Consider the following 144,179-nt stretch of genomic DNA (forward strand, 5'->3'; position numbering starts at 1 on the left):
GAACCGCCATTGACCGATCCCATTCAGGTAAAAAAAATTTTTTTTGATTTTTTTATATATATATATATTTTATTTTGAATATTTTTTATATTTATGCATGATAAATTTTTAAGTTTATTAGGATAAATATTTAATTGTTTTAATAAAAATAAAAATGAAAACAAGTAAGAAAATAATTTAAAATGCTTTAAATAATAATAATAATCTATAATAATAATAATAAAAAAATAAATTTTTATTATTTTCCCTGCCTAGAGGTTGGAGGGAATAAAACATATTCCTAAAAATAATTTCATCTAGATGTTGAAGAATTATTATATATATAAGAAATTTTTAATTAATTTTTAAAAATTATAAAAATCGAACTTACTTCGAAAATTTGCCTAGATGTTGTGGATTTTCAGAGATATTCGCGTTTTCTTTAAACCCTAAAATCAAACCCCAAACACCCCAAACCTTAAAATTAAAACTCCAAACCTTCAAACCTTAAAACGAAACCCCAAACCTCTAAACCCTAAAATGAAATCCTAAACCCTCTAAACCCTAAAATAAAAACCCCAAACCTCAAATTTTAAAACCAAAACTCTAAAATCCTCAAAACTCAAATCAAAACCCTAAAACCCGAATCTTCAAAATCTTGAAACCCTAACCTTTAAAACCTCTACTCAAGCCCTTACTTAAAACATTTTGAAAATCCTAAGGACACGTGTGAAAATCTCATTTGAAGTAATTTGTTCCTAAATGCCGCCTAGATGATGGGGTGTTTAGGAAACTTTATTTCATTAAGTTTTTTTACACGAATTCTTAATTCGCATTAATAATAAGATTAATAAATAAAAAGTATAATAGTAAATTGGGATCTTAAATATAAACAGTTGCATTTAAGCTCTGCCTAGATGTTGGAGAGTCGGGGTGATCTCATTATACTTAAGAAACCAACTTTTAAATTGCATTTCATTTTACATGACATTCATTAGCATACATACGTTAGCGTGTTATCATCGATAATTGTTTGCATTATTCTCTCTTTAATTTACTGTTTGATGATAAAATATTTTATAATAAAAAAAATAATACATTTTTAAAAAAAATTTGTGATATTATAAAAAAATAAAAATAACATTCCGAAAGAAATAATTCTTGGTACTCTGCCTAGATGATGGAGAGTCACTAACAATTATTTTCTATAAAGATTGTTATTTCATTTTAAGGATTATCGTGTTAAATCTTAAGCGAAAAGATTTATTTTAAATTCTGCCTAAATGTTGGAGAATTTTAAAATAATTCTTTAACTTTAAAATTTTCTCAATATTCCTAAATAAAGAGCTTTAGCAAAATTTTATTTTTCCAAATGAAGTGAATTAGTGTTAAATTTTAAATTGAAACCATTTTTATCCAACACCGAAAATAACATGTAATTAAATGGTACCAAGTTATGGGCGTTGTGGGGGTGCTAATCATTTCTCATATGTAACCGACTCCTGGATCCAACCTGATTTTTCGTATATCAAAATTATCTTTTTGATAAACTTTAAACTTGCTTTTATGGTTTTATTGAAAAGATAAACTTTTGGGTGGCCAATCACACCCTAACAAAGATTGGTGACGACTCCCCTTTTATTTATTTTGATTTTAAAACTCATTTACGTCTGACGGTCCCAAAACCGTTACAACAATGATCAAGTTTAGTCAAATTGTTAATGATTCAATTTTTTTTCCATTAAAATTGATAACATGATATTTTAGCTTTTTTGATGTGGTATTTTTGCTTAATTGATTATTGACTTTACTGATGTGTCAAGTCTACATGATCAAAATGATGAGGCATAAAAATTTTTTTTTCATATTAGCATGTTCTACATAACTTTTCTCAAATTGTATGATTCGTCCTTATACTTTGGTTAAATAGTAGGATTAGTTCTATTTTAATGTGTGTTCAAATTTAATCCCTATACATTATTTCATTATCAAATTTAAGATTTGACATAAAATAATTAAAATAAAACATAAAATACTTTTCAATACAAATTAGTCTAGTTGTAACAGAGTCAGTGCATACGTCAATACACAAGTTACACCAAACCTATCCTTAAAAACTATGTCCTGTTACAAAAAACAAAAAAAAAATTTAATTTTTTAAATTCCCTTCTTTTTTCGTCTCTCTCATCTATGTTTTTCTCTTGCTTCTTTCTACAAGTCTCATTCAACAAACTTATATTTTAACAAGATTTTTATAAACTAGTGATCGAAAAAATTAATGATTGTAGAAAATATTTATCCCAAAAACTCAAAAACTGCCTATACTTAGAAATCGACATCGACGCCACCATTTTGTGTCATCATTCAAAGCAAAACAGAGTATAATGCTCTAAAATTTCTAAACCTAAAACTTCTAAAAAAGAATTTTTCAACCAAAAAATTACTTCTATATTTTTATTATTTGTCTTTGTTTTTGCTGTGTTATTTTGTTGATTGCTCTTAAATTCTCAAAATTTCTCTAAATCAACCTTTAAAAAAAATGTTCATATTTTCCTTTTTTAAAAATTTTCTTTTTCATTTTTTTTATTTTGACTTCTTGACTTTCACCAACTATACAATTAAAATAAATAAACAAAATAAAGATTAATAAATAAAACATTTTTGGGCCTTTAAATTTGGGCTTAAAATTTAATTTCATAATTAAAACCCAATTGATTCAAAAACAATTTTAGAATCTAATGTCAAGATGAAATTTAAGACCCATTTAATATCAAAAAAATTTACGGACAAAATGGAATGTCTACAATGACTTTTATTATTGACTATGTATCTAGGTTTGTTGGTTTTATTGATTATAAGTTTCTTAATCTAATTTCTATATTTCTATCATTTTTTAAATTTTTATCTATTTTTTTAAATTTCAAAAATATTGGAAATAGAAAGTAATAAAAAATTAAAAATTAAAAATATCTATAAATAATAAAGAAAATATATAATTTAATTTATGTTGGGTTTATAATCTAATTTGAGATTAATCCAATTTATCAAATTAAGTCCAATTAATAATTCAAATATCCAAAAAAAATTATCTAAATATAAAAAAAATATCACAATCAAATTAATAATTTATTTTTTTATGTTATTTTAAGTTAAATCTTAAATTCAATAATTAATTAATATACATGGAACAAATTTATATACACATTAAAATAGAAAGATTAATCTCATCAGTTAATTAAAGTATAAGAACGAGCTACATAATTTGAGAAAAGTTGGTGTAAAAAAATGGTTATGTGTTAAAAAATTATCATCTCATCATTTTCAGCCACGGGGATTTACATGTTAACAAAGTCAATAATCACATAAATAAAAATGTTAAGTTACAAAAGTTAAAATATCACATCATCAATTTTAACAAAAAAAATATGAATAATTAACAATTTGATTAAATTCGATGATTAATTAAAATATAAAAATTCAATTTAAATATATTAAGATACAAGGACTAGTTCTACCATTTAATTAAGGTACGGTGATCTAGTGTACAATTTGAAAAATTTTCAACTGATCTTCACTCTAGAGCTCCTGGGAAAATATTCCTTTAAAGATGACGACAAACTTAAAATATTGTGAAAACAACAGTCTAACTTTTGAAATTACATTTAGTTTAAAAAAAAAAAAGAAAACAGAATTTGCAATATATAATTTATAGTGATGTAAATATCCGAAATATATTGTATACAATTAAGGAAAATAAAGGAAAGATAAGAAGTGAGGGGTGGTATTCTGTCCAAATCTTGTATGATATTGAGGCCTGAAAGTCACATTCAACTTTAAACAAAAGATGGAATTTTCAGCATTGTCGTCGTAGATGACATTATTCCCTGTTAGGCTTTAGGCTTACCGTATATACTGCCGGCAAATTGGATAAGAGAAAAGGATCCACCACCCCACCCCACCACTCCACTCTACCAACCTCGACTGAATTTTTTTTTTAATAATTTTATCAATTAAATGATATAAGAAAACTATACAGAATTTTAGACTTGAAATGAAATAACGGAGAACACCCAGTCATGAACATAAAAATTAAAAAAAAAAAAAAAAGAAAAAGAAACAAGGTGTCAAGTTAAAAAAAAAAAAAAAAACTTAATCCTGAAAATTAAAAAAATGGAAAATAGATAGTATGTTTTATTTTTTTTTAATTATATTTTATCTTTTATTCATGACAAAACCCAAAACATTAGAGAAATCAAGTAACCTACTATTTAGAGGTACCGGGTTTGAAACTCCAACGTGAGATGATATGGCTTTATAACAGTTTACGTGTTCGTGTGCCATTGCGACAAATATTAGTTGCCAGTTTCAATCCAAACGTGAGATGATGTGGTTTATAACAGTTTTAAGTGTTCGTGTGCCATGTGACTGCCACTAGCATTCTTCAAAGACATTAGGATGTGGGTTGAGAATATAATTAAAAAACATAAATAAATGAAAATTTGACAAGGCAAAAGGAAAAAATTATGGTATTTAGGATTTGAAAGGGGGATGTTTGATCGGTTTCTAATTTCCCAAAGATTTTAAAGACATGGGCATATCGCATGTGGCAGGTAATTACTGGTACTTTTGCATATAACATGGACACTCCATTTTATACTTTAGGATTGATAGATGCCCTCGAGCAGATTTAACAGGCGGTTTCTGTATCCATTAAGAAATCTAACTGTCACAATTTACTCACTTATTCAAGAAAGATCACCGGTTGGTGACAAATGTCAGTCAAACAGTGACTTTGAGAAATAAAAGATATATTATATATTTGGATCAATGTAACGTCAAATTTGCTTAATCACTATATTTATTGACAAAACATTGTAAATCACTTGAAAAATATAAAAGATAAACGCCACGTGTACAAAAGAGCAGACACAAAGTTCGAATTCGCAGCCAAATCTGCTTTTATCACCACCGGACAAAATAGTGTTGAGACTTTTCTTCCGTTGACAAATGGCTTTGGTCGTCTACAACCGGCAATTCAACAATATCTTTCTAGCAGCCACGAAGGAGGGGGAGAATTCACAGAAAGATATTCACAAGTCGTAACAGAAATCTTGTTTTCCGAGTGAATAAATTCCCGAAGATGAACAGATACTATATGTACAGAACAATAGGATGGGAAGGGACGTGATGGATGAAGTGTTTTAGCATATGTTATTATCTCAAAGGACTTTTCCCCTTAATTAATCATCAACAACGAAAAAGGAAGGTGAACCCAAATTAGTTATAGGCCTTAGAAGAAAGCAGAAATAAGAATAAAAAAAATGTAATTACAGAAAAGCTGAAATTTTCCTGGAGAATCCTATCTCCATGTATTATGATCCTATATCTAGGAAGACCTTAATTCTCTAACTTTTCAAAGCGTCAATATTGAGCCTTGAACTTATTACAAAGGCTTTCCTGTTCAACTGTTCGTATCTTCTATTACATAATTAAGAAGAACAGAAAAAGAAAAAGGAAAAGGATCCAATGCCCGGTTTGCAAGAGTGATAGCCTTCTTCTTTTCCTGCTTGAAAAAAAAAGAAATATATATATATATATATATATACATATATATATATATGATGTTATGATACAAGGCTGTATTAATTTGAAGAAGCTTGTGTATGGCTACCTCTATAGTTTCCTACCAGTTGAAGGAATAAGCATGATAACAAGGCCAGGGAAAACATCATCAGGGTCATGGATGTGAGGGTTGCGCTCAATGATAAAAGGGTCGCCGCACTTGTCGCTAATTGTGTGAAGGGTCTCCCCTTCTCCTACGACATAGATTTCATCACAGGGTCGGTTCAAGAGCTGGCTCCCTCTCACAGGTTCATCTGATACAGAATTTGCCCTAATGGAATCTACCAATATTAGGGCCAATAAGACTACGGCACAGTACCAGGAGGCTGCATCAACTAGCGCCGAAGATTTCTTCATGGTTTTGCTTGAGGAAGAAGAGGAAACCATGGGAAAGAGAGAAAAGAGAGATGGGGTTTCTGAATCTTGATGAAATTTGGGGGAATAATAAAGAGGAATAAAATTAGGAGAAATAAATTTAAAAAAAAAAAAAGAAAAAAAGAAAAGGTGATTTTTATACACTACTTATTTGGATTTTTTGCATTGGTAGGAAGTTGGGTTCAACGAAAGCAGAGGGAAATTTCAATCTTTAGGACCTTAGCTTAATATACTAGTAATATTTTAGTAATATTTTTTCCTAGTCAGCAAATTACCAAAAGGGACTTGATGTTAATGAGTGTAATATTTAATTCTAAATGTTGATCATTTATCTTACAACTTATAATGCTTTTCTTAGGAAGTCCATAACTCAGGAAGAAGCACCTTGAACTGCCCAAGTATATATTACGACAATGTGGTCAGCATCAATCGGTTTGAACCCAAGACCGACCAACAAAAATGTGTTGCAATTAATTTCTAAGCAACTTCCTAAAAGCTAATTAATTTGTAAATTAGTGGCCTTCTAGATTTTTTAGCTGGAAGGATTTATTGACCTTTGCCCATTATATATATTTTTTAAGTTGATTCAAATAAATTTATTTAGTTGATTTTAATAAATTTATAAAAAAAATTTTTTTACATCTTCTTAATAAATTTAAATCCAAACAACAAATATATATATTATTTTTTACTACTTAAGCCAATTTTCTGTTAGCTCGGGAAAAAGGGGTAGGAAAGTTGTCAATTGTTGGAAGTAATTTATTTCATTATTTCTTGTAATAAACATATTGATGTAATATTGTCCATAATATCTCAGTATGATGCAATAATTAATCCAAGCTACAAAATTTTTCCCAAGTTCTCTTTCTATAGTATATAAAATCCATGGCCATGAGAAAACTTTCTTTAATAATTTCATCTTTTGCTTAATTCAAAAAAAAATTTCATCTTTTGCTTTAACGAACACAGTCTACATAAGAGATTAGTTAGGTAAATGTAAAAAATAAAATTATTAAATAATTACCCATTTTCCTTCATATATTATTTCTACAAATTGTTAAAGGATTTTTTCTAAGGATATTAGTTAAGGTATAATTATCATTCCAATCATGATAATTAAAACATACATATCCTAGTCAACCAGCAATATGCATATTAGTATATATTAGTACATGTTTGATTTCGATTCAATTTTTTTTCAGATTTATTTTTTATCACACTTTTTAAATATATTTTTTCTAACTCAAGCTTTTTTAATTGTAATATCAATACTAAACTGACCCTTAATCTTTTTGCGTATTTATTTTCTTGGCTATTTTTTGCACTGATCATTTAAGGGAAATTATTAAGGAATTAAATCCAACAGTCCCCTTATAAAAAAATCCATTCGTCAAGGGCATTTAAGGGAATATATAATAAAAATTTATAACTTATATACCAGCACAAATACATTTCACTTATATATTTTTTATTATAATTAAATAATTATAAATTATAATAATAAAAAATTATAAATGATATACTATTTTCCACTTTTGTCAAAGGTATTGAGAAAATACAAAGATTGTGGTGCGCGTGGACGTGGCGATTTACGTGGACACCGTGGAGCAATTGTGGCCTCCCCACTTTCCTCCACCTTTGACAAAAAAATTGTAACCGTCAAAACCCACACTGACTATCTAACCTACCCCTAGAGTCTCCCAACTTAAGGGGCGGGTTACTGAATATATATATATATATATATATATATATATATATATATATATCTGGGTACTTTTAAATATTTTTTTGTTTTTTGTTTTTACATTTTATTTCTTTTAAATTTTTATAAATAAAATTATTTAATTATTTTTTTCATAAATTTTTGGATATTTATGTCCGATAAATTTAATAATTTATCAAAAATAAATTTTTAAAAAGTTATATTATTTTTTAAAAATTGATTTTCAAAAAGCTAAAGAAGGAAATTTAAAGATAATTATAAAAAATATTAGAAATTTTTATTAATTAGTGTAATAAAAAAATTATTAAAAACTTATAAATTTTAAAATTAATAAAAAATAAATTGATTTTACTATTTTGACTTTAGAGAAAATAAAATCTTATAAACTTAATTAAATATTTTATCTCTTGATGTTATGAAAAATAATAAAGGAACTATTAGGTTCGATCAATATTTAAAAGCTAAAACTCTTAAAAGTTGTAAAATTAATATTATTTAGTATTATATAATTTTGTCAAAAGTTAATATGTTATCTGAATAAACCCATCGTAATAAATAGATGAAAAAACTTTATAAAAAATTCAATTTAGTTAGAATTATTATAAAATTTAATAATTGATATCAAGAAAAAATATTTATTAACAAATAAATAATACGTTTTAAATTTATAAAAAAATTGTATTTATTATTTTACTTTTAGTTTAATTAAGACCTCATAAGATTTTATTCTTTCTTTAAAGTTAAAATAGTAAATTTAACTTTTTTATTATTTTAAATTTTATGATTTTTTAATAAAAATTTCTTTAATCACACTAATTAATAAAAATTTCTAATGAAATTCTCTTTTTATAATTTTTTTTAAAATTCTATTCTCTTCTCTATTTTTGGTAAGTTATATAATTTTTTTAAAATTTATTTTTGGTTTCAATAAGTTATAAAAGTTATCATATATAAATATTCGAAAACTTATGAGAAAAAATAATTAAAAATTTTCGCTTAAAAAAAAATAAAAAAAAATAAGGTGTGATAAAAAAAAGGGTACATATAGAATTTCCATATATATATTATATGACTTTTATTATTGTTCTACTTGTATCAATTGTTGGAGAAGTTTTGGGACCAAAACGGATTTCATACATTGGAGTTTTGTTGTCTTGGCGTGCAAAAAAGGGTCAAAAGTGACCATCCAACTATCCAAGATGACCTAATTGGTTATGTGAATGTTTTTAGGCTTGAAGTGGCTTGATCCTAAGAGGTTCCCCCTGTTCTTGCTCAAACTGTTGTGGATTTCAATTGAATCAAGGCATCTCCGTGTCAGCATGTGGTTAACTTATAACTCTCACCATTTTCAAACCAAAAGTCTACATGGCCTTGAAAAGCAAAGACAGCAACCAGTTATCCACTTCTATTTTATATAGTAAACTTATATGCCACGCCCGCAACTACACCTTTATAGAAAATATTTTCGTCCTAAATAGCTTAACTCTCATTGGGTTTGTAGCAGCTGCTTTGCGCCTACAACAGATAGCTTAACTATCTATAAAATAAAAATAAGTGAAAATAGCAGTGTATGAACATATATTAATTCTAATGGCTGTTCAAATCGTTTAATAAATTTAAAATGGATCTTCTTCCCAAATGAATAATTCAAACCTTTTTGTCTTATGGAAAACAAGTTTCACTGGAGGCCGTCCACGATTAGCCTTTTTCAAGAGTTTGGTTTGATTTTCCTCCTTGAATCTAGCATTTCATAATATTCATCCAGTGCACCTTTTCAAAAACTATTTTTTATGCATCTAAGTTATTAAAAAGTTAAATTTTAATAATTAAAATTAAAATTCTAAAATTTTATCAATTATTTACATAATTATTGACAAAAACTAATTTTTTTTGTTATTATCAAAAACCATTTAAGGCCCTATTAAAAATCAGGGTGGTTGTCGGTGATAATATTCAAGCCATCCAGACTAATAACGTCAATTAAACTTTTACACTTAAATTATGTATTTAAGGTCTGGTAAGTCATTTGGAAAAAAAAAAAAAAGGGGGCCTGACCGTGCAGGCAAGTTGAACTTGAAACAAAGGTAGAGTTTAACTTGGTAGGTTGAACAAATTAAACATTACATTTGAAATTTCATTTCTTCAAATAGGCTTACTTAAAACACAGTTTTTCTTAATCAATATTATATTTATTTTATTAGTTAGAGCTGATGGTACTTGATGATGATGTATACTTACCCTTTGTTTGAAAATTAAGCCAAATGGGTAGCGGGTCCAAAATAAAGTACGATGAACAAAGGCCGATCAAAGTAACTTGTGGTCAAAAAGAACTAATTGATCAATGAAAGAAAAAAAAATACTATATCCCAAAAACCATCTTTCTATAATTTATTAAGTCCGTCACATATTAAATTTTATATTTAAGAGATTTGAATGGGGGATTCCTTATTAATGTCAACAATTTATTGATAAAGTATTAAATTTTAAGTTTAACAATGAATATTCAATTTTTGATAACTTAACTATAAAAAATAAAAAGTCTGATCTTAAGGATTAAAAAAAAAATAAGAAGCTATATCATGATCTTAATTGCTATATCCCAATCATATGTAAAGTTATGGACAATCAACGATTCAACATAATAATCAAATTTCTCGTTCATGACATTCATCGTAAGTTTAGATTATTAATTTCCACTCCAAATGAATCAAATGAAACTATATATATGACCCCTCTATTTTTATTTTATGATAGTATGCTTTCCATCTTTTCTTTTCTTTTTCTACCTTGCTAGGCGCATGTATACTTAAGAAAATGCATAATTTCTCAATCCATCTAAAATTAAGAAAATGCATTTGGACCTTTGCTTATATAATTGACGCTTGGTTTCTTGTTAAAAGAGTATGGATCAAAACTTTGTTTTTAAATAATAAAAAAAAAAACAAGGATTTGGATGCATGAGCCCAAGAACACAAACCGGTATTGGTCAGCCCAACAAAACCCCTCATGTCCCAAAAATTCACTCCAAATTTCTGCAACAAGAGCCACTTACCACCACTCTTCATGAAACTCGCAAGACCCATTTCGCGCCGTTTCAGCTGCTCCTCAGCGCCTTTAAAACCAGAACGAGTAACCAAGAATCCACTCGCCATCAACGCCGCCAAAGAGCTTCACGCATATTTTGTCAGGAACCAACGCCACGACGATCCAACTTCAATATCTTCCGTGATCAAAGCTTACTCTCTTACTCCCTTTCATTTGCACAAAGCCTATCTCGTTTTCAATCAAATTAAACAACCCACATTGTTAAACTTTAATTACATGATCCGTGGTTTTTCCCAAAGTAAGCAACCCAACGAAGCTATTAAAATGTACTACAAAATGTACTATTCCCATGGTTTTTCTGGTGATATTATGACTTTTATTTTTGTTTTCAAGGCCTGTGCTCGAGTTTCAGACATTGAAGACGGTCAAAAGTTTCATGTTCATGCTGTGAAACTAGGGTTTGATTTCTCTTTATTTGTTGCAAATGCGCTGATTCATATGTATTCTTGTTGTGGTGATTTGGGTTTTGCAAGGAAAGTGTTTGATACAATGGTGGAAAGAGATTTAGTTTCTTGGAATTCTTTGATTTGTGGGTACAGTCAATGCAAAAAGTTTAAAGAATTATTGGGTTTGTTTAGGGCAATGCAAGAAGCTAATGTGAAGGCTGATGCTGTGACAATGTTGAAAGTTATTTTAGCTTGTTGTTATACAGATAACATGGATTTGGCAGATTCCATGGTTAAATATATTGAGGAAAATTGTATTCATATTGATGTTTATTTGGGGAACACTTTAATAGATATGTATGGCAGACGTGGTTTAGTTAATTTAGCGCGGGAAGTTTTTGATAGGATGCTTGAAAGAAATATAGTGTCTTGGAATGCATTGATCAAGGGGTATATAATAGTAGGTCAATTTATTGAAGCAAGGAAGGTTTTCGACAACATGAAGCAAAGGGATGTGATCTCTTGGACTTCTATGATTACGGGTTACTCTCAAGCTAACCAATTTACAGATGCATTGGAGCTTTTCCAAAATATGATGGCTGCTAAGGTTGTACCCGATGAGATTACAGTGGCTAGTGTACTTTCTGCTTGTGCCAATTTGGGTGCTCTTGATGTTGGACAAGCAGTTCATGACTATATCTGCAATCATGGTATAAGAGCCGATGTTTATGTTGGAAACTCTTTGATTGGTATGTATTGCAAGTGTGGTGTGGTTGAGAAGGCGTTGGAAGTGTTCCATGATATGAAAGGGAAAGACTCTGTTTCATGGTCTTCAGTCATCTCAGGACTTGCTGTTAATGGTTTTGCTGATTCTGCACTTGAATATTTCTCTCAGATGTTGAAAGAAGGTGTTCGGCCGACTTATGGGTGCTTTGTTGGGATTTTGCTTGCATGCACTCATGCTGGATTGGTAGATAAAGGATTGGAATATTTTGAAACTATGGAAAAAGTTCATGGACTAACCCCTGAAATGAAGCATTATGGCTGTGTTGTGGATCTTTTAAGTCGTTCTGGCTATTTAGAGAGGGCCTATCAGTTCATAAAAACAATGCCTATACAACCCGATGTGGTAGTGTGGAGGATATTATTAAGTGCATGTAAGCTTCATGGAAATGTGATATTAGCTGAGATTGTCACAAACAAGCTTCTCGAACTTGATCCTTCTAACAGTGGAAATTATGTTCTCTTGTCAAATGCTTATGCAAGCTCAGATAGATGGGATGCTGCTACAAAAATGAGAGAGTTGATGGAGAGGAACAATGTGCATAAGCCATCTGGTTGGAGCTCCATTGAAGTAAATAGATGACATCAAGTATTTCGGAGAGCTGCATTATTTGAAAGATCCTAGTAATGATGGACTTCATTTCCTCAGTGCATTGCCGTTATAGTGCAGTCGGATTGGTACAAGCATCAGTGCTGAAAAGTCTTAATGGACGTTAACCACCTAATATCACTTGAGCGGAATGCCCCAAGATGATCTTTTGGCTTATTGCGATGTTGATTCAAAAGTTAGCTGTGATGGATTTGCATCTCATCTTATTGAGCATAGTAATCTAGTTAAGCTTCTATATGCTATCCTCCTTTATTATACTGCGAAATTAATGCCAAACGAAAGAACACATTATTTCTTGAGAGTATATTAACAAAGCCATTTCGAGAAGCAACTAGACTGAGATTCAGAAATAATCATGGCACTGGCTCAACAGAAGAATTGACCATTTCACATCTTTTACGCTATATTATATGCAGATAATTCCCATTCTCTTTTGACTAAGGATGGATTACAGATTAAACATGACTTTAATGGCATTGCCACCAGCAGCACTGGTTTGAAAAGCATCTTCTATACCCTTTTGAGAGAATCCAAACCTATGAGTTATGAGGGGTTTCACATCAATCTTTCCGGTCCTCAAGAATTCAATGCAGAGTGGCCAGGTATTTCTGTACCGGAATATGCCAATTACATCAACCTCCCTGTCAACCAGCAAACTTAGTAACATTACTCCAATATAATATGAAACATGCGCAAAAAGAAATGAATGAAGAGAATCCAAATTTTTGCTTGATTCGTGTGTATTCTGATACTAGTATTAAAGCGGAGCTGCAGTAACTCATGGTGTTGGTTTTATCAAATTGTCAAAAGTTCAATTACCTCACAGCTGCCATAGTGAGCGGGATGGTCATTTCGCTCTGCGCCAATCCAATAAGGCAAACTTTTCCACCTGTTCCTGTGGCATTCAAAGCTGTAGACATGGTTTTGTTGAAACCAACACAATCAAAACTCACATCAATCTTTGAAGCCATAGCATTTTGTATCTTCGCCACTTCTTCACCCATATCCTGTAGAATCATCTGGTGAGCGTCTTGAATTCAACATCTAAAGCCTAAAAGTTACGGGGATGAAACAAACTTTAGGGTCAACTGATGAAGGAGATTAACCTGAATATTTGTTGAAACTTGAACAATCTCATCTGCACCCAGATTCTTTGCAATAGATAGACGGCAATCATCAACATCAACAATGACAATTCTGGGGCTTCCAAATGCACGAGCAGCCAATAAGGTAACAAGGCCTATGGGACCTGCTCCCATGATCAACACATTTGTTTCAGGACCTACTTCTGCCCGGCGACAGGCATGGACTCCAACACTGAGGGGTTCACACATTGCTCCCTCTTCCAGGCTCACATTTTCAGGTAGTTTAAAACATAGATTTGCAGGATGTACCACCTGATAGCACAGAACAAAAGGAGTGCATGTTTCCACTTGTCAAGCAAACGTCATATATCATAATAAGCTGGATAAATGCTGATCACCTTATTGGCAAGAGAGCCATTAGTTGGAGGAGATCCAAAGAACTTCATTTCTGGACAAAGATTGTAGCGGCCATCTCTGCAGAGATTGCATCTCTGGCAACTAATGCCAGGCTCCAATGCCACGCGATCTCCTACTGCCAAGGATTTCACTTCGCTTCCTACTTCTTCTATGATCCCAGCACACTCATGTCCAATAACCATTGGTTTTTTAACAATAAAATTTGCACACCTCATTGTCTGGTAACAAGCAGAGCACTTAGATGAGGGTCTTAGACTATAATCAGAATTCAGAGCAATTATATAAAATACAAAACATGATATGGCAGAGAGCAATTCACCTTGAAATGGTGAACGTCACTTCCGCAAATGCCAAGAGCTTTTATGCCCACTTTCACATCATGAGGACCTAAGACGACAGATAATTGCTCCACAACATAACTGAGTATTAATTCAATTGTCCATTCGATTGCTGATCAAGTATATGGTAATATAATCTAGTCCAATCATAGTTGATAAACTCAATTTGAAAAATGAAGTCTTGTTCAAAAGAGGAATAAAAATGATAAATGGGGGTAAGAGATATGATTAAGAAAAGACATGTCTGAAAATTTCAGTTAAAGTTTGTTATAATCACAATTTACTCATATTTTAACTCAAATATTTAGACATAAGACCTATAATCACAGCCACTAACATGGGTTATAGCCTTACAGGCAACCAAATCATCATGCTCAAATTTCAAGTTCACTGCTGTCTTGGGTCACTGGTCGATATGTCCTTTTCACATTCAATACTGGTTTCCAATTAAGTACCCTTTTCAATCAAGCGGTTGAATCATAAATTACTGACTGTAGCAATAAGATTGCAAAATTTCTTGTTCTGTTTCTATTATATATATATATATATACACATATATCATGGGGATGGCGTTGTCCACGCATGCATGTGTTTGTATGCAGTTTGATGATAAAAAAACACAGGTAAAAGTAAAGAAGATGTTACCGAGAGGAGGAAGATGGTAAGGTTGAATTTTGAGGGTTTTGATCCCAAGCAGCCAAGCTGCCATATTATTCTCCCCATCATCTTCGTCGACCTGAATTTCACCAACATGTGCCATCTCTGATTTATTTTTCTCCACTCTCTCTCTCTCTCTCAGTTGACACGCTCCAAACTACCTTATCCTTGAAACAGCCGCCATATCTTTTTTATCATTCGTCAGGGAATCTTATCTAACAAACTGCCTTTGTTAGGAGTTATTTTTTGATCTCAATGTAATCGAGTCGAGTCGAATTGATACAGTAAAAAATTTAAGTTTGAATTCGATTTTTAATTCAAGACTCGATACTCGATTCGAACTCGATCGAATTTTATTTTTTTAACTCAAACTCGATTCGTAATTGAAATCGAACTACTCGAACTCACTCAATTAAGCTCAATTAATATGTTAAAATAAGTTCGATTCTTATTTTTCACAAGAATTCGATTATTTGTGCTCGAGTTCGAATTCGAATTTAAGATATTTTATTAATTAAAAAAATAAAAAAAATTTAAATATAAAAGTTCGATTAGACTCGCGAGCTACTCGAGTTGAGTATAAGAATACTCGAACTCGACTCGATCGATAAGTCAAGCTATTCGAACTTGAATTCAACTCGATAATAATCAAATCGAATTTGAATTTGATTTGAATCGAACCTGAGTAACTTATGAGTACTAATGTATCATTTACACTCCTATCTCAATGATCTCTAATTAAGGTCTTTCCTCAATGTAGATACTTAATTCTTGATTTTCAATTTTTAAACTGCGATCCGTAAATTGCATAAATAGATCGGTTTGATGCTAAATAAATTTGGTATTTTAAAAAGTGATACTTTATGAACTTATAATTTTCTCATTTATTATTAAACATAACACTATTAGCCATATTTTCTTTTTATTTGCTGAATGATTTTTTTTCTTAATTCCTTGTTCTTCATTTTGAGAAAAAAAAAAAAAAAATATATATATATATATTTTGCTCTTTTTATCTTCAATCTAAGCTCCCCAAATTTTTTTTCTTGCAAATGTTATGGAGATTTACCAAGCATGGTGAAATGGTGAACTTTTACTCTTTCCTCTGTACTTGCTTAATCTTTTATAGCTACACTCTTCTTTTTATTATCTCCTTTGTGAATTTTGATTTGGTTTTACTATTACACATATCATGAATATTGATTTACTGATCAATATTCAATTTTTTAGGTTTTTAATACGTGTTTAATTTTAGAGTTCGCTAAAGAAAACATAATGAGTTTGGGTTTGATCAATATATATATTGGAGGGTAAATTTTTTTTAGATGGTTCAAAGGTTTTAACTAATTGGACTTTTCATGTGTTTTCTGGGTTAGTATATGTGATTTTTTACTACAAATCTAGGAAGAAATTAAGTTCAAAATTAGGGATTTGGGTTCAGGTAAAAAAAAAAAAGTTTTTATTACTCCAAAATTTTCAACACATCAAAAATGAAGAAATAGAAAAAGAAAAAAATCAAAGAAGGTTGAGGTAAGTGTAATTACCATGGCATTTACAGCCATCAAAAGCTTTTTTTTTTCTTCTAATGATAAATGATAAAATCTAAGTCATACTTTTTTTTTTAAATGATAAATGATAAAATCTGATTCAGACCATTTCTCAAAAAAATAAAAATAAAAAACTTGAAATTACAAAATTCACATTCATAATCAGTTTTAAAATAATAAAAAATCTCAAAAACTTGCCTTGGATAAAGAATGCATTTAAGACTTGGATATAAAGAATAAAAAAAAAAAAAAAGGAAAAAAGAAAGAGAAATAAAAAATTTGAAAACTATCTATCACCCTTTGATTTTTAAAGATACAAGATCTCCTTCTTCTTTTCTTCTTATAAAAACTATATCCTTTCTTGAAAAAAAAAATTGAAAACTTGAAATTACAAAATAATAAAAAACTCAGAAACTTGAAATGACAAAATTCACATTCATACTCATTTTGCAAATAATAAAAAATTGCAAAAAAAACTTACTTTTGCAAAAGACTTGGATAAGGGATTAAAAAAAAAAAAAGAAGAAAGAAGGAATAAAAAGCCTTTGCTTTGGAATGACTTTTATGTAAGTGCGTGCAAAATTAAAGATGAACACGATTTCTGGTTTTGGTGAGAAGAAACAGTCTAAAGCTTATTTGGAAATAAAAGTCACACAGTCTTGGAAAAAAATATAAATAAAATAAATTACAAAGTAATTAAGTATTACTTTATGTAATTGAGCCAAAAAAAAAATTATGTCCCACTGAATTTGAAGGTATTATAAAGTGATTAAGTTAAAATGTAAAGCAATATGTAACTTATAAAGAGCGAATAAGTTGAAATGTAAAGCAATATTGCTATAAGAAATCTGACATATAGTAATGTTAAAAAAGTATCAATAAAACTTCAAAATTTTTTAGTATAGTATCATAAACTCTATATCATTGATTAAAATATGTATTTCGATGAATTTTTAACCGTTAGTATATCTCTTATCAGTATAGACTTTTACTGATAGTTTTTAAGATGTAAAAATAGCCTACAAAGATATACTTATAGTTCAAGACCATTAGTAAATATATATTTATTAGTATAACATCTGTTGTGTATTAAACCATTATACTTTTTACCGACGGTTAACATTCATCTGTATAGATTTGTATGTTTTAATATTTCTTACTTATACTGATGGTTAATGTTTGTCAGTATAGCCTGAAATATTTCAATAGTAAAATGCATTGGTATAAATTTTAAGGCATTTTTTTTAATTATATTTTTAATTATTAATATTAATTTATTTACAATCATAATATGATATGATTTCAAATAGAGTAAAAATACAAAAAAAAAAGTAAAAGTATTTAATAACATTTGAAATAAAACAACAACCAAATTATTTTATAATCCACAAATTTAAAATAAGTCAAGAACTAACATCATTGTACCAAATCCAGAAAAAAAATCAATATCTATGATTGAATGTCTACAAACATGATGCTTGAGGTTTGCATCAAAGAATCCTCCTAGTGCTATTACTAATGACTGAACCTCAAATCCGCTATATATATTTTGAACAATATTTTGAAGATTATTCACATCAGATACATATTGATCTGCTGCAACTCTTGTTCTAATGCCAGAGCCACACAATTCATTTCTTGATTAGCTAGACTATTATTTAAGAAATTCTTGTAAAAGCGAAGCAAGCATTAAAATTTTATAAAGAATGATTTTTTTGTGATGGTTTTATCTGAAAGGCCTAAAGATAAGCTATTTACTAGATTAAGAAGAGAAGCTATTCCCCAGCTACATATTCCATAGTCTCATTTATCAAGAGGCCACCAATTCATAGTAGAATAGATGAAGTTTTCTTCTGTTTTTTTATTAAAGCTGTTCCATTAACAAAAATAGTACTGCTAATAACATTTTCAAGCCCTTATTTACATTTTGAGGTGAAAAAGATTGAGCCTAGATTCATTTAATACAGCAAAAAATATTAAAAAAAAAAAGGCATGCTTGATGACATAAAATTGAAATGCAAAAAATGAAAAATACCTTTGAGAAATGACAAGAGTTTTGATGCTTTAGCTTTGATTTAGCTCTAAAATAAAATGGGTGCTGATAGGTTTAAGTTTTCTAGAGTCGGTGAGAGATGAAAAAAGTTGGTGAGAGGTGGAGATTAAGTATATAGAGCCGGTGAGAGGTAGAGATTAAGTATGTAGAGTCGGTGAGAGGTGGAGGTAAAGAAAATGATTTAAATTCATTAGCTTGCCATTCTTTTTATTATTCAAGGCATTTTTTACTAGAAACGTCTTGAATAATCCCTTATAAAACATTTAATAAGGTTATCAAGGTGTTTATGACTAAAAATATCTTGAATAATCTATTAACAAAAACATCGAAGTAGCTTAGTCGGTTAAAACATATGATCATTAACCATAAGATTGTAGGTTCAATCCCTATTTAAGGTGTTTTTGATTAAAAAAACCTTTAATAATCCCTTAAAAAAGGAAATAATCAAACCTACGACCTTATGGTTAATAGCTATATGCTCTAACCGATTGAATTGCTTAAGTGTTTTTGTTAACAGATTATTCAAGGCATTTTTGGCCAAAAACGCATTGAATAATCCTATTCAATTTTTTGTAAGGGATTATTCAATGCATTTTTGACCAAAAACATCTTTAATAATCCCTTAAAAAATCTTTAAAACGCTAGAAGGAAAGATTAAATCTATGACCTTATGGTTATTCAAGGTGTTTCTGATCAAAAATATTTTGAATAATCTATTAACAAAAACATCGAAGTAGCTTAGTCGGTTAAAACATATGATTATTAATCATAAGGTCGTAGATTCAATCCCTATTTAAGATATTTTTGATCAAAAACACATTTAATAATTTCTTAAAAAAGGAAAGAATCAAACCTACAATCTTATGGTTAATAGCTATAAACTCTAATCGATTGAACTGCTATAGTATTTTTGTTAATAGATTATTCAATTTTTTTATAAGAGATTATTCAATACGTTTTTGATCAAAAATATCTTTAATAATCTTTTGAAAAACCCTCAAAATGCTAGAAGAAAAGATCAAATCTATGACCTTATGGTTAATAGTCGTATGCTCTAACCAACTGAGCTGCTCTAATATTTTTGTTAATGAATTATTCAATGCATTTTTGACAAAAAAATACCTTAAATAATTCTCTCAGAAAAATTGAAGGGGATTATTCAAGGCATTTTTGGTAAAAAAACACCTTAATAATCCTATTTAATTTTTTGTAAAAGATTATTCAAGACGTTTTTAACTAAAAATGCCTTCAATAATTCCTTAAAAAACCCTCAAAATCCTAAAGGAAAAGATCAAACCTACGACCTTATGATTAATAGTCGTATGTTATAACCAACTGAGCTGCTCCAGTATTTTTGTTAATGGATTATTCAAGGCATTTTTAGCCAAAATACCTTAAATAATCATATTTAATTTTTTGTAAGGGATTATTTAAGGTATTTTTAGCTAAAAATACCTTCAATAATCTCCTGTAAAAATTTTGAATAAATTATTGAAGGTATTTTTGGCCAAAAACGCTTTTAATAATCCTTCTCTAAAATTTTTTGAATGAATTATTGAAAGTGTTTTTTGCCAAAAACACCTTTAATAATCTTATTCAATTTTTTGTAAGCCAATAGTTTTTTTGAGCCTATATTAACGGTTACGTTAATAACCGTAAGTATATAATATACTTATACTAATGGATAGTCATATATCATTAGAAAAAATTTATTTATACCAACAGTTAAATAAAGTATCGGTATAAGTATGCTATATTCTGACGGTATTAAAAATCTGTCGATAAAAATTTTTTTTACAGATGAAATTTGACTATCAGTAAATAATCCATACAAAAATTTTTTGTATGGATTATTGAAGGCATTTTTGGCTAAAAATGCCTTCAATAATCTTTCTTCAAATTTTTTTGAATAGATTATTGAAGGTGTTTTTTGTCTAAAACGCCTTTAATAATCTCATTCAATTTTTTGCAAGCCAACAAATTTTTTTTTTTTTTTGTTTTGAGCCTATACCGACGGTTACATTAATAACCATTAGTATATAACATATTTATACTGATGGATAGTCAGATACTGTCATAAAAGTTTATTTATACCGACAATTAAATAATGTATTGGTATAAGTATGATATATTATGACGATAATAAAAATCATCAGTAAAAATCTCTTTTACTAATGAAATTTGACTGTCAGTATAACTAAACGTTAGGATATGAAAAATTTTTATAATGTATTTAACTTAACAAGAATTTGATATGAAATTATTGAAAGAATTATCTAAATATAACACAACATAATATCCTTGACATCATAAATTTGAAGTGTTTTATAAATTGGTAAACTTTAATTTACTTAAAAACATTTAGATTCTCTTTTCTTAATTAATGGCTGATTTATATACAAAGGAAGTAATTTTCATATCTCTAATATAAAATCCAGGCAGTCATGTTATTTATATAATTAAATGTGCCTTAGGTTCACAAAATTATAGATAATATATGTTGATATAATATTATAAGGTAATGTTTGATAAATAGGATGATGAATAGAATAGCATAATAATTAATTATAAGGAGAATTAATCATCTTCTTAGTATATGATGATTCAATCCTTCCAAAATTGAGAGAATTTTTTTAATCAATAGGATTAAACTTATATATACTATTATACCCTTAAAAATTATATCAATATTTTAAATTATATAAAATTTTGAAAAATGATAATTTTGATCAATAAATAAGTTATCATATCTTAATTTTTGCATACATCAAATACAAGATAAGATGATATTATTTAATTTAATAATAATCATAATATCTTATCTTATTTTATCATAATCTTTTGTACCAAACACATCTTAAAAATGATTAAATTAGATTAAATAATATCATTTAATCTTATCTTATGTTTAATGTATGTAATAATTAATTAAGAATATGATTGAATGATTTTTATTTTTCACTATTTTTGTTATGTGCAAATTAATAATATAATAAACTAATTTTTTTTATTAATCAAAATTATTATTCTTTAAAATAATAATAATAATAATAATTTAAGATTATAGTTTTTTATATAAATGTATTCAAAAATTTTTTAACTAAAAAGTAAATATTCTATAATAATGTTTATAGATAGTAGTTAATTTTATTCTTTTAAATTTATCTTTTAATAGAATAATAAATTGTTTTAGAAAATCAATTTATTTTCTAAATAAACTAAATATTTTTAAATTTAACTTTTATGAAAAATATTTTTTCACTATTTTTTCCTATTATTTTCTTTCTTTTTCATTTGCTTTCTTGTTTTTTGATAATTTAAATTTAAAATAAATTATATAATTGATATCTCAAATTATTTTTTAAAAATGGTTTCTCTAAAAAAATAGTTAAGTTTTCTTGAAAAAAAATTATTAGAAATATAATTTATCCATTGTCTTTATTTTTATTTTTTCTCTTCTTTTCTTTTGTTCTTCCTCTCGACAAGAAAAAGGAAAAAAATAAAAAAATAAAAAAAGAGAGAAGAAAAGACAAAAATGAGAAGACAAAAATGGAAAATGAAAAAAAGAAAAAAATTTTATTTAAATTTAATAATTAAAAAATATTTAATGTAAAATAGTTTTTATAGTTAAGAGTTAAATTTATTTTTTTAAAATGTAAATTGATTTTTCAAAAACTATTTTTTACGAAAACTATATTTTTTATTTATTCAAAAAAAAAAGAAAATAAGGAAAAAAAAAGAAAAATTAAAAAAAGAAAAAGAATAAATAGGAAAAAAAGGAAAAAATAAAATAAAAATAATTTAGATTAATCAACTAAATAATGACACTTATTAATTTATAAAATATTTAAGTTAAATTTTAAATGTAATTTTAAAAATAAAATAAATAATTTATAAATATTTAATATCTAATTTTATAAAATTAAAAATAATCCTCGTCTTTTGGATCAAATCATTGCATACTAAAAAATTGACTAATCTTTTTTATAATTTAATCATTCTTTTTACATATACCACGAATATAAAACGAGATGATAATCAAGGCACGAATTCATATTTGTATATATTTTCTGTAAACTAATGCTATTAATGAAAGTAAATATAATAATTTATGTATTTGTATTGTATAAAATATTAATAATTTATATATTTGTATAATATTTTATATAAAAATTATATATTATAATTTATGTTGATATAAAAATATAAAATATATTTTTAATTTTATTAAATTTATTTATATTTTTTATTAAAATTTTAAATTATATTATTTTTATATTTTTTATTCGAATTAATTTTATATTATTATGTTACGTTTTAGGCTATCAAACTTAAATGAAAGGATTAAGATAAGATAGAAAGGATAAAGATAAGATACTAAGATAGAAAGGATAAAGGTTAGATAGTAGCGTGTTTGGATTTACTGAATAACTGCCACAAAAAGAAGGGACCCGCTTTATAAAATAATGTCAGTCACAAACATTTTTTAAAGGGATACTTGCAGAAATACTAAACACTTTTAAGCCTATAAATCTAGTTCTTTCTGAACAAAGTCCAGTTTGTGACTTGTGAGTGTCCACAGAACGAAAGGAAGAAAATGGGTAAAGGAGGGAAATCTCATGAAGAAGAAGAAAACATGGCTGCTTGGCTAGTGGGTCTCAACACCCTCAAGATTCAACCATTCAAGCTCCCTCCTCTTGGTACGATATTCATGATCAGTATTAACCTTTTTTTTCATTCTGTGTTCTTTGTGTTTATTTCATTTTTAAATTTTATGAATTATGACTAAGTTTTCAGATAACCCTTTTGCTCATTTTCTTTCTTATTTATTGATTACTTCTCTTTGTGTTCTTGGTCAATATTTATTTTAAGGACCCCATGATGTCAAAGTTAGGATGAAAGCTGTTGGCATATGTGGAAGTGATGTTCACTTCCTGAAGGTGTATCCTTCTCTCACCTACTTCTTGCTCTTCTAATATGAATTAATCAAATATTATTCTTACTAAGACTTACCAGATTTTGATAGTTCTCTTGCTGAGACTCTAACAAATGAATCAAAGACAGAATTTTTGGTCTTATTACAAGTATTTGACTTGAGTAAATTTGCTTCCTTTTCTAAACAATAGTATTTAACAGTAATTATGATAACTGCTTTTCTGTCCCTTACCTTCATTTCTTTGCCAATCAAATGGATAATGATAAAAATGAATCAGGGTAAATGACGAAAATGAATTGCGCATCCTTTTTCTTATCTTTGCCGTTAGTTTATTTGTAATTTTTTTATGTCTTTTTAGACATTGAGATTGGCCGATTTTGTGGTGAAAGAACCAATGGTGATTGGGCATGAGTGTGCGGGAATCATAGAGGAGGTTGGCAGTGAAGTCAAGAATTTAGTGCCTGGAGACCGTGTGGCTTTGGAACCAGGGATCAGTTGCTGGCGATGTGATCTTTGCAAGGAAGGTCGATACAATCTATGCCCCGAAATGAAGTTTTTTGCCACTCCACCAGTTCATGGTTCTCTTGCCCATCAGGTTAACCTATAAGCTGCATTTCAGCATAGGTTCTAGTTTATTTATTGGTGCTTCATTTTGCTACTAAAAGTTTAACTTGTTTGTGCTTAACTGCTATACTGACTACCTGATGTTTATTAAGTAAATCATCATGTGTGAAACTAATAGTGCTGCATAGCCATTACAGCGACAATATTTTATTAGGGGTCCTTGATCCAAAAAGTCTCAAGTTTTATTTTAGAGGTTTATTAATGGGTAATTTTCGATTTTCAGATTCCTAAGGCTTCAAGGATACAATTGAAAATGTAAATTGGGATCCTTGTGTCTAAAATTGTTACCTTTACTAACTCATTTAGTTGTTTATATTATGGTCTCTGTTGAATGTAATGTTTCTTGTAGTTCTAAATGTCATTTTCTTATAAATAAAGTCATGCTTGATGTGGGACCTTACAACACTAACTCGCTAAGACTTTTCCTACATTGTAGAGTATAAGAATTATATTCTCGAAAGAAAAAAAGAAGCATTATGAAAAATATCTAACTATGTGATCATCTTCAAAGCTAGCATAAACATGGGAGATTTGTCCTACAGTCAAGTTGGTTTTAAAGGTTTGGCTAATGTTCATGCCTGATATCATGCTAGGGGACTAGATGAGAATGTAATGGCTTTCTTATTCAGAAGTAAACATTCATCAGCTGCATATTGTATGCATGTTGGTCATTTTCGTTTGCATTTTTACTAGAGAGATTGGAAATGAATTTGATGGAATCAAATCTTTTGGACTTTAAGATAATGTATAAGTTGATGTCCAATGTAGGTTGTGCATCCGGCATATTTGTGTTTCAAACTGCCAGACAATGTGAGCTTGGAAGAAGGGGCTATGTGTGAGCCCTTGAGTGTAGGGGTTCATGCCTGTCGCCGAGCTAATATTGGTCCAGAAACAAATGTGTTGGTTATGGGGGCAGGACCTATAGGGCTTGTTACAATGTTGGCAGCTCGGGCTTTTGGGGCGCCTAGAATTGTCATTGTAGATGTGAATGATAATCGACTATCTGTTGCCAAGGATCTTGGTGCTGATGAGGTTGTTAAAGTATCAACTAATATGCAGGTTCATAACATCTTTGAAGTTCCTTTTTCTTTGGCCTAGCAAAAATGCCTAGAAATTCTTTTCAATTCAATTACTTTTGAATCAGCATTATTTAAAATGTCATGTTTTTATTCAAATTTATTTTAAGGTTTGTCAAATATATAACGTCATGAGGATCTTTTACTCCATTATCTGACTTTTAGATAGTTTTATGATCTAATTATGTTCTAATTCCATTATATTACAGGACATACCTGAAGAAGTTGAAAGAATATGTAAAGCAATGGGAGCAGGAGTGGATGTAAGCTTTGATTGTGCGGGCTTAAACAAAACGATGTCAACTGCACTGACTGCTACTAGTGCTGGTGGCAAGGTTTGCCTTGTGGGAATGGGCCATACGGAGATGACTGTCCCACTCACTCCAGCTGCTACAAGGTACTTATTTTAGTGATTTATTCAACTAATGGTGGTTAAGCATTATGTGTGGTTTAGTTGTGATTGATTGTTGGAAATTAGACATGGTAAATTGTTGGAAGCTAATACTTACAAATGAAAATTGCATGTGTTACAATGATTTGTGGAGAGAATTGGGGGTAGATATTAAAGGTATGATTTCTGGAGTCTTTTAACTATTTTGCTCCTTCACCGCAAATTGGATGATGGTTGAAATGCAGGGAGGTTGATGTTATTGGAATCTTCCGATATAAGAACACATGGCCTTTGTGCCTTGAGTTTCTAAGAAGTGGCAAGATTGATGTGAAGCCTCTAATAACCCACAGGTTTGGGTTTTCTCAGAAAGAGGTAGAAGAAGCTTTTGAAACCAGTGCTCGTGGTGGCAATGCCATTAAGGTCATGTTTAATCTGTGACTTCATCGAGATAAACGATACTTTTATGTGAACATTTAAGATAGGTTGAGTGAAGAAAGACTTTATTCTAATAAAATAGTATCGTATGGAAAGTGGAAACTAACTACACAATGGGCTTCTTTAAATACTTTGCCGTATATGTAATAAATTTAATGTTTTCGCAGATTTTTCGTGAGACATTTCTGAGCTACTTAGTTTGGCATCTGGTGAACAACGGATGATCATGATAATACTTTTGTTTTGTTTTGTTACACGGCTATATGATTCATTATTAATTTTGTTACTCATTTTCTACTTTCAAAAGTACAGTTCAAAAGATTTATCTTTTGATATGAAAGCACAAGACATCCACCATAAAGACACAAAACAGAGATTTGCTTCTTCCATTTGTTTAGTGGTATGAATTTGCTCAGACTACATAAGAAAACCATCAGCCAGTATAATTCATATAATTCATTCCAAAAGCAGAGAACATACTGAAAAAAAGGGAAAAAAACGGCACAGTAAACAGGGAAAGCAGTTGGAGAAATCGGTTGTTTTATCTACAACGCCATCCTCTAAAATTCCAATTCAATTTGGCACACCACATCTAATCATTCCCAACTGCTATTGAATCATAATGCTGCTATAATCTGAGTTATCAAGTGTTCTTTATATTTACTTATGACACCATGGTGAAGGGTTTGGTGCTAATAAACATTACACCAGGAACCCAAAATTGTTTTCTCTAACTCGTAATTTCTCCCGCAAACTCAATACTACAAAAGACCAAAACAAAAGGATGAAAAAAAAAAAATCAGCGAAAATACATAATGATGAATATGTTATCAAATGGTGGAATGCATCAGGGCTTCGCAATTGGTTCTGCCCACTTCCACACTCTAAAACCAGTTCCATCGCCGGTGAAAAACAGGCCCCCAGGGCCTACCTCAATGGTTCGAATTTCCTGCTTAGCAAAAGTTTTACCCCTCTCCGAGAACCTTCAATCATAAGGATAGGAAAACAATATTTCCATAAGCAGCATGAAAGGACCCAAGAAGGTGAAACAACAAATGTGCACTAAGATAAAAGCAAGTCTCCATTAAAACTTACGAGGGCAGATCATAGAGCTTGACAGAATTGTCATTGCATGCACACAGCAAGACAGGCTTGGATTCTGAGTCATGCATTCCGCGAAGATTAAGCAGGCCCTGGAAAGAGCAACCAACAGTTCGTGTTAAACAATGCACAAGATCCTAGGAAATAAAATTAAAAAGCTGGAAGACAGAAATGAAACCATTTACTATATGAAAATCTTCCTGAAGTTCTTTTTGGGGCATTAAACCGACATCCTGACGTTCTTTTGGGCCATTAAACCAACAGAGAAACAAGAAAAACTCGAAACATTTGCATTTTGCACTACAATGAACAAAACCAAGCTTTGACAACGATGTATATCTAGAATAGAAGCATGAATATTGAAGATCAAGCTATCCTGACTTACAACAAATCCAAGAAACTTTTAGAAACAGACCTGACTAAACAGATTAAATTTCATCCTCATGTATTCATCTTACAATCTACATCCAAGTAGTGTAAGTTCAAGTCAAAGTTCCAAATACAGTTTGTCTAGATTGAAAGCAAACTTCCTACTCTACCTGGCTTTTACTGACACCTGTAATTAATAAATAATCCAAAGGGGGTTTTTATGGTGAAATAAAACTCCAAAAAGAGCTTGGGTCAGTGTACTGGTCAAGACTTGCTCAATCATATATGAAACTTGGACGGTACTTTGGGTCATCCATATTCTTCAACTCTTTTGCTAAGATCACCAAAACATTGGAGATTATCCCTACCCTGAAAAGCAGACTCAATTCTCCAAATTCTCAACATATTAGCCTTAAACCTCACAACATATGAATCAGTGGTTTTGTAGATCCCATGGCTGTCAGAGGAGAAGGGAAGGAAAAAGGAAAAAAGCCCTTACCAGTATTCAGTTATGGTCCTAATGCCTTAAAGGGAATTCACACTCAGATAAATTTCAGAAAAAAAAAAAAAAAAACTTTTGCAATAAGAATTAGCATCTTCTCCCTTTTTTCCTTTTCCCCTTATGACTCTAAATTACTGTTTTCAGCATAGAAGAGAAACTTAAACCAAAGAACATAGGTGGAACCATCAAGACTCAAAAAGATTCTGGCTAAATTAACTACTCTGATATTAGCTAGAAAAGCAAGTTGATACAGTCTAAAAGCCTCTCAAAATCAACCATTCTCTTCTCCATCCCAGCCATTCTCCCAAAAATTTGCCACATAAAGTAATTTAAAAAACTCAAATCCAGAGCATGAGGATCTCTCTCTCTAACACATCCAACAACACTAAGTAGCGTTTTGTCATTTTCACTTTCTATAACTACCCACCACAGTTTATTCCCCCATTCTTCAGTAACTGTCACCTCTAACAACTAACCTAAACTACAAGCAAAGACCATCGGTGATCTCCTCTCCTCTACATTCAGTTTTTACTTCTACCATTCTGTCCTCAAATCCATTTCCTTTTACAACTAATTGTGTTAAATCAAAATGCAGCATGCATAATGTAATAATGAAACAACATACATGTTCATCATTGTGAGTATATGTTACTTCCAACATTCCATTCTCAGTAGCCATCCACACCTGCAAAAAAAAAATTCAAACAACTTAAACTTTAATGACAGGAAAACAAAATAAGAAAAAAAGATAGAATAACCCTAAAATAGCACAAACCTTTATTGTTTGGTCCAATGAACAAGATAAAAGAAATTGTTCCCAGCAAAGCAAGGACATCACAACATTAGTGTGCTCTGTCAGAGTCTGTAGACACTGCAAAGTTTCCAGACTCCAGAGCTGAAAGTAAACAACTAATATGTTAGTAAAAATGATAATCTTCTACGAAAGAAAAAAGAAAATGAAGGAATAACAGCAAAACATAATATTAATGGTGGGTTGAAAATACAAGACTAAAACTACCTTACCTTTATAGAATGGTCCATGGAACCAGAGTATAGTCTATTAGCTCCAACAACTAAAGATACAACTGCAAGGGTATGACCTTTAAGTGATGCTGCTGGTTCAAAGCTGTTGGTGATGGCGTTAAATTTCCATGCCAAAATAGTCCCGTCCTGCAATAAACAGATATTGTTTCCTGAGGATAAGTACTAGAGTGCTAGAGAAATAGAGAGATGGTAGCAAATTAAATGACGTATGCATGTTCCCAGAGTGAGAATCATCCAGCACAAACTTCAATTTTGATTCCTCAAAAATCTTGGGCTCTTTTAGAAAAAGCCCGTTTGCATCTATTACAGCACCTTCAAGGTAAGTGACAACTTTATGAGACGATGAATGTCAGACCACCAAAAAGAACATACCTCAATTTCACAAGGTATTATGGCACAATAATATGGCAAAATCCATAACAGAAAACATAATGATGAAAGGTGACTGATCACACACAGTGAACATGGAATTTCAAATGAAATAAAGAAAATTAGAAGAATAAACTAATATTTAGAACATTACCTGTGTACCAGCAAAAAGCAAATCATTACCCACAACCATAGTATATACTTGCCCAACAGGTCCACTAAGACTAAGCTCTTGGTTAGTTTGGGTGTTCCATGCCTGCAAAATGATTGTTGTTGAGCCCAGCAATGGGAAAACTTATTGCTCTTCTAATTTCTAATGAGATAACAATATAAAAGAGAAGAAACAACTGGTAGAGACTTTGCCTCGAATCTTACCTTGACAACATTCGGTATGCCAACAAACAGCCAAGGACCTTCACTTATCATGCAACCCACTTCACCACCAAGATTGATCACACCCATACACTACATTAAAGGCCAAAGGGAACATCAGACAAAAATATAATAATTAAGAGGATTTACCTAAAAGATAATTGCTGACAAAAACTAACACATGAAGACTACTGAAAGTAATTTCAATCTATAATTGACTCTCCTTTTACTTTCACATCATAATAAAATAGTAGGCAATCTGCATGATCTCTTGGATGTTTAGCAATTTAGCAATTCCATAGAAACATAAACAGCGGCCTTTAAGTTATCTCATTGTGCAGATGGACACTTCTACCAAGCAATTGCCTCTTGGCCTCTTTTTCTTAAATAATTTGATCACACAGCACAGGATAACACTAAAAATTTAGGAACAGTTTTATGGAGATTTCTGTTCTTGAAGTTGATTAAAGTCACATGCTTAATCAAGTTTGGAGACTTACATAAATTTCTTATCTTTTCTTTCCAAGAAGCTAAAAACCAAATTAAAAGTCCAAATAGAAAAAGGAGAAAGAAACAAAGTTAATTACAACCTGACCGGAGTTGGTATCCCAAGCCCTCACAGTTTCATCTTTACTCCCAGTATACAGCTTATCCATACCTGCTGGCAACGCAATTCCAGTAACAACCTGTCCACAAAACAAACCCATCATCAGAGTCACATACTCCCAAGAATTAACATAACAAAAAAAAAAAAAAAGTAACGACACTTACTTTCTGGTGCCCATCAAGGTGATTCAACATGGTAAAACCTTCACCTAAACTCCAAGAATGTAAAAACCTACACTTATCTCCGTAATTACAGTTCCCTTGCACCCAATAATTACATACTTTCTCCGTTTTTCTAACTACCTTATTAGCCCCCATTCTCCCCCAACTTTTATTATGATTATTATTGAAGTTCGGGCCTCGTCGTGGGGCCGGACCCGAGAATCCGGAATCATCGGCGAAACGTTTGGGGTGACCCGATCCGTTAGCGGCGGAGGCGGCGGGGCCCGAAGGATGAGGCAGTTCGCGGTGCAAAAAAGGGCATGGGAAACGGGTGCACTTACCGGCCCGCCAATGGTAACAAACTTTCTGGTGTTTGGAGGAGTCCGTTGGTGCGGCTGATGGACCTCCGAGTCGGTTGAAGACGCTCCTGTTGCTGCCGTCTAAATCCATAATCGCCTTTTGTTTGTGTCAGTGACAACGGATTGAGTGGAAGAAGCTTCAGTTGGTCTGTTTGGGAACAGGAACAGGAAATCTTGGTGGGAAAGAATCTGATCATGAAAGAAATCGCTGAAACCCTAACCCGAACGAAATCTGTCTTTAACCTTTTCTTTGGTGATGCAACAATTGCGAGCAAAAAAAAAAAAAGAGAGAGAGAGAAAGAGACTGCTTTTAGGAAAGAATCGGAGCGCTGCGGGCCCGTGGGAGAGGAGGTGAAACGCAGCTCAAAAAGAATGGCGAAAGAATGACGAGGAGACATACAAGAAAAGATCGCGTCAGCTTTTACTAGTATAATTTTACAGGATTACCCCGGCGGAGATTTGGTGGTGTCACAAATTGTTGCCTGAACAACCACACCACTAGAAGCCTCAAATAAGTACTGCTAGTAAGGTTAGATTAAGGAATTAACTACGCCCAATAATTGGACCGACCTATTTCATTTCCTGAATTGACCCAGCAAATTTGGCCCAATTGCCTTTATATATATATACAAAATCATGATAATTAAATTATTCTCACTAAAGTTAAAAATTCAATATTCTTTAAAAAAATCCAAAATTAAAAAAAAAAAATCCATCTCAAAACGAAAGGGTAAAAGAAAACCCCCGATTTTTTTAGTGAAAGAGAAAATTTGCATGATGTTAAACCATAAGTTATTCCTATCAACTTCTGAATTTGGAAAGTTCGGCTCCCTTTCATTAATTTTTAATATATTTTTATTACTTTTGATAAGTATAATTTTTAATTTTTTTGGGCCAAAAATAATTTTCACAATTTATTAATAGATCTTCTACGATGATAATAGATGTATTGAAAAATTAAAAAATGATTAAAAAAAAGCCTAACTCAAATTTGAAATCTAAAATCCACTATTAAAAATGATAACGACAATGATTTAAATCGATTTAGATTTGATTTAATTTTTTAGATGATGTATAAAATTTTAAATTTTTAAAATCTAAATTAAATTCAAACCAAACTTTTATATGATTTGATCTAATTTAAATCAAATTTTATAAATTAAGTTTGACTCATTGATTTTTAAATTAAAATTTTTATATATTATTTTAATATTTTTTAATATATTTAAATAAATTTAAGCATATTTTATAAAAATTTAAAAAATATATAAAAACTAATAAAGATATATAATTTTATTCAATCTAAATATAATATATATTTAATATCTAAATTTAATTCGAATAGAATAAAAAAATTTGATCTAAATCTAACCAAATACTATAGTTTTCAATGAATGTTTGATTTTTTCAAATTTTTTCTCATTCCTATTTAATCTTAGGATTTTTTATTATTTGGATATATTAAATGAAAGAAAAAGTTGAATTGCTATTTCAATAAGGTTTCAAAGTGATTGAATCCCATAATTTTATTTGTAAGAGTTCTTAAACTACTTTCTAATTTAAAAGTAACGATAAGAAAGGGTTTTTTGGGCACTTTTTTTTTGCCAGAATTTGTTTAGGTACTTTAATGAAATTAATTTTTTAAATTTTAATTATTCAAATAGAATGTTATTTGTAGTACCGTGCTTAAATCTAAATGTACCTTTTTTTTTTGACAAATAAATGTAGACGTTTTTTTTTTTTTTTTTTTTTTTTGGGGTGTGCTTGATAAATAAAAAAGTGGAAAGACAAAGAGAAGAAGGTGAAAAAAAAAAAGAATTTAGAAAAAAAAACTAATAAGAAAAAGAAAAGGAAACAGATTCAATTATGGTACAGTAGTTCATGAACCATATAAAACACCATTAAATCATAGGACCACAACTAGAATTGCTTTTTGTTTTTTTTCTTTTTAAGAGGTAAAAATAACTCCAATGAATATGTTTTAAAAGGGGTAAAATTGTCAAAACGTGCTGAGGAAAAGATTGCAACGCGACAATTCAGTCATTACTTAATGCATAAGAATACAATAAACCCTGTTACTTGTATGGTATCTCCGCTCCTTATTTTGTATTTCAGAATGGTTTCGCTTATATCTCTTGGTAAAGACGAAGCATGCTATGCATTTCAGATACCCCAATTCTAATAAACGAATACCCCAATTCTAATAAACGATTTAAGGAAATACAAATCCTAATGAAGCAGTTTTGAGCACCATTTCCCTATCATGTTCACTCTATGAAATTTAAAGTGTTACATAAGAGGGACAACAATAAGCGTTCGGCCTTTGCCGTGAGGTATTGCTGCTTGAGAAATTAAAGAGCGATGCACCTTTAAAGACGGTGTAACTCAGGACCAGTTCATAAATCTTCCTAAAGAGACACATCATGACTCATGAAGTGGAGCTTGCTCATGACCAAAGGCCTGAACAGCCTAAGGTATCCAGAAAACTGCAGTAAAATACCACCTTTAAAGATTGATGGAGAGTACCACCATAATAGTTGATAGACCACCAAAGTTCGTCTCTTGGGGAAGATTAGGGTGCGGGACATTATTGAGGAGCAACCTCAAGGTCGACAACAAATAATGCAACAAGATTTGGTCATATCATAAATACAATGGTTCTGAAGAGGACATGGAACGTCATTACTTACTGATGGCTATTAGAGAAACAAAATTTTGGGAACCGGGATGCATGATAATATGAAAAGAACTCTTACACCATTCATTGGCACAGTATTAAATAAAGCTTACAAAGCTGGTAGGAATTATATTCCAAGCCACGACCACATCTCATAGAACTATTAAGCAGCTTTGTTTCTAAACATTTTATGCCTCCAACGGTATATGTCTTTATAAGCTGTCTATAACAGGATCAAGATGAGAAAGGATGTGGAATTATGACAACACAAGTCACAACTGCAGATCTACTACTGCAGCTTCTCCATGTTAGAATACAAAACAGCAAAAGACCACATCCAATTCAGTACAAAAGTTACCATGATGAGGGGCGTATGTCTGGATCACAAAGTTACTAGCTTTACAGCATAAAAATTAGGGTACCTCTCAACTTTTGGTCTGAGAGTTTGCTTCACCAACATGTAGGCAGAAGACAGTTTACATACTTACTGCAGCAAGAAAAGATGCATATGGGGAACTTAGAGCAAATCAGAAGGAAAGAAAATAGATAGGTAAATACAAAACAGGCGAAAAAAGGATGTGTGAGAAGAATACGGCAAAAATGTTTATTAGAAAATATACATTATAGGAAAATTGAGTGGTTTATAGCCTTAACACTAAGAATTAATGACCAACGCAAGTGTCAAGATAAATGGATATAATCAACTGGCAAGCTTAAAAGCATCAATGAAGAGTCCATAGGTGAAACCCATCTTGAAATTGTTGAGGGGGAAGGTTACCTTTGGACGGCTGTAATAAAACCTAGTCACATACTCTGTCAGTAGCACTCATAGTACTGCTGCAATCACATCATTGACTCCTAAAGCTCCAAAGGACAGAGGGATTGTTTGTGCAACATAAAAACCTCCCAACAGGGAGATTCCACCAAAAAAGTGCCCTTCGAGAAGGACTTCGAAAGTAATTCCTAGAGATATCTGGCACAAGCCTTATGATGTCAACCAGTCTTCGAGGACCTCCATTCTCTTGCACAGCCTGGATGTTAAGATATCCAGGTGATGATCGTGAAATAAAATACTTTCTATGTGAAAGTCTAGTTTGAGGACTCAAACCAAATTTGAGGAGGCTTGCGGATGTAAAACTTATAAGTACCATTTATAATTTCTCTCCTGGAAAAAAACAGGCAGGGGAAAAAGTTGAAGGTGAATCTCTGGATAGAAGAAATACAAAAGAGAATGAAATTACTGGTAAAAAGAAAAGGAAATTGTACATATACTGTTTTTTTTTTTGGTACAACAATGACATAATAGAATTTTGTATCATTTTCAACAAAAGCAGCCATAGACTGAATGGTCTGCAAGCATCCATTGACATGTGGTTCAGCTGGACAGACTATGGCATTGCAATGTAATGCAAATTAATGTTAATTATGCATCTAATGAGATCCTTCAGGTCATTAGGATCAGCCCAATTCAACTCTAGGCAAACAAAAAAAAAAAAAAAGCATTGTTATGGTTCACCTAAATGTTCACATAATCCAGCTAACTCTTTTATCCTTTTCAACTCATATAACCCATAAGTGAACAAAATAATCATCTAACTACAAAATATTTTCAGTCTACATTGGCAAAATTCAATTAATTTCTTCTCCAACAAATAATAAACAAAAGAGTCAAGGGCAAACAAAACCCATATCCCAAAATCACATCTACACACTACTACCCAACTTGAGCTAATTTAGTCTGAGCTAAAAGGAAAAGGAAAAATCAATTCTTGAACGTCAAAATTGGGTCATAGAGCAGCTTATGATGAACTTGGTTTAAACAAACATTCCAGCAATAATCAACAATAATAGAACAAAAACCAAAATCCCCATTTTCACAAAGTTCAAATGCTAATCATATGCAACTAACTTCGATTATAAAAAAGAAAAATGCAAACTTTAAGGCCTTCATATGATTAACTAAGCATGGTCAAAGAGTATTTACATACGAAACGAAGCCCAGAAGATTCACCAGCTCCATAGTTTCAAATATGGCTCCTTTAGAAACATAGAAAGAGGTTTTTATTTTTTTTTCTTTTCTTTGAAGTGAAATTAATGACGGGGAATTGGATAGGATTTAGCGGCGGATACTTTTTTAACTTCCCTTCTAAGAATAAAAACGCAACGTTTCGGACTCGTTGAAGTCAACCCTCGGTTTAACGGGACTTGGACATAAATTTACATTTTAGTTGAAAGAAAACCATAATTAACTGAATTAAACTGAAACTTCGGGTCCGAGGAGAGAGTGCTCCTTCCATTCCAAAAAACAGAAGGGAACAAACGACAAAAAAACGTAGGTAACCAACAGCGTTACCTCAAAGCCTCAGGTTCAACGCATTGTTTCAACTCTTTCTTCTTTGTTCCTTTGAAAAAAAAAATCCTCGTAAACAAACTTAAAAAAGAAGAGACCAAAAAGAAGAGCCCACAGATAGAGGTCTGCCTTGGGGGAGCTTTCTGCCACTGCTCCAACGGACGTCTTCTTCTTCTTCTGTGGTGCTCTTATCTCTAGCAAGGTTTGTTTCTCTCTCTATAATCTTTATAGTGTTTTTTGGATGTTTGAATTTGAAAAGTTTTTTTTTCTTTGTGGGAAAGGAACGATTTTGGATCTGGGGGTGCTTTGTTTTGAGGTAAATTTTGATGGGTTCGGGTTGAATTTTGCTTTTGTTTTGTGATTTAGTGCTTTTTAGCTGATGGATATTGGTGCTTTTGAGGTGTGGAGCTGATTTGGGTTGAAGAGGCTGGTTCTTTTAGGTGATAATGGGTGATCTTTTTTGTTTGATGAGATTTTGGAATGATAAAGTTTGTTTGTTTTCTTATTTGATGTTAGAATGTGATTCATCTTTCTTCTTTGAGCTTGGATTCAAGTTTGTTGAGCTAACAAAAAATATTGATGCATTTTATGTGAGGTTTTTCTCAAATTGGACTTGCCTGGTATTATAATTTCCATTGTAATCCACAAAGATTGCATTTTTTTGGGAGCTGAACCAAAGTGCTTGATTAAAAGCTGATAATTTCAATTGTTTTAGATCCAGGCCATCTGATGAGAACTAAGATGAATGCTCAGCTGTGCATTTGAGATCGTGATGTTTTGGGGTTACTGTTCACGTTTTAATGTCATGCTGTCTTGATTTTTGGTATCAAGTTCTCCCCTTTTAGCGTTGGTGTCAAAGTTCAACAACTAGCCAAGAAAGTCTTATGTTTTAGGAGTCTTGACCTCAAGTATGGATTTGGTGGAAGAGTTATGTGAACAGAAAAATATATAAATTTTGACCTAAAAAATGGACTAGCTTGTTTCATTGGGAGACTAAGTTAGTTGGTAATAAGCTGCCAAAAACATAGGGTAATAAGCTGAGATTCTGAATCAGTTTTGGATTGGTTGGACGGCTAGAAAGTGTTATGGCTGTTGCCAAGAGCAGCAGCATCAGTGAAACGTTAAAGCAGCCGTGCAATTGCTACAAAGTTGCAAGCTTGAGTGAAACAATTTTGGAGACTGATCAGACTGCAAATTTGAAAGATCGATACATTCTTGGAGAGCAACTGGGCTGGGGTCAATTTGGTATTATTAGGTTGTGCTCGGATAAGTTGACAAGAGAGGTACTGGCATGCAAATCGATATCTAAAGATAGATTAGTAACCTCTGATGATGTACGGTGTGTAAAGCTTGAAATTGAAATAATGACAAGGTTATCAGGGCATCCAAATGTTGTAGATCTCAAGGCTGTTTATGAGGATGAGGACTATGTTCATTTGGTGATGGAGCTTTGTGCAGGAGGGGAGCTTTTCCACCGGTTAGAGAAGTATGGGCATTTCTCTGAGGCAGAGGCTAGAGTTCTCTTCAGGCATCTCATGCGAGTGGTCCTATATTGTCATGAAATTGGGGTTGTTCATAGAGATTTAAAGCCAGAGAATATCCTCTTAGCTACAAAAGCCTCATCATCGCCAATTAAACTAGCAGATTTTGGCCTTGCAACATATATTAAACCTGGTAGAGTCGTACATTTCTTCTTTCTCTTTCTCTAACCAAGAACATTTTTCTCTCAGTGCTTGCTTAAAAATTTGAGGTTTTGAGGTTCTTTTTTTTTTTTTTGTTTTAACTATTTCGGTGTTTGTTACCAACAGGGCAGTGTTTGCATGGGACTGTTGGGAGTCCATTTTATATAGCACCTGAGGTTTTGGTAGGGGGATATAATCAGGCTGCCGATGTTTGGAGTGCTGGGGTGATTCTGTACATACTTATTAACGGGACACCACCATTTTGGGGTAAGACGAAGTCACGAATCTTTGATGCTGTGAGGGCAGCTGATCTGCAGTTCCCGTCAGATCCTTGGGATCGCATTTCTGATTCTGCAAAGAATTTAGTCAGGGGAATGCTCAATACTGATCCTTTTCAACGACTCACTGCTCTACAGGTTCTAGGTATATTGGAAATTCCTGCAAACTCTCGTCATAAATTTATGGGGTTTGTAGATGGTGTTAAAATAGTAGTTTAATTATTATCTTTTGTGGCTATTAAAAGTAAATGGAACATTTATAACGGAAAGGCCAATATCATCATTTGTTAATATAACACTACAATAGTTCAAGGGAACAAAATTGAGATGGTGTGCGCTGGGCAGGAATATTCAAAATTCTTTTCTTAACTCATATAAGCAGTCAATATAGGTGACTACACTTTCTGTATAGCATCATCCATTATGAGCATGTTTGAAGACTGTTCAGATAGGCCCCTTCTCTTAATGTTATGTATTGAAGAAGGCTAAATTTTTTAAGTGGCTGCTGCATTAATGGACTTTGTAATTTCTCAATGCAATCCATGTTGGGATTGGCTTTTACCATGGCCATGATTCTTGGAATTCCAACAGCTTCGATACTAGCTTTTTAAATTGAACAAAGCTACCTGTTTGACTGACTTGTATATGTATGCCTCTAGGCCCCAAGAAGTTATGTTACTGGATTTTCCCCCTTCTCGAGAAGCTTGACTTTGAATCATCTTTTTTCAGATCATTTATGGATGAAGAATGATGAATCTTGTCATGAAGAATCAAATGAGCTTGTATACCAAAGTTGTGGAGGGTGGGAATTCGGTAGTGGCTCATTCTCTTTGTCTAGGGATCAGGATATCAGCTTTGGTGCTGGATCTCCAATCATTTATGATGTTCAGTCACCTGCACTCACATGCAGAACTTCTTTTTCTTCTTTCTTGGTGGAACCATCTATGCCTTGCTTTGCACCAGGTGGATTTTCTTTCCGCAGCGGTAGTTCTGATGCCTTAGAATTTTCGACTCCTGTGCCCTCAATGCCAAGCTTTGCGTTCTTCAGTCCTAGTTCAGTGGTTGAGCAAGGGAGCTGCAAATTAGATTTCTCAACCAACATTACCCGGATGGAGAGAATTCATGGAGGTAATTTTTCTTAAACATCTTGCAAATCCTTATATTAGGATTTAGCATCTGAAATCATGTCTTGCATCATCTTGCAGATGCAGGCTTGGATAAGCTACTCATGTTACCAGATTCTTCTCCTTGCTGTGGGCCCGAGGCAAGAGAAATAGAAAACAAGACAGCTGAATTTAGAAGGACAGGGGGATTAGGTGGGTCTAGGATGTTGGCCTTTCACAGCAAGAGGAACCGCACTATTGGCCATGGTGAGCGAGAACAACTTGATTTCATAGTGGCTGAATCAGTTATCCGATGGGCATCATGCACAAATCTCCCGACTGCCACATCCCTCAGGTCATCTCTTGTGTGTTGAGCTGTCAGTGTGAGTCAGTATAGTTCTGACGGAGGCTAACATTTGCAGAAACTGCATTTCTGTGTAAAATTTTTATAGCTAATTCCTGTATTAGGTTGTGTTTTGTGCCCATATTTCTGATTGCTGGTGCTTAGCACCAGCTTTAAATGAGTGGTATTGAGAGTTATCCCACCGGGAGTGCTGCTTCTAGATTTTTCACTGGCAGATACTTGGTAGGAAGAGAGTAACCAGTTGTGGCTACCGGGGTCTTGCTTTGTGTATAAACGAATAGTAGTTTTCCCTGTTTCATCTTTTGCCATTGTATCAACTGTAATATTATGTATCTTTTCCCCTTGTTATGTTTTTTGAGTCTCATCTAGAGAAGGCAAAAAAACTCGTACCCGACGGATTTTAACCCGATCGGATTTATTAGGGTCGATTTTTTTCTTTTGAAAATTAGGTATCGGGTCAGGTCGGGTGACATGAAAAAAAAGTTAGAATCGAGTTTTAGGTAAATTCGACTTAATCTGATATTTATATAAAAATAATTTTTTAAAATATTTAATTAATTTTATAATTGTTTATATATATTTTTATATATATTTAATTTTATATTTATATTAAAAATAATATTTTATTAATTTCAGATTAGGTTGATTGAATATAATTTTATATAATGTCGGTTGAATCGAGTATAAAAAATAATAAAAAGTTATCGAATCGAAGATTAAATTTTACATATTTAAAGTTGAATTTTATTCGACTTATCCGACTCGTTGACATCTCTAATCTCAAATGTTGCTTTTTGTATTTGGTGGGTTAATAGGTGTCATTATATTAATGCATTTGGTAATCGAGTAATTGTACGTGGTCTGGTGGATCACATTGCCAATTAACGTTATCATATGTTGGGTTGAGTTTTGTTGTACTTGTACCGCTACTTGGATGAGGACTAGTGAAAAAAAAAGTGGGGACTAGTTGGAGAGCACTCTCCTCTACCTTTCATCCAAGCGTATCCGGTTCGATTACCAATTATTTTGGCAGACTACTCTGCTGTTTCAGCAACTTTGACATCGGACTGTGTAAAAAAAAAAAATCGAATAAAAAATCTTCACGATCCCACTGGTCATAGATCTTGAAAATGTAAACGTTCGGTTCACAGCCAACTTGGTTGACAAATCACCATCATGCATCGAAAGGACGAAATTTCGCCACATACCATGATTTTTACATAGTGTCAAAGATGAGGTCCTAAACTCTCCAGCAAAAACCAGCCTCATCTTTTGATATACGCGAGAACAAAATAATTAGTGCTTTTGGTTATTCCACATGGAATAGTTGGTCATCGTTCTTCTTTTCACTTTCTAGAAATCAAAACCAAGTAGACAAGCTTGCCATTCCCAACAGAAAATGGGTTGTAAAATGATCTCCTTGGAACCACCAATCTTATGTCAGCTCCCAGTAAGAAAACCATGTTTTAGAACTAAAACTATTGCCTTCTCTTCTTATGCACCACACAAAGGCGAAGCTGTTTCCACCACGACCAAATCCATTGAATCCCAACAGCCAAAGACCGATGTCTACAATGTTAGCTTCAAGACTCTGGGAGCTTGCAAGCTTGGGATTTCCAGATATCCTGACTTTGAGTATAATGCGGAAGGGGGAACAGGAACTGGAACTGGTACAAAGATCACAGATGACAATGAAGTTTCAGTTAGTTTTGACCTTAAAACACTGTATATTCCGCCACTGACAAGTGCAACAACCATGTTCCTCGGACTGCCATTGCCACCGTTTTTGAAGATTGACATTGTTCCTCAACTCTTACAAGGGAATATCAATCAAGAATCTGGCAAGGTGAGCTATCTATGCTTTCTTAAAGTAACATTAATTTGTTCTGTTCAAGGACCAAAAATTGCATATAATTGGGATGTTTCTTGCATTTGCTTTTGTAGGTTGAGCTGGAATTCTTGGCCAAATTCTGCTTTTCTGTTGGGAGTGTTTACCAAGCACCTCCATTGCTGGTAAAGACAGTTTTAACATCTGAGGAATCAAAAGGAAAGATTAGAAGTGGAAGAGGAGAGAGGTTGGATAATGAAGGGAATTGCAAATTGGTTGGCGTAGCATCTGTTGAACCTATTGATGATTTTTTCATGAATTCTTTCCTCAGTCTTCCTACTGAATGTTTTGCCAAACTCAATGCTCTCATCACCGTGTCTACTTCTACTTGAAACCATGCAACTTTCACTACAGAAAAATACTAATGATGTACATGTTACAATCTTGCTCATTATTAATTTATAAAAAATGTAAGAGCATTTCTCTTAATTTTTTATTTTTTCTTTAAAAAAATTACAATGCTCAACAGATCTCAAGAATTACTTGGTATTTGGACCTTTTAACTAACTTGAAAGTACAATAATCATTGACCTTAAGTTTATTGTCAATAGCAAATTTTGTGTAATCTCCGGTGTGTGCTTTGTTGTGGTCAGTATGAATGGAATTAACATGCTTGCATTGTTGTGCTTCATACATGAATAACAAAAATTCCTTGTGGTGGCTAAGATGATCTTAAACAAATCAAGTTGGAATGTGCTGCATCAACAGTGGAAGCCATTTGATTTTTGCCAAGTATATAGAATGACAGCAAATAAAAACGAGAAAGCATATGCATCATCTCCCAAGTAGCCAAATGTTTGATGCATTGAGTGCCATGGGAGCTACCTAAAGAAGCAAATTTCGCCACCAAGCAACCTTGGATCGTCCCGTAAGCCACCACCCTTTCCAAGGAACCTATTATAAACCTTTTAAGTCAATAGCATAGAATGATAGAATCAATTTTCCCATAAGCAATTCAAGAAGCCAATATCTTTCCCAAGTAACCAAGCAATATAAAGTCCGTCCAAGTCAATAGCAATGAGCTAACGAATCACTTCTACCGTAAACATCCCTTCTTCCGAAGCAACAACTATCCTCTGCATGCTAGGTTAAGAATCACAAAGACTAACAATTACACATCCAACTATTGATGGCCACTTGGCAATTGGAGGGGGTATGAACTCCTCTTTATCATAAAAAGTATTAATGAGTGAATAAGGTACATTCCCAGGGAAAAGTGAAACTGACTTATTTCTAATACTATCATCTTTGTTACGACAATAGTTCCCACCATGGCTATTATCTTGGTTATTATATCTATCTTTTATACAGCTATTTTCCACCACTGCTACCTCCTCTTTACAACGATAACCAACCCCCCCCCCCCCCCCCCCCAAAAAAAAAAAAAATCGCTATGGAAGGTCTCACGAATTGGACTTTGCCAACTCATCTCCTACAACCTCCATAATTGAGTTACCTACATCAAACAAAATTACCAAGGTTGCAGCAAATATGAAAGCCACCAGTAAGGCAGTAAGTAGAAAGAATTGGCATGAAAGTCAATGCTACTATTCGCATTTTTGGTGATTCCACTATTTAGACAAGATCTTCCTCTTTTCGTTTTAATCCTCTTCATTGGGAATGATATTTAGGGAATCCAATTTCATTCAAATGGCAGCCTTTGGGTGCCAACTAATGAAGCATGCATATTGCGCCTTCCTAGTTAGCAATTCAAAATGGTCCCCAGCTCTGCTATCTGGCCATTAGAACAAAGAGCAATTTGGTGGGCATTCTCAACTGCTTAATCTATGAGCAATCACTAATGTTGTTCTGCCTTTCATTAGATTATTCATCAAAGCGTTCTCGACCAGGCGCTCACTTACTGCATCCGCAGCACTTGTTGCCTAAAGAAGAACATACAGTTCGAATCGCAGAAAACGTTCTGTTACACAGTCAGACATAGAAGCTTGGGCCAATTCATGAGCTTTAAACACAGGTAGAGGTGATCGCTTGTATATAGCTTGAGAGAATCAACCATCATCATCATCATCATCAGAAGCAGACGAAAAGGCATGAACAAGCACAAGCATGAAACATATTTCAAAATGGAAGTAAAATGAGCACGAGGTAATCATTAACAGATCAAATTTAGGTGGTGTCAGAAGAAACAGGATTTAAGGAAGAGAACTGTATATTCATATTTGTGAAAATGAAACAAAGACAATACCTGTACATCATATGATAACAGAATAAATTCAAACAACGAATAAACATGCGAAATAAACAATTTGCGAAGAGAATGTTTTTACCAACTGAAATGAACACAACAAACGTCAACAGACCCATTATTGGGGCTAGTTGGGGGGATAGAGCAAACAGTATGCTAATTGTCCCAACAACATACAACAACATAAAATACTCGGGATGAAATGACCAATATAATCATAAATGATGTTTTCTACTGAATTACACATGAATATATCCTAGAAAGGGTAACTTGATATTTTTAAGCAACTAATCTCAACAAATAACTACCTTTAAAATGCAATTGATTCTGCTAAAGTTATTTTAGAAATCCAGAACTTTTAACTACAATCCAAGTGAAAGAAGAATTACGTCCATTAGAGTCAATTGATAATTCGAACTACTACATAATAAATTTTAGGCAATATCTAGCTCACTTTTGCTGTAGTATAGAGTAGCTTGCCTCGGAAAGTGCCCTAAAGCCGCGATCCCTTCAAATGTTCTCGCTAACAAAATCTTTTAAAGAACCCAAATCAGATGTCAACAAACCACTGAGCTCATCAACCTGTGAGAAGCAAAACAATAGACTTTGATACACAGCAAGTAACAGAAGAAGAAAAAACAAACCGTTTTCTTTAATTTACCATTCAAAAACCATGTCACCATAAAAGAAAAAAAAAAAAAAAAACTGCGCCACACTGATGGAAAAACAAAATACAATTTGTTGAAGATGTTTCTGGTGTTGTTAGGAAGAAAAGTGACTTGGTGGATAGCTTAAACCTGCAGCAAAAAAGCACCTTTAGGGGTTGTCGAAATTGATTCTTTGAGACTCGTTTCTGAAGTTCAAAGTCACTTAAGTATTTAGGGTTTTGATGAAAGAAGATAATTTATAAGTATTTAAGCAGCTTAAAGAGAAAGGATTCTTATTTATATCATACTTGGAGCTCTTTTATAACTTATATATACATATATATATATATATATATATATATATATATAATACGACTACAGTTTAAATGTGAAATGAATCTATTGACAACGAAAATGATTTAAAATACTCATTAGTAATGTTATACCTTTTCAATCAAAACTCTTCTAAAAATCTGAGCTTGCAATGTTGACATTACCTTCTCCCATATGGTATTCAAATTTACCACAAAAATAACTGTGAAAATCGGCTCCAAAGGGTAAAAAAGCCCCACTTTGCTAAGCAGCTTCTATAACGGCTCTGTTCTGGCGCCTATAAGCAATTCGAAGGATCGTCCTATACATTTTCTTAATCTTAATTTATTAGCATAAGCGTCTTCTAATCTCTTCTTAAACTTAACATATACAGAAATTCCTCACCAGAAAATATAGGCATTGAGAGAGTACAAGCGGTGCAGCCAACAAGAGCCAACGCTGAGACGCTGATTCTGAGCTTGTGCCGAGCAAGAAGACTAAATAGAAGCTTCCGATTAATGAAGTCTGGCGGTTCAGATTTCTCGGTATCCGGCTCCGACTCGTCTATCCTCGGGTTGGACTTTATCAGGATAGGAGGTCTGGTAACGTAAAGCGTGAGGTACTGAACTGGCGATGTTCCTCGGTCTCCTGGATTTTGGTTACATGTTTTTCACGTGGAAGCAACCGCTTTGCACTGTGCAAAAAATGGTGTCGTTCGAAAATAGTCAATGACGACGAGAGGCTTAGCCGTCGTTATGGATGAAATGGGATGTCATTTTGGTAAAAATAAACATCCGATAACCACGTGTCATACGATGGATTGCTACTGATATCAGCTCTTCACGAGATTCCGGTCTCTGCCCCCTTCACGGTCACAATTCTCCGTAAGAAAAAAAAAAACAAAAAGAAGCCATAACTCGATGATCCTCTGCCTTTCTCTCCCTAACAGTCTTTCTCAACTGAGTTCGTTGTACCAGCTCAACTCGGTTCTTCAAATCGACTCTTTCCTTTTCTCTCCCTCTCTCTCTCTTTTCGATTCCATGGGACAGAATCCACCACGTTATCTGTGGAACTTCAAAAGCAATCGTTCATTCTGTAGAAAAAAATCACGAATCAATTTTTCTCCGTTTTTTTTTTTTTTTCCTTTTCCATGAATCAAATGGTTCCCTGCCGTTTGGTTCTGTTCTTTTTCGCTCTTTCCTTTCTCGTGCCTTCAATTTACACCAGTGATGGTGATTCTGATCCGATTTAGTAGAAAGTTTACTCGATTCCCTTCTCTCAATTCGTGCTATATTTGCTCTTTTTTTTCCTTAAAATTCTATTCGAACGAAAATCGGCAGCTTCAATAAAATATTTGAGTTCGCGTTTGAAAATGTTTCTACTGTTTGACACGCAAAGCTACTCATTTGAAGGGAAAAAATAGATGAATAGTTATTGGTGGATCGATTTTGAGATGCAAAATGTACGATTTGGGCCGTTTAAATTCAATTTTACTTTGATTAGATTTTGTAAGTGATAGCACTTATAACCCATAATTACTGTTTTTATTGTGTTTGAAATTACTATATTTAGAATATTTCTTTTTATGGTTATTTTGATGGCCTTATCCTTTACTGGCAATTTAATTTGATTGTGATACCAGGTTGTTATGGTTATCCATGTACGGTTTGTTTAGGACTTGTTTGTAGAAGTGTGAGAAAAGTGGGTAAAAGGTGCGTTCAACACTTGTAAATTCTCATCTGATGGGCCATGGTATTTGCAAGAGCCCATTTATCAGAAATGGAAGCAGTAGGACTGTCGCACCGTTTGTCGATGCCACTGTATGCTCAGAGATTCAAATTGTGATTGGGATACGTTTTCAATCACATCGTATTTACAATGATTACATATATAATGAAAATTATTTTAATTATTACAATCATTAAAATTATAAATTTTTTTATTTTTTATAATTTATTATAAAATGTAGTAATTATAATTATAATAATAAAAATTAATACTTATAATTTTTAAGTAATTTATGATATTTTAATTTTTATTTATAAATTAAAATAATTTTTTCATGTTTTGTAGTTATAATTCAAAATGATAATGCATATTATAAATATTTTTCTTTTTTATATGCACGAAGTTTAAAGGTATAAATATTATAAATACATATGATGAAAAAAATATATGTTATATGAAGTTAATTAAGATTATAATTAATTTAATTAGAAAACTAGTGATGAATATTTTAGATATTTTTATAACATATGTTCATTCAGAGAAGATGATAAAACTAACTGATTGATTATGGATAAATATACTTTATTGTTATATCAAAATTTCAAGTGTAACATTTTAAATAACTAAATTAAACCAAAAAAATATAACAGTAGCAAACTAATCTTTATTAACTAATAAAAATATACAATTAACAATAACATTAATAATATTAAAATTATATAAAAAAACTACTAATTACTTTAAAATGATGGTAAATAAAAATAAATTCTAGCTTACATTCTCTTTAAATTTTCATCAAAATTAATAAAAAAAAATTTCAAAAAATCCAATTTCTCACCAATTCATTTACTTTTTCCTTTCCATATTTTCACCTAAATAAGAAAAAGTAAAATACAATGTACTTTTAAATGTCACACGTACCTGAATTTTAAGTTAAAAAAATACTATGATTGGTTGATTTGGTTCAACTAAACCTAAATCCACCAAACGTTTCTCATATCTGTATATTCTTCAAATTGCACGATTAAATTTTTTTGTATCACGCTCTGTCGCTCATTGTCTTTCTTTAAAAATCGACAAGCATATTCCATGCTTTCTCTATCTTCTAACCTCTTTCAAATTTCATCCATGCTATCTTTATCTCTTTTCTCAACCCAAGCCACTGGTAATGCTACTATTGAACCCAAGCCTCTCATCTTCTCATCTTGACAGTTAAAAAATATTTTGCTTCTTCTCAACTCTTAAGCTCTAAGGTAGTTATTGATTGACTTCAACAACATGTTTTTTAATCTTCATTGAAGTTTGTATTTATTGATTGAGTTGTAAATTTAAAGGTTTTTCTTGTTTATAATGTGTCTTTTTTATATGAAATTCTTTAACTGCAAAAAAAAAAGGGTTTTCAAATTACATTTTAAAATGAAAATAATAATTGCAGCTGTAGCATCATGTTATAGCCGTTATTGTCTGCTACACTGTTATTTTACTATCTTGAGCAGTTATTATGATTGTGAATTCCATTCACAGCCTAATTTCAGGTATGTAGTGATGGTGAAGGCTCTCAAAACCATGACATAGTGGTTGCGATGCTGCTACACAACCATTATTTGAAACCCTATGCTTACTAGAAAGGAAAAAAGAGAGAAACTTGGTGACAAAGTGGTCAAATATCATGGGAAATGGCCTTTTCGATGTGTCTATGGGATCCAGGTTCTTATCATTTTTTACCTCTTTCTGTATCATTATTATATCTTTTTTCTTTTAGGATTGCTGTTATTGTTAGATGATGCTTCATTTACATTTTCAAGAACCTATTGTTGTAGCTTTCCCTACATTAAATCTTACCATATAGTTTCATCATTGGCTCTCCTTTATCCTTCTAAATTATAAGTTGCCTTTGAGGCGTGATACAGGGACTTAATGTGAATATATTGGCTTGTGGCATATCTACTTTTGGTTTTGGAATGCTATTTTTCACAATTGGTAAACCAATAATCTTTATGCATCCATTTGATTAAATTCTAGGGTAACTTTGCCAGAGGGTTCAATGTTTCTTCCTGATGTTACAACTTAAAAGAATATTAACAATTCCTAAACTACACCTAATCAACTAGGAGAAATTTTCTTGCATCCCAGCCTTAGATTTTTAGTCATAGAAGATCTTTTTGATGACTATAGGAAGTAATTTGAGAAAAAGGGTTTTGACCATGTGTTCAACATAACATGTATAGCATATATGTTCAGTGTAGTATGGTTTTATGAGATTATATAACTTACGGGTTAATCCTGGTTTATCTTTAATTTTTAAAAAATTTTGTTATGGTTTCAACAAATTTTTTATGTTTTAAAGAATTTCAAAATATGATATTGAAGTCCATTGATTTAGATCCTAAGAAAATTGAGATAACTTATAAGGTTTCGTTACTTGTTATGATGGAATTCTTGATATTTTAATGTACGGTTGTGGATAAAAAAAAAATCTTAGATTAGGGTATGAAACTAATGGTTGTGTAAGGGATTAATCCTTGGTTAGGATTAACATGTTTAAAAGAAGAACTTTATTTGGGTTACTTTTTTTTAACAATAGTCCATTCACCAATTTGTTCTAGAGGTTTTTTACCTCGATTCATTAGGCTTACTTTAAAAATTAGTAAAAACATTGTTAGTTTTTGTAATAAATTCAATAGAAAAATTATATTAGTATAAAAAGTTATACCATCTAATCCTTCTAGGATTAGTTTCTATTTTTTTTAAAAAATCTTTGATTGCTTTATTATCAGTTCTAATAATAAAATTTTTAGGTGTTAAATAAATATGAAATCTAGTTACAACATTTTTTATGGCAAGTAACTCTTTTTCAAATATAATATATTTTAATTTGTTTGGTTTAAACTTCATTCAATTATAAACACAAATTAGTTTTTGATTATATACCTTAGATTTAAGTACACAGCCTAATGTTGGTCTAAGGCGTCTGTTTCAAGAATAAAAAATTCTCTTAGTTTAAGAAGATATATTTTAGGTACAACTTTAAGATCTGATTTTATTTGTTTAATAATGTCATAATCATCTTTTGTCCAAGAAAAAAGTATATCATTTTTTAATTTTTCTTATAAAACTCTCTTTTTTAGAGAGATTTTTAATGATTGTCTTCCATAATTAAGAATACTTAAAAAACTTTGAAATTGTTTCTTATCTTTCAATTGTTTTGAAAATTATTTGAATTTTACTATAATTTGATCTTGTAAAGTAAGACTTTTTTGACGATAAATTTAAACCTCAAAATTATATATTGATTTTTTTAAGCTATATCTTTTTAGGGCTTAATATTGTACTATGTTTTATAAAATAACCATGTTAAATTTATTGATACATCTTTTTGAAGAATAAAATAACCATCAAATACTAGGTTTTGGTTAAGCGTTTTATAGTTGATTACCATTCTAGCTTTACCTTTTTTTTGTTTAGCATAATTTCTTACCATAAATGTTGGCCTTGAATGTGGACTAATAGTGGGTTTTATAAGTCTTTTTTTGTAAAAGCTCATTGATTTGTATATCAAGTTTGTCTATATCTTGTTTGGTATAGATAATTGGTTTTACTCTAATTATTTTCTTTGAATTAAGAATTTATAAACTATAAAATCGAGAACTTCTAGACCATAATTTTAATGGTTATTGACTAAAGTTTTCTTTTAAAATTTTATATAACTATTGTGTTTCATTGATTCATTTAATTTCAATTTGCTTAGTTTTAGTTCGAAAATCAGAATCGTATATATGTTTATGATTTTTTACAAATGGTATTTCTATAGATTTTTTATCTATAGTAAATACAATATTATTGATATTCAAACAGAAAGGTAAATAATTATATAAAATTATTTATTAATAACATATCACCATGTATGAAAGGAAATCATAAAAGTTTTGAAATTATGAAATTTTTTATTCATAAAATAAATAGAAACATTTTTTGCTTTATATCTTATTATAGTTTCTTTGCATCGATTCTTATTACTGTTATATAATGTTTCTTTGATTCCCATTTTTTTAATGGTAAAGCATTACTTCTACAATTACATATAGTTGCTCTAGTATTTATTAAAACATTTAAAGAGTATGTTTATGTTATTTAAATCTAAATTCTTCTTCAATATAATTGTAATACTTTTTGGGTTGATTTTTTGAAAATGTAATTACTTTATTATTACCAATTTTATATTGGTTGATCAAACTTTGAATATCATCTCTTCTAGTATTTCTAAAAAGAATTGAATTTAAAATTAATTTTACTAAGTTATAAACCAAATTATCTTGATTTTGACTACTTGTATCTCCTGAAAAAATTGAGATTTTTATATTTTGTGTATCTATTGATTGGGTTTGAGAAAGAAAAGATTGCCTATATGAAATAAATGATTGTTCACTGGCAATACTTTCAGTATCTTCATTATCTCTATTTGGGAATGAAGTTATGGAAAAAGGTGGTAGTAGAACTAGATTGTTACTAGAACTATTTTCTTCATGATTTTTAAAATACAGGTTATTTCATTATGCAAGGAATTCTATAGGTTTCGTATAATTCTTTTATCATATTTAAATCTTGATTTTTTCTTTAGGAACATATGCTTTTTTCATTTTATACTTAAGATGTTCTATAAGATTTTGGCTAAATGCCCAAATCAGGATCAAACATTTGGGTGGTTGCTCAATTCAGAACAAAACGTTTTAATTCGTACAAATAAGGATCAAACATTATTGACTTGTAACAATGTAGAATTTATTTCAATGGTAAAATGGATGTGCATGTTACGCGCCATTAAATTGCCTACGTGTAAAAGCCATTACAGACAAACATGACATGGAATATGACATAGAATTAACTTATCCACGTGTAATAATAACCTAGCTAAGATTTTGGTTATTTTTTAAGCTTATTCTATTATTTTGGTGTTCTTCTTTATTTTTTCTATTTGTAATAACATGAGACAGCTTCAGCTTAGGGTTTTCTCCTCATTTCTTCTCGTTTTTCACCATAGAGTGAGAAAAAAATTTTGTTAAAATAAATCTGAACACAATATCTTCTTCAAATATCAACTCATTTAGCAGCGTATATTCAAGGTTGGTATAAATTTTGTGTTTTTCTCATGCTCTGATTTTCTCTGAATTTTTTTTTAAATATTAAAATTATAAGGTTTATAGAGGAAGGTCTTATGATATATACACGTATAAGCTAATTTTAGTTAGTTATCCTATAGAATGAGACTTTAAAGGAAAACCAATTTTCTATTGCTGTAATATGAAGGGAATTAGGTAGACTTCATAAACGAATAGCAATCATAGTATAAGATTTTATGGATGCCTACATTATCCGATAAATTTACTGGTATTTTTTTTGTGTTTTTGCTAGTATTTGTTTCTTAATATTTTCTTGGTGTGATTGTAGGCTAGTAAATTTATTGATATTTCTTTAGTGTTTTTGCTAAAATTTATCTGTTGATATTTCTTTGGTATGATTATAGGCACTGTTTGTGGATTTCATTTATGGCATGATCTTAAAATTTTTGAAAGAGCAAAAGAGATTATTCTAGAGTTGAAAAAAAAGAGAAAAATTTTTATATAGTCATGTTCACAGTTTGTAATATGAAGTTTCAAAATGGAAGGAAAATGTTGGTGAAGCAGATGTTATCGCAAAAAATATGCAATTGAGGAGAGAAGTTAGTTTTTTAAGGTTGAAATTGAAAGAAAGTAATAAAATTACTGGAGGTAAACATGGTAGAGATGGCAACTGGAAAATAATTTGGCTTATCTCATTCTTTTTTATACTTGTGTTTTGTGTAATCTTTTTCAATATCAAAAAAATTCTAAAAACTTAACTTATATGCTTGATGATGGCTTAGAATTGTTATGAGGGTCTGTAAATATTTGTTAAAACTTTTATTATATTAATGGCAATTGAAGTAATGTTATTTTCTGTGAATTCTGTTGCTTTATGTTGTTAGCTGTAAAAATATGGTTTAGTGTAATATATTCAACTTGCAATATGCAACTAGAAAGTAATCTGAGGTAATCTGATAATAGAGGTAATCTTATAACAAACCAATTTGATGAATGTCAACAAAAAATGTTCTTACACAACATTCAATACAACAAAATTCAGCCAATAGAAGGCTAAATAGAAAGTGTTCTTACAATATTAACAAAAAAAAAAAAAGTTAACATCAGCAATTAGTAGCAACAGTCAACAAAACAAAAAATCAGCTTTTCAAAATTTTTGTTTCTCCTTATTTCTTTTAGAAGCAAGAACTTGACTCTCTTGATTACCAATTACATCATCAACAACTTTCCTCTTTTCTCTGCTTGTTTCAACTACTATCACTTTCTCACTTCTCAATCTAAGCTATTGAATAACATTTATCAAGTTATAATAGATAATATTTAAGGAAATAAAATAAAAAATATACATGTTTGGTAAAGAATCATTCATATTTAAGATTTATCTCCCTATTTCTAAGTTTGTATATAATTTATAACCTTGTAAGATTTTTGTCTTGCTTTTAGTGGCAGCTCTAATAGTGTGTTTACTATTGTGACTTCCAATATTGTTTGTTAAAATTGCTCTGTTTCTAGTGATTGTTGTAGAAGAGTTAGACTTTGAAAATGGACTTATTTTTCTACCAGTAATCTCATAAAGTCTTTCATCCTCATATGCAAAACATCTTTTAGTAGATCTTGTTGGTATTTTAGACTTTAGTTTTACATTTTTGATGGCAAAAAAAGCAACAGTATTGATTGGATTTGAAACTTTTGTTGAAACTAAAATAAAACATGGATTTGAAGCTAGAGTTGAAACTGGAATGAAAACTAGATTTGAAACTAGATTTGTTGAAGCTAGATTTGAAACCAGATTTAAGGTTTGTGCAGATGCAGTTGCAGTTACAGATGCAAAATCATTGATATTAGCTGAAGCAGATACAAATGTGTAACCAAATTTAGATGCAAAAGCAGAAATTGATGCAAAAGTACCATAAGAGTAGTTGAAACAATAGCATGGTTACTTAGACCATATGTAACTTAAATATGATCTACAGTACTTGATGCACCTTGGTCTATGTTTTAGTCTCCAGATCTGAGCACATGATAATCTTGTTATCTTAGACAAAATAATAAAGTTGAATTGATGTGTTAGGGTACTTTAACAATAGAGGATCCATAATAGTACAATATTTATAATAACAAATAAAAATAAAATAGAATAAAATTACTTGATTGCCTACCACAGGATAGCCTTTTTTGTTATGGCCTAATTAATGACATAGTTTACACGTCATTCATGTTCTTCTTAGATAGAATTATTGAATTATTGGGCTTCTTTTTCTTAGGCTTATCAAGATCCTTTCTTTTACTAGTTTTGGTCCCGTTTGGCATCTTTCTGAATTCTGAGGGTATAACATTATCTTTTGTCCTTAGTTTGGCTCAATTTTTTCTCCCAGGCATAGATTGTAAAGGATTACTATAAAACTACGGATGCACCTCCTTATGATATCAACTAGACACAAAATTTTCAATATTTTCACCTAGATCTCTAATTGCACATATGGCATGTGCACATGGGATACCAGAAAGTTGGTACATTCTGTAACTATATGTTTTCTCATTAAACTGGACAATGAACCTATCTACAGCCACATCTATTTCATGTCCACCATCTCTATTAAATGCAACTATACATTGTGATGCTATAACTGCATTTTTTTCTATCATTTTTACAATGTTAGGACCAATCACACCTCTCTACTTAGAGTATTCTTTCCTGTTTTTCTCAATTCTTATCATTAGAGACTTTCTTATGTCTTCAAATAAAGAAATCACTGATTTTTTCCTTGCATCCAGCAATGTTTCATTGAATGCTTCACATAAGTTGTTGTTAACCAACTTACATCTAGAGTTTATGTTGAAGAATGCTCTACACCACTGTTGAGGTAGGGCTTTTATTATGTCTACAACTACAATCTCATTGTTTTTTTGAAATTGTCTGACTATCGAAGACTTAGCAATTGTCCAAAAAACTTTTTTTTTTCTCTTCACCCTTATGTTCCATTTTGACCCAATTAACATATACATGCCTAGCATAGAATCTATGTTCAACATTTAAAAGTAGTTCTATAATTGCATTATCAAGTCCCTACACCATTTAATTAGTTAAAGTATTCAATACATAATTTAATTTGATTTTAGCAATTCAATACATCTAAAAATAATTAATAATGAGTTAAAGTATTTAGTACATAATTTAATTTAAATTAGCATATAAATATTTACTTTTTGTTAATTTATCATAATTGTCCATCCTATATCATTTCCCAAACACACCAAGTCTTATTGCAACAAATCAAGAAACCATTTCCATTAAGCTATGCATTCCACTTCCACCAATGCCTAAGCCACTGGAAATATTTGATCATTTCCATCTCTATCAATAGTAGAGTCTCAGGTGGTTGAATTTCTAGAAAAATTATCTAGAATAGAAGCTAGATTATTCATTTGTTGTTGCATTAGTTGGGTTTGATCTTATTCTAGCTGTCATAATGTATAGATCCGTGGACCTACCGCTAGACATGGATGAAAGAGAGTCACCACTAATCTTTTTTGATTAGGTGGGATTGGCCACCTGAAACATATTCCAGTTTGCAAAAATAGATGTTAGGTTAGGGAGTTGGTTACGCATATGAAAGGTTGTAGCACCTCCACAACGCCCATCCAAAAGATGGTACCTGTTTTGATTTCAAATTACCCAAGCTTTGATCATTTTTATGATTTACCAAATAAATTGATATTGAAAATTAACCATAAAATTGTTCCAATAGGTTGGTAGCAATTTAGGATTATTTTCTCATATCAGGAGTATTCATGGAGACTAATGTTTCACTATAAAGAGGTTTCATCATCAGATTTATTAACTTTTATTCCAAAAAAATTAATGAAGCCTCACAATAGTTTGGTAGGGCTCACTTCAAAGCAATCTTTCAATAATTTAGAGGATAAAAAATTTATTTTTGTTTATTTGAAAACTATTTTTATTTTTATTGAAAAGATTTTTTTATTTTTTATTTTTTTTCCTTTTAGAAATAAAACGACAGAAATAACTTTTTTCTTTCTTTTTTTTAAAAAATAAAACCAAAAAATAATTAAAAAATAGGTTTAAAATAAAATAAAAATAAAATGAAAAAAAAAAACCTATGATCGGGTCGGGTCAGAGTGCGAGTCAACAGACAAGTCACTGGGTCTGTGCGTGGATCTTGGCTTATTCAAACAATATCATTCAGCAATAGTATAAAAGCCAAGTTTTAGCTTTTTTTCTCAAAATCACCCGAGTCTTTCTCCTTCTACCTCTATTTTCTCTACTTTCTCTCTAAAAAATTTACTGATAAATTCAACTAGAAACTGAAAACTCACTGGTTTCTAAGGATGTCGTCGAAAAATTCAACTGAAAACTAAAAAATCTACTGGTTTCTAGAAAATGTGCCTGATTATAAAAATCTTGTCAGAATCTTATCGAAATCTCATCAGAAACTTCAAACGATCATCGAAAAATTCATGTTTTTCCCCAAAAAACCCAAAAAAATCCAAAAAACCCAAATTTCTTTGAATTTTCCCTAGATTTCTCCAAATTTCGCCCAAATTACTCCTAGAACCTTCCAAAATCATTTTGAACCCTAATCCTAACCCAAAAACCTAAAATCGAGCCCACAATTTCAGATTGAACTCTAAACTACAAAATTAAACTGCCAGAACCCTTTCACCTAAATTTTCTCAGATTTTTTCAATAATTTTCTCTCTCAATTTTTTTTTATGTTTCTGTGTGTTTCTCTGTAAAAATTAGACCAATTTATAGGTAGCCTTAAGAATGATTTTAGGAAACAGATAGAATCAATCCTAGGCTTAAATCTTAAGATTGCATTCTGTTTAGACGAGATTTTAGGTCTAAAATTTTAACAATCATTGATTGAATTTGACCAAGAGATTTTGATCATGATTCACTCTTTTGTACATGTGTGGATTGAAATAAAAAAAAAGCAGTAAAGGAAAAAAAATAAAAAATAAAGGTCCGGATGTCAATGGGCTTGATCGGGCCCTGACGTCAATAGGCCTAATAAGGCCCAAACATCAATGGGCCTAATTAGGCCTGAACACAAATGAGCCTAGTTGGATCTAGATGTTAATGGACCTATTTGGGCCCGAACACAAGTGGTTGTCTACAGTTGTCCCTTTTTACACATCTTTGTTAGATAAGAATATTGCAAAGACCTAGACATCCACTATATTTGAGTCACATCAGGTACGATCTTTAAATTTGCAAAATGATCTTAATTGTACCAAGATCAAGTGATCGAGACTAAATCACAAGTTAAGATGGGGTGACCAAGATCAGGTCGAGATTGAAAATAAGTGATCGAGACGAAACCACGAATTATAAGAAGTGATCTAGACAAGCCAAGATCACATGATCGGGATGAAACCATGAGTCAAAATAAAGTGACTAAGATCAAGTCGAGGTTAAAAATAAATGATCAGGATGAAACCATGAATCATTTGACCAGGATGAAAACCACAGTTAAAATAAAACGACCAAGACCAAATTGAGATCGAAAATAAATGATCGAGATGAAACCATGAATCATGTGACGATGATGAAATCAAAAGTTAAAATAAAGTGACCAGACTGAGTCGAGGTCAAAAATAAATGATCAAGATGAAACCATAAATCCTATGATCGAGATTAAATCATAAGTCAAAATAAAGTGACCAAGACTGAATCGAGGTTAAAAATAAATGATCAGGATGAAACCATGAATCATGTGACTTGGACAAAACTATCAGTAAAATAAAGCAACCATGACCAAGTTGAGGTCAGAACTAAATGATTAGGACGAAACTACGAATCATAAGAAATAATTCAGACTGAGCCAAGATCAAATGAGTGAATAATGTAAGTGCTTATCCTATCTAGAAAGTAAATGAAACATCAATTATGGTACTAAGGCCTTCGCATTCTTATTTTTGCACCTTCTTAGCAAAGAAACCATCTTTTTTTATCTTGAATATTTATCTTTACTACACATTTTAGCAAAGAAACCATTCTGAATGCATGTCTTTGGTAAAAAAACCATCTTTCATCAATCTAAGTACACATTTTTAGCAAAGAAATCATATTTTATCAGCCTGAATATTTATCTTTATCCCCAAAAAGGTTATGAAAGTTATTTTACTCTTATTTGGGAAGAGCTCATCTTTGGTCTTTGTCTCATTTAATCTTTCAAAATAACATACACTTTTTATGATTTTGTTCAATTATTAATCATTATCCCAATTTCAAAGTGTAAGATACAAATTATGCATTTCTTTCATTCTTGGCAAGGTATAAAGAGAAAAGGTAATGTATAGGACTAAAAGAATAATAAGATAGCTTTCATTTATTTGGATAATCAATTACAAATGATGGTGTAGAGATAAAAAAAAATGCACATGAGCAACTATTTGGGGTAGCAGTGCCCCAAGACAAATGATTAGATAACCATGACAACAATTCTTGGATCTCCTTCAAAAACTCAATTAAGATATGATGCCCTGACATCTCAAAGCTCTTTGAAATTCATTGTCCTTGGTATGCTTTCTAAGTGATGCCATACTTTATTCAATTCAAGCTGCCTTTCAAGGTTTCAACCTGAACCTCTTCCTTTGGATCCAAGTCACTTTTTCAGGTTTTCAACTTAAACACTTTTCTCTCTTTTTTATTTTTTTAAAATTTTTTTATTCAAGCCACATTTTCGAGTTTTCAATTTGAACTCTTTTCCTTTCTTTTTTTTTTTTATTTTTTTTATGTTAAGCAAAGTACTTTTTCACTGTATTAGAATTAACAGGACTGAGAAGTTTATCTCCACCCATTTCTAACAGGATCAAGGTTCCTCTTGAAAAGGTTTTTTTTACAACATATGGTCCCTCCCAATTCGAGATCCATTTTTCTCTATCATCATGCTAACTTGGAAAAATTCTTTTCAATACCAATTCTCTTTCTTAGAATTGACAAAGTTTGACCTTTTTGTCATGAGCTTTTATCATTTTCTTTTGGTACAATTGGCCATGACATGGTACCGTCAATCTTTTGTCCTCAATAAAGTTTAATTGCTCATAGCACTCCTGAATCCATTTAGCTTCTTCTAATCTCACTTCCTTTAGGACTCTTAGTGATAGGATTTTTACTTTTACTGGCAATACAACTTCTATCCCATAAACTAAAAACAAAAGAGTTGCCTAGTAAAAGTGCGCATAGAAATTTGATATGCATGTAGAGCCAAAGGTAATTTCTCGTGCTAGTTATTATATGTTTTAGTCATCTTTTCAAAAATCCTTTGATGTTCTTATTTGTAGCTTTCACTACCCTATTCATTTTTAGGCGATACAAAGCTGAATTATAGTGTTTGATCTAAACTGAATACATACTTCTTGCATCATTTTGCTAATCAAATTCTTTGCATTATCTGAGATGATTCTTTTTTAAAGCCTATATTTATAAATTATTTCTCTTTTGATTAATTTGCATACCATTGATTTTGTCATAGTTGTGAAAGAGATGACTTCGACCCATTTAGTAAAGTAATCAATCATCGCAAAAATGAATTTATTCCCATTTGAGGCCTTTGGTATGATGAGACCAATGACATCCATACTCTACATAAAAAATGGTAAAAGATGTGCTATGACATGTAAAGCACTAGGCGAAGCATGAATCTTGTCAACATAAATATGATATTTATGACATTTTCGAGTATAATCAATGCAATCTTTTTCCATTGTCAACCAGTAATATCTAGCCTGCATAACCTATCTTGTTATCATATGACCATTTTCATGTGCTCTACATGCATTATTGTGAACTTTCTTAATAATCTTTTTGGCCTTAGAAGTGCCTATATAGCGTAATAACACTTGTTCTTTACCTCGTTTGTACAAAATTTCCCCATAAAAAAAAATCCTATGGCCAACCTTCTCAAGATTCTCTTATCATTTTCTGTTGTTTGATCTAGGTACTGCTAATTTTTTAAATATCGCGTAATATCATGGTACTAGGGGTGGCCATCTTTTTCCCCTTTCAAGTTAGCATAATGGACTAACACGCCCTTAATATTTAATTTGATAGGGTAAATTTTTACAGTATCACTAATCTGTACCATTACAGTCAAGGTAGTTAAATGCAATATGATTTTCTTCTCGAGGCAAGTGTTCAAATCGAATTGCTTTAAATTATTTACATAACTTTAAGATGTATTTGTGATAAGGGATACATTTGGAATCCCTTATTTTCTATTCACCTTTTAGTTGATAAATAACTAGAGCCGAATCCTAAAATATCTTTAATGTTTTAATTTTCCTATCTAAAGCAGCATGTAGCCCTATAACAAAAGCCTCATACTCGATTATATTATTAGTGCAGTTGAAATTCAATCTTGTTGTAACAGGGTAATAGTGTTCCATTGGAGATATTAAGACTACTCTGATCTCATGTCCCATGGCAGGCCCTATCAAAATACATTCTCCATATCTCTTCCTCATCATCATCATCTTCTAACTCTGAAATGGCCATTAGTTCCTCATATGAAAAATTAAGCTTTATGGGCTCATAATCATCAGCGACTTATCTACCAAAAATTCAGCAATGACACTTCTTTTGATAGCTTTTTGGCTCACATATACTATGTCATATTCAAAAAACATCACCTGTCATCTTGCAATTCTTTCTGTGATGGTTTCTCGAATATGTGTTTAATGATATCCGACTTAGCTATAAGCTAAGTTGTATGGTAGAGCATATATTGCTTGAGTCTTTTAGCTGTCCAAGCCAAAGTATAATATATTTTCTCTAGTGATGAATATCTATACTCATACTCTATGAATTTCTTGCTAAGGTAATAAATAGCTTTCTTTTTCTTGTTAGATTTATCTTGTTGGCCTAGCACATATTCCATTGATCTTTTATGTACTACCATGTATAGAATCAGTGGTTTTCCTGAAATAGGTGGTACTAATATTAGAGGGTTCGATAAGTACTGTTTAATCTTATCAAAAGTTTCTTGATATTGTTCATTCCACTCTCCAAGATTATTCTTTTAAAAGAGTTTGAAAATGGGATCACATTTAAGAGTAAATTGAAAAATGAATCGAGAAATATAGTTCAATCTATCTAAGAAGCCTCAAACTTCTTTTTGTGTGCGTAAAAGAGATAAATTTTGGATAGCCTGTATTTTTTCTGGATCCACTTCTATTCTTCTTTCACTAACTATAAATCTCAGTAACTTTCCTGATATGGCTTTAAATGTACATTTAACCAGATTTAGTTTAAGTTGAAACTTTTTCAACTTTTCAAATAATTTTTTAAGGTTGACTACATGATCATTTCCTTTTCGAGATGGGTAATCATGTCATCCACATACACTTCAATCTCTTTATGCATCATATCGTGAAAAAGTGTTACCATAGCCCTTTGATAGGTTGCCCCAACATTTTTTAGTCTAAAGGGCATAACTTTGTTGCAAAAAGTTTCTCATATAATAATAAATGTGGTCTTCTCCAAATCATCATGGGCCATCTTTATTTGATTATAGTTGAAGAATCCATCCATAAAAGAGAACATTGAATGTTAGGCCATATTGTCCATCAGTGTATCTATATGAGGCAAAGAAAAATTATCCTTTTGATTAGCTCTATTCAGATCTCGATAGTCTACACATATTTGTACTTTTTTATCTTTTTAAAAATAAGTACTATATTAGCTACCTATTTAGGATATTTAGTCACTTACAGAAAGCCTGCATCAAATTGCTTTTTAACTTCCAATTTGATTTGATAGCATTTTCGATTTCATTTTTCTCAGCTTTTGCTGTACCAGTTTGCATTCTGGCTTCAATGGTAACCTATGTTCCATTATTTCAGTGTTGAGTCTAAGCATATCTTGGTAGGATCAGGCAAATACATCCATGAACTCCCAGAGCAAATTCTCGAACTGCTATCGGTCAACCGCTAAGAGTGAAGTACCAATCTTGACTTTTTTCTTGTTCTTGACATCACCCAAATTGATTAATTCAACAATTTCTTGATGAGGCTCAATGGATTTATTTTTTTGCTCAATTAGCCTTATTAAATCCTGAGACAAAGTGTATTCTTCAAAGTCTTCTTCAATATCAAGTTCATCAGTATTAATTGAGTTTTCAAAGTTAAATATTATATCATTATTATGATTACCTTCACATTTATTTGGAGACCTAAAAATTAATAAAATAAAAAATATTAGCAAGAAATTTTGATGGAGTGATGAATGGAATATAAGAAATGAACAAAACACATGCTCTTACTCTTATTGAAATAATGAAAAATAAAAGGCCCAAACATAAAAGTTCATCCTAATGCTTTTGGGCATAAGCAATTAGGGGATATGATTACATTGAAGGAAAATAAGAAATAATAGGCATTTGGATGACCCTCAAATTTTGCAATTCATATTCTGGTGGGCATGGGTAAACCACAACTTCCTCATTTTGACTTTCATTATCCACCATATGAATGGATAACTTGGCAAAAGCTTTCTCCCATTCTGGTTCTTTTTTTGTATTCTCTTCAGCTCTCTAGTACATATATCCTCCAAGAATGAAAGTTTCATTTAATCAAGGGAAGATCATTGGCCTATTTTATACCCTTTTACTATTGTTCTATAATTTTTCCATCTCATATCCTAACCTCGATCTACAGCTATGATCTTTTATTTTAGGAATCTCTTTTATTCCTTGAAGGCTTTTGCCTAGGCCAAATCTGATAATCCAACCCTTGTTGACCATCTAATTGATCATAATTTGACTAAACTTAAGTCTTTCACCTACTGCATTAACAGGTTCGAAAGATCGATAAGAGCACTCTAATAATTCTTTTATCGTTTCCATGTATGGGGCATTTATGGGTTAGGTCACCAATAGATCTTTTTCTCTAGCCATAATCACCAATTACCCTTTTATATTAAATTTAATCTTTTGGTGCAATAATGATGGGATGGCGCCCGTCTTGTGGATCCATGGTCTTTCCAATAAGCAGCTAGATGATGGAAAGATATCCATGACTTGGAATTTTACATTGAAGACACATGGCCCAATTTGAATAGGTAACTCAACATCCTTCAAGACCTTTTGTTTAGTCTTGTTAAATGCTCGAACCACCATCTGACTGTTTTGGATATGGGACATATCAAAAAGTAGCTTAGCTAGAATGGACATAGGCATGACATTAATAGCTGATCCATTATCAATAAGGACCTTAGCTACTATGTGGCATTTACATTTAACTATGATGTGTAATGCCTTGGTGCTCTTTTTACCTTAAGGTAAAATCTCATCATCGCTAAAAGAGATGTGATGTGACACTACTAGATTTATTGTCAAGTGATTCACATACTTTACACATACATTACGGGCCATATAAGCCTAACTCAATACCTTCAATAAGACATTACGGTGTGGTTCAAAATTCAAGAGAAGTGACAATAGAAAAATATTTATTGGTATTTTATTTAGTTGCTCTATCATAAAATATTTGTTGTACTTGACTAGCTTCAAAAACTCGTAAGCATCTTTTTCAGACACTGACTTCAAGTTATCTTTCTCTAAAGTCTTTGATTCAATTTGCTTTTTCTTTCTTTTTCTTATTTTTTTAGGGTCTCTAGAGTATAACATCTTTCACTTCTAGTTATGCCTTCTACTCTTGTTATATGGCAATTTTAGCTTTTGACCTTTGCTACCCTTGAGTCGTCACCTCACAATCATATCTCTAAGATACCACTTTGTTATCTTTATAAGAAAAAGGGCATAAGACTTTGAAAGCTACTGGTTTTAGGAATAAACTTATTCTCAACTGATTATAACTTCTTCTTACAGCATATAGTGAAAGGTTTTGGATTTATCTGTCATAGCCACCCCGATGTCTTTCGAAGCTCTTGATTCTTCATATAACTCTATTTGATAAGAGTCTATCAGCTTCTGAACTTCACTATAAAATTACTTGCAGACATCAATTGAATGTCTTGGTATCCCGCCATGATACTTATATCTCTAATTTAGGATACATTTTTTCATATAAGTGCATGGAGCTACTAGTTGTATCATCCTAACTTTGCATAAGGTTTCATATAACTGGTCAAATGGCATCTTAAGCTTCTCTACTTTTCTTTTCACATTTTTTTCACCCGTATCCAAAGTATTGACTGTATGACTAGGCAAGGGATTCCCACTAACATTGGGTGCCAAACTTTCACTAGTGTCAAAGCTTATTAACTTTTTTTTTATCAAACTTTGTACCTTATGCTTAAAAGGCATGTAATTCTCAATAGAGTGTCTTACTACTCTAAAATCGATAGTCATAGTGAGCATTGAAATTATACCATTTAGGGTAAGGAGGTTCAAGCTGTTTAAGAGAGACATGAGCAATTAAATGATTTTTGTAGAGCTCTTGATATAGCTTCATATAGCTCAAGAATATAGGATTAAAGGTGGGTCTTTCTTTTATCCATGGTTCTATAGCATTACTAGTGGTGTTGACTGGGTGTACAGGGGATCTTGATGAAAATTAATAAAATGGTTGGGTGGTTAATTGGTAAAGAAATGTAGAAGTATTGTTTACCATATGGTGGTATGTAGGGTAGTAGGTCGAGAGTAATTTCTATATTGTTGTCCTTTAATACTCATAACTTGAGTCTCACTTTTTTTCTTTTCAGATAACTTTTTTGGAAAACTCACCTCCTTCAAGCTTACCATTTTTTATGACATTTTTTATGATCTCTCCCAAAATCACCATATCAATAAAGTTTTTTATTGTATTTTCGATCATCTTTTCATATAAGGTGATTTTAAAGTACTTACAAACAACATAGTAGTTTTTTTTTTGTCAAAAAAGGTTATCTTGGGTTGCTACATCTCTCTATCTTTAAGCGTATTGCTTGAAGGATTCAGATGCCTTATTTTTCATTACTTGCAAAAAAAGATGGTCGAGAGCCATATTAATAATGTAACAGTACTGATTAATAAAAAATCTAGTCAGATCTTTTTATATTTTTATGCGAGTTTTATCTAATTGAACATACCACCTCACCGTTAACCCAGTTAAGTTATCTTGAAACACATGCATAAGTAGCTTTTCATTACTAGCATGTGTCACCATTTACGACAATACAAGGTGATATGTGTGATAGGACACTTAGTACAATTATAGTTCTCAAACTTTGACACTTTAAACTTTGATGGCATCACCATAATCGGTACTAGGCAAAATCTTACTGTATCCATGGATCCATAGAAATCCATTCCCTCTATAGCTCTCAATTTTTCTCAAGCCTGTTCATGGCTTAATTAGTTTTAGAACTCTCTAAAGGCACAGCTATCTGTTGCTTTTCTTTCTTTTTTACTTCATCTGCAGTTGGGAGTTGAATGGACTTAGCTATCTTTTCAACAAAAATAGGATTATCATAACTTTGGACATTCTCATGACTTGGTGCATATGTCATTCCTAGGTAATTGTACTTTGGAAAAGCTAACTATTGAGATTGGAATATCGGAGCAATTTAAGTTTGCTGTGAACTAAAGCCCAAAGGATATATTGATTCAGTGGCTTTTGTGAAGTGTCTTCTTCCACTGATTTTTCTCTATTTACTTTTTTCAGGGCTTCTAAAATGTTGCTCAATTTTTTTTCTAATGCCTTTTGAGCTTTTTCTATTTGTTCAAGGTGGCTTGTATTATCCTATTCCATCTTTTTAGCTCAAGCCTGGGTATTGTATTGATGTGTAGCTATTCTTGCACCTTAGTACCACAATTGAAGATTCAATGATGATGTTAAAATACTTAATGAATGAGTGTGATGCAAATGCATAAAAAAGAAAAGAAAAGAAAATATTTACCCCTTTAAAAAAAATCCAACAAAAAAAAACTTTCATTTATTCCACGGAAGTCTGTTTTACATCGAATCTAGTACTATTCCTTTATAGAAATGCCTAACTTACTTATACTGGTCTTTAGCCTCTTTAATGAAGTTTAACAGCTTCTATCCATACTCTTCTACTAGTGTCACCAAAGCTCTCAGTGTCTTAACCTTTTCTGCTATCTTATCTACTTGATCATGACCTTACCTATCTAAACTATGAGGTGCTCTATGTATCTTTGTCTTTCTAACCATTCTCTTTTGCCACACCACACCTGATAGGATAACTCTCTTTACCTTTTCGTGAGGGTTCTAACATGATTTTTTTGTTTATTTAACTTCAATGTCAAAGTTAAAATGTAATCAGCAAGCATCTGATTCTCCTGCTTAACCTCTATAAAATCATCTTCTGTTTGGACATGCTCTTTCTTTAACTTTTCATTCTCCTGAGCCAACTCCATGTTATTTATTTTTTTGGCCTGTACTTGTATATGTAATCTCTTATGTTGTTGTAGCTCTTTTAGTTCCTTAAGGGTATCATTTTATTCTCTAACTTTTTGGGCCTTGTTGTATTCCTTGAAAATCTTATGGACTTAGATTTTTATTTTTTTGCTTTATTTTGCTACTAGTCATTTTCTTCCTACAGCTTTAAAATTTCTTGCTTTAGTTTTTTCTTCTCCATTTCATGCTTTAACTCTGAAAGCTTTTTGTTTGACTCTTGACATACTAGCAAGTAAAGATCCTGAGGCATAAATGGAATTTCTTGACCCTTCTTATTTCTTCAAATCAAATACCTCTAAATGACTATACTAGTGAATGGTCATGGACTTACTTTCTTAGGCTTCTTTTAGGCCTTAATCATGCCATCAATCTTTTAGAAAGTTTTAAGCTTCCCATATGAGTAGTCAAACTGGCTGAGCTTGCAAGTCATAAGAGTAAATTATTTAGCTTCATGCTATCTCATTACCATCAATGGTGCATAACTTGTTGACCCCCATAGACCTAAAAGTGAAACTCTTGTCTCATCTCTACATTGATACAACATAGGTTCCCTATCTATCCACGAAGCTAACCATTGTACTTGACTAGCTGTGAGCTCTTGCAACTGGCATTTCTACTCCCTTTGAGTCTTTGCTTTTAGCCAAATGCTTTGATAAAATTTTTTAATCGAACTTCGAGTGTAGAAATAAAGTTTGGTAAAACACTTTTCTTGCATTCGAAGTGGCTCTTCATCTATACATACAATAAGGGTAAGCAACCCATGAAACGTGTTTTATCATTTTGCCTCAAAAAAATTCAGAGATTTGATGGTTTTTGCTAAGATAGCTAGTGAAAGATTACATCCCTTTTCAATCTGCTCAAATAAATCTACCACTTCTATCTCATTATGGCCTAAGACCTTGGAGAAAATGACCAACCCATATATGGCTAGAGCAAACGCACTCATCCTTTGATCATCATTTGAATGTTTAGTAATGAAATCTCGAAAAACCTCCCACGGAATACCCTTGTGATCTCTTTTCTCTCGAATGTATGAGTATATGACCTCTTTTTTCACTCTTAGAATCTAACCTAATTTTCTGCAACTTCATGATTTATATTTCTTCATGTATATTATATCTGGATACATTAGATACATACCCACTAGAGTTGAATATTCTTCTATTGTTGGTGTCAGATCAACCTCATTAAAGATGAAACATCAGTAGAAAGGATCTCAAAACTATACCATTACCTTGATAAGGGAGTAGTCAACCTCCACTGACAAGAGATATACGATATGCCCAAACATCTCACAAAACGCCTCCTACCTTGAAGAGGTCATACTATTCCATATATCTGATAAGTTTTTTAGATCATTATGTTTGAAAAGTAGACGAACTTCTTTTGATAGTGTAGGGATATAACCCAATGATAAACAATCTCCCGCTTCTAGCTATTTTCTTTTTGATTCCATCCTTAAATCTAGAGAAGAGTCACATTTGAATAGTGTATATGAGGTACAAACTTGACGTTTTATGAAATCCATGAGGGCTTTTGTTGAAATAAGTTTGGGATAAGAATACTATGCAATCTGTGTTTATGAATGTGCACAAAAAGAAAAGAAATAAAAGAAGACAAAGAGATTAGTTAGTCACTTCAATAAACATCACATAGCAAGTAAGATAACAATATGACCTTGAAAATGTGGGAGGACAAGGCTTTATCTATAGTTAGGCTCTTAAGGTTGACTATATGCAGTTTTGGGTTAATTCTAAAAGGTCCCCAAATTGTTCCCTACAGACTAGTAAGGCACTCCAATCGTCACCCATCATAGGCTACAAGTGAAAAAGATTCAATCTGAGTGAGAGTGTTTCGCAGGCCGATACAGAAACATGAAATATCATGAAGGTATAGGTACTTCACTCCTTCCTAAAGGTAGAGCCCATGTGGAGGGCTTATGTTATGCACATGTAAATGAATGACAGGTATAAATACAATAAATAGATAATTAAGCAAATATAAGCAATGAATAAAAAGAAAGACAAATAAACAAGCAAGTATACATAATGAAAATAAATAATAAGGCAGATATAAGCAATGAAAAAGAATAAAATAATTTTCAATTTATTAAGCAAGGCTTGGATAATAAGAAATCATTTTTTGGCTTGACTCTTAGTCATTAGTCCCCAATGGAGTCGTCAAGCTGTCATAACGTATAAATCCATAGACCTACCGCTAGACATGGATGAAAGGGAGTCGCCACCAATATTTTTTGATTAGGTGTGATTGGCCACTTGAAACATATTCTGGTATGCAAAAATAGATGTTAGGTTCAAGAGTCGATTACGATGGAGAAGGTTGTAGCACCCTCACAATACCCATCCAAATGATGGTATCAGTTTTGATTTCAAATTACCAAGCCTTGATCATTTTTATGATTTACCAAATAACTTAATATTGAAAATTAACCATAAAATTATCCCAATAGTTTGATAGCAATTTTGGATTATTTTCTCATCTCAAGAGTATTCATGGAGACTAATGTCCTTCTCTGAAGAGGCTCTGTCATCATATTTATAATTTTTATTTAAAAAAATTAGTGAAGCCTCCCAATAATCCAGTAGGGCTCACTTCAAAGCAATCCTCCAATAGTTTGAAGGATAAAAAGATTATTTTTGTTTATTTGAAAATTATTTTTATTTTTATTGAAAGGATTTTATTATTATTATTATTATTACCTTTTTTTTTTCCTTTTAGAAATAAAAGCGATAGAAATAACTCTTTTTTTAAAAAAAAAAAAACAAAACCAAAAATAATAAAAAAATAGGTTAAAAATAAAATAAAATAAAATAAAACCAAAAATAAAAATAAAATAAAATAAAAAGAAAACTTGAGATCTGGTCGGATCAGAGTGTGGGTCAACACGAGAGTCGTTGGGTCTGCACGTGGATTCTGGCTTATTCAAACGTTGTCGTTCAGCAACAGTATAAAAGCCAAGCTTCAGCGTTTTTTCTCAAAATCACTCAAGCCCTTCTCTTTTTACCTCTGTTTTCTCTATCTTCTCTTTAGAAAACTCACCGACAAATTCAACCTAAAACTGAAAATCTCATCAGTTTTTGGGGATGTCACCAAAAAATTCAACCGAAAATTGAAAAACCTATTGATTTTTGGAAAACGTGCCAAATTCTGGAAATCTTGCCAGAATCTCATCAAAAACTTTAAATGGTCACTAAAAAATTCATTAAAAAATTCATTAAAAAAATTCATGTTCTTCCCAAAAAAACTCAAAAAACCTAGATTTTTTTTAATTTTCCCTAGATTTCTTTAAATTTCACCCAGATTACTCTTAGAACCTCCCAAAATCGTCTGAACCTTAGTCCTAACCTAGAAACCTAAAATCAAGCTCACAATTTTAGATTGAACTCTAGAACTCCAAAATTAAACTGCCTAAACCTTTTCTGCCCAAATTTTTTCAGATTTTTTTAATAATTTTCTCTCTCAATTTTTCTATGTTTCTGTGTGTTTCTTTGTAAAAATTAATCCAATTTATAGGCAACTTTAAAAATGATTTTAGGAAACGAATAGAATCAATCTCAGGCTTGAATTTTTAGATTACATTCTGCTCAGATGAGCTTTTAGGTCCAAAGTTTTAATAATCATTGATTGAATTTGACCATGGGATTATGATCATAATTCACTCTTTTGTGCACATGTAGATTGAAACAAAAAAGGAAAGCAGTAAAGGAAAAAAAGAAAACAGAAAAAGAAAACAAAAATAAAAATAATAATAATAATATAATCAACTTAAAAAACCATCTAATTGGACCTGGGCAAAAATCGGCCTAATCAGACTTAGACACCAATGGATCTAATCAAGCTCAGACGTCAATGGGCCTCACTCACTTGTATCTAGGCTCAAATAGGTCTATTGACGTCTAGGTCCAATTAGGCCCATTTGTGTTCATTGACATTAGGGCCTAATTAGGCCCTAACATCAATGGGCCTAATTAGGCCCTAATGTCAATGAACACAAATGGGCCTAATTGGACCTAGACGTCAATAGACCTATTTGAGCCTAGATACAAGTGAGTGTCTACACTAGCAATACTGCGACCGTTTCGATGTGAGAGATGAAGCTTCAAGAATCATGGTTGCTGCTCCACTGTTTGCATTTGTGACAACACTCATCTTGTATCTGCACTTCTGCAAACTTGATTATGGTAATTCTTTCTTTATCGCCCTCTATCCTCAGAACAAGTTTATCAGCATTCATTAAGGTTAGCCTTTAGACTTGGGCTTTTCATACGATTTTATTCTGCAATTTTATTTACTTACACCACATTATAGTTTCAACTTTATGAATTATAAAATGAGGTTGTGGAAGCACTGATTCAGTTTGATATTTTTTATTCCGGCAGTTACTTCAAACTAGCCTTCGCTAATAGCTATTTTTGATCCATTTGAACCTTCTTTCTACCATGTTTTCGCCCATCTCTTATGCTAAGTTATTCTTTCATCTTAAATACTCTTTCAGCCAATCATTTTATCTTTTTGTCATAACTATTTCCAATGAACAATACTGGTGATTATTAGCTATCATTAGGTTCAGTGGTTCACGCTGCATCCTTTCTGATTAGATGTTGTAATCCTTTCAATGGAGTCACATGTGAGATTTGTTTGCAGGTCTAAATATGAAAGTCTATGGTTGTAGCTCAACTTCTCATTTGGGGAGTTTGGGCTAGCCATCCATCACGCTGGAAGGTTTGGCTCTTTGTTATGGGCGGAAGCCTTGTTGTGCTCTTGGAAATATATGACTTCCCACCTTATCAGGGGTTCGTTGATGCTTATGTTCGCTGGCATGCTGCCAGTATCCTTCTTACTTACATTTGCTGGAGCTTTGTCAAGGATGATGCTGAATTCAGGACCTCAACCCTCCTTAAGAAAATAAAGTGATATTTCTTCATTGGATGCATGCACAAATCAAATGGTAAAACTTATACAAGTAACCAATTTCACCTATGCATGGAACATCGATGGTTCCTTTTGCCTATGCATTTTTGTCGAACGCTTAACATGGCCTGACTTTTTCGCATTTTGTTTGCTGATGGGTTGAATATTTCTTCGCAATGCAAGGATAAGGATATGAGATGTAATTGAAGTCCAATTTTTTAGACTCTCGTCTTTCTTTTTGGATGATGATCAGCATATTCACTAAGGCAATCCAATTTCAATGTAAATTTTTGTGTTATATCTTTCGACTAGCATGTTTTACTTGCATCGCTTGATTAGTCAATCTGCTGTGGGAACGGTGGCATATGTAAGCAATCTTATTATCTTTACACTGAATGTATTTTGTCTCAGTTTTTTGCAATGAATTTAAACTATAAGAGGACAAAGACCTGCATTTTAAATACATGTCAAGTGAAAGTGGTAACTTTGCAAGTTTGTTACAGGAGAACAGGAAACAAGCAACGAAAGAACAGCAACAGCAAAAGTATCAAAGCAAGCTGCAGACAAATAACCCAACTTACAGATAATTAGTTCGGAATCTGCAGAATTTAGAGAAATGACCATACTTATCCCAATAATTCATATTACAAACCGAACTTGCGTCTTCGAAATAAGATCTGTTGCCATTTATTCAAGTTCACGACAACCAAATCCAAAGTTTCCCAAAAATCCGGTAATTAACAATGGAAACACATTCTTTGACTTAGGCCCAAATAAAAATAAAATAATGGCTAAGTAAATTAACGGATGACCACGCTTTCCATAAGTGTGCAAAGTGGAAGTGTTTTGCTCTTTCCCATCTGCATGCATGCTAATATTGGAGTCAATGATAGAAGAAGAAAGCAAACATTAGAAGCAAAGGGTGGCATTTCATCTTGCATATCGATACACTAACCTGAATCACCGATTTCAGATATTTGGCTATGTTGTTCCTCAATCAAAGTTTGAACTCTCTGTAGTGAAAATCGAATCCAAGGCTAAGAGGGAATGCATTAACACTAACAAAGACACAAAACCTGTAATGCTTGCTTTACCTCCACAGAGCTCCCAACCTCCTCTAGTTTTTTTAAATCATGCAAAATCCCTGAATGAGGAATAGCATCATGCTCAAGAGACCTCCATTGAGAAACCTGCAATGGATAACAAAGAAAAAAAGATTAAACTAAAAAAAAGTTCAACATAGTATGACACGATGCACTGCTTCCCTCATAATGGGATGGTCAAAGAATTAATCCTTGGTTCATAATATCATCCATCTCATGGCATAGCATTTCAAACTTGTGGTAAATTCCCCATACCAAGCCTCCACCTTTAAATTTAATATCCATCACTGACTGTCAAAGTCAATGTCAGACATACCTCAGTGCCTGTAACAGGTATATAGCATTATTCCTTCCCCGGATAATTAATTTAGCCTGAGAAGTCACAAAATTGTAGTGAACACTCAGAAAACTAGAAGATAAGAAGAGCTATCCAGACAAATTCTGACCTCAGAAAAGCTTCACAGGAGGAAAGCTGCAATGGATTAAATTTCAATTAAAAAGTGAAAATAGATTTAACCTATATATATTCCCAATCACTATGACACTATGATAGCAACCAAAGTCCCGTTAATTCATCACAGGCATTGATGAAGGGAAGAATATAAACACAGTGATTAAAAACGCATTTTAATTCACCCCACAAATTAACAGCTCCTAGTACTCAAAATCACAATACCCCTCACATCATCACCATCTCAAAGAAACAATCTACCAATTAGATGAATACAGAAACAGGCGGTGACAGAAAGTGCTGAATCTGCAACAATGTAAAATCGAAATTGAAAATCCATTATTATCAACAATTTCAACAGAAAAGTCTCACAGAGGAAATGTGAATGAAGATATTTAAACTCAAAGAAAGATCCCTAAAAAATGACTGCATGAGAGAATAAAAAAAAGTCAGAACAACTAAAACGATAAAAGAAAATCACTACTTATAAAAATTGCTTCACCTATAACATGATTTTTCAAAGAACAATTAAAAAGAAAAAGTTGAACGAGACTCTAATGGCATTTCAACAGCACTAGGTCTCCTCCCTTTTCCCTTCCTCTGCCATCGTCAATTCCGGCTTCCCTTAACCTTTGCACTTCCACTGCAGCCCTAGCCCTAGCCCTAGCCCTCCCCATTTCTCTGCCTCCACCGTTCTCTTTATCCCTGATCCAGACCTCCCTCTCTTTCCCTTTTTCTCTGCTTTTTCCCCTCACTGTTTCTCTTTCTTCTTCTCGAAAATTAAAAAAAAAAAAAAAAAAAAAAACCTTACTAATGCTTGGGCTAAGTTTAGCTTGCACTAAATTCCGTTAAGTCACAGCGCAATCCCTACATTCTGGTGAGGTCTGCGAACCTGGACGGAAAGGGGAGGAGGGAATAATACTAGTACAATATTTTGAATGCGTTCATGGAGGCAAATTTTAAATTCAACCTCCCTTCTTATTTCACCACAAAGCTTGAGCAACCGTTCTAAACGCGTGACCTCACATCATCCACATTTGAAAATCGGAGATTCATAAGCCTTTTTGTTCGTACTCATGTCAGCTCTGCAAAATCATTGTCATCTATAATTCCCATACAGTTTCAAGTAAATTTTATAGAAAAATCACATCCCAAATGTCTAATAATCCAACTTTGAATTATGCCCATACTCTGTCATTGAATTCAATTAACCACGTCAACAAAATACTTAAGTATTGTTAGTGAAAATTCTTTCAAATTTGTGTGAAAAAGTTACATCTTAACCTGTTTTTTGCCATTAAATGGTCAAATGTTAGGTTTGATGCTCACATCATAACCAAACTCACTATTTGCTCATGTGTTAAACATTCTAACCTCATGGCAAATTTTTGTCCGACAATTATTAACTATGATACTTTTTATTGAAGAAAGTTGACTCTCATTTAGAAATCAATCTTTTTCCCATCTAAAAGCATCCGTACTGGCGCAAAAAAATGAAGTACGGACCCAAAACAAGGCAATCCCGACTAGATGCCACACTACATCTATGTACTGGTAATATTCCTATGTATACTCGAAATGTCTGAAATTAAAATAATTTAAATTGAAAAACTCCAGAGAGGTACATAATCATCGGCAGCATCACATTCTTCTTCATTCCCGTTGTACCCACAACGAGGAGGAGACATCATCATCCCTGCCGCCATGTTTGCGAGAAATCCTTGTGTCCCCAAAACCTCCTCCTCGTCCAAATAAAATTCATTTTCAGACACTGTTATTTTCTCAACCTCCGTGCTTTCAGCTCTCTTTGCATAATCTCCGGAGTTCCCATCCGAATGCTCAGCCGGTCGAAATGCCTTCGCCGCCTCCGCCGCCGTCTTCTGGATATCCTTTGGATCACTCGAAGCCGGTACGGGAAGCCTCCAAGCAGAGTCCGCGAAGTTCAGACAAGCTGACCGTCCTCTCAGAGCTATCGCCGCCACGTCGTGTGCACGCGCAGCCATCTCCTCCGTGGGAAAAGTCCCCAGCCAAATCCTCGACTTCTTATTAGGCTCCCTCACTTCGCAAACCCACTTCCCAGAGTTCCTACGGCGGACGCCACGGTACACCGGATGCCGAGTCTCCCGGAATTTCTTCCTCCCCGCTCGCTTCTTCGGATAACGCGAAGCTAAAATCACATCTTCATCGGAAAAATTCACCGGACGACTAGTTCCACTTCCACTATCCGACAGAGGCGACGAAACCGACCCAGAATCGACCATCTCATAATTTTGACCCAAAAAATCCATTTCCAAAAGAATAGAAACGAATAGTAAATTAGAGCACTTGAACTTTGAGTTGAACAACGTTTTGACTAGGAGTATTTGAGTGAAGTTTGAGAGTGAACATTCAGTTGAGTAAGCTAAACAAAAGCTTTTCAAGAAAAGGGTATTATGTAGTTTTAAGTATCCCTTGGATATGATTTGCTTTTAGGATTTTAGAATTTGGAAGTACAAGGAACAATGATAAGCATTCGAGTTGAGTGAATGTGAATGACAAGTGTGAAATGGCGATATATAAATATATATATATACGTGAAAACTTGCTTTGAACGTGGGCATTTCGATTTTAAGATTAACAAAAGGAGGGGAAACACGGAAAGTGATGAGGATCCAGGCTGTGGATTTGTGGGGTCAGGGGTTGGGCATCCACGGTTGGTACAAAGATTTTAGAGATAAAGAGTAGGACTAGGTTTCTTTGCCAGCTGTCTCAATTTTGGATTAACCAGAGTGAGCCACGTGGGGTTTTGACAATTTGACTTTTGGATTTTTTTTTATTTTAATATATGGGAGAATGTATCTGGAGCAGTCGGACTCAAAAGGGTCACCTTCAGCATGTTCTGTTGCATTTGGGAAGACAATTTACACGCACGATTTCCTTCAGCTGCGATCCTTGGACTTTGTCAACGTTTGATATTTCAGACGTACTTCTTTTTTTTATTATTAGTTTTTGCCAAATCATATATACGCACTTCTTTAAAATGTTTTTTTCAAAAAAATTCTTTTTTAAACTTTTAATTGATTAATTTTATCTACAATTATGTTTTCTTTTTTTCTTTTAACACCTACAACTTTTACTTTTTATAAGTTTTTACTTTTCAGCATTAAAATTTATGAAAAATCAATTTTGTTAAAAAAATTCAAAATTTTTATTATGACAGACATAATTAAAACTATGTATTTTTTTGAGTATGATTTGTAATTAAAAAGGAATAAAATGAAATTTTGTAATCAACATGAATTTCATTGCTTGAATAAAGAACATAGTACTATGTGAAAAGCACATGTCTAAATAGCAACTCAAAAAAAAAAAATTTTTTTTGTCAGTGGGAAAAGAAAAGGAACATATGCATGTACTAATTGGTAAGCACATAGTCTTTGAGCTTCACTAAAACTTCTGCGAAATTTAAGCAAATTTTATTATTAAAATTTGTTCGACTCACACAAATCATAACTTTTAGTGTAGACTGTGTCAATCAAGAATTAGATACAATATAAGTGGAATGGCAAACTTTTTTCATTTTTTTACACAATCAACTATTTTAATTGGCCTTGACCTCATTTTAGCTAACTGTATCACCAGTGATAAACAGCATTTCTTATCTGTAGAGCACTTATAGTACTAGAAATATCTAGATCTATACAAAAATAATGATTCAATTAAATACTCTTTTCATCTTATTCTCTGCATTCATTTTTTTTTTTTGAGATATTTTAAAATGAAATGCTTTTTTTAGCGCTTAATACTTTTATTTTTATATTTGAAATTGATTTTTCAAAATTTTTTACTTTTTGACAATTAAAAAATATTGCACATCAAAATTATAAAAAAATTTTGAACAAAAATTTTAAAATACATAAAAATTAAAAGCTTTTTATTTTAATATATGTAAAAATAAAAAAGGAGATTAAGATTTTGAGAAGAAATTAGTATTAGTTTTTATTTGATTTATGTAAATCATTAACCACAATCAAAATTTAATTATTAGATTGTATATTAAATTTAAATTTTATAATTAGACATATGCAAGGTAAATATTGATTTTAGAAGTTTTAATTCAAAATAATATCAATATTGTTGGGGAAACAAAGATGAGGAATTAGGAAATTAATTTAGCAATACTCACTGGTGGATCTATCTTTTGCGAGAGAGTGTCCATGATACTTTTAAAATTGAAAATTAAAAAAATTAAAAAAAAAGTTTTTCCTTAATACTTTCAAAAGTTTTTTTCTAACACTCCTAAAAATTGTCATAATTATTCTTTTTCATTGATAAAAATAATAAATTCATTGACAATTTTTTATATATATTATAAATAGACACAAAAAAAAATCTTAGATCCACCGTTAATCTTACTCACTCAAAATCATGGATATGTAATTTTTTAGGTTCAATTTAAACAGAAAAAAAAAAGAGGATGTACTAAATGATATATAATTCTTTGGCCAAAAAATATAAGAAATATAGTTGTAGAAAGGATGCTATGACGAGTTAAGAAAAACTTCGGCGAAGAATTAGACAAGAGAGTTGCTAGGACAGTTTCATGGAAACTTAACGTGGTATGGATAAGAGATGGGAAGAGATGAGGTGGCAAGGAATCGAACTGTCGAAGAAACAAGGCAAATGATAGTTCCAGAGTGACGTCACACGATCTCTAACACACGGTTGACAGTTAAATACTTTCCAACTGCCATTTTCCCCAAGCCAGACAAAATACACAAAGGGCGGTGGGGATGCGGTCGTTAGTGGGTTTTTTTTTTTTCCGCGTTACAGTGCGTGGACCACGTGGCCTAAAACCCGTCCTCCTAACTCTTCTCTTTTCCGGGTCCAGTAATCGATGAAATTACAAAATCATAAAATTTAATAAAAATAAAAAATTCGAAATTTAATTCATAACAATATTTAAATTAAAAAAAAAAAAACTAATAGAAGTAAAAGCGAAGTTGGTGACGAAACTGAGAAGCCCACGTCACTGATAAAACAAGTCGTAGTACGAGCTATTATTTGTAAGTGTCCTTGAAGTTTTATGATGTAATTGGATTTGGAATTTCTCCAGCTAATTCCGCGTATGGAGAGTGGGAGGACCCTTTTTCATTTTTTTTTTTTAAGCACTCGTTTGTTGTGTCCTTAGGAATGTTCTTTTCATGACAACCAAACGCCTCCTCCACGTGGCTGGCATTCTGCTGGACACCACCGGAGATTGAGTCAAATTGGAACAGGACGCGAGCCTTGAATTTATTTTATAAATTTAATTTGTAAATTGATGAGACCTTTGGACCTGGACATGACATTATCCTTGTCTGGAAGTAGAGATGGCCTTTTCAGATTGGCGGAAAAGGGGGCGGTTTGCCTTTCTATTCTTGATGGTGAAAAAGGATACATCCTGGATGAAAACCATTTGACAGATGGGATGGGATGATTTGGGCTTTTGATGTTGATTCCACAAGAATCAAGTCCTTGGTGACCTGGTCAAAGGTTTTCTATCAAAATTATTTTAATTCATTCAAATCGTCATTCTGTTTATGCATTATTTTCTATCACTAACGCTGTATAAAAAAACAAACACAGTTTTTTTACATCTTAAATTAATGTTTTTCTTAACTAGTAGGACAAGCAACTTATTTATTTCAAGCAAGAGCAAGACACTAATTTAAACAAACTAAAATATCCTTGCTCAAGGGTTGCTTCAGAAAGGGCTGGGCTAGTTTGTGATCTTGGATAGACCAATTGGTCCATAGGTATTTGATAGCTTTAGTACTAAGGGTATCCAAGTGCATAGAGAAGCCCACATAGGATTTGGGCAAATTATGAACAACCAGTAGGCATGATCAGTTATTGTCCCTTCTTATACTTTATGCCGTCATCTCTTTTACATAAATAAAAAAAAAAAATGCTATCCCCCTTGACATGAAATTTTTATTTTGTTATTATAAACTTTATAAATTTTAATATATCATACCAGTAATTAATACTTATAATAAAAAAGCATAAATATTGGGACTAATGGATGGGGTTGGATTTGAGATGTGAAGAGCAATGTCGTCATACTCATATACATATATATATATATATATATATATAAATTAATGGACATAATAAGTAGGTTTCATCTTGTGGATGTTAAAATCATCTCATTAACTCCCATAAAAAAAGAACTTTTTAATCTCATCAAGTATGTGGGTAATTATTGGTGCTCTTAACAACTTTTGCCTTTATTGTTTATATTCAATAATTCATTAGTGGTTGTGTTTACCATATAAATACTTCGACCAATGAGAAGGAAACATATGTTAACATGAGGATGATTTGGCCTAAAAAAGTGACATGGCATATTAAATAAAAACATATGGCTTATTTATGTTAAGATCGACCAATTGATATTTTTGTTTAATGAGTAAAAGATCTTTGAGCCAATCGATGTTAAACATGTGGCAATCTCCATTCAAATTAGCCAGTAGAAATCTGTTAAGAGGATTCTTAAAAGAATTAATCCAAATCAGCTGAATTAAGTTAATTTTGGCTAATGATATGAATGCACGTGGCAGATATGATTGGAAGAAGAAAGTAGCTCGCAAATTCTTAGAACTTAAGAAGAAATCCGGAAAGGAAGATTAGGAATCACATTTTGTGAAATCATAACCACTAGCAGCTTCTTGGGCCTTAGGTGGTGGCCAAGAAGTTGCAAAAATTATGGAATCAATAGCTGGGAAAGCCTCTTATTAGGGGTGTAATCGAACCGATATAGTAAGAAGTTCGAGTTCGAGTTCGAGCTCGACTCATAACTCGGGGTTCGATACTCGACTCGAACTCGAGTGAATTTTATTTTTCAAGTTCGAGCTCGATTCATAATCGAATTCGAGCTACTCGAGATCGCTCGATTAAGCTCGATTAATATGTAAAAATAAGTTCGATTCGTATACTCGATAAGAGTTTGATTATTTATACTCGAGTTCGAATTCGAAATATTTTATTACTTAAAATAATAAAAATATATTTAAATATAAAAGCTTGATTAGGCTCGTGAGCTACTCAAACCGGATATAAAAATACTCGAATTCAACTCAATCGATAAGTCGAGTTACTCGAGCTCGAGCTCGATTCAGTAATAATCGAACTAAATTCGAGTTTTTTTCAAATCAAACTCGAGTAACTTACGAATACTAATGTATCATTTACACTCTCACCTCTTATAAAAGAAGGAAACCAACAGCAGCTCAAGACACACTTAACACAACTTCGACCCACCACCATACTCAACTCCTGCCCTAACTAATTTGACTCATTTTTGTCTTGTTAAAGCTCTTTTTTTATTATTATTTTTGATGAATTGTTTAAAGCTCTTTTTCAATCTTCTTTTAAGTTTGATAAATTTTATTCAAGCTATCCGAGAGTTTTTTCTTTGCACTCAATCTTTGGATATTGAGGTTGGTGATTTCTTCAAAAGGACTCAAAGGCTAAATCATTCTTCTTGAGCTAAAATCATCCAATCGATTTATAAATCAATGTCTTTTGATTCATTTCTCCTCTTCTGATTCACTTCAAATTATAAATGTATCAAAACCATATTTTTATTAATTTGAAATCCAAAACTAACTGGTACATCCGGTGATCAAACTGATGTGGTTGAAGATAGCTTCATCAGATTGCAAAGAAGATATAATTTAGTTAAATCTTTGCCTTTAAAACAACTTTCAAGTTCAAAATCCTTAATTTTTTTTTTTCAAAAAAGGACAATTTCATTAGAGAATAGATGAAAGTGGCAACATAAGATTACACTTTAAGCAAAGTTCAGTTTACATCATGCATCACTTAGCGTAGGCATACATATGTTCGATTGATCACTTCAAAGTCCTCAAATTAAAGTGATGTTTTAACTTTGTTTAAAAAAAAAAAATCAAAGTCCATTTTGGAGATTGATTTACATGAATAATTATACGTGGTTAGAGAAAAAATGAACAAATTAAGAAAAGCTATACAAAACAATTAAATTAATGAATTATATATGTAGAATGAATTAAAATGTGGGTCTCTGATCAAGTTAATTATTTAGTGTCTCAATAACAAAGAACATGAGAAAAGTGAGAAGGTGATGGGATGGGTATAAGAGGGGAAAGAGGTAGATCATATTTCAATCCCCACTTGGTAAATTATGACCCATCAGTAAAACCATAAAAAAAAAAAGAAAAAAGGTAAAGCCAATGATGATTCCATTCCCCAAAAAAGAACCCACATTTCCTATTATGTGTAATTATCATTTCAATATTCTATACACATCCTTGCTTTCCTGCAGCAATTCCACATAGGCCGGTTTTTGAATAGTCACCCACCCATTATGTCGATTGAATCTACTACACCACAGCAATTAAATAATACATAGATATTTGAATAAAATCTTTAAATATGTTCTTACTTTGGTTGAGGACCGAAAGTATTATTATTGTAATCTTCAATCCACTTTTAGAAGGACGAAAATTCATCTTTCCTTCGTAAAATAATTAAAGACTATATCCCAGAAAGAATGTACAAATTATTAGAACATGGTTAGAATCTTGAGGTTCACCTATTCCCATTATGAGGGCTCCACCATTTTAAGCGACAAATTGAAGATACAAATCTAAACACATGGAAGCAAAAAGAAATTAAAAGGGAGGGGCCAAATCTTAGATGATTCTCTAGTTTGACTTGAATTCTTGGCTGAAAATTTTGAACGAATTAGAGCTCACTTTCCTTAACCCTAATTTGTGCTGCTTCTCATTTTCTCATTTACTACCAAATTTCATTCTTAGTAGGGCCAGCATTGACATCGTCAGTGTGATTACTTGGCACTAAAATGCACCAAATAAAAATTATGAAGTCTTAATAATCTAATTATATTATAATGATAATAATAATTATTATTATTATTCGAAGAAACAATTTGGTTATACTAATGGAATTGTTATATTTTTTTTACCTTTAACGTTAAAATGGTTAAGATTTAAATTATTTATTTTTATTCAAATCCAAAGATTAAGAATGGATGTAATACTTATAATAATATAAATAAATCTCTCCTTTTATTATTATTCAATATTATTATACATAAATATATATATCTTATTAAAAATATATTCTCGGCCATTTGAAATATATATTTAATTCAATTAATAGGAAAGAGTTAGATTTTATAAAAAAATTACCGAAAGTAAAATTCATAAATGTATTAAACTAATGTGAGAAATATATCTTTTAAATTATTCAAAATAAATTAGATCCAAACAAAATTTAAAATTTTTTATTATATTACTATATATATTTAATACGTTTTTTTTTTTTTTTTGTCTTTAACCTCTTTCAAATTGATAACAAGAACTGGTGATTATTCTGAGATTCTTAATTTCTTTTCAGCATGCCGACATTAATTTTAATGTATACTTTAATATAGTAAGCAAAATTTTGGTTTTGTACTTTGAGATACTCTTTTTCGCCCTCACCGAAAGAGAGGAGAAGATTGGCCTTGGATTACTGTAGAGAGCCGGTTGGGGGTGTGACACAAATTTGACATTTGGAGGCAGACAATATCTGGCCTGCCTTCAAAACGTATGTTGACTTTTCTAAGATATTTTCCTTCCAAAACACTTCTGAAAAGAGCGAAGCCCAAAACGTGTAAGAACTCTGACGTGTTGGTGGTCTTTTTTCGGGCATGTTGGCCAACAGGACCAGACCATTTGAACTTTAATTTGGACTATCTGTTATTTTATCATATAGTAGTATAGTATATTTGAAATTTCTTAACATATTCTGGGGGCCGGGTCACAGACTAACACTAAGGTACCGTTTGAATTACACTGCAACCAACAGACTTTGTAGTTGTAATAAAAAAAAAAAAATTGCTAGGTACAACTTTTGTTTCCAAAGAAAATAACTGTGCCAGTCAAAAATTATCAGTCATCAATTGATTATTTTTGGTTTAATTGATGATCTATAAGTGAGATTTTTTTTTCATTTAAAATTTGCAAAATAAATTTGTTAATTTAATATAATAAATTTTATTATTTAGTACATTAATAAATATTTTGAATAAATTTGATTATTCATTAATAAAATTAATTATTTATTAATATATTTTATAAATATTAAACAATTTAAAATTTTTATTAATATATAACTTATAATCTAATATTTTTAATGATTATTTTTTCTTCTTATTATAAACATTCAATTCACCGGCATTATTATTTTTTTTATTAAACACACATTCCACCACTTTGCACATGTTCAGTTATCAGATTTTAGGACGGCAATGTTTGAAATTTTAGCGACAAACAAAAGTTGAGAACTGAAACAGTCCATAAACTGGCAATGAAGAAAAGAAAACAGCAGTACTCCTCGTACAATATTGTTGTTCATTTACTTTTCGACTTGAAATTAACTGAATTCCAAATCGTGAAAAAATTCATGCCATCAATGATAAATGGGCCCACCTATAACTGTTTTTTAGTTACAGTAATCATTTTAGTAGCTACTTCAAACATATATTTATAACTGTGTTTTTGAATGAAAGGTGCAAAGAATTCCTTTATTTCCTTTTCTTTTTTTTCTCTAAATTCATGATGCAATCGATATCATATTAATGTTATTGTCAAAGTAGAATATTTGTGACTTTCTCATCAATTGATGTTTGAAGATCCAAATCTAACTTTTGGAACAATATTGTAGAGTCACTGTCGTCTGATGAAATCTGATACTACCGGTCCGGCGGTAATGCTGTCGGTCGTTTCTTAATTCATACCTTAATTATTTCGACCTTTTGCTTGATGAGCTTCTTTCTGCGACTAAAGTTTACCCTTTTTCTGTTTCGACTTCCTATTTTCAAAATTAGAAGCAAGAAGTTTGACTTTGACCTACACAGCAAATTTCATTGCCGACTTAAGCCCAAACAAATCTATATTTCTTTTTCACTTTAAAAGTAGTAGAAAAATCCTCATAGTATTAGTTAATTAACACTATTTTTGAAGAAAATAAATGGGATGATGAATGAAGGAAAAAAAAAATGAAATATATGCCATATAGGCCTGCAGCTTGAACAAAACTAAAATGGCAAGATTTATGAAATTATATATATATATATTTGAAACTATCAAGTTTGAATTCTAGTAGTCGAGTACTCCAGCACTCTACTACCAGACCCGTTAGGTTATGGAAGCTTTTTGTGTTGATGGATGGATGAAACTTTTTGAAGCTTAATTACTATTTCTCCATGTTTATAAAATGTTCTTAATTAATGCCAAAATTTTCATGTTGCCGGATTGGGACCCAAGGATGAAGTAATATATATTTCTATCTCTTGATTCTTGATGGTCTCCTCTATTAGTTAATAAGTTCATTCAAACTGCAAACGACCCATGTGATCCCACGACAATACCTTCAAAAGCATCACAAATTTATCTCTTTCGGGGTTTAACATTTCGGATGGAGATTTCTTTCCATGACTTTCGCCACAAATTTTGCCTTTTATCTAGGCAAAGAATCATTATGATTGGTCATATTACTCACAAATTATAGACACAGGTTTTAGTGATAACAGTTTGAATTATAAGAATTTTATGAAATAAATTATGTGATCAAGTGTCTTTAACTGCAACATGGTATGCTAGCTAGAGTACTATTTTTTTCCTCCTATTTTACTTATAATGTCAAAGCATTCATTAGCCACTTATTACGTTCATTGATATATATCCGAATATCATATATAATAAGTAAATATCATATATCGAAAGTGAGCCTCGTCGTTTGATTTTCTTTTTTTTTTTTTTTAATAAAGAAGCCAAAGTCTAAGAAGAATTTTTCCTTTTTTTTTTTTTTTTATAAAGAAGTCTAAGAAGAATTAGGAAAGAAGAATTAACAAGTGTTAAAAATTAAATCTCAGCCTTACAAGAATCCACATCCTAAAAGAAGCGGGTGAATTATCTAAATTTTAAAATCATTGATTGGTTTTAAAGTGTAACAACGGTGTTGATAGTGTGCATTTAATCAAATGACTAAATGGTGTATAAGACACTTACGCTTGGTGAAAGTAAATCACTACTTAACATTATATCACGATATTTAGTCCTAAATAATAAGAGGTTAGTTCAATTAGTAAATTTGTCATCTTTAATAACAAAGGCTTCGGATTCGAATTAATATTATTGGTGACCTCTTGTAGGCGCTAATCCTAAATACATAACTTTTACGAGATATGTCACATTTTATTCTCACTTAAAAAATTAAACAATCTATCTATCCCTAGATTTTTTGTATATAAGAAAATATATGTAGCTCTAAGATCTTTGTAACACCAGTTCTTGATATTTATGTTCCATACCATATTATCATATCTTTTTTTTTTTTCGTTTTAAGTATAAAAAAGTTTAAAGGAAGAGAGATGAGATTAGAATTGTGAACCTTATCTCTCTTATATTATTCTAATTATGAGTGTAAATGGAAAGTCATAATACAAAAGAAGTGACTTCAAAACGTGCTATAAATTTTTTTTTTTTTTTTTTTAATTTCCTTCATTCTCTCCATGTATGATTTGCAATTGGATTCATTGAATAAATATAGAATATAATGAAATTCTTGTTTGACTGCAATTTGAATTAGTGAAATTCATTGAATAAAATTGTTTTTCTTACACAAGATTTTTTGCAAGAAATAATGTATTAAAGGCTTGATTATTTTAGAGAAAGAAAAGTTTGTTTCTAGCAATTGTTGTATTTGTTTTGTATCTTCTATGCTGAAATGGTCTCTATTTTTTATATTTATACATACCGATATTTACGAAAAGGCATATCTCTTGAATCATATGGAGGATATGTTTACCCAATCAATTTGGCTTTTCAAATTATAATTAAAATTTAATCAACTAACTTCATTCAATTCGTCGACTAATTTCATCTGGTAAGTCGACTAATTCACTCAAAAATCAAAATTTCAATTTGAATTTCATTGTTAATTAATTATTCGATATGTTTAGTCGATTAGATTGTTGAGAAAGTCCCAACTTGCATATTTACTTGATCAACTCATAGGTTTAATTCTACAAACTTGATCCCAAGAGTTTTTAAATCCTTTTTGCACCATGTTAACATAAAAAATAATTTGTCAACTTAGTTGATTATTTCACTCTTTTTTACAAAAAGAGGTTATAATGTGAGACAAGAAAAAGAAAAATTAGAGATACAATAATTTAAAATTTAAAATTATTAAATATTATCTCTTGAGAATAATTATATAAATTAATTAAATTAAATTTTAAATTCTAACATCGACTAACAACTGACAGCTCTTGGTTGTTACAATATTACCGATTACTTTTGCATTGTTTTGCACAAAGCATAATATGGCAATAAATATAAAATGTCTTCTTCTAATTTGTAAGATGCAACTATTATTGTTCTACATGTTCGCAAATATTATTTATGCTCAGCTAAAAGATTGTAATTTCATTCATAATTAAAGTCATGTTCGCAAATATGACCCTCATAATTAAAGAGTATTAGTGTCAGCTAGGCTTAGCATAATTACTTTTAGTTTTTTTTTTTTTTTTTTTGCGTTAGTAATTAACAAACATTGTACCAACTGTACCTAAGGCTGCAATATACCAAAAAGAAAAAAACAAGAAACTGGATTGAAGTTGCAAAATAAAACATTATTTTGTACGAAAACATTCAAAAGAGAACAAAACGTTGTAAAACAGTTTATACCGTTATAACAGGTGAGGCATCTTATTTCCGACTTTGTAAGTGATTATTTCGCGGTTCTTTTTCCTTTTCCAAAGGTATCAATCCGTGTGTCCTACAAGTTTTCAGAATTACGCTAAGAAAAAAGATATACTACTAGAATCTATCAAGTTTAGAATGGCAGTATATCGCATTACTTTTTAGTTTATATCCTCATCGATGTTACCAAATTAATTTGGCTCTAAAAGGAAAGTTATTTCCAGTCAAGTCAGTGCGACCCAATGGCTTTAACTTAGAAATAGGCTTTTTATAGGCAATAGATGAAAGAAACCAGAGAAAGAAAAGGTGCAATGCTGATTATGAGGATGAGACGTTGTCGTACGAGAAACTTTGCGTCCACCGGGGTCCACGGATGTGATGAAAACACTTGTATTATTGGAAACTACCGGGGAAAAGCAAAGACTCCCTTGCTTTAATTACCCCAGCCAAGCTTAAGAGCAACAGCTCTGAAATACACACTGCTCACAACATACCAACAGAAAAAAAGCTCCAACTCTTTTTATGGCTAATTTTACACGCTCTTACAGCAAATTAATTCCAAGCCAACGTAATCAGCTGCAAAACACCCCCAACCATGGGGCATACCCCTCAAAGAGATCAAAACACAAGGAGTGGTAATAAAAAAAAAAAAAAAAAGAGGGGAAAAAAGTCATGAATACCTTCATGTTACGGATCATCATCTACTTTTCAATCACAGGCTCCTACATTTCTTTGTACTTTATACTATCACATTCATAGTAAATTTTGAGTCTCTTTAAGTGTAAGTCCACAGGCTTTCCGCATCTGAATTCTCCGGTGAATCATCTGAGGGTGGTGAGTTTATCCTGGGTGGGCTTACAAGCATTCCTCCAGCCATGTCCACCATCAAATTGGGAAAGTTTAGAAGCTCTTCCTCGTCAATAAATTCCTGACCAGAACCAGACTCTATGCAAGTACTTGACATGGTACCCTCATTTTCAGGCTTGCCTTGTTCCTCTTTTGAGTCTTTTGATGACCCAGTATCTGGCTTGGGTAGCCTGGAAGCGGCAGCACTAGCAGCTGCGGCCCGAATATCGGTTGCCGATGTAGAAGCCGCTTTTGGATACGAAAGAATCATATCGGGAAAGTTTAGATCCGTGTCGGAACCTTTTAGGGCAATAGCGGCCACATCATACGCGGCAGCTGCCATTTCAGGGGTCGGGTACGTTCCAAGCCATATACGCGTCGTTTTACGCGGCTCGCGTATTTCAGATACCCATTTGCCGCTCCTGCTTCTTATTCCCCGATAAGTCGGATGCCTTCCAGAACCAGTTGGAGATTGAACAGGCCTTGGCGTCGGCGTCGGCGTCGGCGTCGGCGATGGAATGGATGGTACGCTGCTGGGTGTTGGAGATTTTGGCGATTGGTATTGTGGCTGATGACTCAATATCGTCCTGCCTGGAGATTGAACAAGTCTTGCTAATGGGTTGTCCTGTGGACCGGCAGACGAAGGCTTTGGCGAGTGGTCTTGCGGCTGTAGATCGAGAGAGAGTGGAGGGTAAGGGATTTGGACAGTTGGGGTGCGTGGTGGTTGCTCTTTTGGGGGCGCATTAGTTGAAGGATTGGCCATATTTGTCTCTCTATATATATATGTATGGAACCATGCGTACGCAGTAGGACTAAGAGGGGTTGGGAATTAAATCGTTTTGGATGCTGTTGGGTTGGATTTATAAGGAGAAATAAACCAAGGCGTGGGGAATTCGCGGACCCTTTTTACTCAAACAAAACAGTTCTTTTCTAAGGATTACTAGCCTGGTGATGTGATTACTTCTTTTCTAAGGATTACTAATCCGGTGATGTGATGGTAAGATGGAGGCTACGAAGCGCACACGTATTTGGCGCAAAACTTAAAAACAGATTAGCTGTAAATTACCTGTTTGTCTTTGTCCACGCCCTCTGTTTTGAATATCCCAATATTCTACTCCCGCACTACTCTTTCAATTAAATCTTTGCTTTCTCATATCTCATGGCTGGTCATCATAAATTTAGGTCATGCCTCCCACTCACTGAATTTTATTTGTATGCCTTATTTCTTCATTTATACTTTTAAAGACTGGGTCGTGCCTTTCAGCAAAAATACCTGAACCATTGCTACTGATGATCACATATCATATATGATCAATTCTTTTCTTCTCTCCATATCATTTTTCTTCGAGATAAATACACACTTGGACTCTTATATTATATATTTTTATTAATTTGGGATTTAAGAAAAATAAAATTATCAATTTTACATTTTAATTTTTATTTTGTCATCTATTTATTTTAGATGAGGATATAGCCCTTATAAGGAGAAAAGAAAAAAAGATTCTGACTCGAAATCAGAACTTTTATATTTTTATAAAACCTTTTTAACCATTACATCAAGAGAAGAGGGACATTATACCATCTATTTTGTACATGTGATTAATGTCATCAATTAACTTATTAATTTATTGAAATAGTATAAATATTTAATAAAATATTGATACGTATAAAAAAAAATCCAATCAACATTACATTATCAATTGCCACATTAGTGTTAAAATAAACTTTCAAAAAATTTCTAAAAGAATTATAAATATTTTTAAAAAATTTAAAAAATTATAAAAAATAAAAAATTGAAATATTTTAAAATTCTATAAAATTAAAAAAATAAAAAAAATTTAATAAAAATCCAAAAAAGTAAAAAAATTAAAAGATAAAATTTTTCTTAAAATTAAAAAATATACTCACAAAAACTTAAAAAACTGAAAATTAAAAAAATCTAAAAATTTTTGAAAAAAAAAGAATTTTTTTAAAAAATTTGAAAATTTTAAAAATTTGTACAAATTCTTCATTTTTTAATTTAAAAATTTTCATTTATTTATTTATTTTTAAAATTTCAAATTTTCTTTTTGAATTTTCTTGGATTTTTTATTAAAATTTTTAGATTTTTTTTTTTTCAAAAAATTTTCTAATCTTTTCAAAATAATCCAGATTTTTTGAAACTTTTAATTTTTCAAAAATTTTTAAAAGTTTTTTGAAATCTTCAAGATTTGTTAGAAAAATTTAGATTTTTTTAGTTTTAGTTTTTCTTTAAGTTTTTATTAATCTTTTTTTTTTTTAATTTTAAGTAAATTTATTTTTATTAACATTTTCATTTTTTGGAATTTTTATATTTTTTAACTTTTGGATTTTTATTAAAATTTTTAGATTTTTTGAATTTTTAAATTTTCATAATTTTTTAAATTTCTATAATTTTTTAAAAATTTTTATATTTTTAAAATTTTTTTAATTTAAAAATATTTCATAATTTTTAAAATTAAAAAAAAATTAAAAATTTCTTTAAAATTTTTTGACATTGATGATGTAGTATTGATTGAATTTTTAACACATGTTAGCATCCAATTGGATATTTGTGTCATATCAGTAAGTTGATTAACAATATTAGTTCAATATACCAAAGTGAATGATAAAATAAAAATTGAAATATTAAATAGATAATTATATTTTTCTAAATATCAAACTAACAAAAAATATATAATGAAAAGACAAATGAATATTTAACTCTTGTTCTTTCATTTTGTTCCTCATCAAGAGAACCTCATTTTTCCATAATACTTTTTATCATTTGGCTTTTCTAAATTTCCCTGATCTTAGAATTAATTGTCAAGAAAAATACAATCTATATATAATGGGATCCTCAAAATCAGATCAATTGCTTAAATATTTTAATTAGTACAAATTAATTATAGTGATCCATTTAAGTAATTTATAATATTATTCACTAATCACATTGTTAAAAAAAGGTATCATACCTACATGTGCCTTCCAATTAAAGACACGGGCTTGAGTTTGGTATGATACGATTGCTTTACTAAAGATGATTGCCCAAATATTTTATGCTAAATTTTGAATTTTTTTCTATAAAATTTTTCATACCGGTTTTGGAGTCGCTCGACTAATTTGAAGATAAAAAAGAAAAAAATGATATATCTATCAATCTTTTTTAGTTAGGTGCAACTGATCACCTATTAAAACTTTTTTTTTAATAAAATCTTAAAATTAATTAAAATTTATTAAAAGATAATTTTAGGGTCGTGAAATAGTTTGGGTTATGCGTAAAAAAGAATTAATATCTTCATAGTGCTTGTTTAAAATGGTACCAATTAATTACGTGTTATCATTTAATCCTAACAAAAACAGTCTTAGTTTCAGTATTTGACAATAATTTTTTTGGCTTCTTTTGATTAGCGAAATTTTGGTTTTTATTCCTTTCTTTATTATTTTTCATTATTATTTCATTTTATTCGAGAAAAATAAATTACAATCATTTTATTGAAATAATTCTTAAAATGTTTCAATACATTAGTAACATTAAAAGAACTTTTCTTCAACTAAAGATTTTTTAGGCATCGTTTCTCGGATACCATAGAATTTTATCCTCAGAAGCTCGCATTTACTTTTTGTAAAATTAAAATCATGCATGCAATGCGAATGACAATATGTTAATGCACATATTTTATTTTTCCTTTAAAAAATTTATTAGTTTTTTATATTTATATTTTTGGAAGGAAAGAGAAATTTTTATTATATTAAAATTTTTTTCTAAATACTCAAATACATTAGTAGTTTCTAAAAAACTTTTCTCACATAGAGATTTTTTTAAAACATCACTACTTGGAGTACCTCAAAATCTCATAATCAGATAAAAATTTACTTTCTTACATTTTTATTATTTTTTATTTTTTTTTTGTTTTTTTTCCAAATTTGAAATTATCAAGAGTTTAGGAATTATTCTCATTTATTGTTATTATTTTTATTTTTATTTAGAAATGGAGGAATTAAAAAAATAAACTTTATTTATTTTTTTTGTTTTCATTTATTATTATTGTTATTATTATTGAAAAAGGCAACCAATAATTATTTTAGAAAATTTAAAAATTTGAACATGCACAAATAATAATAATAAAAAACTTAAAATGATAAAAATAAAAGTAAAATAAAAAATACAAAAAAAAAAGAAAACATACCTTAAACGATCGATTCAGCATATGATTCGAGTGGTCTGGGTCTAGTCCGATTTGGATGAACCGGCATGGATTTGAAAGAAAAAGGAGTGGTTTAGTAAAGTCTGACTCGAGTGAGCAGTTTAAGAGCGATTTAACTGAATTGGTTGAAGGCTGGTTAAAGGTTGCTGAGGCGGGTCAGGCAACCGGGTTATGAGTCAACTCGTAGGTGGACCTGAAAATCCAAAGGTCCAAAATGGCATTGTTTTGGCTTTTCCCTCTTATATAAAAGCTTTTTTTTCAGCTCATTGTTTTTCTCCTTCACCAAAAAAAAAACTTTTTTCTTTTAAATAAAAACAAGATCAACCATCAGTACTGTGCCAGCTGTCGCTGGTGATCGTCAACTGCCATCGTCGGTGACTGAAAAGAGCCTAAAAAACACTTAAATGATCCTCTTGACCTTTTCTACCTTGTTCCAACCTCTTTTTCACCCAAATTTCCCTAGATCTAAGGAAAACACTTTAACTTCACAACAAAAAAAAAACCAAAGTTTTTACTCTCTTTTTTATATTTTGATTTTCTTTGATAATTCTTTTTTGATGTTGGCACTAGGTCTCTATTCCAGGGGCTATGGCTTGTGTTTTATTTTTTTTTTTTGGAGTTTTTTTGTAAATTGCTACAGCTTGGACCCTTTTTTTTTTTGGTTTGATAAAAGCCCTTTTTTATGGTTTTTTTTTTGTTTTCTTTTTAGTAAAATCTCACCCTTTTTTTGGTATTTTCTGACAAGATTTTTTTGGTAAGGACTTCTCATTTTTTCTTCGGTCCCCCGATAAAGATTTCACTATCTTTTATAGGGCTTGAATAGAGGACAAGCCCTTACGTTCCATGATTGTAATTTACATTGTAAACGAGATGACAGTGGTTGCAGCAGGCAAAATAGTTGGTGAGGCTATGGTGGGTAATTTTGAAAGGGTAAAGAGGTTAATAGAGTATGGGTCATAGGAGAGTGGGTGGCCAGTGGTACTGTGCACAACACCCATTGTCATCGGTCCCCTGATTTTTGCCATTTTATTAATTGTTATTAATTTATTAATTAATTTATTTAATATTTAATTATAAATTATATAAATAATAAAGTAAAAATAAAATTAAAAATGAAAATATAAATAGTGAGCTCAGGCCCCTAAAAATGAAATTGTGCCTTGGGTCAAATGAATTGAAATGGGCTTCATCCTAAGAACCCAATAAAACTCGACAAACTTAAAACCAATGCCTAATTTAGAGTACCTTGACAAATTTGGTGTCATCAGCCGCCTCTCTTTGTACATTGCTGAAAATTAAGAATAGAGCAAAGATAAAGACAATAATTTTATCCGAAGTCTAAAGTTTTTTTTAGCAAATCAAGAAGCTCCTCTCATTAAAAATGAACAACTTTAAAGAGAAAATCATAAATGCTCCTCTTACCAGAGGCACAATAACTTTCAAAAATTTAAATGGCTCATCTAAGCAAAGGCTTAATAACTTTTGAAAATTTTAAAGGCTCCTCTAAGCAACTCAATAACTTTTAAAAATTTTAAAGGCTTCTCTAAGCAATTCGATAACTTTTAAAAATTTAAATGGCTCTTCTAAGCAAATGCTCGATAATTTTTGAAAATATATATGGTTTATCTATGTAGAGGCTCAACAACTTTTTAAAATTTTAAATGGCTCCTCTAGGCATAGGTTTGACATCTTTTGAAAACTTTAAATGACTCCTCTAAGTAAAAGCTTAACAACTTTTAAATATTTAAAATATTTTACCTGGGGGACTAACGAATCTTGACAAAGAATGCTCATTTAAGCAAAGGCTCCATAACTTTAAATATTCTCATCTTGAAAAAGACTTCTCTAAATAGAGGCTCAATGATTTTAAAAATTCATCTATTCTCGAAATTAAGATCTCATCTTTGAAAAAGTAATTTTTTTTTTTTTAAGATTGAAGTCTTTTCTTTGATCATTATCCTTTCCCAAAGGCCAAAATCTTATTTTTCATTAGAGAGTGAAAAATCCCTATCCTTGTCATAACTTGTAATCTTAATCGTTCATGGATACATGTACTGAATACTCTAGATGCAATGCATGTAATGTAATCAAAATTATTCACTTCTATTGTGGTAAAAGGTTTTTGAAATCTTTCGTATTTTTGCTTATATCATCAAAATTCTTTACAATTGCCATAGGACCAATATGTTCTTAACGTCTGGCTATTGCATTCTTTCTCAATAATATTTTTTTCTTTTTCAGAAGTTTGCAATATCAATGTCTTGTCATGCTTTTCTCATTATTTTTTTACCTGTCTTAATCAATTTTTAAAAAGTAATATTAAGATCTTTTGTGTTATTGGTTTTTCATCATTTTAAGTTCAAGACAAACAAGATACAATCACTTATTTTTCCTATTCATTTATAAGGTGAACAAATATAGTGAATGAGATAGAGGAATGGATAGGCATTACTTCCAAAGAAAAGAAATCATATTTCATCAAATTGATAATAAGTGCATGGTAACAAGAGTGTTTGGGTAGGAACAAAAACACCCAACTAATGATTACAAGATAATCATAAACAAATTATTTTGGGATTCTTTCCCCAAAACTCAATCAAATTACTTCTATGATTCTTCAATGTTTGTCAAACTACATTTGCCCCTATGTTGTGAAATCATTTCTAATGATGCTTCTCATTTATATCCAAACCATCTTTTCAAGTTTTTCAACTTAGATATATCCCCTTTTTCTTTTTTTTTCTTTTTTTTTCAAGTAAAGTATCTTTTTACAGTTTTAGAGTTTATCAAAGTAGGCAAATTATTTCAATCCATTTTTTTCAAAATCAATGTCCCATAAAAAAAAGGTATTTTTCACCATATATGGACCTTCACAATTTGATGTCTATTTTTTTCAATTGCCATGTTGATTTGGAAGGATCTTTTTCAGCACTAAGTTTTATTCTCAAAAGTGACAAGGGTGGTTTTTCTTATCATGTGCTCTCATTATCTTCTTTTGATACAGTTGATCATGGCAAAGTGTTGTAAGTCTTTTCTCTTTAATGAGGTTCAATTGCTCATAGTGATTTTATACCCACTTTGCTTTTTCTAACTTAACTTTCATTAGAACTCTCAATTAGAGAATTTTCACTTCAATTGGCAGTACGATTTTCATTTCATAAACTAACGAAAATAGGGTGGCCTTAGTAGATGTTCGAACTAATGTTCTATAAGTATGTAAGACAAAAAGTAACTTTTTATGTCAATCTTTGTAAGTATCAGTCATTTTCTCTAGAACCCTTTTGATATTCTTATTTGCAATTTCAATTACCCTATTCATTTTTAGACAATATGGTATCGAATTACGATAATGGATCTTAAATTGAATGAACACTTCATTCATCATTTTATTGTTCAAGTGTTTGGTATTATCAAAAATAATAATTTTTGAAAGTTCATATCTGTATATTATCTCTTTTTTTTATAAACTTACATACCACTAATTGAGTCACGCTAGCATATGATGCGACTTCCACCTACTTCATGAAATAATCAATCATTATAAAGATGAATCTATGCTTATTTGAAGCTTTTGGGGTGATGGCACTGACAACATCTATGCCCCACATAGAGAATGGCCATGGAGATGCCAAAATGTGTAAAGCTAATGGATGAAAGTGAATCTTATTAGCATAATTTTGATACTTATGATATCTTCTTGCATAATCAATACAATCACTCTCCATTGTCAACCAATTAATAGCCAAGCCTCATTATTTGTTTAACAGTCATATGACCATTTACATGTGCCCCATAAACCCCTCTACATTTCTTCAAGAATCTTCTTTGCTTCAGTTGCATTCACATATCTTAAGGGTGCTTGATCTTGACTTCTTTTATAAAGAATATCTTCATCAAAGGTAAAACCTATAGCCAACCTTTTTATAATCCTTTTATCATTTTCAGTTATATACTCTAGGTATTGCTGACTTTTGATGTATTGTAAAATATCATGATACCATGGCTTCTCATCAACTTCTTCTTTAATACCTGAGCAATGTGCTGGTACATCTTTCATATACAGCTTGTGGGTTGAATCTCAATATTTGTATTTATTTTGATCATTATAACCAAAGTAGTCAGTGCATCAGTAATCTGATTTTTCTTTCTATACAGATACTCAAACTGAATTTCTTCAAATTGTTTAACCCTCAGAGATGTATTTATAGTACTGACTCAACTTTGAATCTCTTATTTCTCATTCACTTCATAACTGATAAATGACTAGAGCTGAATTTTAAAACACCTCTAGCATTTTAATCTTTTTTTCAATTACTGCTTACAAACCCATAACACAAGCTTCGTATTCAATAACATTATTTATGCAGTTGAAATTCAATCTAGCTACAATAAAAAAATAGTATCCATCAAGAGATATTAAAATTACTTTAATACCATGACACAAAGCATTAGTAACTCTATCAAAATACATCCTTCAAGATTTCTCAACAAGTTCTTTCTCTTCAATGACTATCACTTCTTCATCATAAAAATCAAGCTTCTTTAGTTCATAATTTTTGTTTGCACGATCAGTAAAGAACTCTGCTATTGCATTTCTTTTAATAGCCTTTTGAGTTACATAAAAAATATTATATTTTGAGAGCATAACTTGTCATCGCGCTATGCTCCCTGACAATGAAAGCTTCTCGAAGATATACTTAATGGGATCCAACTTTGCTATAAGTGAAGTAGTATGATAAAGCATGTATTGTTTAAGCTTTGAAGCTATCCAAGCTAATGCATAATATATCTTCTCCAATGGTGAATACTTAGACTCATAATCAATGAACTTTTTGCTTAAGTAGTAGGTTACTCATTCTTTCCTATTAGTTTCATCTCTTAGCCCCAATACACATTCTATTGAATTTTCATATACTGTTAAGTATTAAATTAAAGGCTTTCTTAAAACTAATGACACCAACATAGATGAATTTAACAAGTATTCTTTACTTTAGCAAAAACTTTTTGACATTTATCATTACATTCTTCTGGATCATGTTTTCTAAGAAACTCAAAAATAGGATCGCACTTATACGTGAGTTCAGAGATGAAATGAGTAATATAGTTCAATCTCCTTAAAAAACCTCATACTTCTTTTAATGTATAAGAAAGGTATAAATTCCGAATAGCATGTAGCTTATCCGGATCCACTTCGATTTCTCTTTCACTAACTATAAAACCCAACAGTTTTTTTGATTTAGCACCAAATGTACACTTGACTGGATTTAATTTTTGCTAGAATCTTTTCAACCTATCAAACAACATTATGAGATTAACTACATAATCCTCTCATTCATGAGATTTTGTAATCATATCATCTACATATACTTCTACCTCTTTATGCATCATGTCATTAAATAGAGTCACCATTACTTTTTGATAAGTAGCATTAGCATTTTTCAATCCAAAAAGCATGCCTTTGTAATAGAATTTGCCTCACATGGTTACAAACATTGTCTTCTCTATATCATCTTGAGCCATTTTGATCTAATTGTAGCTTAAGAAGCCATCCATAAAGGAAATGCATAATGTCGAGTAGTGTTATCCATTAAGGTATTGATATGGGGTAGAAAAAAATTATCATTGGGACTCACTCTATTTAGATCTCAATAATCGATACATATTCTCACCTTTCTGTCCTTAATGGGAACTGACACTATATTGGTTACCCATTTAGGATATTTTGTCACTTTCAAAAATCCAACATCAAATTACTTTTTCACTTTCTTCTTAATTTTCAATTGTATTTCTGGCTTCATGCGTCTTAATTTTTGCTGCACCTATAGACCGCCCATATTGTTCGAGAAGTTTCTCAAAATAAAAAATGGATATTCATCATAAAATAGGCCCTATTAAAAATTTTAGGCCCAAAAATTTTAATTATGGTTTTGGTTTTAATTATGGTTTTAATTTGATTTTGGTTTTAATTTTAGTTTTTAATATTTTATTTTTAGTCAAATGTTAAAAAAAGTAAATAGAAAAAGAAAAAAATAAAAAAATAAATGCATAGGATTTTTTTTTTTAAAATGAGACCAATGATTCAGTGATTTTATGATTTTTAGGAATTCAAAAAGGAAATCATGAAAAATTAAGCTGATTGAATTGATTCATTTTCCAATATTGTAAAGGATTCAATCCCTATAAGAAATCAACCAAACACAAACGGGATGGAGAAAAAGGATAGAAAATCATAAGGGGATAGCAATCAAAGTTTTTTAGATGTTTAGTTTTGGGTTCTAGGGTTTTTTTTTTTATATCGGTTTGGGGTTTTAAAATTCGTGGGGTTTGATTTTTGATTGCTTGTTTCTAGGTTTTAATTGAGAGTTGTGATTATGTTATGGAATTTTGGGATTTATTTTAAAATTTTGGTTTTCTGGGATTTGGATTTGGTTTTAAGTGGAGTTTCATTTAATTTATGAAGCTGGGATCTTTCGTTTTGATGCTTGATTTGAATTTTAGATTCTAAAAATTTTTTGGTGAATTTTGGATTTGTATGAATTTTTTAGTTGAAACTTGAATTTTTTTTACAGATCTTTGCATTTTTTGGCAAAAAACATGACTGCCAAAGAATTTCACAATGGTTGGAATTTGGGATTCTCACCGTGTTCTGGAATTTTTCATTGGTTTCTAGGAATTTTAGCTATGTTCTTGATCTACATTGAATTTTTGAGATAAGTTAGAGAAAAAATTGAACTAGAAAGAGAAAGAGGAAAAGGAAACTAAAAGCAGAAACTTGGACCTGACATTTTATATTAACACCAAATGATGCCATTTTAGTAAACCCTTTGACTTGTGTGTGAACCCGGCTGACTCGTGCGTTTGTCTGCTTTTAACTCGACCCTCAGTGTAGGTTTTCTTTTTTTATTATTTTTTATTTGATTTGATTTTTGTTTTGATTTTATTTTATTTTATTTTATTTCTTATTTTTTCATTTTTTGCTTATTATTCTAATTGAGTGATTAAATTAAAGAATGAAGAGAAAAAAAAGAAATTTGGCAAGATTATTTATGATGTTTTTGTTTATTTATTTTTGCGTGGTTATTAATTATTATTGCATGGTATTTTATCTTAATTGTATGATAGTTTATATTTATTGCATAATATATTATATTATTATTGAATGATATATTATATTATTATTGCATGACATATTATATTATTCAATGATACTATTTTGCATGACAATTTTTTTTTCAAATTTAGAAAAGGTTTTTCTTAAAAAAAATAAAATTTAAATCCTATCAAACTATTGCATGATTTAAATATTAAATTAAGTCTTATCAAACTATTACAGAACGTAATGAATTTTTTTTAAAAAATCCTACCAACAGATTGTAGGATAATTCTTGACGAAAAATCTTACCAACATATTGGAAGATATTTATGAAAATAAATTGTTTTCACAAATAAATAAAATTTCAATCTTACCAATAGATTGGAGATAATTCTTGACATAAAATCTTATCAATATATTGAAAGATATTTCTGAGAATAAATTATTTTTACAAGTAAAAGTTTTTTATAATAAAAAGATTAAATAAATTTGACGATGGAGCCTCTTTAAAATGAGACACTAGTCTCTATGAATACTAATGAGGTAAAAAAATTATCTTAAATTGCTATCAAACTATTGGAGTACTTTTAAGATCAATTTTTAATAATTAAATTATTTGGTAAAATTACAAAAAGACTTCATGACTTTGATAATTTGAAATCAAATTGGTACCATTTTTTAAATGGGCATGGTGAGGGTGCTAAAACTTTCCTCATAAGTAGCCATACTCCCGAACCTAAAATATGGTTTCATTGACTAGAATTTACCCTTTAAAAATACCCAAATCAAGTTTGAGACCCTTCTTTAAAGTGGGATAGATTCAGTCGGGTGATCAATCATAACTAAATAAAAAAGATTTGTGGCAATTCATAAAATCTATGTCTAGTGTAAGGCCTACGATCTATATGTTATGATAGTTTGGTGACTTTATTTGAAAGATTAAGAGTTAGACCAGTAAATGATTTTTTGTTATCTAAGCCCGACTTCATTAATTTAAGAATTTTTTTCCTTGTTTGTATTTTATTTATTTATTTTATATATCATCATTCAATTACATATGCATAATATGCACTCTACACTCAAGTTCTATCCCTTAAAAAGGAGTGAAGTACATATGCCTTCATAAGATTTCATATCTTTGCATGGGCTAGTGAAACACTCCTATTCAAATTGAACATGTTTCACTTGTAGCCTATAATGGATAAGTATTGGGGTACCTTACTAGTCTATAATGGACAATAATATAAGGAACAATTTGAGATCATTAGATTATCAAACCTTTAAACCTAGCATGTAAATAAACCTTAACGGTCCAAACCTAAGTTAGAGCCGTACTTTCCTTTGTGTTAGAAAATCCTAAATAGGACATATGATGGAACATTTATTTTGCTTGTAAATTTATATATTTTCTTTGTATATATTATTTGCATACTAACCGTTTGCATTATTTTTTGTATATATTATGTTGTTTTTTGTATATATTATGTTTACCAACCTTTTTTTATATTATTGTATATGTATGCATTCATATCATTAAATCCTCCTTATTGCATTCAATCCCATGCGTAATTGGGTGGTTCCATAATCATCACTCTAAATATGTACCTTAATTGTGATATATCAAGGTTCAAGGATAACTCGAGCAACTCATCACTAGTATAACACCCAAGCTCAAGTTAAACAAATGAAGTAAGAAAATGCAAGCCACATTGAGAAGTTAGAAAAACCTTAAAAAGAAATCAAAGGGGAGTTGAACAAAATCTTTTAAGCATTGGGCAAGTTGAATAAAGAAAAAAATTGTAGAAAAAGATGGTAGACCTAAAGACCATCTATTGTAGGATATTATTAATCCTTTGTATCTTTTTAGATATGGCCCACATCAGGCTCAGTCCACTTAAGGCACTTCATCACAACAATTAACATTCCCTATAGGGTATACTTACATAGAAATGCCATTTGCACCAATTCAAGGGCAGTTTCAAAGTTTTGCTAATCCTATCTTCACTGAAAATGTAGTCGTGCTAATCTCGATCCCCAATATAGATGACCTTAAAGAGAATAAGATGCTAAAAATGAAGGTGGTTGAAAGTTTAGAGACTTAAAGTTTGAATATAAGATAAACCTGCCAGAGGATAGACTACGAGCCATTGAAAGTATAGACTTTTATGGCTTTATAGATGCAATTAGCCTCTGCTTGATCCCATATGTTGTAATCCCACCAAAGTTTAAGGTCTTTGAGTTTGAAAAGTACAATGGTAATAAGTGTCTGATCATACATGTCATTATGTATTGCTAAAAAATGGCTGCCTACACTAGTAATGAAAAACTATTATACATGTGTTCTAAGATAGCCTTACTGGCTCAACTGCCAGGTGATATGTTTAGCTAAATCAAACCCGCATTCGCTTTTGGAATAAGCTTGTTCAGGCATTCATTAACCAATATCGTTAGATCATTGACTTAGCCTCTGATTGCCTCTCTTTACAAAGCATGGAGAAAAAGGCAACAAAATCTTTTAAAGAATATACCTAATGGTGAAAGAATATGGCTACTCAAGTTTAAACTCTTTTGACAGAAAAAGAAATGATGGTACTATTTGTTAGCATCTTAAAAGTATTCTATTATGAGAAAATGATAGGAAACGTAATAAAAAACTTTGCTGACATGGTAATCTTAAAAAAAATTATTGAGAATGCCATCAAGAGTAGCAAGCTTAAGGAATGAGAGGCCAGTAGTTCAAAAAAAATGTTGGATGCCTGAGAAAAAAAAAGTTAAAGCCCAAGTTATAAGTTTGTAGGGGTAATAGTTTAGAGGTTATATTTCATATCTACCATATGTTCATCTTGCTTACTGTACTGTAATTAATAATATTGCATAATACCCTTATCAGCCTCATTACCCAACCATGAATAATATCTACCTAAGCCCTTATTAACTATCCTTTCAAACACTTATATATGGGCATAATCCTATTATTATACCAGTTTCAAGGCCTAACAATCAAGCGGGTGGTTTGGAAATATCTAGAGGTAACAAAAAAAAAAAAGCTTGTATTGATCCTATGCCCATAACCTATATTGAGCTATTCCCATAATTGGTCAAGAATGACCTGGTATTTCTAGTATTTTTGAAACCATTGATACCACCCTATCCTAAATGATACAATGTTAATGTCACATGTCATTATCATAAGGGAAATGGGGATCACTTTATAGAAACCTATCATGTTTTTAAGTATAAGGTGCAAAGTTTGATTCAAGTAGGCTCGGTGAATTTTAGTGAATCAAAAGAGTTGAATAACTATAAAAGTAGCCTAATCACCTAGAGGCATAATTTTGAGAAAGCTGATTGGAACTACTTATCATTTTATGATTTCTTTATAACATAGATCTCTTTTATGTATTTGAATTTCATCTTATTTTTCATCATTTTAATAAAAGTGGCAGATTTGATGCATTTTCATGACATTTTCTCTTCTGTATGAATCATCGTTATATATTTTTACCTTTTCATATTCTTTGATTCCAAATAATGAATGTTCAGACAATTATGATAATAATTCAGGATTTGATTTTGAAAATACCATTCATGATGATATGATTGATAAATTGAGATTGTTGATTCATTGAAACTATTGAATAAAAGAAGAAAAATGTGGTGAAAAATTTTACTTCTTAAAAGGTGAAAGTGATGCAATACATTATCTTTGCAATAGTTCATTCATGAATCTAGTCTTAGTCAATAAATGTTCTTTATTAAGAGTATTCATGTTTGAGATAAGAACTAGTCATATTTCTTCTACCTTTTTACAAAAAGAATAAAATTATCCTTTGCTACCACATTTGAGCCTATTAAAAATTTCTTTCAAAGAACCCTAACCAAAGATCACCCCTACACTAGGGGCAAAGTTTAAGAAGTTTAGAAAAGTGAAAATCCTTAATAATTTTAAGGGCAAATTCCTTTTATGCTCAAATTTTTTTGAAAAATGATAAAAAGTGCAAAAAAAAAAAAATACAAAAAAATGAGAAAGAAGAAGAAGAAATGGATGGGTAAAATATTGAGTTGCTCTATATGAAAAGAAATGATCATTAGTTTGATTATTACCCTTTAAATATAGTTTGGGCCTTTCTTATCCATTTCATTCATAACCCCTCACCCTAGCTTGTGTTACGTCCCTTAAAAGTCCATTTTGATTGAATGAGAATACTTGAATTAAAGAATCATGAATTAAACTAAGGTAGATTTACCATTGGATTGTTTGAGATTTTGATCAAAGTGTTACTAATGGATTATGGGGGATGAAAAATGTGAAGGAAAGATGAGTAAAAAAAAAGAGGAAAAAAGAAAACTTGAACTAAAAACTTGAAAGGGCGATTTAAGTAAAAAATAGATATTCGAGAAAATAGTGTCATTTGAAGATTCCAAAAATATGGATGATGATTGGTTCAAAGATCGAGAATATTAATGAAATGTGTTTTTGAGAAAGAATTTTAAGTTGGAGTGCAAAATTATTTGAACAATAACTATTCTGGATGTTAATATTTCATTTAAACAATCACAACATTTTGTTCATCTTTCATTTGTTATTGACCTAACTTCCTTTTGATACCTAATTTTCTTATTCTTTACCAGATGTGCATCCTCTAAATGACTTAAGAAAATGAATCATATTTTTCATGAATTACAATGATGATAAATAAGTGAATGAAAATGACTATAAAAGATTTGTCCATTTTTTTTGAAAGAAATCCAAATTACTAGAGTGAAAAAAATCTAAGAAGATGATTTGAAATGGGCAAATAAGACGACTTAGTGATGAATACAATAAGGAATTTGTCAACATAAAATGTGTGTTGTGACCAGATGAGGAAAATGAAATAGATCAATTGATGAAATTTATTCTGAAATCATTAATGTTGATAAGTGAAAAAAGAATATATGAGATGGTGAAGTCTTAAAAACTTGTTACCACAATTAGAATACATGGCATTGAATTAGTGACATCTGCATTATATACATTATGTTTACATTATTTTTTAAATATTTAAAAATTACATTTGCATCATGGTTAGGGCATGTATTTGCATCATGTATAGAACATTTGAATCATAGTATGACATTTGCATTATTGTTTAAGACATGCATTTACATCATTTAGTGAGAATCTGGACTGTTACATTTGCAACATGTAGAAGACATTTGCATTGACATTTATTGCATACAAAATTTGACTTTGATTGGAGAAAATTTCTAACTTTTGAATTCTCGAATAAGGAAGATATTTCATGATGAGATTTTTTTTTTACAAGAAAAACTTTCAAACTTTTAAAAGTATAGAGCCTTTGTTTAAAAGAGCTTTTCGAATAAGAATCTTTGAAATTTTGGATTTGAAACTCTAAAACTTTTTTGAATGAGAATCTTTAGGTGTGAAGCCATAAAGTTGTCTTAAAACATTGGATGATAACCTTTAAAACTTTTCAAATGTGAATCTTTGAAATTTTAGATATGAAATCTTAAAAATTTTTTGGATGATAACTTTTGAAATTTTGGATGTGAATCTCTAAAATTTTTCAAATATGAATATTTGAAATTTTGGATGTGAAACTCTAAAATTTTTCAGATGAGAATCTTTGAAATTTTGGTTGTGAAATATTAATGTTTTTTAATATGAATTTTTGAAATTTTGAATGTGAATCTCCAAAATTTTTTAAATATGAAATTTTGAAAATTTGGATGTGAATCCTTAAGTTTTTGAAAAAGAATATTTAACTTTTTGGTGTGAATCTCTGAATTTTTTAAATGAGAATCTTTGAATTCTAGAGGTAAGCCTTGAAATCTTTGATGAGAATCTATGAATTTTTCAAATGTGAAACTTTAAAAATTTGGATGTGAATTACTAACAAAAATCTTTTAGGTGTGAATATTTGAATCTTGTATGTGAATTACAGATTGCGAATTTTTACAATGATGAAAATTCTTGCAAAATTGAAACTCTTGCGAATATGAAGTTCTTACAAATCTGAAGTTCTTGCAAACCTTAAATTCTTAAGAGCCTGAAATTCTTGCAAACCTTAAATTCTTGCGAACCTAAAATTCTAAAAAACCTGAAAGTCTTATGAACCTAAAGTTCTTACGAACTGGAAATTTTTGCAAACTTGCAATTCTTAAAAACTTGAAATTTTAGAGAACTTCAAACTTTTGCGAGCTTGAAAGTCTTATGAATTTAAAGTTCTTTCAAACCTTAAATTCTTGCAAATTGAAGTTCTTATGAATATAAAATTCTTGCAAAACTTAAATCCTTACAAATCTGAAATATTTTGAATCTTACATTTTTGTGATTCTAAATCCCTGCAAATCTTAATTCTTGCGAATCTTCCATTCTTGCAAATTTGAAAACCGTACAAATGTTACATTTTTGTGATTCTAAATTATTATGAATATGAAAGTCTTACGAATCTTCCATTCTTATGAATCTAAAAATTCTTGAAAATCTGAAATCCTTACGAATCTTAAATTTTTGTGAAACTTGAAACTTTGCGAATTTGTAACCTTTACAAAACTTGGAACCTTTGAGAATATGGAGCCTATGAAAATCTTGAAATTTTTACGAATCTTAAAACCTCTATGAATCTTGAAATTTTTTACAATCGTGAATTATTTACGAACTTTTGAAATCGTTACGACTCTTGGAATTCTTGTGAATCTTGAATCTTTGTGAATCTTGGAGTCTTGGACTATTTCAATTTTATTATGGAACCTTGCGAATTTGAAGTTATTTGACAAACATTTAAATTTTTAAATTGTGAATACTTGGATTTCAAATTAAAAGTTTTCATTTTTTCTAGACTCGAACAAAATGGATTTTTTTAATCTTTGTACAACTCATGTTTCACAGAAACCGTAAAAAGAAAGGCAATTGTAAACACTCCATTTTGTTTAAAAATTTTTCTTGGAATAAAAAATGGACTTTTGATTGTAAAGTGGGCTTGATTGAAAATTTTTTGGCCTAAAATTTTTATTCTAGTTTTAGTTTTAATTTTAGGTTTTATTTGATTTTAGTTTTAATTTTAGGTTTCTAATTTTAGTTTTTATTATTTTATTTTTAGTCAAAGGTTTAAAAAAAAAGTCAAAAAAGAGAAAAAATAAAAAAAATAAATGCGTGGAATTTTTTTGAAAGGAAACTTGTGATTCAATGATTTCATGATTTTTTGGGATTGAATGAGGAAATCATGAAAAATTAAGCCAGTTGAATTGATTCATTTTCCAAAATTGTAAGGGATTCAATCTCTCTAAGAAATCAACCAAACACACACAGGACAGAGAAAAAAGATAGAAAATCATAGAGGAAAAGCAATCAAAGTTTTTTGGATGTTTATTTTTGGTTCTGGTTTTTTTTTTTAAATAGGTTTGAGATTTAAAATTCATGGGGTTTGATTTTTGATTGCTTATTTCTGGGTTTTGATTAAGAGTTGTGGTTCTGTTTTAGAATTTTAGGATTTGTTTTGAAATTTTGGTTTTTCAGGATTGTGATTTGGTTTGTAGTGGAGTTTCATTTGATTTTTGAAGCTGGGATCTTTTGTTTTGATACTTGATTTGAATTTTAGATTCTAAAAATTTTTGGGTGAATTTTTTTGGAAATTTATTTTTTTAGGTAATTCTGGATTTATATGAATTTTTTGGTTGAAACTTGAATTTTTTGACGGATTTTTGTATTTTTTGGCCTAAATCATAACTATTGAAGAATTTCACGATGGTCGAAATTTGGGATTGTCACCGTGTTGTAGAATTTTTTGTCAGTTTATGGGAATTTTGGCTATGTTCTTAATCTTTATTGAACTTCTAGATAAAAGTTAGAAAAAAATTTGAACTAGAAGGAGAAAGTGGAAAAGGAAACTGAAAACAAAAACTTGGACTTGACATTTATATCAGCACCAAATGATGCCATTTGCAAACCATTTGACCCGCGTGTGAACTCGACTGACCCACACTTCTATCTACTTCTAACCTAACTCGTAGTGCAAGTTTTCTTTTTCCTTTTCCTTTTCCTTTTTCTTTTCCTTTTGATTTGATTTGATTTGTTTTTTTTTTTTTGTATTTTTTGTTTTATTATATTTCTTTTTTTTTTTATTTTTCACTTATTATTCTAATTTAGTAATTAAATTAAAGAATGAAGAGAAAAAAAGAAATTTAGTAAGATTATTTATGATGTTTTTGTTTATTTATTTTTACATGGTTACTAATTATTATTGCCTTAATATTTTATCTTAATTGTATGGTAGTTTATATTTATTGCATGATATATTATACTCTTATTGCATGATATATTATATTATTATTGCATGACATATTATATTATTCAATGATACTATTTTGCATGATATTTTTTTTTCAAATTAAAAAAAAAAGCTTTTTTTTAAATAAATTTTCAATCCTATCAAACCATTGCATGATTTAAATATTGAATTAAGTTTTATCAAACTATTAGAAGACTTAAAAAATTTTCTTAAAAAATATTTTTTAAAAAATTTTAATAATAGATTGGAGGATAATTTTTAACAAAAAAATCTTATTATCATATTGAAAGATATTTTTAAAAATAAATTATTTTCATAAACAAATAAATTTTTAATTCTATTAACAGATTGGAGGATAATTCTTGACAGAAAATCCTACCAATATATTGGAAGATATTTTTAAGAATAAATTATTTTTACAAATAAAAGTTTTTTTATGATAAAAAAATTAAATGATTTGACAACGAAGCCTCTTTAGAGTGAAACATTAGTTTCCATGAATACTTCTGTAGTAAAAAAATTATTTTAAATTACTAGCAAACTATTGACATAATTTTAAGATCGATTTTTAATAATTAAATTATTTGGTAAAATTACAAAGAGACTTCATGGCTTGGATAATTTGAAATCAAATTGGTACCATCTTTTGGATGGGTGCGGTAAAGGTGCTATAACCTTTCTCATGCATAACTGTACTCTCAAACTTAAAATCCAATTTTATAGACTAAAATCTACCCTTTAATGATACCCGAATCAAGTTTGAGACCCTTTTTTAAAGTGAGATAGATTCAATCAGGTGACCAATCACACCTAAATAAAAAAGATTGATGATGACTCCTAAAGTCTATGTCTAGCGATAAGTCCATGGATCTATACATTATGATAGTACTAGCTTGCATTTTGGTTCAAAGGCAATTTGTGCTCTACTATATCAATGTTGAGCCCTGGCATATTTTGGTAAGACTATGTGAACACATCCTCATATTCTCATAGTTGTTCTTTTAGCCTTTGCCTATTAACTGGTGAAAAGGATGTACCAACTTTAACTTCTCTTCTATTTTTATCTTTGTGTTCTATTAGTTTCAACAAATCAAGAGGCAGTGTGTATTTGGTTGAATTTTCTTCATTATCAAGTTTGTTAAAATGAATTGTGTTTTCAAAATTGAATCCAAGGTTATTGGTATGATTATCTTCATGTTCATTATTTGAGAAGTTGCAAATAAGTGAGATCAAGAGAGTATTATCACACAACAATTGAATGACAAGAAATTTAGAAAAAAGGTAGAATGAAAATTGAAATGGATTGAATGAATGAAAATAAAAGTAATAGAAGAAATGCAGATGCATCTTTTAAGTATTTTATTAAAATGAGAAATATAAAACACCATAAAAGATCTCTTAATGCTTATAGAATGAGCAATTAGGGATTTAAAGTTTCACAATGCATTACTTTTCAACAGTTTCAAAGATAATAGGCAACTCTCTGACTTTCTAATTATTTAGTTTAAATCTAAAAGACAAGAGCACACAAATAGCTCTTTATCTCGACTTTTCTTTTATTCTCCATCCACTATTTGAATGGTTAGCTCAGAAAAAGTTTCTACCAATTCTACACTTAAGCCTTCGAATGAATTTGGATAGATCCATCCTCGCAAATGAAAAGAATCATAGAGGTAAGAAATGAACATCAGCTCTGAATTTAGCTCATCTCCCTTAAGATTAGCCATTTTTTTCTTCTCATTCATCATTTCCATTTTGTCCTTTCTTATCAGTTTATACCTTAAGCTGAATATATTTTTCTTTTCATATATTGCTAGCGATTTTGTGATTCCTTGTAGATTATTCTTAAGTTCAGCTCTAGGTTTTCATTCTCTTATAGTAAGCTACTTGATGACCATCTAAGTAGTCATAGATAGGTGTGGTGAATATAATTTAGATCCTTCAGCCACATACGTAGCATTGGCAATTTTAAAAGATTTGTAAGAGCATTCCAAGCTTCATTAGCTACTTCCACATAAGTAGTATTTATCAGTTAGGTTGCCAGTAAATTTTTTTCTTTTACTACCCACGTAAGCTTTTCATCGACAATGAATTTAATTTTCTAATGCAATGAAGATGAAATAGCATTTGCCATATGAATCCACAGCTTACCTAACAAATAGGTGTATGAGGAAGAAATATCCATAACTTGGAATTTCACATTAAAAGTATAAGGGCCAATTTGCAACGATATTTCTATATTTTCCAACATTTCTCTTTAAGTCCTATCAAAGGCTCAAACTACCATATGACTAGGCTTCATGTAAGATCCATCAATAGGTAGTTTTGCTAAAATAATCATAGGCATAACATTAATTGATGAGCCATTATCAATCAAAACCTTGGCTATTATATGACTCTTGCAATTTATAATAATATAAAAAGCCTTGGTACTTTCTTAACGCTCTAGAGGAATCTCTTTATCACTAAAAGAGATGTAGTTTGAGATTGCTAGATTGTTATATTGCCAATAAGCTATTGCATGTATTCAACAAATATATTGTAGGACACATATGCTTGATTCAATATCTTTAGTAAAGCATTATGATATGACTCAAAACTTAGCAAGAGTGACAAAAGTAAAATTCTAGTTGGCATCTTATTCACTATTTTACCATGCTATACTTACTATACTTTATCAACTTTAAAAATTCATAAGCTTTATTCTTAGATATCAGCTTTTGGTATTCTTTATCATAAACTACCACAAGGTTATTTTGACTTCTCTCTTCCTCTTTATCGTGGTTTTTCTTTCCTAGCTTTCTTCAGCGTGTTTGGCATGTAACATCACCCATTCTGAGTCATACCTCCTATGCTTGTTATGTTTACAGTATCTGAGTTGACCATAACATCACAATCATATTTTCAAGGTACTACCTTGTCACTCTGGTATGAAAAAAGGCTAGGTATTTTAATAGTTACTATCGGTCGAGAGATAGGCTTTTTTGGCATTAGGGTTAAATTCTCAACATAATAGATAGTCACCGATCTACACATAAATTTTATCTTTACATCAATGGTAGACACCTCAGCATTTGTTAGATCTTCTCTTTTTTTATAAAATTTTATTCAACCTATGTCTATCAACCTCTGTACCTTTTAATAGAATTGATCACAATTCTCAATAGAATACCCCAAAACACCTTGGTGATAGTCGTGGCTCTCGGTTGAGTTAATCATCCTAGAGCAATTATAAGGCTCTATTAATTTCAACATATTAGTCTTAACTAAAGCTTCGAACCCTTTAGCCATCGAAGTTTTGACTTTACCTATCCCACTTTTCATATAGCATGCTTGCCTATGAATCAAAACATTTATTGCTAGTCTAGTATGATTTGATAGAAGGTTTTCATTAACATTTGGGGTCTCTCGTTGGTTGGTATCACAGTTTAACACTCTTTTATTAATTAATCCATGCACTTTATGTTTTAAGGTAGTACAGATCCTCGTAAAATGGCTTGGATTTTCATATTGATAATCATATTATACATTAGAATCGTACCATTTGAGAAATAGAGGTTTTAATAGTTCAATAATAAAGGCTATAAAATGTTTCTCCACAAGCCAAGGGAATAAGTCAGTGTATGTCATGGGGATAGGATAAAAAAAGTTTTTTTTAAGTATTTTTAGAGGCTTTTGGATCACTGCCAGGGTTGAGTCTCCATTCTGGTCTAATGGGTGCAATAGGATGATGATACGCATAAGTGGTTATTTGAAAAAATTATTGAAAATAGGTTGAATAAGCTTATTATTGTATCTGCTAATATAGATAAAGGATGGATGTTATATTATTTATGGGAGGGTAATGGATTTGGTATATTGGTTCAAGGTACGGAGTAAAACCTCTGATCTATTACCCCTCATAATTCACTGCTTAGGTTTGACTTTCTTTCTTTTTAGGTGCCCTACCTTTTTTTGCTCTGCTTGTCTCTCCTGTATCAAGTTTGTCATTTTTTATGGTGTTCTCAATAATCTCACTTAAGATCACCATATCTGTAAAATTTTTTGTTGCATTGCCAAATAATCTTTCATATTATAGCACTTTTAGGGTATTAATAAATAGGACAATTGTTTCTTTCTCAGTGAGAAGAGGCTATACTTATAGGGCCATATTTCTCCATCTCTGCATATATTCCTTGAAGTTCTTAGTTACCTTTTCGTCCATGCTCTATAGAGATAAATGATCTGAAGCTAAATTTATGACATGCCAGTTTTGCATAAAAAATGCCCTTGTGAGATCCTTATAGGAATGTATATGAGTCTTGTCTAATTGAGCATACCATTTAACTATAGAACCCATAAAGCTATCTTGAAATATGTGTAGCAATAGTTTTTCATCGTGAGCAGGTGTAACCATTTCACGATAATAAATAGTGACATGAGTCATTGGACATTTCATACCATCATATTTTTCAAACTCGAAGACCTTAAGTTTACATGAAATAACCACATCAAGGACTAAACAAAGCTTAGCTACATCTATGAAGCCATAAAAATTTATTCTTTCTATGGCCTTAAGTTTTTCTTCTAATAATTTTATTTCTACTTGGCACTTGTATTTTTCACTTTCTTAGATGTTTTCATCCCTAGCTTCTCTCTCTTTTTAGGATCATCCAAGTTAGGAATCAAGATTGGTTCAAATGGTTTTTTCTATCAAGATTGGATTAGGAAAATTTTAGAACTATCTTGTAGCATGTGTGGATGTTATTCTTTGATAAAGACATGGATATCTTCTGGGTGTAAAAATTTACACTTTGGCTCTTTAAGAAGTTTGGAGCTATCGGGGTTCAAACTCTGAAAGGTATACTGAATCCACTATGTTTGGTGGTTGCTCTTGAAAGCTATGATTTCTTTCTACCATTTTTTTTTGTCAAGATTCTTAAGCATATCCATTATCTTATTAAGATTTCTTTTTAGTTCTCCTTGCACTTTCTCAATCATCTCAAATCGAGTAGTTTGTTTTGTTCCATGATTCTTATTTGAGCTTTGGTTTGTACGAATGGCGAGTAAGCTGAGTCAAAATTTTTTATGAGCGAGCTATTTTTAAACCTTTATTATCAGAATGCTATGTGTTGGAAATTTTGTTTTTAACTTCTTTTTATGGTTTTTTCTAAAAAAATATGGTTATTAAAACAAAAATGGTGCATATCATGAATGATTGCAAGTGAGAGATATTTGCTCTTAGATAAATTTCAACACTAGAAATTTTCATTAATTCTAAACAACTTTTGTTACATGAATTTTATCATTCTAGTATTATATCCATAGAAACATTTGACTGGCTTATAATGATCCTTAGCCTCGTCCAAAAAATTCACTAGATATTGTCCATATTCTCTAACAGGATTAATTTATTGTATTAACACTTTTGCATTTTAACCATTTCCCATGCTTTCTTTATTACCTTGCAAACTTAGCTGGTTAGGTGTTCTATGTATTATTACCTCTCTAAGCTTTCTACTTTCCACTTCATGCTAGCACCTTTTTTTGAATCACATTTGGAGATCCGATCATTTTCCTTTTTTTACCATTCATCTATGATTGCTGAAATATGATTCTTTTGGTCTTGCAGTTGCTGCTCCAACCTTGGATCACCTAGTGAAGTGAATTTTTTATTCAATATTTTAGGTGTTTTCTCTTTTTCTTTACGAGCATAATCTTCAAATTTTTTTTTTTTGGTATTCCATCAATCTTGCTGATGCTATAGAATATAATCCCTTCCAATTCTAGCATTCTTAAGAAATTCTAGTGGCATTTTCTTATTTTTCTTGAGCTTTGCCTTTCTATTGGTTTATTTCCTCATAAAGCTTGTCCATTTTACGTTGCCAACTAAGGTTAGATTTGGTAATTTTTTTAATCTTAAGTTGGACTTGTAATCTCTTATTTTCTTAGTGCATATATTTCAAATAATTATTGGCCACATCTCATTCTTTTATGACCTTCTCAAATCTACTTTCTTGTACTTCTGTTTCATATTTCAATTTTCCCATCTTTTTGTTAAGTCTCAAATTTTCTCTTTTTATTTTCTCCTTTTCAGTTTCTAACCTTTCAAACAAGCTTGATTTCTGATAATTACACTTCTGTGAAAATGTTAGTTGATTGATGTAAGCCATTATCAGGAATGAGTACTATATCTTTGAATCATTTTGCTTTCTAAATCTGGTAATTATTAGTGACTTTGTTAATGAGAGGCCTTAATCTCATCCTTTATGTTTTCTTCCCTACTTAGATTAACTATTCTGAGGTTCTCGGTGGGTCGGGTTCCCCATAAGTGAATTATACTTGAGCAAGGCCATAAGTGACAAAAATAAATTGCTTTACATTAAATTGCCTAAACACCATTAATGGAGTGTGACTTACCACACCTCATAGTCCTAACAATGGTATCCATGGTTTATTTCCTCTTTGATACAACATAGGCACGCAATAAATACATGGTGCCATCCATTTTATTTCATTCCTGGTAAGCCTTCGCAAGAACAAAATCCATTCGTTTTTAGTCTTCAATGTCTGCCATTGGTTTTTGCAAAATTTTTTGACTGGTGCCTTGTTTCGAAGATACGACTTTAAGAATGTACTCTTTTCACACTTGAAGTGATTTATGACCTACATATACAAGAATGGTGCACATCTTATAAAATGCCCTTTTTCATTCCGACTACAAAAATTTAATGACCCGATAGTTTCAACTAAGACTACTAGGGCATAATTAATTGCTTAAGTTTCAATTTGCTCGAAAAAGTCCACCACGGTTATCTTTATGTAGCCTAATGTGTTCGAAAATATCATCATGCCATATAATGTCAAGATGAACATAGTTATGCCTTGATCATCATATAAATTTACTTCAACAAAATTAAAGGAAAAGTCTTAATGGATACTGAGATGTTCATCTTTTGACTTCGCGAAGAAATCTATGGTTTCCACTTTAACCCCCATAAGCTTGGCCAACTTTTTACGGTAACCTTATTTCAGCTTCTGAGTAAAAATTTTATCTAGACATTGTAGTTTTATTCCAAGTAAAACCAAGTACTTCTTAATGGTTAGTACCAAATTTTCCTAATTAAAAGTCAAGCATCTATAGGACAGGTCTTAAAATAGTATAACTACCCTAATCAACTGTTCCTTGATCACCATCGGAATAAGGGATGCAATTTGCCCATACTTTTTACAAAATCTTTCTTTTCTTTCTTCACTTATTTGAGCCCAAATGATAGCTAAGTCTTCTAAATTATTTTGGGTGAGATTCAAATGCACTTTTTAGGGCAACTAGACACATAACCAGTGGACAAACAATCTCTATTTTGTTGCTAGGCTTCCTTCGACCAAACATGCATTTCATTATGTGACTCACATAGAACACTCTCAGATGATGAGCAAATATGTAGTTCTACATGACCCATGAAAGAACTTTTCAGAAGAGTTTTAAAAGAAATACCTCAATGTGAAACTGTATGATAGGATTTATGTAGAAAAAAAAAACAAAATTGATTTAATGTGAAGATGTGGTTTGAAATAAAAAATGTTTTTCTGTGATTTTTTTTTTCATTTTTCATTTTGTTGTTTTTGTTGTTGATGTTTTTTTTTTTACATAGGATTTTATTTTTGCATGTTTTTTAATTAGGTATCTTCTATAACAAGGTGAGCAAGGCTCTACCTAAAGTTGGTTTCTTACAACTTATTACATGTTTGGTTTGGATTGACATGTGTCTAAAGGTTCCTAAATTATTTTTAGCTGTCGTCCATGTTAGACTAGTCAAGTACCCTAATCTTCACCCATTACAGGGTACAAATGAAAATGGTTCAATTTGAGTGAAAGAATTTCGCTTATCATTGCGAAGATTATCATTTCATAAAAGTATAGGTACTTTACTTCTTTATATAAGAGACGAAACTCGGGTATATAACTCATGCATAAAGTGTGATGTGTCATCGTGTGTGAAAATGTCTCATAATTTATTGAGAATAATATATATAGAAAAATAAAAAAAATTTGAATAAAAAGCATAGTTAAAAAATATGTGTGAAATTTATACTTTTTGTTTTTATCTTTTTTATTGGCTTTTTTATTGAAAAAGAAATAAAATCAAAATCTAGGAAATCAAAATCAAATACCAATTAAGACCGTTTAAATCAAAATTAAGGATAATATATAATTAATTTTTGGCTTGACTTTTTTAAAAAATGGCATCCCTAGTAGAGTCGTCAATCTGTCGTCACAATTTTAGAGCCACCCAACGAATTTGAAAATGAAAAAAAACAAAGTCCCTACCAATCTTTTTTGGCTATGTGCGATTTGTCACTTATTAAAACTTATCTTTTTAATAAAATCTTAAAATTAATTAAAATTTACTAAAAAGATAATTTTAAGGTCGCCAAAATAATTTGAGTCTAAGAATTGGTTATGCATGGGAAAGAATTAGCACTCCCACAGTGTCTATTTAAAATTGTACCAATTAATTATGTGTTATCATTTAATCCTAACAAAAATGATCTTAGTTTCAGTATTTAAAAATAATTTCTTTGACTTCTTTTATTTATCAAAATTTTAGTTTTTTATTTCCTTTTTTATTATTTATCATTATTATTCCATTTTATTTGAGAAAAATAAATTACAAACCTTTTATTGAAAAAAATTCTTAAAATGTTTCAATGCATTGGTAACATTAAAAGAATTTTTCTTCACCCAGAGATTTCTTAAGCATCACTTCTTAGAATACCATAAAATCTCATCTTTAAAGGCTCGTATTTATTTTTTATAAAAATAAGATCATGCATGCAAGGCGAATAATAATATATTGATACACATATTTTATAAATACTCCAATACACTAGTAGTATTTAAAAAAAATCTTTTCACCTAGAAATTTTTTTAAGTATCACTACTTATAATACCTTAAAATCTCATTATCGAGTAAAAAGTTCATTTCCTTATTTTTTTACATTTTTATTCTTATTTTGGTTAATTTTTATTTTTATTAATAATTTTTTATTAGTTTTTATTTTATTTTATTTTATAAAAATGAAGCTTTGTATTGTATTAAAAAATTTTTATAAATACTCTAATACGTTGGTAGTATTTAAAAAAAAATATTCTCACATAAAAATTTCATAGGCATCGTTATTTGGAGTATTTTAGAATCTCATCATCAAATAAAAAAAATTTTCTTATATTTTTATTATTTATTATTTATTATTTTTTTATTTTTTCCAAATTTAAAGTTATCAAAAGTTTAAGAATTATTCTCATTTGTTGTCGTTGTTGTTATTATTATTATTATTATAAAAACAACCAATATTTTATTTTGGAAAATTTAAAATTTTGAACATACATAAATAATAATAATAATAATAATAAACTTAAAATGATTAAAATAAAAAAAAAAAAATAAAACATACCTGAACTAGTCGGTTTAGCATGTGGTTCAAGTGTTCAAGGTCTGTTCGATTCGAATGAACTGGCATGGATTTGAAAAGGAAGGGATCAATTTAGCTGGGTCTAGTTCGGGTGAGCAGTTCAAGAGTGGTTCAACTGAATTAGTTGAAGGCTAGTGGAAGGGTGTTGAGGCAGGTCGAGCACTCAGGTTACAGGTCGATCCATGGGTAGATGCACAAATCCAATAGTCCAAAATGATGTTGTTTTAGATGTTTTCTCTTATGTAAAAGCTCTTTTTTTTTTCAATTTATTTCTTCTCTCCTTCACCAAAAGAAATTCTATTCTTTTCTTTCGAACAAAAACAAGATCGGCCACCTAGTACCTTGTCGTTTGTCACCCAGTCCGTCATCGATGGTTAAAAAAAGCTCAAAAAAGAACTAAAATGATCCTCTTAACCTTCTATACCTTGTTCCAATCTCTTTTTCACCCAAAAATCACCCTAATCTCCCTAGATCTAAGGAAAACCCTTCAACTCCACAAAAAAAAAAAAAAACCCAAAGTTTTTGCTCTCTTTTTTATTTTTTTGATTTTCGTTGTTGATCCTTTTTTTTATGTTGGCTCTGCATCCTTGTTCCAAGGGCTGTGGCTTGTGTTTTTTTTTTTGTGTAAATTGCTACAGTTTGGACTTTTTTTTTGTTTTAGATTGATAAAAACCCTTTTTTTTTTATTTTCTTTCTGGTATAATCTCATCTTTTTTTATTAGTTTCTAGCAAGATTTTTTTTATTGATAAGGACTCCTTTTTTTTTCTCGATCACCTAGCAAAGGTTTCATCTTCTTTTTATAAGGTTTAAACGAGGGACAAGTGCGCACGTTCTCCAACCATAATTTGCACTACAAAAGAAAGGTTGCGGTTACGATTGGTAGGGTAATTGGTAAGGCTATGGCAAGGTAGTTTTAAAAAGATAAAAGGTTAGTATGGAATGGGTCACAGGAAAAATGGTGGCCAGTGATACTGTGCATGGTATCCATTACCATTGGCCCCTTAATTTTTACTTTTTTTTATTAAATTTTATTTTATTTTTTATTAATTATTTTATTTAATATTTAATTATAAAATATACAAATAATAAAATAAAAATAAAAATAACAACAATGGCCTCAGGCCCAAAATATAAAATTAATTCTTGAATCAAATGAATTAAAATTAAGCATCAGCTTAAGAATCCGATAAAATTCGAAAAATTTTAAATTTACGTCCAATTCAAAGAATTCAAACAAATTTAACGTGTACAACATAAGTGAATTTTCAAGTTTTGTTTGAATATATATAATCTCTTTTTTCAACTATTTTAAAAGTGCATTTTTTAACATTGGCATGATGTGTTTAAGATTTTACCTTCAAAATATTATCTAAAAAATAAAACCATGATTGATTAAAAAAAAAAGACTCATCTCTTTAATAATATGGATTAAAATTTTTTTAAAATTTTGATAAGTACTAATATCAGTTATAAAAAATCAGACGATGATAGGTTTTTTTTTTTTTTTCTACCAGGTTAAACACAGAAAGGCTGGATGAAGTAGAGTTTTTTTATTTTCACTCTTCCATGATTTCCGCTGCAACAAACAAATCATGTCTACCTCAATTATTTCGGCTGAATTTAAAATTTTGAGCTACTTCGTTGTGCCTTTGACCCTACGTTTTACTCCTTTCTCTCCTTTTTCTTCCAGACAAGCTATTAGCCTCACAGTTGTGTGGATTTCCAAGGTTGATTGGTCCCCTGCCTCTCACACACTTTTTTTTTAAATCAACAGCATTTGTTAGATGTATATCAAAAAATAGCCCAACTCCCACGAAAAACTGCAGTTATCAATAAATCTCAGTGCAATATAGCTTTAGGTTAAAACTCTGCATTCTGGACAGAACAATTATGTCGACAGGACTACCCATAAAAATATAAATAAATATATATTATACTACTTCCAAAGTTGGACCAGTTCAGTGCTGCTTCCATTCTCCATTAAAACCTAAGGTCCCATCCAACCCATTGGTGAAGGCATAACCAAGTTATATGCAAACCTTTCCACTTGGCCCTCACAATAATTGATTGTTCATTCCTGCAAACAATCCCCCTTTTTTTTTCTTTTTTTTCAATGAAAGAAGAAAAACAATGAGATGAAAATTTCACAGTGCAATCAACTACTTTTTCTGTTTTAAAGATTTTGGGGAAGTGATCATCAGCTAGCTAGCCATGCATGTGGTAGGCTGGAAGCAACTCAGAATTAGTTGGTTTCCAATTGGATAGGAGGAGGTAATTAGTGACTTTTTCTTGAAATTGTATTGGTGCAATTGTATACCTAGCTAGCTAGGTAGCAAGTTACCATCAGTGGGGACAACTCCTTTTTCAATCTCCAAAAAAGACAAGCATTTTATAGAATCTTCCAACATAGACTCAGATATGATAAATGATCAGATCTTTCTTGGCGTCCGCTGGAAAGGGACCAAATATTATCAATGTTCTTTATTATGAAAATGAAATTCATTCCAATTTCCTACCATTCAAAAAGCAAAGAAAAAAACAAACTACTTGTATATCACGAAATTTGATAGAGGAGAGGCGACATGTTGGAATTCTATCTTTGATATATATATATATATATATTATAAAAATTTCTCAAATGTTAGAAAAAAATAAATTATAGATGCTACAATTTAAATTTTAAATTTATTATAAATTATTTTTAAAAAAATATTATTTTAATTATTTAAATTAAATTTTGAACTCATCTTTGATATCTTTAAATATGGAAAAACAAAAACACTAACAAGATCCACATAAAAAGCGAAGGATATGGTCTAGGTCTACATAAAACACCAAAATTATCAGTGCTAAAATTAATTTCATACCATCGACTCTGTCCTTACTGGTCCCCACATTTACCTCAATTATTACAAAAATATACTACTGCTATATAATTTCGGTAAAAGAAAGCCAAAGAACTAATCCTAGAATAGTGGGTAGGCCGTATTTAAGAATGTTGAACTGTCCCTAAACATAATTTTGAGGAAGCAGTTTTTGCAAGATCTATTTAAGGTACATTTAAGTCTTGTGAATTAAAAAAAAAAATGTTTCGAGAACAAAAAACAAAATTTTGGATCGTACAAGTTTCAATAGCAAACTTGACTAGTAAATCAACAGGTCGTTTGGGGTTTTGGAGGAGGGCAAAGGTTTTTTAATAAATCAAGAAAAGAAGTTTTTTAATAAAAATAAATTATGCATTAATCATTAAATTAAATAGCGAATTAATTTTCATATATTGTTATCTATGGCTAGTAGAAGCTAATGATTTTGTTACTTTCTCCGCCTCTTTCTCGTGAATTCTTAGTTCAACGCCACAGATAATGGTTAGTTGTAATTTTCTTCTTTTGTTTTTCAATTGTAAAAAAATAGGTTATAAAATACTAAATAATACACACGCATATCTCAAGAAAAAACAAAAAGAATAAATATATAAAATTCTTTATCTCATTTTCCTCAAAGGAAAATTAAATTTAATGATTAAAATTATATTATTGATAAAAGAATTATTATTTGTAAAATAAAATTGATATGAGATCCATCCATATTGAATCAATTAATTTAAACGCATTAGTCATTGTTTTGTATGATAAAATACATGCAATATATATAAAAATATAACCCGGTATATTTACTTGTTTTGTAAAAGTGAAAGCGGAAATCCAACTTAAATTATTAATTGTTGAATAAAATCACAATATAAAATTATTCGTTTTCACGACATAAAATTTTCAACGCATCAAATAAAAATTCTTCTTGAAAATTATACAATACTTGATTGCTCTCTCTTTCTCTCTTTTTTTTTTTTTTTCCTTTTTTATTTTTTTTTCTCTCAAAACCTTCCTTTCTTGCTTCATTTTTTAATAACCAAATGCCATTATTGTGCTTTGTGGAGATGAGTGGCAATTGGAATATAAACTTAATTTAATCAAATTTTAATTTAATTATATTATTATTTTTAATTTTATTATAATTTAATATTATTATAATTATAAAAATAAATTATAAATATATTTATAATTATTTATTATTTATCTTCATATTTTATATTTATATTTATATTTATATTTCTATTTATTCTATTATATGCTATCTTTATTCTATTAGTTTATTTTATTTCATATTATATATATATTAGCATAATATTAGTATAATATATTAGGTGTAATATATTAGGATAATATAACTATATTTTTTATTTTTTATTTTTAGTATTTTTTTAATATATTTTACATTTAAATTATATATAATTATATATATTTAATTTAATAGATAGATTTAATTTTAATATAGATAAGCAAGTTTAAGACATGAAAATAAATTGCCCACAACAATTAACTTCATGGGATGTAACCCACTCATTATAGGTGATTATCAACACCTTTCACTTGTATAGAATGGGTGCTAAATTTTCATGATCTCAATAACATTTTTTCTATTCTTTATATTGAGCTCATACAAGAAAATAAAGTCGTGCGACCAATATTCTTCAAGAGCTTAGTTACTATATGACTGTTAGGTGCATGTAGCAACTCATAAATAGATCTAATCATTTATATAATTGTTAGGTATGTATAGTAACTTTTATATATAAGTAGAGTAAGTATGCAACACCGTAAACCTATTCAGTTACATTTCAAGTTTCTCATGATATTTCTTTTATCATAATGTAGGATATACTTGTGTATTCATAATTATGTTTGATGTTTTAAACATAATTGATCGACCTGTGAATAGAACTAAATGTGACATTAGAATGATCTTCCCTTCTTTTAAAATATCTAAATTTCAATTCAACTATTATCCAGATATGTCCTGTTAGATCAAATCATCCATAATCATTGGCAACAATCTAAAATCACTAATATTTAACTAAAACTTTAAAAAATAGTCAAAAATCTTTTAGAGTACTAAATATAAGATCCTCTGACTTGAGGGTCTCACACAACAAAAAGTAAATATTTATTCTTCTATTACCTTTATTGGTCAAACAATGCACATGTGAAATGAGACACATGCTATAGTATTACTCTCATTTTCTCCTAAGCATATGTCTTTCATCATTTATAGCAATGTTGTATAGCTAATAGTTCAAATGCTTCTAGTATCTAACTTAAGTCTACAATTTTAATTGATTTGGTATATTAAGACAGACAAAATGAATCATGGTTTTATTCACTTTTGATCACAAATCTTAATGTCGAGTGACCTCATCTTGATCCTTTATCAAGACGATTCCATTTTAAGCTTGAACTTTTGATCCATAGCTTAAAAATAATCTCATCTTCATGGTGTTAAACCATTGAGGCGATTGTCTGTGTAAGAAGCCAATCATTTGTCTAACATACCTTTTAAATCATATTGTATATGTACATATACATACATATGTGTGCATGCATTACAAAATAAAGTACTAAACTTTAATTGCATTAATTGTATTCAATATAAGTCAACTAAAATGAGAAAATATCATACATTGTTCATATAGAACTGGTCAATTCAAATGGAAAAATATCATTCATTGTTCATATAGAATTGTTCAATTAGTACATGTACATCAACATTTACATAATTCTAGAGATCTCATATGGCTATTTAACACAATTCTAGGTATATGTTTAGTAAATGGATCTGCAATCATATTATTTGTAGATATGTACTGCATGTTAACTTTCTTTTGCGTAACCATGTCTGTTATGTAGTTATACTTGGTATCTATATGTTTGGGTCTTAGAATAATATTTAGGATCTTTAGTGATGTGATTGTAGCTTAATTATCGTAATTCACCAACATTAAGTTAGACTCATACTTTTCAAATCTTAAATGATTCAAAAATCTTTTAAGCAAAATAGCCTCTTGTATTGACATTGAAAATGCTGCAAATTTAGCTTTCATTGTGGATAATACTATATAAGTTTTTTTTTTACTACTCTACAAAATAACCCCACTATTCAATAAGAAAACGTAGCTAGAGGTAGATTATTCATTGTAGATATTTAAAAGGCATTGTAGATTATTCTACTTACTATGCCTACGACATAGTAGATGTCTAGCCTTATGCACATCATAGCATATATGAAACTTCCAACAACACTAGAGTAAGGAGCTCTTACCATTTTTTCCTTTTCTTATGGAGTCTTAGGATACATTCTTTGGCTAAGGCCTTCATCTTTCACCATAAAGGTATCATTGGCTTATAGTCTTGCATATTGAATCGTTCCAGAACTTTCTTAATATATTACTCTTATGAAAGAGCAAATAACTTTTTAAAACAATTTTTTATGCCTTTTACACCAAGTTTGTAAGGTACTTTGCCCATGTCTTTTATATTAAAATTTAAAGACAACTAAGTTTTCATTTCGATGATATACTCTTTGTCATTAACAGCCAATAGTATATCATCCATATAAAGTGACAAGATCACAAATTTATATTTATCTCTTTTGACATACATACAGTGGTCCTCATTAATCAAGATAAAATCATATGAAATTATCACTTGATAAAATTTAATATACCATTGTCTAAAAAATTGTTTAAGACCGTAAATCGATTTTAACAACTTGCATACTTTGTGCTTTTGACCTTTATCAATTAAACCTATAGGTTGTTTCATATAGATTTCCTCTTCCAATTCTCTTTTTACAAATGTATTTTTCACATTCATTTGATGTAACTCCAAATATAAACTAGCTACAAGGCTAACATTAAGCGTATCGAGGTAAATCTCATAACAGGAGAGAAAGTTTCTTCTTAATCAATTTTTTCTTGTTAAGTAAACCCTTTCGTTACCAAACAAGCCTTATATCTTCAATTGTCCTATTTGACTTATGTTTAATCTTGAGAATTTATTTGGTTTTAATCGTTTTTCATCTTTTAGGAAAATTAACCAATTACTAAATATAATTTGATCTTATAGACTCTATTTCTTTTTCTATTACTTTCATTCACTTTCTTTTTTTTTTTGTAAAAGATGAGAGCTTTTTAAACATTTTTTTGGCTTTTTTTCGTCTCATGGCGTAATTAAAAATACTTCCCTTTTTATGTCAAAACAACATTGGAGAATATTTTTATGATTATTTTGCCTGACTTATGATTCTTGGAAACCAATTTACCAAATTCATCATCTTTAGTTATGTATTCACTTGGATTAAATGCTATAGACAACTAATTTTGTCCAAATTGATTCAAATTTATTTAATTTTTAGACTTGATTTTAACATTTTAATTTAGGCCAACTTAAGTATTTTAATTAGATTTATCTGATCAAGCTTAATTAAATTTTTTTTCGAATTAATCATATTTGGATATTTTTGCATGGGTTCAAGCCTGATTCAATTTTATTATTGAATTAATTTTGAATTGAAATACTTAGTTTTAAAGCCTAATTGCATTTATTAGTATTAATTAACTTAATTAATTAGAATATTAAGGAAAATGAAAAATTGAAAAGGTCAGCATAAGCTTGCCCTTACTTTCTCATTCTTTAAAAATTATCCATTTTACCAAGCCTATTTTCAGCTCACTAATTTTATCCTTTTTTTTAAAAAACTCCAGCAATTTAACACAAAATTCTTCTATGCTCTTGGACCAAGAACAATGCAGAGTCGATGACCTTAGAAATCAATAGCAAAATGCTGCAAGAACTCCAAAAAACTTGAATTCATTGGTCCTTTCATCTTAGCTCTCATTCTGCAACAATCAAAATTCATAGCCATAGAAAGCGAGGATTCACAGAGGGGAATTTATAGGAGAATTCATCTACATCATGAGACCACACCCGAGCTGAACCTACAGCCCTTATCACCATTGACTTCACAACCGAGCACCCACCATCAATTTAGCCAAAAGAAAAATCCCTGCAATCTAAATCGTCCATCATAGCCCCTCAACTATCCAGACCTGAAAACCACCACTGTCAACTTTTAAACCCCTGTCTTACCAAGTTCACCCCCATTAGAACCCTTTTTTTGGTAGGCTTGTGCCTTGTAACCAATTCACAAAAAAAAAAAAAAACCAACCGCAAGGGATTCATCCCAAAGCAACCCAAAATAAAGGAAACAACAAGCACATCCCCAACGAGGAACCAAAGGAAAAGAAAAATAGCAAAAAAAGAAAAGAGCAAAAAACATAGTTTTGTTTATTCCTGGGATATTCTTTTGTAGTTTTATGGGTGTTTTGGAAGAAGTATTTTAAACTTGTGGGAAAGGGACAAAGGTGGGTCATTTTCCAAGGGTGGTTTGTGATGCTAGCGGTAGGGACTTAAGGTGGCAGTGAGCAACGGCGTAAGCTTTTGGTTGATCGACAATTGTGAAAAGGGGGAGAAGGAGGAGAACATATTTTAGTTTGGGACAAATCGAATAGTGGATGGAAGAGTTACGGTGGTTTGAAAGTTTAGGCTTCAACCTTAGATTTATTAGTTTAAAGGAATTTTTGGACAAATCTAAGGCTGGATCCTTGAAAAAGAGGCTGAAGAAAAAGCTTGGGTGAAATTTTGGTGGTGAAAAGGGGTTGGTCGGTGGTGGCATTGTGAGAAGGTATGGCAGTGATGCCCACAAGTTTTCGCTAAAAACTAGGTTTGAAGTGGGGGGTAGCTTTTAGTTCTGAGAGGAAATGAAGCTTTTTTTTAAAGAGAAGTTAGATGAAATGTTTAGAAAAAAAAGTTTGCCTTTTATAAGTTGTAAAAAAAAAAAAAAGAGGCTTGTCAAGCGGGTGAAACCGAACTGACCCGTTAGCTCCATGTAATCCACTCCATGCTACCGAATCGATTGATTGCTATTAGACATAGCCCAGTAGAGTTCCATCTTATTTTATTAGCCCATTATGTTATTGATCTACTTTGGCATCTACTTGTGTTTTAATATATTTTTACATTGGATATATTTTTGTAAATAAATATTTATGGATTATTGAAGCTGTCAAAATAAAATTTGGACAAAAAAATGAATTATAATAATTTTATGACAAAAATGATTGGCCTTAAACATGGAAGTTTTAGAGGTAAAAATAAAATAGTGTTAAAAAGGAAAAATAAATGATTTTGAAAATCATGCCTAAATGTTGGAGAGAATTCAAATCATGTTTTGAAATATTAATTTATCAAAATTTATCTAGATGTTGAAAAATTAAAGGAAATTTTCTTTCACCAAATAGATAAATAAGATTTCTTTCTCGCTTAATTTCATTTTAGAAAGGAAAAGATGATAAAAATAAATATGATTAAATATGTATAAGATGCGTCAAATTGGTCACTTCATTTTTTAGTTTGTATCTGCATCATTCATTTGTCTCATGTTGCATTAAAAATAAAACTTTTAAAGGAAAAAAAATATGAAAATTGAACTTGCTTTGAAAGTTTGTCTAGATATTGGGGAGGATCAAAAGAGTTTGTGTTGTCGATAATTTCCAATTTTCTCATGTAAACCCCAAAACGAAACCTTAAAATGAAATTTGAAATTGAAACCTTAAACCTAAGGTAACTAAACCTCCTATTTATAGTTAAGTCCTTATTAAATCAGTGGCTGATATTGTTCCTATCCTAGGGCTCACAAAGAGTCCAATATATATAGGACATTACAATAGGATTGCAATGAACAGTTCTAATTTTACATGGACTCTATTAGGAAAAGAGTTTGAACTAGGCTAAATTCCTTCTTCAGCAGTGCTCGCATGGGGCCTTCCTTTGGGTTGGCACTTGGATCGGTTTTACCCACACCTAGGCTTACTCTTATGCCTGTGCTTGGGTCTATTTGAAAATTGTTGAATTGGATCCTTCGGCCTAAGTTCATTGAGCTTGTTTCAGCGTCCACACACTCATTCTAGGTTATAGTCCTGCCTCTATGACGTTTTTGTGCCTTTAGGCCTAGTTTCCCTTGTATTTTGACTTGGTCCCAATTGCTTTAGAACCACTCATTCTCTTGGTGAGAACCTCTAGACTTGGTCCTTTTTGTGGATTGTTACATTCTCTCACATTCATTCTAACAACGTTTTTCATTGTTAGGGGGATGTTGTGCCCTGACTACATGCCCATGTGCATATCAACTTCATTTTCTGCCCTTCGAACCAGATTTCTCATGTGTTATTTCTATACCTGAACAAATACTCTGCTAGTCTTTGTTGTTCTTTAGAGTATTATTAGTCTTCTGTTGTATTGGTCCATTTTGCCTACACGTCTGATGTTTCTTTTATTTTTTTTTTAGTTTCTCGTTGTACATTCTTTTTAAAGGAATCGGTTGCACCTCGAGACTCATGCTCTGGCACTCCACTGCCATTTTTTTCTTTATCTCTTAAAAAGGTTTCACCTTCTCGATAGAATCATATGGCATAAAGTTGCATCATCTTGGGCTTTGCTTGGTGCTCATCATTATTACTACTCTATTTCGTCAATCAAGGATTATTACCTTACTCATTTTTCTAAAAATTTTCCAAAAATTTTCCATCAGGAATCAAAATCTTATCTTCAAAAATTATCCTCCACAAGGATTAAAATCTCATCCTTGGAAAAACTTATCATTAAATAAAAATATTTCACATTTTCACTATTTTAAGATCCAAGATCATTATTTCTTACCAAATAAATTAAGTAAGTGTAATGTTTATGATATTATTTATCATGGACTGAGACTCAAGCTTTGACTTGTATAGCTTTAAGACCTGATAATGGACATATTCGACATCCCATATCAGCCTTCAATCGGATTGATGTATGAACACTTAAAACTTTAAGGCCAACCACCCAAGCTGTTGCTAGAGAAGGCTACACATAAACTGGTTGATGGAAAGCTAAAGAGAAACAACAGAGATAGGTAAGAGTAAACTTGTATTACTTCAAGTTATGGTGTGTACAATGAGGGTGGGAACACCTCCTATTTATAGCTAAAGCCCCCTTAAATCGATGGCTGACATAGTTCTTATCCTAGGGCTTAAAAAAAGTCCAAATCTCACAATAGATTACAATAATATTACCATGGACGGTTTTAATTTTACATGGAAAAAAAGATGTGAAAATGCCTTTCTCTCTATAAGAACAGTGCATTTTGAAGTGTGAAGTGAGAGAGAGAGGATTTCATAATTGCTATTTTGAATATTATGACCTTTTCATTTTTTTTTCATATTGAAAAAGAAATAAGAATGAGAGGTGTTAAGCGTTTTATCATCCTGGCGTCGAGTTATTTTTCACAAAACCTCTCTTATAGTATCATATTTATAATAGAGTTTAACTACCAAGCTTAAGATGGATTGGTGTTGTTCCTCCATGCCTAGGACACTAGAATATTGAACAAAACCTTAGGTAGCTGAACCTTAGGTGAAATCCTAGACCTTATGTATAACCTTAAACCTTAAATGAAACCTAAAACCCTAAACAAACCCTGAAGCTGTAATTGAAACCCTAACTAAAACTTTGAAACCCTATACCTACCTAAAACCCTAAAATCATTCTAAATTTTAAAAGATTTATATGAAAGCTTTTTGTAAAATAATTTGTTCCCAAATGCCACTTATATGATAGGGTATTTAGGAAATTTTATTTCATTAAGATTTTTCATATAATTCCTTAATTAAAATAATAACAAGATTAAATAAAGAATAAAAATAAAATAGGATTTTAAATATAAATAGTCACATCCAAACTCTACATAGAGATTGGAGGGTCTAGGTAGTCTTTTTATATTTAAGAACCCAATTCCTAAATTCGGATATTAGCATCATTTGCATATATCTCATTTGTAGATTAATGTTTGCTCTCATTATGCATATATATATTTATTTTAATTATTGATATTTAATGTTAATGACATCAATCTTTATTTTTACTGTATAAAAGTTCTTTAAAAAATTAGTTTCAAAAAAATAATAAAATTAAAATAGCATTTCGAGAAAGATAATTTTCAATACTCTATTTAGATGTTTGAGAGTTACCAACAGTTATCATTTGCAAAAAAAGTTATTTTTACTTTTAAAGGAATTTTGTGGTGAATCTTAGACGAAAAAGATTATCTCTGGATTCTACTTAAATGTTGGAGAATTATAAGATATTTCTTTAATCTAAAGATTTTTACAATGTTCCTAAATAAAGATTTTTAATTGCTTTTCTTTCTTTTTAAAAAGGGGGAATCATTATTAAATTTCTAACTAAAACATTTTTATTTAAAATCAAGAATAGCACATGATTAATTGGTACTGATTTGAATAGGCACTATAAAGGTGCTAATCTTTCCCTACGTATAGCTGACTCTCAAACCCAATCATATTTTCGTAGACCAAAAGTATCTTTTTAGTAAACTTTAAACATGTTTTGTTGTTTTATTAAAAAGATAAAATTTTTAGATAATCAATCACACCCTAAAAAAATTAGTGACGACTCTTTATATTTTCAAAATTTTAAATGATTACATTTAGCGATCAAGTTTTCAGACTGATATGTTATGACAGATACTGTTAGTTCTTGATTAGGAACATACATTAATTGATTTGGTAGTAGCAAATAATTTGCTTTCTAAATCTTGTAAAGATACATTTCTTGATTTATCTCACATTTTTTCAAAAATTCATTTTCTAGAAAAGTGACACCCCAGGATTCAAATTCAGTTACACTCTCACTTGACTATTTACCTATGAACATATATCTCTTTAAATGCTCAAAGTATCTTAAAACTATACTATTTATGCCTTGAGGACCAAGCTTGCCGTGTGGATGAATAGTCTCAAGTACATAGGTAGCATAACCCTAAGGTCTCAAATTGCTGAGATTAGGTTTTTTCCCAATTCATAATTCATAAGAGGTGAACATAACTGACTTTAAAGGTACTTTATTAAGTATATAGGTAGTAGTTAATAATGCATCACCCTAAAAAGTGATTGGCAAATTTACTTAGGCCATCATAGACCTCACCATTTCTCGAAAAGTTTTATTTCTTCTTTTTGCAACACCATTTGTTATGGATTCTTTAGAATAGTCAACTGTCAATCAATACACTTTTCATCACATAATTGTCTGAACTGATTGAACAAATACTCTCATCCTTGATCTATTCTTAATGTCTTAATAGTTCTTTTTAATTGATTCTCTACCATGTCACATACTTTTTAAAGCACTCTAATGTTTTAAGAAATGAAATAGATGAACCCAAAATGTGTAAAATCATTAATGAATGTGATGAAATGCTATGATCCAACATCCATCGGGCCATAAATGTTAGAATGTATCAACTGCAATAGAACTGTAGCTCTAGTTCCCTTACCAAATGGCTTTTTTATTTTTTCTCTTGCTGGATAACTTTCAAATAATGGTAGTTAACTTTCTTAATAGGGCTAGTGATCCCTCTTTTACTAATCTATCCATTCTTTGTTGACTTATATGACAAAGTCTAGCATGTCAAATATTCACATCAATATTTGCATCAAAATCAATCATAAAAGAAAAGCTTTAATTATTGTACGAAATAATATCTAACATAATAAAATCATTTGACAGATATCTAGATCTATAATAAGTTGTATCCAAATACAAACTTAAACCAATATTATTGAAATTCAAAACAAATCATAAACTAAGAAAAATAGTGATGAAACCAAATTTTGTCAAATGTTAGGTGAAAAAATACCTTATGTAGGATAAGGGTTTTTCCACCGTGCATGTATAGCTTGTAAGTGCCAATTTATTTTACTTTAATCTTTGAATTATTTTCTACATAGATCTATTTTGTTCCACATGGAATTTGATGAAAATCTATGAACGCATTCTTATCTTGTGCTACATGATCTGTGGTTTTTAAGTCTACAATCCATAAAAAATGTAATTCAATAATCATAATAATACTAGAATTAGACACAATACTTTTAGCATTATGTAAAAATGCTTTAAGTGTTTGTACCTTCTTTGGCTTGTTACATTCATAAGCAAAGTTACCCCTTTTGTCACAGTTAAAGTATTTAACTCTCAGTTTATTTTTCTCAGTCCATTGTCAGTTTAACCACTTTTTGGCTTTTTTAGAGCTTTCTCCTTGTTCTTATCATGTGGCCTGGACTTAAAGCCTGAAGCTTCTTTTGAATTAGATGGTACCATATAAGCATCTGCACTAGGCTTAAATATTTTCATACGATCTTTCTCTAGTTAAAGATGATAGAAAACATCATCAAGAGTCTTTATACCCTAATTATAGGTAAGGTGCACCTTCATGTGCTCCCAACTGTGTGGCAAATAATAGATAATAGCTTGAATTTATTGTTTATCTATCAAAGTGTGACTAGCCTCTTTCAGCTCGGTTATCATGTTTGACATCTCTTTTACATGCAATCTCATATTATGATTAGGTTGCTTCTTGTACGTGTCAAACTTAATAGTAAGTTACCTCACTTTGGTAATTAAAGTTGCACCAAACTTTATTTTCAAGGCATTCCACATCTCTTTGACTATTTCATGATATCGAAACTCATGCATAATATCATTATCCATACTAACAAGCAACGTAATACATACAGTGAAGTTTTTTTTTAGGCTTCATAAGCCTTTTTATCCTTTTTATGTTGGGATGTATTTTTTTCTTTGGACTCATCAAAGACATTGTTTAAAACATCAAAAACCTCTTGTTCTTCAAGTACATACTAGATTTTTATACTCTAGATCTCATAATTTTCCCTATTCAACTTCTTACCTTTGTTTAACTCAGTAACAATATTCTTAGAAGTAAAAGCCATTTCAAAGTATAATTCTACATTCAAGAGACATATGAATTAATTAATGCCTAGAGAGACATATGCACTAATTAATGCCTAGATTGCACACTATTCATTATGCCATAATGTCAAAATTAAAACAGTGACAATCATTCACATAAAAATGAAACCAAAATGTCACTATATTCACAATCAAATTTTATTTTTTTAATATGTTTGATTATCACTAGTTTATTTCATTATGCAAAATCAATCATTCTAAGATAGAATAAATCAATTATCTTAAAATTCCCACTAATTATAAGGTTACCAACATATAATCAATAACATATATATTGATTTTACAAAAGGAAGTCTTACAAAATATAGTTCGAATCCATAAACATGTTAAAAAATATATATACATAAACATGCCCCTAATCATTTCGAATGACTTGTCTAAGAACATGGATCAATTTTAAAAATTCCTCTGATAGTTTTGCATTCACATTGCCCATCCATAAAGTTTTAGGAATTTTGTATTTCCAATTATGAAGACTTAGGCAAACTACGAGGTTTGCACTCCTCTTTGCTCCTTTTCTCATGTACTTTACAAAATCCTTAATTAATGTTTCATACTTAAGATCAATCTCTAAAGACATCCAAATATCTTGAAAAAAATTCTTTTATCTAGGAGTCAAAATTGTACCCATTAATATTTCAAATTTGATTTAATCATTTCTGGTATGCATGTAGCTGCTAGATCAATTTTTAGATTGTGCTATTGACCTTGATGATATGCCTTTCATTATTATTATTTGGATCCATTAGATATTACATCAATTCCACTGCTAGCCTAATGACTTTTAGAAATTATGCTTATGTCCTTTTAACGATGGAAGTTCTCACGAAAATAATCATGATTTTTTTGTAATAACACAAGATAAAAAATCATAAATTATGAGTCAATACAAGTAAAAAAATGATTAAGAATCATCTCAATCATTCTTGTGTGATTTGATATCCCAAAGTTAATTAATAATAAAAATAATTTTTTTAAATTTTAAAAAAAGGGAAATTGAATGCTTTGGACAAAGCATTTGAATGCTTGCTTTTTATTAATTTTTTTTTGAAATTTTGACTAAGAAATTCGCATGCCCTATCTAAAAATTAAAAAAAATGTTGATCTAAAATGATAAAACATAAATGGAATTTTCTTTTCCTTTTTTTTATTTCAAGAATTATCATCACATTAATTATATTAAGAATGCAAAAATTATGTCAACTCCGATGGATGTTCCAATCATGTAAAAACATATCATGTTTTCAGTTATGAAGAACATATAAATGAACTAGAACTTAAATCAACCTTGCCTTGATACCATTTTAAGATAAAATACATGCAAGATATATATATATATATATATATGAACATAATCATATATATATATATATATATATATATATATATATATATATACAAGCATCTTTCAATAAATGGAAAAAGAAAAAGCTAACTTTTCCTTTTCTAATTAATAGAATGGGAAAGAAAAAGAAGACTTTGTCTTTTTTTCATGACTATGCTATTTATGATGATCAAAGTTTATGTGGCCTACGCTTTCTACTGCTCTTTCTATTGGGCTGAGCAAGACATTATCTAGTTTTTTAGGTATCTATTCTACACTAGGGTAAACAATTTCATTAAAGCCTAAACACCTAAGGAGTATCTTACAAAGAAAAGTGAAAGTGGAAGCAAAAACCTAGCTTGAATTATTGGTTGTTGAACAAGATCATAATATGAAAATTGTTCGTTTTCATAGCATAAGTCCTTGAACACACTAAAGCAAGAATTTCTCTTGAGAATTGTATAATGTTTGCTTGATTGCTCTCTCTCTCTTTTTATTTTCTTTCTCTCAAAACCTTCTTTTCTTGCTTCATTTTTATAATGGTCGAATGCCATTATTGTGCTTTAATAAAAATGAGCGACAATTGCAACATAAACTACCTAAGGCAATTTTAAGACATTAAAATAAATTGCCCAAGACAATTAACTTCATAGGATGTAATCTACCAATTATGGGTGGTTACCAATAGTTTCATATGCATTGTATGTTATATATTAAACCTTAATTATTTTGGTATTTGTTAAATGATTTATGTTGAATAAATCTTGCTTAAAATTTTATCATCTAAATCTTTTCAATTAATTTATAGTTTTAGTTTCTTTTAAAAAAAATTGTTAGTGTTAATTTCTTTATAAATTAATGTAAAAATAAAATGTATATGTTCTAATCGTAAAAAAAATAACTTAATTTAAATTTAGATTTGATCCTAAATATCATATATGTTGAAGTTAGTGGGAGTTAATAGGTAGTTAGTTTTGGCACATTTTATATGTAAAAGATTGATAATTCAATTAATTTTGATTTTGTTGAAAATGTTCTCCTGTTGAAACATTATAAATTATAAATTGTATGAGCATATAAATATGAAAATTTTGTTAATAATATGTTAGCAAATTTGTATGTGGTTTATTAAGAACTCATTTAGTATTATTGTTGAAAGTAGTTTTTGTGTTAAAAAACTGCTTTTGTCCTAAACGCAATGTTAAAAAAAAAATTAACTCTTCAGTTTAAAAGCTTAATTTTTCAACCCAAACCAAAAGGTTCATCAAAAGTTGCTTTTGCAGTGAAAAAATGCGTTTGAGATAATAAAAATAGTTTATTATCCCTATATTTCTAATATTTTATTATTTTATACATATTTTTTAGATATTTCAATTACTCACAGCATTTTTTACAGTGGCACCAAACATTTAAAATTTCTAACCACATCTTTTAGAAACATTTTTTATCCCAAACTTTTCTCAACTGCAACAACAATTTAAAACTAGCCTAAAGTAACACCATAGCGGTCCAAAAACAAAAGTAGTTATCACATTTGGCATGAAGACAAACAATACATAATTTTATTACGACTCCATTTATATTTATACTCCTTATTTATTATTCAAAATTTAATTGAATCATGTTTATGATTCACTAGGTTAGTTAGAGTCAATGTGATTGATAATATGATGATATATTTTCTCTATGTAAAGATTATGGTGTTATCCAATTCATAACATGGATATCTGTAGATATGAAATTAGAATCTATTAAGGTTTTAGGTTGATTATGACAATAAATGCATTGTAAATTTTGATTAAGAAGCCATTATTGTTTTGGATTTCTTACTTTGTTAAATGTATCAAATATGATTGCTAGTTACCTATAATATATAGCTTGAAATGAATACGTTCGTGTTTGTGAAGGGACATAAATGTTTTATGCATTTGTTATAGTTGTTATTTGTATATATATATATCGAATCGCATATGCTTATTTATATTAACATGACATATTATAAATTCTTATGATTTAATGTTTGTTTTAAGTATAAATATGTTGTCACTTGGGTATATTTATAAGTGATACCATCAAGTAATCTCAAGGATAAAGAGGAGACATATAGGCATGTCTAGATGTCATAGAGATTTCTTGACAAGTTTAAAGAAATCGATAAGAGGATTGAAAATGAAAATAACACATTAAGATAACATTTAGATGTCATTTTCTTACTATATGCTCACATTGAGATCCATTGTCAATAAAGTCTTTGATACTTTAACCATAAATTAGTCTTGTGTTAATAAGGAGCATAAAGGTTATCATCATTCAATATTATATGGTTTTATTGGATAGATTATTTAAGATGTTATCTTAATGGCTAAATTGTTTTTAAAACTATGGCCACTTCAAAGAAAAGTTAGCCAGCCTAAAATCTTGTTTTCTAAATTATGTTTTCTTAAAATCAAACAATTCAATTAATATTGTCCAAATGGAAGAATATTAGAATTTTTCATAATGTGGGCTACTATTAATTGATGATTTTAAAGTTTAATAAAATTGGCTAATAAATTTAGTCATAATACGAGATATACATGATGGCCTAAATAGTTTAGTAGTGATCACTTATGTATAGACTTTGCACATTTTATTGGGTCAGTGTGGTTTGACAATCGTGTAGGTATTTGGTCTAATAAACCTTTGATGAGGGGCTTCTAGGGTTTTAATAAAATGGCTAAAGTTCATTTTTCACCTCTAATTAATGGATCTACCTATTTAAAGCCACTAGTAAGAGAAAAGCAAAGAAAAGACATAGTTTGTCCAAAATATTATGGTTGCTTCCACTTATTATTTATAAGTGCCTAAATAGGTAGCAAGTTGATTGGTTGGTGTTTTAATTATTACATAATGATCTTGAAACACAGTTTTTAGGTGAAATTTTGTGTTGTTGAAATATGAATTTCCAACATATTAACTTAAGGCTTTTGTTCATCTTAAAGCAAGGATTAAAACCATAACAACAATTTTTGATAGCTCGTTTTGTAAGGAGAGAAATCAAGGTTTAAAGTTTAGGTTCAAAATTTGAACAAAATTCAAGATTTTATTAAAACTTTGATATTTTATGTGTTTTAATCGAAATTGGTTCTTCAATATTGTTACCCATGTGTTTTAAGGTTAAATTATGTGTTTGATTGCATGAAATTTAGGTTTTAATTTTTCAATTGTGATTAAAACCATAAATGGATAGAACATGGCATGAAACCCAAATTATTTTGATTAGATTAAGCTTGATTCATGCTGTTTTGATGCGATTTGAAGCATGATTTTTGTAAATATAAGTGTTAGTTATTGTTTAGAGGATGCAATTGCATCAAAGGTTAAAGAAAACCATGAAAATTGAAGAAAGCTTGAATCAAGTAGGATATGAGATTGTAATTTGATTTCTTTTGATAAATTGATCTTGTTTTTGCTATTTTTTATACGTTTTCACATGGATTTGCTAAAAAATATATTGCTTAATTGAGTTCTAAAAACTTTAATTTTATCAAAATTATAAAAGAAAGCATCAAATTGACATAAAAAAAAAATAATAGACCCAAATCAGCTTAATTTGACCTAGTCAAGTTGAGTTAACCTGGCTGAAGGGAGAAAATAAATAGTTTCTAGTTTGAACAATACCTAACTTGGAGAACAGTGTTAAGTCAACATAATTTGAGTAAATGAATAGTGTTAAAATCAAGAAATTAACCCGTTTAGACTTATTTGGCATCTGTTTTTTATGCTATTAGTTTTAAAATTTTATCTCATATTTTTTATGATTTTTATTTAATTTTAAATGGCATAAAGTATTTATCATATAATATTTATGCATGGTTAAATAATTATAATATTTTATGAACATGAATTACGTTATTTTATTTTATAATAAAATATTTTGGCATGTTAGGAGTTTGTTAGAAGATGTACTCTCCTTATTTATTGTTTAAAAAATACATACTCTCAGCCTAAATTTATGTTCACAATTGAAAAAAATTTAATAAAATTTGTTGTCACTAATTTTTTGTTATCTATTTTAAATGCAACATGCATTGTTTTAAAAGCAAGTTGGGTTTAAACTCCATGAAAATTTGCTATAGCTATTATTAAATTGATAATTTTATTGATAATTAGGTAATACTGAATAATTATTTAGTTCAAATAATTAGAGTTTAAAGTTTTTGTCTAGATTTATTTTTCCCATGATTGCATTTAGATTAGGTATCATCACTAATATGTGAAATTTATATTTTGATGGATGATACATAACAATAAATTGTGGAATATTAAATATTAAATTATTCGAGAATTTTAAGACACTCATTTTTTTAATATGATAATTATTTGTTAATCTAGTGAGACACATTTGATTTTAGTATCTCATAAGGAAAGATTGTACCTATAATGATCCATCGAGATATATATTTATTATTAATGTCTCACACAAGAGTAGTCAGTTTTTTAATGATCCAAAGAGATATATCATGGTCAAATATCTCTTGAGCAGTGATCAAAATGCATAAAGCTTTGTTAATTATGCAAACTAAAATTAAACCTAAGAACTATAATTGGTTAATTTGAGTGTTTGGCTGCTAAATAGCTCATTCATTAAAACTTGTAAGATTTTCTTATGCAATTTAAATTATCTTATACAATCGCCTATACAAAAGGGGTTATTGTATTTGATAATTTAGAGTGAACATGAAGTATTATAATTGAGGATACATTAATCTAGAAACTCTATCCGCCCAAAAAGGATATGCTTTTAGAAAATTAGGATATTCTTATATTGATTTTGTCACAACATTCAAGTTCGAAAACCTATTCATTAGACATAAAAATATAGAGTTGCCACATATCTTTTTTATCTAAGTGTGATTGATCACTCATATGAATCTGTGTTCTTTAAGGTTATCCTAAACTAAAATTAAAGGTCCTTAAAAAGAATATATTCTGATTTATATTAACAAAACTAAGTTTGGGAGTCAATTACATGCAAAAAATGTTTTAGCACATTTACAACATCTAATATTAGTACCAAATTAATCTTATATTATTTAATCTAAACCTTAATAAAAAAAAGTTTTATTAATTTCAATATTTAAAATTGAAAAAAATCTTTGGGTTTTACCAAAAAAGAAAATTTTCTCACTTTTAGAATACTTAAGATAAATTCATTATTTACTTAAAGTGATTGTATAATCGGATTTATTAAATATCTTATGAAAGGCAAATCCTTTTATTACAAAAGTTATTTACAAATCAAATACAAAACAATTATACAAACATATTATACAAACATATTATACAAAAATATTTACAATTTAAAAATTACAAACCAAAATTTCCTTCTTTTTTATTTGTTATTTTAACAAGAAATAAAATCATATAATAATCAAATAAAGATATATAAAAAGTAAAAAAATAAAATATCAGAATTAAAATTAAAAAAGAAAACCTAGTCAAAGTTAAGACAAAGGTAAAAGAGGTTGGGGTAGGTTGAATTATCATGCAAGTCGCTCCATGATTTACACCAGACCTGGTAATTTTAGATACGATATGGTAATACGATATGAAAAAATTATATAAGTATTTTAAAAAAACATGTTTTATGTTTGTTCATATTGATATAAATTTTGACACAATATAATTTATGTCTTATACATGTTGACATGTCTCAATATGTGACACAATACGAATAACATGTTTAATTTAATCTTATCATACGAATACACGTTTAACATATTTAATACATTTAACATGTTTAACAAATTTTTATATTTATTTTAATTTAATATAAACATATAAATATTATTTAATTTTTAATATTTTAATTATGATACTTAATTAGCAATTTAATATCATATAAAAATAATTTTAAACATTTAATTATGATATTTATTTAATAATTATTATAAAATTATTTTTTATATTAATAATATAAATACAATATTAATATTAATATTAGTCTTATACGTTATTATTTTATTTTTTAATATTTAAATGTTTATTATTTTGAATTTGATACTAAAAATTATTAAAATTATGTAATATATATTAAAATTTAAATGTATATATATTTATATATATATATTAAATACATATTAAATGGGTATTGAATTTTTTAATTTTTTTAATATGCAAAGATTGTTTATATTATTAATATGATAAGTTTATTAAGTTATAAATGATAAATAGTTTATAATTATTTATATTTTTGTTTTGTTTTTATATATATTTGTGTTAGTCGTATTTATTCGTATATATTCATGTTACTCACATCTATTTATGTATATCTATATTATTTGTGTTTATTCGTATTATGTTTAAATGAATTAATTATACACATATTAATTATATTATATTACATGTAACATGTATAATAAATATGTTATATCGTGTTTATATTTACAATTCAAATACGTTTTATAATTTTTATTATATTCATATTTTTATAATTTATATTATTATATATATCAAATACGATATAAATACACAAATTATTAGCTTTAATTCACAAAACGGGTTGAGTAGGAATTTTACTTTGTTTTGAAACGGCGCCGATTCAACTTAATATGAAGCCACAAAATCTTGTTCCTTCCCTTTGTCATTCCCTTTCTCTCTCTGTATCTTCTCTCTTGTGTTCTTCTCTCTATCCGAATTCAGGAACAAGACTATTGGTTATCCCAAACCCAGATACTAAAGGAATCTCGCCGTTACCGCCTTTTGTCACCGTGTCGGCAGTCGAACGCCAGTAACCATAATTCTTCCGAACCTTGTCTTTAACTCCTGAACATCCCATGAGACTATCTTCCCCTGTTGAATTCCTCCGATCTGTTTTTTGATTTCGGGATTTTCTCTGAAACTGGTCTGGTGTTCCTAGATTTAAACTCCTATGCTTGCTTTTATGGTGACTTTGCTTGCTTATTCTTTTATGACCGCTGATCACTTCGTCCGAGGAGTTTTTATTTGATGGTTGATTCCTGGGTAGCTGTTTTCTGCTAATGAATTGCAGGCGTTCTGGGCTGCCTCTGCTCGCTGCTTCTGTCGTGCTTCCGCTGGCCGCCAGTGACCAGAAAGCCCTTTTTCCGAATCTCCTCTTCCTTCTTTTCACTATGGCTAACTCTGTTCGTAAAAAAAAAAAAACCCCCTTCGTAGAGCCACTTAGATTTAAACCCAAAATCAAATCCGCCACCACCAGAACTCCTTCAACCGTTGAATCAAAGCCACCAAAAAGTCTTTAACTTCCTTCTTACCTTTTCTCTAGTATTCAAATTGCAAAACCCCAGAAATCTTCCCAAAAGGCAAATTCCAATCGAAACTCAAAATCAAAAAGATCTCGTGAAAACTTCTTTCAATTTTTATTTTATTTTATTTTTTCTGCTTGTGGTGATTGTCACTGTTTTGATGCTTGATTATTGACAGGTTTGTTGGGTGGATTCGGGTTTTTGTCTTGGTTCTTGCTGCTGGGAATTGGTTTGTGTTTAGGTTTCTTTGCTGGGTTTAGGCTCTAAGATTATTGCTTGATAAATGCTTCTGTCAATCGTACTTGAGTTGTTGAATTCTGGTTAAGGCTGTTTGATGGGGAATTAGGTTTTTTGGCTTTGGAGAAGAGTATGGGTAAAAGTGGATTAATGACTGGGCGTGGCTAATCGCGGTGAGAAATTGCTCACTGGCTCTGTTGAATCTTATCCCATTGAGCTGCTAATGAGTTGTTTTTATAACAAATTTCAGTCCAAAAATTTGTAAGAAAGATTTAGAGGAATCGAATCTATCAAGATTCGATTTTAACTTTGCATAATTTTCTTATATTTTTCGTAAAAATTGGTTCCAAGTATTGTCAAATTCAAGCTCACAGAATTTTAAAGAAAATTCATAGAATCAAAATTTCCTAACATTTTTTAATGTTAAAAAACCAAAAAAAATAAATAAATAAATAAAAAATACTTTTCAATATTTAAATTTTAGCTTAAAAAATGACTTTTAAAATTTAATATTAAAATAACTTTTAAAATCTAATATTAAAATATAATTTGAGATTCAATAATATCAAAAGATTTTGAACAAAATTGAGTTTTTATGGTTATATTTTTTTACACGTTTTTTGTAAAATAGGAAAGATACAAAAATAAATATAGTTATTTTGTTTGGCTTAAAAAAATTTAAAAAGGTTTTTTCTTAATAAAGATTAGGAAAATTTGAAAATCTCATTTGAAAATCTTTCATTGCATTTTGAGATTTTGGCAATAAACCTAAAATTGTATTCAAAAGTTTTAAAGATGAGATACTTGAAAGTTTTGAAAAAAAGATATTGGAGGGTTTTAAAAATGATTTTTGAAAGGTTTTAAGGTGTATTTAGAAATTTTAGAAAAAAGATACCCAGAGATTTTGAAAATGATTTTTGAAAGATGATGGACAGAGGTTTTTAAAAAGAGATATTTGAAGGTTTTGAAAAGAAGTATTTAAAAGTTGTTTGGAAAATGATAATTGAAAGTTTTAAAGATGATACCCGAAGGTTTTTAGAATGATATTCAAAGATTTTTAAAGATGATACCTAGAGACTTTCAAAAGTTTACTTTTTATGGATTATGTATGTAAGTTCTATAAATCATGCTTGAAGGTCTTAAAGATTATTCTAATTTTTGAATAATCTCCTCCTTAATAGAAATTTTGATAATCTTATCTAAAACTTATCTAAAAAGGTACTTGTAGGTTTTAGGGATCATACCTTAAGGTTTTGTAAGTCATTATCATCTTTGAAAAAGGTTCTCCTTAATAGACTTTTTGGAACTTAAAATTAAAAATAAAAAAAGCACTTAGAGGTTTTAAGAACCATGTTATGAAGTTTTATAGGTCATTCTCATTTTTGAAAAAGTTTCGTCTTATTAGAGGCTTTGGGACTTAAATCAAATCTAAATGGGTACCTTGAGGTTTTAAAGATCATGTTCCAAGGTTTTGTAGATCATTTTCATTTTTGAAAAAGCTTTTTTTTTAACAAAAGCTTTGAAACTTAACAAAAATCTCACCTGAAATTAAAACATCTCATTTTGGAAAAGGTTTCACCCCTTAATCAAGGCTTATCACTTTTAAAAATCTCATTTTGAAAGTTTTTCTTAACCAAAACTTAACACTTTGTTGTGAACATTTTTTTCTCAATTGAAAATTGAAATCTTATACTCGAAAAATTCTCTTCAAACGAGGAGCAAAATCTTATATTTTCAAATTCTCAACGTTTTCAAAATTAAAATCCAAAGTCAATATTAAAAATGTAATGAATGAAATGAATGACATACATGTAATGCAATAAAAACGAATGTCATGTACCTTTTAATTGGGGTAAAAAGGTCCCCTTAAGCCTTTTTTTCATTTTTTGTCACTAAGTTTTAGAACTAGCTAACAAGTTTTATTAACTAGTTTGAGCTGCAACAATCTTTCACCTATTTCTTTTGACTCGAAGTATTCCATTTTTCAAAACCATTCCTCTTATCCATGGATCTTCTTCAATCTTTTACCTTGGCATCCTCCTTGCCTAAAAAGTCATTTTTATCTTAATAATTTGAAAATCACCTATTTCTCACCCACAACAATTTATGTTAATTGAATTATAAATGTCTTCTCAATAAATACCCTAATACGATTATTTTATCATCATAAATATTCAAACGAAAACAAAAGAAATTACCTTACACCTATTCCATGATACAAAAAATGCATATTATTTTTGAGAAAATGTGTTGAATCTCTTGAAAATTGGTGATTACTACATAGAATGGTGTAGGTAAATCACAACTTAGTCTTTTCAAAAGGACAAAATGGTCTGACACATCAAGATTTTAATTATCAAAAGAGATTTTGCCATTGAATAGGAAAATACAAATCAATATTTCTTCATCCAGACTCACAAATGTAAAGTTATAATTTAAAACAAAATCCACTTTTGCATTCTTTTAATTTCTTGATATGATATTTTAACAAATGTCAAGATTGACTGTAATTGACTCAAAATTTCTTAGAAAACTTTTACACTCTCTTAATTTCTTGATATAACATTTTAACAAATGTCAAGACTGATTGTGATAGACTCAAAATTTCTTAGAAAGAAATAAAGGTTCAAATTTCCAAATAAATATTCAAATTGGGGCTAATCTTTTTTTATTTCCCAAAGGTTTTCAAGGTTCATTGGTTCATTCAAAATCCTTTCTTCTAATGAAATTGCATGAATTGCTTTTAAAATTTCAATCTTGCTCTAGATTGCCTTTTCAAGTTTTCACCTTAAAGCTTCATTCAATATATATATATATATATATATATATATATATATTTATATATATATATTTTTTACATTCCATCATGTATTTGAAAACTCAAAATTTATCCAAAATAAAAATGTGATAGTGATTTCCCAAAAGAAAAGTTTTTTCATTTAGATATTGACACTTAATCAAAATGAATTTTTCAAATGACGTAATGTAAGCCAATGTTTAAGGTTCTTAAAAAAAAGATAAATAGGCTCAAAAATATGTGTTTAAGGGTAACCAAACTAAATATCATTTCATTTCTCAAAGACATTTTCATTTCCACTTCTTAATACATGTATTTTTCATCTTTTTATTTATTTATTTATTTATTTATTTTATTTATTTTATTTATTTTATTTTTTTCATTTTTTCATTTTATTTTCTCTTTTTTCTTATATTCTTTTTCTTACATGTTTTCACTTATGACAAATTGAGTCTAAAATTGGCTTGATTATGGACATTTTTTCTTGTCCTTAACTTTGGATCTAATGTTTTTTCAAATAGATTCTCATTCATACTTGCCCCTAATGCGAAAAAGTAATCTTTGGTTAGGGTTCAATAAAAAAATCAACATGTTCAAAATCGGTAGCAAACAGACAAATTCATTTCTATGAAGGGAATGTGAAAAATGGTCATTTTTCATATCAAGTATGGATACTTCCATTGAAAATCAATTCTTTAGAAAAATATTTTTCATTGCTTTTGGTATCATTTGAATGTCTCATATGCATAATGTTACAATCATTTTTTTTCTTTTTCTTGCACTTATGTATCTTTTCAATTTATCATCTTAAGTGAAGGCCTAACTATTTTTCCATGAATCAAAAAGATATTAGCAACATCAGGTAATTCGGTATTTTGATAAATATGCCCTAAGATGTGAGTAAAAGGTAATTGATTGAAAGGAAAAATGTAGCAAAAGTCAAGATATTGGACAAGGATATTTTTAAAAAAATATGGCTCTTTCAATATTTGTAAAGAAATTTAGGTAATGATGTGTTTTGAATAGTCTTGACACTTATCAAGTTACCAAAATCTAGAATTTTTAAGAGAGTTCCTCATTTATTAGCTTACAAAGAATTTTTTAATTTCATTACTCATATCCTTAATGAAAATTATTGAAATCCCTCTTAGTTAATTGAAAGTAAGGGTTATGAAATCTAGGGAATCAAGCTTTTGAGTGGTGTGGCTATCAACAAAATTAGAGCATGAAACGATTAGTGAAACAATTGGGTATGTTCATTTTTTACAGTAATCACCAATTTTCTCAAGACTATTTTTACAAGTAATGCAAGAATTCATATGCAAACAAAATTGAAAGCAAAACTTAGGTAAAAAGTCAAAATTTTGAAATCTTCCCATAAAAAAATTGTTTAATACTTCACATAAAAAAAAAAAAAACTATTGCAAGGTAGATTTCCATTGCTCTATAAGTTCTATAGTCAAAGTGTCATTATTGATTAGATATTCAATCTTCTCTTTCAATTGCTTACGTATTTCAATTAAGTGTCCAGTCACCCCTATATGATAATCCCATTTATAATTCAGACCATAACTTCTTGCTAATGGATTTTAAATTATTTTCAAAGGCATAAGGGGTGAGAAATTAGTATTTTATTAGTAAAGGCAAAAGGTCACGAAGTGGAAGTGAAATTTTCTCTTAATTATTCTTTAAGCTTTTTTGGTTGCTCATTAGTTGGATAGCAAATTGAGTAATAAGGGAAAGGGCAGTTATTTGGGGATATGGACTTGCATGAAAGCTTAACTACTAGACTAATTAGTAAAGATAAATATATTGGGAGAGGTTATTTAAGGAAGGGTAATAAGATGGGTA

At 30.3% G+C, this 144,179-nt stretch overlaps 7 protein-coding genes and 4 pseudogenes across 16 annotated transcripts; 5 read left to right on the forward strand and 6 right to left on the reverse strand.

The window, feature by feature from the left end:
- Positions 1-4,766: 4,766 nt before the first annotated feature.
- On the reverse strand, positions 4,767-6,150 carry LOC149516168 (uncharacterized). 2 transcript variants are annotated; one of them, XM_089768799.1, is made up of 2 exons: positions 5,667-6,150; positions 4,767-5,542 (listed from the first exon to the last, which is right to left on the reverse strand). In XM_089768799.1, exons 1-2 carry the CDS (start codon positions 5,986-5,988, stop codon positions 5,469-5,471), a joined length of 396 nt encoding a protein of 131 aa, XP_089624925.1. In that variant the 5' UTR covers positions 5,989-6,150; the 3' UTR covers positions 4,767-5,468. The 2 variants fall into 2 exon arrangements, with proteins under 2 accessions (XP_089624925.1, XP_089624926.1); XM_089768800.1 differs by having other exon boundaries at positions 4,767-6,142.
- Positions 6,151-10,519: 4,369 nt separating this feature from the next.
- On the forward strand, positions 10,520-12,818 carry LOC111290406 (pentatricopeptide repeat-containing protein At2g29760, chloroplastic pseudogene; annotated as a pseudogene).
- Positions 12,819-12,848: 30 nt separating this feature from the next.
- Positions 12,849-15,259, reverse strand: LOC111290407 (L-idonate 5-dehydrogenase-like). Of its 3 annotated transcripts, none has more exons than XM_022881698.2 (6): positions 15,069-15,259; positions 14,405-14,472; positions 14,067-14,303; positions 13,690-13,980; positions 13,403-13,590; positions 12,849-13,224 (listed from the first exon to the last, which is right to left on the reverse strand). In XM_022881698.2, exons 1-6 carry the CDS (start codon positions 15,181-15,183, stop codon positions 13,032-13,034), a joined length of 1,092 nt encoding a protein of 363 aa, XP_022737433.1. In that variant the 5' UTR covers positions 15,184-15,259; the 3' UTR covers positions 12,849-13,031. The 3 variants fall into 3 exon arrangements, with proteins under 3 accessions (XP_022737433.1, XP_022737432.1, XP_022737434.2); XM_022881697.2 differs by having other exon boundaries at positions 12,902-13,224; positions 14,405-14,535; positions 15,069-15,253; XM_022881699.2 differs by having other exon boundaries at positions 12,902-13,224; positions 14,405-14,491; positions 15,069-15,185.
- A 7,909-nt stretch (positions 15,260-23,168) lies between these two features.
- On the forward strand, positions 23,169-26,308 carry LOC111291228 (GroES-like zinc-binding alcohol dehydrogenase family protein). Of its 2 annotated transcripts, XM_022882864.2 has the most exons (6): positions 23,169-23,380; positions 23,553-23,620; positions 23,975-24,211; positions 25,009-25,299; positions 25,526-25,713; positions 25,953-26,308. In XM_022882864.2, the coding sequence occupies exons 1-6, from the start codon at positions 23,278-23,280 to the stop codon at positions 26,143-26,145; spliced, it is 1,080 nt and encodes a 359-aa protein (XP_022738599.1). In that variant the 5' UTR covers positions 23,169-23,277; the 3' UTR covers positions 26,146-26,308. The 2 variants fall into 2 exon arrangements, with proteins under 2 accessions (XP_022738599.1, XP_089624283.1); XM_089768157.1 differs by lacking the exon at positions 23,553-23,620.
- Positions 26,309-26,778: 470 nt separating this feature from the next.
- On the reverse strand, positions 26,779-31,546 carry LOC111291226 (zinc finger CCCH domain-containing protein 48-like). The gene is made up of 9 exons (XM_022882862.2): positions 30,671-31,546; positions 30,490-30,585; positions 29,903-29,992; positions 29,682-29,783; positions 29,138-29,284; positions 28,890-29,009; positions 28,740-28,799; positions 27,238-27,335; positions 26,779-27,125 (listed from the first exon to the last, which is right to left on the reverse strand). Exons 1-9 carry the CDS (start codon positions 31,115-31,117, stop codon positions 26,990-26,992), a joined length of 1,296 nt encoding a protein of 431 aa, XP_022738597.2. The 5' UTR covers positions 31,118-31,546; the 3' UTR covers positions 26,779-26,989.
- A 2,215-nt stretch (positions 31,547-33,761) lies between these two features.
- LOC111289698 (uncharacterized) lies at positions 33,762-35,889 on the reverse strand (annotated as a pseudogene). Its single transcript, XR_016346430.1, has 2 exons — positions 35,688-35,889; positions 33,762-34,868 (listed from the first exon to the last, which is right to left on the reverse strand). The product of XR_016346430.1 is annotated as an uncharacterized LOC111289698 (transcript).
- A 212-nt stretch (positions 35,890-36,101) lies between these two features.
- Positions 36,102-39,828, forward strand: LOC111289697 (calcium-dependent protein kinase 26-like). Of its 3 annotated transcripts, XM_022880946.2 has the most exons (6): positions 36,102-36,255; positions 36,420-36,493; positions 36,769-37,727; positions 37,862-38,158; positions 38,743-39,141; positions 39,219-39,828. In XM_022880946.2, the coding sequence occupies exons 3-6, from the start codon at positions 37,139-37,141 to the stop codon at positions 39,488-39,490; spliced, it is 1,557 nt and encodes a 518-aa protein (XP_022736681.1). In that variant the 5' UTR covers positions 36,102-36,255; positions 36,420-36,493; positions 36,769-37,138; the 3' UTR covers positions 39,491-39,828. The 3 variants fall into 3 exon arrangements, with proteins under 3 accessions (XP_022736681.1, XP_022736680.1, XP_022736682.1); XM_022880945.2 differs by lacking the exon at positions 36,420-36,493; XM_022880947.2 differs by lacking the exon at positions 36,420-36,493 and having other exon boundaries at positions 36,775-37,727.
- Positions 39,829-40,510: 682 nt separating this feature from the next.
- LOC111290795 (uncharacterized) lies at positions 40,511-41,797 on the forward strand. Its single transcript, XM_022882273.2, has 2 exons — positions 40,511-41,326; positions 41,425-41,797. Exons 1-2 carry the CDS (start codon positions 40,880-40,882, stop codon positions 41,698-41,700), a joined length of 723 nt encoding a protein of 240 aa, XP_022738008.1. The 5' UTR covers positions 40,511-40,879; the 3' UTR covers positions 41,701-41,797.
- A 3,886-nt stretch (positions 41,798-45,683) lies between these two features.
- On the forward strand, positions 45,684-72,729 carry LOC111290225 (uncharacterized; annotated as a pseudogene). Its single transcript, XR_016346429.1, has 8 exons — positions 45,684-45,784; positions 46,206-46,363; positions 47,884-47,968; positions 48,042-48,237; positions 48,648-48,673; positions 54,792-54,839; positions 69,851-69,968; positions 70,432-72,729. The product of XR_016346429.1 is annotated as an uncharacterized LOC111290225 (transcript).
- A 922-nt stretch (positions 72,730-73,651) lies between these two features.
- On the reverse strand, positions 73,652-74,797 carry LOC111289568 (dehydration-responsive element-binding protein 1E-like). The gene has a single exon (XM_022880719.2). It carries the CDS (start codon positions 74,538-74,540, stop codon positions 73,851-73,853), a length of 690 nt encoding a protein of 229 aa, XP_022736454.1. The 5' UTR covers positions 74,541-74,797; the 3' UTR covers positions 73,652-73,850.
- An 11,612-nt stretch (positions 74,798-86,409) lies between these two features.
- Positions 86,410-87,727, reverse strand: LOC111290879 (ethylene-responsive transcription factor ERF027 pseudogene; annotated as a pseudogene). The gene has a single exon (XR_016346431.1). The product of XR_016346431.1 is annotated as an ethylene-responsive transcription factor ERF027 pseudogene (transcript).
- Positions 87,728-144,179: the final 56,452 nt, after the last annotated feature.

Source organism: Durio zibethinus, chromosome 11, assembly GCF_047325235.1.
Source record: "Durio zibethinus cultivar Kanyao isolate XHJ-2024 chromosome 11, ASM4732523v1, whole genome shotgun sequence".
Classification (NCBI taxonomy): domain Eukaryota; kingdom Viridiplantae; phylum Streptophyta; class Magnoliopsida; order Malvales; family Malvaceae; genus Durio; species Durio zibethinus.

Bases quoted from the DNA above. Each gene is read 5' to 3' on its own strand.
- LOC149516168 (XM_089768799.1), bottom strand. From the start codon at position 5,988: ATGGTTTCCTCTTCTTCCTCAAGCAAAACCATGAAGAAATCTTCGGCG. The intron at 5,543-5,666 runs GTAGGAAACTAT...TTTTTCAAGCAG, and splicing joins CATGCTTATTCCTTCAACTG to GAAAAGAAGAAGGCTATCAC.
- LOC111290407 (XM_022881697.2), bottom strand. From the start codon at position 15,183: ATGGCACATGTTGGTGAAATTCAGGTCGACGAAGATGATGGGGAGAAT. The intron at 14,536-15,068 runs GTAACATCTTCT...ATACTTGATCAG, and splicing joins TTACCATCTTCCTCCTCTCG to CAATCGAATGGACAATTGAA. The intron at 13,225-13,402 runs GTAATTGAACTT...GCTGGTTGACAG, and splicing joins CTCACTATGGCAGCTGTGAG to GGAGGTTGATGTAATTGGCA.
- LOC111291228 (XM_022882864.2), top strand. From the start codon at position 23,278: ATGGGTAAAGGAGGGAAATCTCATGAAGAAGAAGAAAACATGGCTGCT. The intron at 23,381-23,552 runs GTACGATATTCA...ATTTATTTTAAG, and splicing joins ATTCAAGCTCCCTCCTCTTG to GACCCCATGATGTCAAAGTT. The intron at 23,621-23,974 runs GTGTATCCTTCT...ATGTCTTTTTAG, and splicing joins GTGATGTTCACTTCCTGAAG to ACATTGAGATTGGCCGATTT.
- LOC111291226 (XM_022882862.2), bottom strand. From the start codon at position 31,117: ATGGATTTAGACGGCAGCAACAGGAGCGTCTTCAACCGACTCGGAGGT. The intron at 29,784-29,902 runs GTAAGATTCGAG...ATCATTTTGCAG, and splicing joins GCATACCGAATGTTGTCAAG to GCATGGAACACCCAAACTAA. The intron at 28,800-28,889 runs GTTTGTGCTATT...TTTTTTTTGCAG, and splicing joins CATTGGACCAAACAATAAAG to GTGTGGATGGCTACTGAGAA.
- LOC111289697 (XM_022880946.2), top strand. From the start codon at position 37,139: ATGGCTGTTGCCAAGAGCAGCAGCATCAGTGAAACGTTAAAGCAGCCG. The intron at 38,159-38,742 runs GTATATTGGAAA...ATCTTTTTTCAG, and splicing joins CACTGCTCTACAGGTTCTAG to ATCATTTATGGATGAAGAAT. The intron at 39,142-39,218 runs GTAATTTTTCTT...ATCATCTTGCAG, and splicing joins GATGGAGAGAATTCATGGAG to ATGCAGGCTTGGATAAGCTA.
- LOC111290795 (XM_022882273.2), top strand. From the start codon at position 40,880: ATGGGTTGTAAAATGATCTCCTTGGAACCACCAATCTTATGTCAGCTC. The intron at 41,327-41,424 runs GTGAGCTATCTA...TTGCTTTTGTAG, and splicing joins TCAATCAAGAATCTGGCAAG to GTTGAGCTGGAATTCTTGGC.
- LOC111289568 (XM_022880719.2), bottom strand. From the start codon at position 74,540: ATGGATTTTTTGGGTCAAAATTATGAGATGGTCGATTCTGGGTCGGTT.